The following is a 113,434-nucleotide window of genomic DNA, read 5'->3' as shown; positions in this document are numbered from 1 at the left end:
CCCCGTGGGGAACCGGGGCGCGGCGGGCAGCGATGGGGAGCGATGGCTCCCGGGCTCCCGCGGCCCCTCAGGCTCCCAGAGCTGAGCCGTGAGGGCGCCGCTTTCTGCGCTGCATCAAAAGCGAGGCGTTTCCCGCCGGGCACCGGGCGTCTAACAGCGGACAGAGGGGCCCGCCTGGCCTTTCCACCGGGTCTCCGCCTCCGTCCCGGGTCTGGGCGCCCCCACTCCCCGCGGCAAAGCCGAGAGGGGACCCCATTCCTGGATGTGGAAGCTGAGGTTGGGGGTGACCGGCGATTTGCGAGGTCACAGCACGTGGACATGGGGGCATCTCACCCCGCGGGGCTGCTTCAACGAGGGGACAGCGCGGTGGGGGGGGGGGCGCGGCCCTTGTGGCGTCGCCAGGCGCGCGGTTGCCGGGGCACCGGGGCTGCGGACGGCGCCGCGGGGAGCGCCAGAAGGGACGCGGGGCTCCCGCCATGGCCTCTCGCGGCGCGGGCACCCTGCTGAGCGAGTTCAACGCCGCCTACGTGCCCCCCGCCCTCGTGCCCGGGTAAGGAGCCTGCGGGCCGCCCCCGCCCGTCCGAGCCGCCGGGGCGCCCCTCCCTGCCCTTCCCCCAAACCCCCCCTCGGCCGTGGAAACTCCGCCCCCGCTCCTTTGGGGCTTGAGGGAACCCGGGGCGCCACATTGTCCTCTAGCTCGGTGGTCTTCCGGGGGTTGCGCGCTCAGCAGGCAGCGGCCGGCGGGGGGGGGGGACGCTCGGGTACCCTGGGGCAGGAATCCCACCCCCGAGGGCGCAGAGTACACCCAGCCCGGGGTAACGGGCCCTCCAGGGGACGGAGGCCGGGTAACGGGGCGGGGAGGGACACTCCGCGTGGGGTTGGCGTTTGGAGACGCGCGGGCAGGAGCAACAAAGTGAGGAGTCACCGAGAAGGGAGCAGGTCCTTCGGCTCCCAGCGCCGTGTGGGGCATTCGGGATTCGGGCAACGCGGGTGCCCATCGTTTGGAGAAACGGGGGGGGGGGGACCGGGGGCGGGGCTCGAAGAATCCGGCGAGACGGGACGGCCGTGCGTTGGGTGCTGCGCGCCATCCACCGGAGGGGGCTCGGTTTTCGCGCTGGTCTCACTTCATCCTCCCAGAGCCCGCTCCCCAGAGCTGCCTTGCCTTTAGCATTTTCAGATGCAGAGTCAAACCTACCCTTTCTTTCCCTGGATGTTTTCAAACTCCGAACATCCAAGATGCAAGTCTAATTGTTGCCGTCCTCCCCTTTCTCCCAAAGTGTGTGAGCTTTCCCCTCCCAACCTCCTCTTCCAGGGTGTAAGATTGTCTTATCTCTCTGTCCAGTCAACTTGGACATTTAGGGCAAAGGCTGGATTCTAAGAAGCAACCTGCACAATATCAGCACATCTGTGTGAAGTGAATGAATGAATGAATGAATGAATGAATGAAATTAATATCTTTAGAATTCTGTAGGCAGGTCTTCCTGTGGATGAAAAAAAAAAACACATGCTCTCCCCTGCAGTCTGAACAGAATGCAAAGTGAATACAAGACATCATAGTATATTTTGTCTGAAGTTTGGGTTGTTTTGAAGCAGGATAAGTAAGACATTGAGGAGCTGAGGTATTAAACTCATTTCTGCGCACAGAGGTAGTGCAGTAACTAAGCACTGGCGCTGTAGTTTTAACCCAGCCCTCTTGTGGGCAGAACCTTGGAGAGCTCAAAAGCCACTTAGGTTCCAGTCAGAAAAAGCTGATTTACCAGGTCGCAGTTTCCTCCTATTCTTTCATTCATTTAGGCATTCGTTTGATGAAAACATGTTGAGTACTTGGTATGTGCTGGCTGTTGTGTTAAGACAAAAATGCGGGGGGGGGGGCTGCCCTTGATGGGTTCCCAGTCTGGCATTAATACATAAGGTTTAATTCAAATCCATCTTTGTAACCTTGGATAGTGGTGTTTATATACACCACATTCTGAGTGTTTATCATGAGGTTTGATTTAATACATTGATGTATTTTTTACCTTCAGCCCCCCCCCCATAGTCTCCAATTTGACCTTAACCCTCACCCATGGTTCCCCCACTCTATTTGGTTGTGGGAGAGTGATTGTTTCAGAAGCAATCCCAGGACGCTTCCCTACCCATGCCACTTGTCTGCAGTTCTCTTGAGCAACCTGTCCTGTGATTGATGTGGAAATTGTGATAACAAGTGAGCATAAACAAGGCTCCCAGCCTGGACTGGACTCCTAGCCTTGAGCTGCTCAGCCTGGGTCTGCTGCTTTCTCGGCTGGATCTTTCTGGGAGGGGTATGCTCTCCCTAAAGATCCCCATCGATGAGGGATGAATTGAATCCTCTTATGTTTCTAAATGCTACCCCACTGGCAATTTTGTTCACTTAATGAAAGAATCCAAGAGTCTCCGCCACACTTGGATAATTGTTATTTTTGTGTGTCTTTTCAAACATGAATCACAGGATTTTCAGGGCAGCCAGTCTCTTCTGGCACTCACATCATCCCTCTTACCAGTGTTATTCACAGAGGCAGAGAATGGTGAGGCCCTAGGAGATCCTGTGACTTAGCCCCTCCCATTCTAGACTCAGTCCCTGAGGTCTGGAGGGGACTTGCCTGAGCCCCAGGCTGGTGATGGAAGAGCTGGGCTGGAACCAGATTCCTGATGCCCCGTACTAGCACCCAGGAGCCTCTCATATGAGTACCTACTATGTGCCAGGCACTGTGCTGGGATTTTAGAAACTTCAAAAGAAGACTCTTCATAACAACCCAGATAAGAAATGAACAGCTTGCCCAAGGTCATTTAGCAAGTTGCCCTGTCTGGTCTTTATGATTTCAACACCCTGCTCTCCCCAGGCTCCAGGCTAACAAGCTATTATCCTTAGTAAGATCCCTGCAGTGTTCAAGGCCTGGTTCTAGGTGCCAAGGGAAATAGGATGCTGGTCTTCAGACTAGTTGGCCAGGGTGCTCCATCTAATCCTTTGCTGCTCCAGGTGGCACTGCCCTCAGGCAGCTTGCCACTGTCTGGCCTGTGTACCATCCCTGCAGGGAGCAGGGAAGTCTTGAGTCAGAGTTCCTGGGATTGTAAGGCTTTTTAAGGATGAGACTGGCCTTAGCAAGACTCTGTGCCTTCTGCTTGCAGGTCAGATCTGGGTGGCATCCATCCTTTTCTCCTTGTCTCCCACCATGCCTCACTGGTTCTCGGGGCAAACACGTGACCTGCCATTGTGCATTCATTCATGCACAGACTGCTACTGCCCCTGATGCCTATAGCTCCTGCCCAGCAGCTCTCACCAGGAGGGAGGGCAGGGGAGCTTGCACCCCAGCCCTTCCCTCCATCTGCCTGGAGTGGTAACTGTGCCCATATCTGTCACTGAGCTAAGCCTGGACCTCAGGGGCTTCAGGGCCCTAAAATCAGCGCATTCCACACTTGCCATTGTTGAGAGGGTGGTCCCACCCTCTGTGTTCCTTTCCCTGGAATCCCTGTAAAACAGACAGGCAACGCCCAGTGGTATGTTAGTTAACGTTTAACAATCAACTGTCTAGAGGGAAAAAGCTTTAATTTGTAGCAGTCATATATGTTCTATAAATACTCCCACCTCAGCTGATTTCAAGCGATTAACATGGTATCACTGAATGCAGAGTTGGGAAGAGACATGTGGCAGCAGAGCACCACACAGTAATTCCACCAAACAGATACAATAGAAGGAAATTACCTCAAGAACACAGACAATAGTGAAATGTATGAAATCATTAGGAAGCATGAGTTTTGAATGTTATCTTTGTTTTTAATATAATTTATTTAATTATAAATTTATATAATTTTATTTTTAATACTGGCTTGTTTAACAACAGGCTTGCAAAAATCCTGAAAATTTAGCAATAAGCTCCCTTGAGCCAGTATGAGCCAATATAAGCTGCCCCTAGCACATTTCTGCCTGCTCCCACCAGGCCTGAGACCTCACTTCTCAGGGTGAGAGAGGGGCAGGCCAGACACGATGAGGGGAGGGTTTATCAGCTGCATCTCTGAAGCCCCTTCCATTTCAGCCCAGGCCCTGGAACTAAGGTGTGCAGCCCTGAAGACCGGCCAGTGCATCCTGGGTATGAAGCAAATGCCATCTGCCCAGGTAACCAGAGGAGACCCTGTGTGCCCAGATAGTAACCAATGCCTCTCACACAACCCTGAGAAACTGGGAAGCCTTCCTAAAAACAGAGGGTCAGGGCCCCTGGAGACCTGGGCTTTGGAACAAGGATGCTTCTTCTCTCCAGGAGAATTATCCGCCCTTAAAATGTGCCTCCATTTGTCAGTTCAATGCAGCAACATTTACGGAGCACCTACTGAGTGCCAGGAATGCCAGGGATAAAGATACAAATAGAACACAGCTCTCTCTCCCCATGGAGTTTATAATTCGGAAAGAATGAGTGAAGGCCCAGGTAATTACAACATAGCTGAATGTGACCTGGGACGTAAGAGAGGCCCAAAGAGCAAGGACAATTCATAGAGGGGACAGGCATGGCCCATGGATGGGTCAGAGAAGGCTCCACAGAATGGGGGTATTTGAAATATTCCTTGAAGAATGGGTTAGATCACAACAGGGGAAAGGAAGAGAGCAGTGTCTTCTGGATGCAGCGATGGCCTGAGGAAAACATGGGGTGGAGGTGCCGGCAGGATGTATTCCACAGCAGCAAATGTCCTGTTTGGCTGGAGTGGAAAAGCTGTGGCATGAAAGTGGATAAGACTGGAAAGACCTCTCACAGAAGCCCTTGTCAAGCAGGGCCTTAAGCGCTTGGCAGTTTGTTCTTAATTTCACAGGCAAGGAGGAGCCCTGGAAGGTTTTTGCCCAGCAGAAGGATCTGAACAGAACTGTACTCAGAACCAAATGTTGTGGAGAAGAGGGCACGTGTGGAATGAGGACACGTTAAATAGTAATAAGTTAATTAGTTAATAGGGCTGCTCCTAGGATCCCCGATGGCTCATGGTAATTATCTTTATGGTAGCTATGGGGTCAAGCAGTGCTGTCAAGAGGCAGGGACACTGTCCCCTGCAGGCACAGTAACCACAGTAGACCTTAGGGTGCACGTGTGATTGTTGCCCACGGCCCGGCTGAACACTGTCTTCTAGCTTGTGGGGTGTGCAGGTGGGTGAGGGGCACAGGAGCATTGAAGAGGTCAAGGAGTAGGTGTGGTGGCACCGCAGGGACAGTTCAATGTCCCATTATGAGACCCACCATTCCTTTCTGTTCCTCTCCACCTTGACGTGCCACACAACTAGCAAAATGGGCCTTCCGAAGGCTACACCATGGAACTGCATGAGGTCACGCTCAAGGCACGCAAATGCAAGTGCATACAAGGGACACAGCCCTAGCTAGCCAAGGAGTGCGGACTAAGTGCTAAATAAATGTGCACATTTGCACGTGCGCCCGCGCACACGCGCCCCTCCCTGAGCAGCAAGTTCTGAACGGAATCTGGAATCCAGACAGAACCTTAGGAGCACTGCGGAGGAGAGGGCTTCTATTCTATTGGAATGCAAATACCTTGGCATTCAGAGAAGGTAGAAAAGCAGGGAGCAGAGGAGGAGTATGGCAGAGAGCATGGGGGTGGCGAAGAGAAGAATCACAGGAACACGTCACATTTCTATAGATACTTCCTTCAGAGGAGCGCGAACGCCCCTGTGGGTGGGATGCTTTGTGACAGAACCAAGCCCCTTTGAAAACAGCGTTCCAGGACATGATGCCCCCGGGTTTCTGGACTTCTGCCTCCTCCAGTGAACATTTATTGAGCACTTGTCACGTGTCGAGTGCTGGAGATAAAGGGGAACACAGATTAGCAGAGGAAATGCACTACCATGGATCTGTGTGGATGACAGACGATCATCTTACTGTGAAGAGGAGACACTGGTAGAACCGGGGTGTCCAGTCAGGGAGGATGGCAGAGCACCCTGGTTCTGTGAGTGAGTGGGAAGTGCCCCGAAGGGCAGGCAGAGATTTGGTATTCCAGGAGAGGAGATGTGTGTGATGGCTTGGAGGCATAGAGAGCATGTGGGGCCCACAGGAGTGAGTAACACTTCTGGGGTACAGGGCACCTGTGGGGAAGTGAGAAGAAAGAGGTGAGCCTTGGTGACTTGACGTATATTTGAGAAAGATTGCCCAGGATCAGTGTGGATGGCAGGCGGGAAGGAGTGAAACCTGGTCTAGCACACTGTCTAGGAGATTCAGGACCATGCAGGTGAGAGAGGAACAATTGTAGCAGACGGATGCAGGGTGGTGGGAAAGTCACTAACAAGGGAGCATAAGCAAAACTTAGCAATAGGTTGGCTGTGGAGGACAGCAGGGTGATTCCTGCTTTCTGGTGGATTCTGGTGGAATCTGGTGGGTGAGGGGGGTGTTAGCCAGGAGAGGCATATCCAGAAGAAGGAACAGGCTGGTTTCAATCGCAATGAGTGTGGATAGCTGAGGGTGTGGATCTATAAACAAGAGAAGGGTCAGAGACAGAGATACAGATTGGGGGGTCCTCGGTGTTAGAAGTCTAACATGGATGAGCTCCTCCAGAGGGAAGGGTCCCTGAAAAGAGAAGAGGACACCAGCATCTAGAAGATGAGGAAAAGAGTCAGACCCCAATCAGTCCTCCTCCACATTGAAACCTCCAAGCGTCACCCAGTGGAAACCCTTTGGTGGAGCTCCACCAATACCAACCCTTTCCCCCCACCCCAGATTCAGCCTTCTCTCCTTCTAATAGCATTAGAGCCCTGACCACCGGCATAGCCCCTGAACGCACACACACCCTTGACTCAATGTATCCTGAATGAGGGAGTGGGCTTGAGGAAGAGGGCAGAGCGAGTGGACCTTTAAAATTCCTGTCACCTAGCATTGTGCCAGCACACACTAGGTTCCCAATAAAATAACTTTTAATGCCATCTGAGTCTGTCTGTTGTTTTTTTAAAAGATACATGTACAAGAAAACAACAAACCACTCCCAATCCAAACACCTGCAATTAACCAGGGTTAGCATTTGGTGAACATCATTCTAAGTTTCTTTTTATGTGTATATTCAAATAAAAGACAAGATGGATGGGTGGATAGAAAGATAGACAAAGCAATTTTACAAAATTAGGATCATACTATATTTACTATTTAAAAATGAAAAGCATGAAATTTAATCTTACTAGAACTTAACTGAAGACAAAGATACTGAAGCAAAATGGAAAAATAGCTAGACTTTGGATAAATGCTAATTCATCGCAAGAGATATTAGCTCATAAAATGTCCCTCTGAAGGAGAGAGAGAAAAAAAAGGGAGAAAGAGAAATAAAAAAGCCATTAAGAGGTTAGAGTCATTATTTTTTTTTTTAAACAACATTTCAATTTTAGACCAGATCGCGCGCTTTCAGGGTGGTATGGCCATAGACACGTTTCAATTTTAGATGCCATGGGTTGACTCTGCTTTAGAAATTCTTAGTAAGTACACGCCCATTTTCTCGCTACCTACCCACTCCCCAGTTTTTTTTGTTTAAACTGTTTGGTACTGTGGTAGGTATTATAACATTTACATTCTATTCTGCAACCAGCCTTCACCTGCTATTCCTAGTTCTGTACTTAAATAGATTTGAAGCTCACCAGCAGTTGTTCTAGCAGAGGTTCTATATTACTGAGTGTTTTTTTCTTTTGAATCAGCTCTCAGTTGACAGGAGTTTGTCATATGACTTTCACAAAGAGGCCAGGGGTGCTTTATTTCCTAAGCTCTTTCATGCTGGGAAAGGACTGGCAGCCACCTTTATACTTGAATGACCACTTGGCCAGTTTGATACTCTTGGGCCACGCTCTTTTCCATACAGCATGTTGTCGATGACCTTTCTTTCGTTTTCAGGCTGTCGCTTTATTATCTCTCTGTTGGGGTTTGGTAGCACCTGTTGACCAGCACCTCTTTTATTCCCTATGTTCTGAACCACTTGAGAAATCAGATAAAAGTGAGAAAGCTGATACCGGGAATCAGGCTGACACTGAACTCCAAAATGAGACCGCCCGGCTGCACTGGGTGGGGCAGGCTTTCCTCCCAAAGGGCAGTGTGTCCACACAACACAAGGCGTGGAGAAGCCATGTGGGCTTCCTTGCTTCCGAGAAAAAGGGGGAGGAGGGCTAGGCTTCAAGAAACCTTGTTTTTTTTCCCTTCAACCCACCAGTCAGATGTTCCTTCACCTCCAATGTGGAAGAGCAAGTGGATAACAGAGGCTCTTCTGTGGGGAGCTCTTTGCTCACGGAAGGGCTCACTGGGATGAAGGAAGAAGCATCTCCCTACCTCTTGCTTTGACCTATGGATTTATTGAACTCATATTTTTGTGAAGTCTCAAACAAAGCACAAAGAACTCTCAGGAATTCTGCGTCTACTTCTCAGGTTGTTTCTTCCGAACGAGTTTCTTCATCAGTGAGAATGTCACAGAGACAGTATGAGCCAAGAACATTAGACTTACCAATTGGATGACATTATAAGGCTTTAATGAAAAAGTACAAGTTCACATGTAGGTGGTGGGCCGGAAGTTGTGGGAAGCGTAGGAGTGGAAGACCTAAAGAAGGTACAGAGGATTCCTTAGAGAAATTTGGAAATAAAGGAAGAGAAAGGGTGGTACATAAGAAAGAAGCAAGGCTTATTGCAGAATTTTGTGGTCTAGGAAAAATGTGCATGTTTGTAGGTAGAAGGGGAGAAGCCAAGAGAGAATGAGAGGTCACAGATGTCCAGGAGGAAGGACAGAGGCTGAGAGAAACAGGGAGGGACCAATTAGGGCCGTGAACGGAGGAGGGGCGTCCAGACCCAGGAGGGGCGAGCCATGGCCAAGAGGAGGACTTGGTCCTGGAAAAGGCCAAGGTGACCCGCTATGCTCAAAGGCACTCAGCAGCCCCACCATCTTTCCAGGGCAGGAGACTTGACCATCTATGAGGAACTCAAGAAGGGGCAGCAGAAGGGCAGAGGCTTGTGGGAGAGGGTTATGACCACCAGGGTCAGGCTATCAAGAGCAGAGATGCCAAGGGGACAAGAGAGGTAAGGCTGGAGGAAGGCCTGAGTCCGGTGGAGGAGCTTTCCCCTCCACCGCCTGCTCTGGCCCAGGCGGCCTCAAGTATGGCCAGATTCCAGAAAGGCACTGGTGTTCTGGCACCTGTACAAGCCTCTGGTCTGGAGAGGTGACCGTCCTAGAGAACTAGGGGAGAAAGAGGCCCAGAGTCTCTGTCACTTGTCCTTCTCTAGAGACCTGAGCTGGGCAGTGCACCTTAGGAAGCTTCTCAAGAACCAGAGGTGACCCCGGCGCCCACTGACCTCACGCCCAGTGTTAAGGGCCTTCCATGGAACTGACCCTGGAGCCCTTCCGTGACCTGTCCCTCCCCTCCCCCACTGCTGTTACAGGTACCAAGGCCATGTTCCCGGTGTGGCCTTCGCCTTCGGCTGCCCGTATGGCACCGCTACCCTCAAGTACTTCCAGGACCACCGCAACACAGCCCTGGGGAAGAGCCACACTCCCTTCAGCAAGGGTGGCCACTTCCCAACCCTCTTCTCCCCAAACCCCGACATCGTGCTGAGTAACCGCTCCCACACCCGGGACCGCTGGCTGCACACCCCCACCTATACCCGCTTCAACCTGGACAATGACCGCTCCACCGAACTCACCTGCTTTTACCAGGTGGGCTGCCCTCCCGCTGACCATGGGGAGGGGTGATGGTTGGGGCCAGGGGAGACCTCCCACCCTCCAGGGCACCTTTACTTGCTGTTTTAGAGCCCCTGAGCCAGCAGGGCACGCGGTGAATTTGGCTAGGAGCAGTGGGGAGAGAACTCAAGACAACACTTCCCTGACCTCCCCCTACCCAGGGGCTCCTGTAGTCTTGTCCCTGCTGAGAGAGGTGGAGCCTCTGGCCTGCGGCCTCTCAGCCCTGTGAACTCTTGCTTACCTCCTGCCTGGGTAAAAGGCAAAGGTTGACCCCAGGATGAACCACACATGCACAAAGGGCCCACTAAGCCTTCACCCGGATCCCACCACAAGTCTGCTCTCACCTGTACTCGCCCACCTGGAGCCAGGTGGGCCCACCTGACACCCCAGACTGCACTCTAACTTCCCTCAAGGGAAGAGAGGCAAATGGAGGAGGACCTGCCCACGTCCCAATGTTCTTTCCTGCTCCTCTGTCTCTTAAAGCCTTCTCTGGCTCTGGTTCAAACACGTCCCAGCGGGCCACAGGCACACAGGCACTCAGCTTCCTTAGTGGGAACTAAGGGAGCTATGATATGTGTCTGGAAACCACACTTTCTCCCTCACTTCCCTTGCAAGCATCCCTCCAGCCTGACTTCAAGGACACAGGTGCCCCCTGGTCCCCAGGGTAGAGAACTGTATGAGAAGGTAGCCTCCTCTGGGAGAGGCCCAGATTGATGCCGTCACAGCCCAGGGAGCTGTGGGACTGTCTCACTGTCCTCCATTTTGACGCTCGCACAGAGCATGCCCTGTCTGGAAGGGAAGGAAAGGGAGAAACAAGCACACCTCTGGGCCTTGAGAAGCTTCCTAAGGTGCACTGCCCAGCTCAGGTCTCTAGAGAAGGACAAGTGACAGAGACTCTGGGCCTCTTTCTCCCCTAGTTCTCTAGGACGGTCACCTCTCCAGACCAGAGGCTTGTACAGAGCTTACCTGTGCCACCTGCTGAGCTGGGCCTCACATACCGTACTGTGCTGGTCCCTTGTCTCATTTACTCTCCATAGCAAAACCGGTGTGGTGAGTGTCATTGTCATCATTAGACAGATGAGAAGTCAGGCTCAGAGAGGACACCGAGCTGGGGACTCCTTCAGGGGCATTGGGGAGATGCCCCACGCCCTGCCCAGGCACAGCCAGGCAGGGACTGCAGGTGCCCGCGGTCACTCCTGCGCACTAACAACCTGCCCTCTCTCCTCCCTCGAGCTGTAGATGGCACAGCAGCACCGGAAGTACTATCAAGACAAGACGGGCTTGGTGCCCCGGGTCCCCTATTTCGTGCTGCCTGTGAAGGAATGGGAACGGTACCCCATCCCCACCGACCTGTGAGTGCCTGCCTTCCTCACCCACACATGCAACAAGCACATGTCCGCAGGGCACCTGCTCTCTGCCCAGCACACAGGCACCCAGACTGAGAAAAGAGTTAAGACCTTGCCCTAACCAGCCTACAGTGCAGAGGGTGACAGTTACAGAACAAGGGGTCAGGGTTCCGGCAGCCTGATGATGCCAAGAACCTGAATGGATGGAATTAGAAGGAGCATTTTCCTGGCCCGATGCACTGGGAGTTTGGGAGCAAACCCCATAATCTTTGCCAGCCTGAATCTGCAGGCTTCTTCCAAGCCCTGCAATGGCAGCCTTACAGCCACGCGCCTCCAAACGCGGCGCAGCTGCTCTGAGCAGCAAGGAGTTGCTGCCCTCTGGCGGACACGGAGGGCACTACACAAAGGAGGGACTGTCCCCCAATACGTGCAGACTCGAAACATGTTCTGTAGATTTGAAAATGGCTTCAAAATTTGTCCACTTGACAAAAGGTGAAAGTCCCTCAATGCCTGCACCTTGATGATTTTATCCTGGAGAGCTCCTTTTCCCAAGGAAGGCCAGCTGTTCCTTGTGAGATAACCTGGCACACGGTTTCTTTGCCCGACACCCAGGCAAGGATATCAGAAGGCTATGCCATCAAGGTGTAGGGTGGGTTAGCGGGGATCAGGAAGCAATGGACAGATCTCCATGCTTACTTGCCTCAAGAGCCCCGAGTCTCACCATTATCATTATTGATGAAGCAGCAACCTTTTCCATAGAGTTTAATGATTTTTAAAGAAACAGATTTAACTGCCTGGATAGGTTCCTCTATGTAGGATAGATAGTCTATTTAATAAACGGGAAAACTGAGGTTTAGCGATGGCCTCAGGAACTTGTGCTGGGCAGCCAGTCTGCTTGGAGGTAGAACTGGAGGCACCCAGGCCTTGTGATGCAAACGCTAGGGTTCTGAGTTGTCCATCTTTGCCTCTTGAGGTGGCTCTGAGCCACTGCAAACCTGGAGCCAGAGTGGGGCCTCTCCTGGGCATAGAGCTCTGGAGACTTCTCTGGGCAGGATCTGTACCTCCCGCAGCTGTGGGGAGCCTGGGACGCCCCATCTCCATTGCTTCTCCAAACTGCCTGGCAGCCTTTGCTGCTGTTGATGGCTTCACACCCAACATGGAGGGCCAACCCAGTGGCTGGCAGTAAGAGGGCGAGTGTCTGCACTCAGCCCTTCCCCTGATCACCTCATGGCCTGGGGCAAGTCCCTTTCCTGAGTTTTATCACCATCACCATCATCACCATCACCATCACCATCACCATCACCATTCTTCTAATATTTGTTGAGAATTTGCTCCTTGTCCAGCATCGTGTTAAGTGCTTTGTATGCATTACCTAATTTGCTTCTCAAAACCAAGCTAAGAGGGATATACCGACATTGGTCCATTTTCCATGTCTACACTTCTAGCAGGAGTTGGGCCAGAATCCATCCCAGCTGTGACACCCATGTCCTGACTCTTAACCACTGTTCTGTTGTGCAAACACAAGTTATTTTTATGTTAACTGCAGGGTGACTTATCAGCTGTTACCCTAATGAGCAGCCAGCAGTGTCAGCGTCAGCATGGTTGGGCAATGGGCAGGTGGGGCTGTGGGTGGGCATTTTTCGCCCTCCCTCCTTGACACACTGTGTAACACTGGCTCCATCCTCACCCTCAGGCCTTCTCTGAGCCCGAAGAACAAGTGGCACCTTTTAAGACTATGCCCTGAGAACATGAAGACCTACCAGACGTTCCCATCGGGGAAGAGGGTCTCCTCACAGGAGCGGCAGAAGAGAGACTCCTACTTTGAGTTCAGAGCGTGACGCCTGGCAGCCGTGGTCCTGGCCAGGTTGGCTCTTTGGAATAAAATCTTTAGCCATGACCATCCCATGCTCCTCTCCTCTGAGCCCCAGGAGCATTTGGTTACAGCAGGACAACGCCCAGGGGTCACACAGCACTGTGTCTTAAGGGCTGTGAAAAGCTTAGTCCAAGGATTCAAGCCAAAAAAGTGCATTTGTCAGCGACCTGTTGGGCTCACCCACCTTTCCCCCTGAGGTGGTGGAGATAGAACTGAGGACTTTAGGGATCCTGAGTTGTGGTGGCAGGTCACCCAGATAGGAGATACCTTCCAGCTGCTTCCACTGGTATAATTGAGGAAGGCCCATTATCCCACATCTGAGAATGAAGGTGAAGTGACCCCCAGGACAATTGCATATGCAAAGGAATTCCTGTTTGAGCTTGGCTCAGCATCAGTTAGTGCACACAATAACCTGTAACAGAAGTGGTTTTATTGATAAAGACACTGAGACTCAGAGAAGTTGAGAAAGTTGCCCAAGTTCACACAGCTTGGAAGTGGCACAGTCAGGATTTGAACCCAGGTCTGTCTGAATCCCAAGCTCTGATTTTTCCACTCCACACCCTGCTTGTGGTCCATGTGGTGACTGATCGGCAGGAATGACACAGCCCTTGGGATCCTGAAGGACCCTGTGGTGCCAGGGAGAAGCACACATTTCTGCCTTCTGCCCAGACTGGCATGGATGAGCTGGTTTGGCATCTACCCCTGGGACTATTTCTAGAAGGGGACAGGAGGGAGTCACCCAAGACTAAGCCACTTTTCAAGGAATCTCTAGGCCAGAAGTGGACACCGGAAATGGGTTCCGAGGTCACATGCCTGAGGTGGCTGGGGAAGGCCAAGTTCTAGAGTGTCTATTCTCACCAGGCTATTGTTTCCCACTTCCTGGGAGACCTCCTGCCTGCTGGAACAGGAGACAGGATGTGGGTGACAGTCCCTCAGCAGACAGGATCTGGGATGGGGACCTCAGGCCAGGTGTATACCCACACTACAGGAGTTCTCCAACATTCCAGCACTTCCTGGATTTAATCAAGGTACTCACCCCTGCATGATGAGTCAGGACCTAAAAGCAAGGGACCACTGAGGGTTCAAGTACATGAGGGTGAAACAGCCCTTCCCCTCTGAGCCATCATCAGTTAGACTCCTCCCCACAGGACACTGTAAATAAGAAAACCTTGTGCCCATCAGGTAGGTATCTGACAGGTCTCAGAGACCCCCATTAGGGGCTTCTCCTGTGTCTCAGTCTCTGGCCAGCTGGACCCCAAAGGGTCCCTGAGAGGGCCAAACTCATTCCAGGGCATGGCCGAATAACAAAGCAAATAAAATGATTGCTGGTCACACACTGTCACATCCCAAAGGCCTGGGGGTGCCACGTGGGGCCAAAATGTCTTCTCCCTTAACCAGAGCTGGGTAGCCAGGTGCCACCTGGAATGACCACTATGCACACGTCTCAGGACAGGCTGCCACAGGAGATGCAAGGAGAGGTGCTGGGGGTAGGAGTGTGGGCTGCAGTGAAGGGAGGGAAGGACGTATATTTTCCTGTTGAACTTCTTCCCATTTGTCCCAGTCCTTGCTGTGATGTGGGTAGGGATTTGAATCCTGCTCTTGAAAAGACTGGCTATTCCTGCTTGCTTGACGTCCTCAGCTAACTGAAGCCCTGGAACAAGCAGTTCTCAATTTTTTTTTTTAAATACTTCTATATGACCCTGCATTCAAAACATGATGAACTAATAAGGCAAAGAAAAGGGTTTTTCTTTACTTTACTGAATAAACAATATTCTAGAAGTGAGGGAGGGTCAGGGGAAAAGTCAGACTTCTAATCAGAATCCCCTAGTGTCCGGAAAGGATTGGATTCCAAGTTCCAATGGTCCCCTCGAAGTCGCCAGTTTGGGTATTTGTGGCCACATCAGCATCCCCAGAAGTGAATTCGAAAGGAGCTGAAAGAAAGAATCCATGAGCCATCTTGAGCCTGCAGGTCTAAAGCACCCTTTGAACTCTGGGTCACTGTAGTCCTAGAGGCACCCTCCCTTGCCCACCTCTCATGTCCCTTTCTCTGAGTAACGGCCAGTTTGCAGCTCTCCTAAGCCAACCCAAAGCTGCCTTTAAGTAACTTTTGGTATCACTAGAATGCAAAGGGTGTTTTATAACCTTGTGGTGCTAGAACCCATGGAAAGAAATGTGAGAAAGTCAAAGAAAAACTCAGGGAGGACAGGATTCTTGCCCCAATTATGTGCTGGGCTATTATGGAAGAAGAATTACCCTTGGTTGGGGTGGTTCCCAGTGTGGACGCTCTTATCGAGAGTCTGCCCAAGCCACAGCCCCCTGGCAGCCCTGTTGGAATGGAGAACCCTCTCCTCCCTCCAGGTGGTTGGAAGAGGGGTAGACACTTGACCCGAGTTAGGCCAATCGATTCTCTCTCTGCAAATTTGGAGTCAGAGCTGAAGGATATTACTTAGGAGTTACTGAGGGTCACTCAGAGCCAAGGAGATGTAAACTTGACCTCTGTGGGGAGACCATATTTGGTCTCATGTCTGACTAAGCAGAGATTGCGGGTTTGTACATTGAGCTAAGTGTGGAATTGCTGAAGAGAGAGGCAGAGACTGTATCCTAGGGTTGCGTCTATCCCAAAGATGCTATCCCAGGTTCCTGATTGGGTGTGCTCTGAGGTCTAGGTGCCTTTGTTCTTTTTTGATTGGCTTGTTAAACCGTGTGAGTGGGCATTCTGCCTTGTCATCAAAATCACCTAGACTATGAGACCAAGGGCAGAATAGGACCCAGGAGTAGCAGACACATGAGAAAAAAATGCCAGCTCAATACATTGGGGTACTCTAACAGGGCTGTTGGATCGTGAAATGGGCTCCCTCCAGGGATGGTGCATTTCCCATAACTGGAAGGCTGCAAACAAGATTGTTAAACACGTCAGGGAAACATGGAGATGGCCAATCATTTCAAGGGTGCTTGGACCAGACAAGACCATTAAGGCCCTTTTGTGCCTGAAACAAGGTTTGGAAAGGCTTGAGGTCCTCTCTGGTCTCCACCACCAGACTCCTCACAGCATCCTGGGACCCCGTGCAAAAATCCCCAACTCCTGGTGACCCCTGGAGGTTGTGGGGGAGGAGCAGGACTAGCGGTGGCAAAGGTAACGCCCCAGGTCAGGGGACTTAGGGAGCAGCACACAGGTGTGTTGTAGAGAAGAAGCACCTGAAGTTTGGACCACCGACATACCTCATTTGCAAAGCCTGGAATGCAACCCCCCCTTGCCTGTCAAAACCCCACTCCCTGACTCTTTCTAGGTTTCCTAATTTCTCAGAAACTCCAGTTTTGCTGATTCTGAAAGAATCTGCAAAGTGCCCTGGAAACTCATGACTCCCTTGGGAAGACTGAGGTGCCCCATTGACTAAGGGGAGGCTGGGGGGCCCTTCTTGTCCCCCACTCTGCTGGGCATAGCTCCCCTCCTCCAGAACACCTTACTTCATGAAGTCTGGAGCCTTCGCCATGGCGTGTTCAAACTCTGAGAAAGACAGCATTTTGTCGTTGTCCAGATCCGACTCATTCAGGACCTGGCCAGGGGCGCGGGAGGAGCAGAGAGCAGAAAGGAGTCAGGCGGGAGCATGAGACGGGGGGCTCAGGAGAGGGGGAGAAACACCACATGCCGTGTGCTGCCATAAGCCGGGCTCTCTGCCAGGTGCTCAACACTCATCCCACAGTGAGGCAGCTCTTCTCCTTCTTCCACTGCCCCCCTCACCCCCAGACAAGGACACGTAAGCGCAGAGAGATGAGGTGTGTGCACTGAGGCCTGGGACATCGGGGGCTGGTCTCCTCATGGGAAGCGTCCTCTTGGTGCCTCCAGCACACACTTGGCAGTGAGATGCTAAGGTGCAGGGTGAACAGGGTGACACCGCCCACCCACTCCTGTCCCCCAGTCACAAGCAGGGATTCTGCACTGCAAGGGCTCAGTCAGGTCGACGAGGCAGTAATGAGCCCTCATTGCTTTAGCTCTGCTCCCAGTTCCCATCCAGACCAAAAGCACGTGAAGGGCCTCATGAGCTGAGCACACATGGATCCATGCCCTGTTGGGTTCATGAGGCTGTCTTCATGTCCTGTCATACTTTAGACTGGCACTCCAGGACATCTGGACAGTGTGTTGTGCTGGGGTAATGTGGGAAAGGAGGTGTTGTGATGTGTCCATCTGACGCCAAGCTGCTATTGGGCCACCTGCCTGCAGCGTTTGTGGGAGGGACCCTGGGAGGGGGTGGCTTGGGCACACTGCTCTGGGGACCCTGGCAGGGAGGCAAGGAAGGAAGTCCTGATCCTGGAGGAAGGACAGGAAATTGGGGGGTAGTTGCCTCCAGCCACGTGCCCGTCCCCCAGGGCACGTCGGCCTGCCGCCATCCGGGGCCTTGGGGGATGCCCGCCCCACCCCACCCCAGGCACACACGTGGTCCGTGAGGTCGGCCAGCAGCTCCTCAGATACGTCATCGCTGTTGAGCAGTCGGAGGACCATCCTCTGCAGGTCCTCCTTATCAATGAAGCCGTTCTCGTTAAAGTCTGCAAAGAGGAGGAAGGGCCTGAGAGGCAGGGGGCACCAGCCAGGACCCCACAGACTCCTGTCAGCCTCTGCGACGCCCCATAGAACCCCGCTGTCCCAGGTGGGCCTGAGCCTGGCTCTCGGTCAGATCTGCGCAGGCCTGAGGAGTAGGCGCTCCAGCCGCTGGGCAGCCTGCAGGTGGAGGTGGTGCTTAATACATGATAAATAATGATAATGAGTAATAAATAGTAATAATAAGAAGAAGCAGGAGCGTGGATTACGTACTACCTGTTCCAATTTGCCCTGAGAGCTTCACCTGAAGTCACTGAACCTTCCCAATTAATCTTTTATTTGGCTCACTTTACCAAAGGGAAACTGAGGCACAAAGGTATTACATGGTTTGTCCACACTACCAGTAAGTGCAAGCAGGGGGATTCTGACCCATGTCGGCTGGTCCCTGAGTCCCACTATGCTATGCAAACATCCATCTCAGAACTCACAAGCCGGTAGGTCATTTGGTGGCTAGGAGCTTGTCAGCATGGAAGAGCAGAGGGAGGGCTGGCTTTGGAGCTAGCGGACCTGCTCGTGTCACCCTGCCTCAGCCACAGAGATGTACCAGGCTGGGTCCTGCCCACAAGGAACTCCCAGGCTGGGGGTGAAGAGGAGACTGCCTGACACCCAAGCAGCGTGGCTCCAGGAAGAGAGGAACAGACACCCCAAGGACTCCAAGGGTTTCCAGATGGGCAAGCTCATGTCTCGTTGGGGTGCAAGTGAGGGAGACTTTATGAAGGAGGCGGCATCAGAGAAGCACTAAAGGGCCTGGGCCTGCAGAGATGGTGACTGGAAGAGTGCCAGGGTCTCTAGGGACAGTGGCAAAGAAGGAACAACACCGGAGTGATCAGTCGGGTGAGGGGAGAAGGTCACAGGTTAAATCCAGAAGGTGGGTCGAGCTTTGAAGGGCCTTGAATGCCAGAATGAGACAGTCCTTCCCTAGGACACCCCACACGGTCCCTAAACAACTCATCAGCCATGTAGTAAATGCAGTAAACTTAGGTAAGCGTAATTACTGCCACGACAATCACGGAGGTACCAGGCAATGGTCCAAGGACTTTCTATTTCACTGCACTTAATCCTTACAACAGATGAAGAAACTGAGGCACATAGAAATTAAAGAACCACACTTACTTCTTGAATCTCATTTTAGCCTCTTGCTTTCAAATGTCCCCAACGTCATACCTGCAGCCTGGTTTCTCCTTGAACTCCAGGAGCATTCGCGTATGTCCACCTGCCTTCCTGCCCTCTCCATGTGGTCTGAAAGATCCCTCGAGGTCAACCTATCCAGACCCAAACTCTTCATACACACCCCCTCGGCCTGTCCCCATATCTGGGGCACTTACAGCTGTGCCCTTCTTGGCAAATGGTTGACTCCAGCCCTTCTAGTCTCTTGGCCAATAAACTTAGAGTCACCCTTCCATCATTCCCCACAGCTCACGTGTCAGCAAATCTTCCCAGCTCCACCTTCAAGGGACAAAACCCAGCAGGATGACTTCTCCCCACCACAGGGCCTCCGCCTGGTCCAGCCTCCATCCCCTCTCTGTAGGATCACAGCAGCAGCCCCCTTACCAATTTCCCTATTCTGGGTCTGCCCCCTTCAGTCTATCCTCAACTCAGCAGCCAGTGATCCTGTTAACCGGTCTTTACTTCTCCCTCAACACCTCTTCTCCCAGCCAGAGCAAAGCCCAGGTCCCGACAGTGGCCCCCAAGGGCTGCCCTGCTCTCACTGGCCTCCTTATCATTCCCCATCAGGCCAGGCATGCTCCTGCCTCAAGGCTTCTGCACTGGGGCTCCCCTCCCTGGAACACTTCCTCCCACAGATCCTCTGGGTCTTTATTCCAATGCCAGCTTCGCACCAGGACACAACCCAGAACCTGTCTAAACTTGCATTTCCTGTCCCTTTCCCTGCTTTATTTTTCTCCCAGCACCGAATATTACCTAACACACTACTGTTTCACGTATGAGCTTGTTTATTTCCCTCCACCAGAATGTAAATTCCACAAGGGCAGAAAGTGGTTTTTTATTGTTGTTGTTGTTGGTGGTTTTATTTTTGGTCACTACTGTATCCCCAGCTCCTAAAACAGAATAGGTGCCCAATGAATACTTGTTGAGTAAGTGAATGAACAACCCAAGGTCATACATTGGTAAGTAATAGAGACTCGATGAAACCCAGGCAGTCTGACTCTATGGGCAGTCTATGCTTTCAATCACTCATAACTGCTTTTATTGTAACAAAATACCCAATTTTTAGCTGGGCATATGATTTTCTACAATGTGCACCACATTTCCCAGGTTTCCTTGCTGCTAGATGTGGCCATGTGACTGAGTTCTGGCCAACGAGATGCCAAGCAGAAGAGAGGTGCAGGCAACTTCTGGGAACGTCTTTAAAGAGAACGTGTATTCCTTGTGACAATGAGGCAACCTGGGGAATGAAAGATAAAGTAACAAAATAGGAGGAGCCTGAGTCTCCAACATTGCACAACCACCGTGAGCAAGTGCCTCTGGAAAGAACATGTAGCTGCCAGCCATCTTGGGAGCTATCTTGTGTAAGCCACTTGGGGTTCCCTGTCAGTTATCACCAAATTTAACTCTAATTAATTCATTGTCTGAACCTCAGTTTCCTCATCTGTAAAATGGGTAATAGCAGTACCTCCACATAGTTGCTCTTCACAGTCGCTATGAAGATTAAGTAAGAAAATACCTGGAAGTCAGCTGGCATGGAATTTGGAATATAGAAGGTGCTTATTAGATATAGTAGAGGCTCAATTCCCTATCATTTGATGATTGCTAAACACACAAAAAATGTAAACCTTAGCAACTGTAATATCCTGCTTTGAAGACTGAGAGCTAAAGCTGTGTTGGGCCCAGAGTGGAGGAGTACGTTTATTGATGTCACAGGACCCTTCAGTGGTAGAGCCAAGACTTTTGTCTTTATTCCCCAAGGCAGGACATGGATGTGGAAGGTGCAACTAACCGCCTCCCTCCTTAAGCAGGTGGCTCTCACCCAGCTGAAAGTTGATCAGCCCCAGGGACTGGAGGCTAAGGCCCAAGACGCTCATTGCTCAGCCAGGCTTTCCCTGCACAGCCTGTGCTATCATACTCCATGGGGAATGGCTGAGAGCAGGTGGAGGAGGCAGAGGGCCTGGGCCTGGGACTGGACGCAGTCGGCAGCCACAGTGACATTGCACTGCTGGTGGGAAGCTCTGCAGCCTCTCCCAGAGACCCCGCAGTGTCCCCAGGCGTCCTGCTGGCCCAGCTCCCATATGCAGAGACTGCAGCAAAGTGACATGACTTTGGTCCTAAGCCAACTGGAAACAGAATCCTTTGCTGGAGTAAAATGTAGTGCTGGACAGTTCCTGTCCTTTGGGGTGCAAGGGCAGAGCAGCCTGGGAAAAGGCTGGGGGCTGGGTGCTCTGGGCTGCTGGCCAGCCCATGGGGCCTTAACAGCCTCTGGACCTGCAGCCTTGGGACACTCTGGGAAGGGGTGGCTTCCTCTTAATAGGGGAGATTAGAGTGCTGATGGAGTCAGGGCTCATCCTTCAGGTCCCCCCAAAATACTCTTACCACCATCATCCCAACCTCTCTGCCCTATTACTGTTTGCAATTTACAAATTACTTTCACAAAAATTAGCCTGTTTGATGAAGTGAGTCGGGCATGTTTTCATTATTTTCTTCCCAAGAGAATTAAGGTTGCCTCCCTGGCTTCTCCTCAGCCACTAGCAGCCCTCGTTACTGTGTCAGATCTTGGGAAGATGTGGGGAGATCTGCCACTGGTGCCCTGGTATCTGCCCGAGAGAAATTCACATCTGGCAGAAGCCATACTGATGGGAGCAGAAAGGCAATGCCGGGGATGGCAATGCCAACAGGTAGAAGGCAATGCCAACAGGTAGAAAATCTCCCCAGAAGTGCTGAGACTGAGGGATTGATCAGTAGAAGGTCAGGTGTGTCCCTCAAAGCAGATATTGGAGCCCAGTAGGTACATCTCAAGCAGGTGTGGCTGGCCCTGCTGGATTCTTGACCAAGAGCCATTCACTCCTTCTTTATTACTAATAGAACTGCATCTCTTGTTTAGGATGACATCATGTTCCGCTTAAAACACTCGGCTTTCCAGTCTCCTTTGAAGTTATACATAGTCACGTGACATAGTTCTGACCAATGAAATATAAAGTTGCTTGGTAGGGCTTCCAAGAAAGTTTGTTAAAGGAGAGCGGACTTAATCTGTACCTTTGAATGTCCATTTTGTCCATATCCCTTCTTCTATCCCTTTTTCTTCCTGCTGGAAAGAAGATGAGATGCCTGTAGGCACAGAAACCATCTTGTGACTGTGAGGACAGCAGTCCCATACTAAAGATGGCAGAACAGAAAGCTTGAAGAAGCCGGGCCCTTGGTTACTTCCTGAAGCCATTTCCCCAGCTCTGGACTGCCTGACTCCAGATTTTTATTTTTTAACATGTATTGTCTTACATGTAACCGAATGCAATCCTAACTGAAATAGTAGGTCAGAGAAAAGGTCTCAAATTCTGCTGCACTTCAGAATCACCCAGGGAGCTTTTACAAAGCTCACCAACACCCACCAGTCCCCAGCACCATTACATTAAATCACTGCCGCAGAGGCCCAGGCTTTCGCAGGTCTTAAAAACTCCCTCGGTGGCCCCACTGTGCAGCCACACATGCAAACCAGTGGGTTAGAGCTTCTTAAACTTTAAGGTGCAGAGGAACCCCCTGATTCAGGGATGGGGCCTGAGACTCTGCATTTCTAACAAGCTTCCTAGCAGTGTTGACGCCGCTGGTGCATGGGCCATACTTGGAGTGATGAGAGGCTGGAGCACTGAGTTAGGCCTTTGAACTTAGGCTAAGAATGACTGCCACAGCCATTACCACCACCATGTTCTCCTTTTCATCTCCTGTTCTTTCTTTTTTTCCCCCTCCTGTTCTTCCTTTGCTGCTATCACCACCATCTCAATTTCTTGAGCAGCCACCACGTGCCAGGTGCTGGGCTCAGAGATTCACATGTCCCATCTCTAATCCTGCTGACAGCTGTGTAAGGTAACAAATCTTCTGAGCCCAAAGAGAATTCGTATTTATCTGGGTATATCTGATGAAGTCTTGGAGTTTATGAGTCTCTAGGCATCTCTTTGCAGAGCTGATTTGCATGAAGGCTTTGCACTTTTTGTTTCTGTATTTGAGCTCAAGGAGGAAGGAAACCATTCCAGGGGACCTGGAGAGATGGGGTAGAGGAAGATACAAGGACAGCATAGGGGAGAGGTGGTGTCTGTTACTTGATCTGAGCTGTGGCATTCTGTCGGACCTCTTAGGAGTGAGGGCATTCTCTCCATTTCTGAACGAAACACAATTTAGCTCCTGTGCCTTGAAGCTTGCAGAGAACCTGCTGCTCTTCTAGCTCCCTGAAGATTTGGGTGTTTTTGTTTGTTTAGACCTGGCAACTGTGAAAAGACAGCTGAGGTAGACATCTTTTGGGACATCTTTACCATCTCTGAGAAGTGTTCCCACCCTCAGCAGTAGACCTCTTCAGCCATGTTTGTTTCTGTGGCTCTGCTTCTTCTTGGCTATGGTCGATTGGACAAGGCTGGTCATCCAACCCAGGGGCAGCTAGATCACTGGTTTGGCTGAGCCAATTAGCATCTCCTGAGAAAATGGAAGTGAGAAACAGAGATGCTTGTGGCTAGTCAGAGTGAAGCCCACAGGCCATGTGAGAGGCCAGGACCATCATCTTTGACCCATAGTCACAAAGGCATACAAATCAGATCTGCAGAAAGAGAAGGTGCACAAAGGGAAGCAGAGATGAGAGACTAGGCATCCTCAAAAAGAAAAGGAGAAAGTAACTCTTTCCTTTCCCGATGCCCGGCCAGCTGCATTCTAGCCCCACAGGAGGCCTGCTTCCGTTCTACCATGGGTGCCATCCTGCTTGTGGTGGACAAACCCCAATGTCCCCACCCCCGTATTATCTGTACCTCTTGGTGTTCACGTTTCTGTATAATCTACACCCCCATTAGAGTGGGCAGGAATTATGACTTACTTCTCACCAACAGACAGGTAAGAGTGATGGACTGTCACTTCCATGATTACAATATATTATATAAGACCCCATCTTGCTGGCACACTGGCTCAAGAAATTCTCTCCCTGGCTGTGTTTGAAGAAGCAAGTGGCTATGTTGGGAGACCTATGTGGCAAGGAGCACAGATCAGCCTCTGGAAACTGATGTCAGCCTCCAGCTGAGAGCCAGCAAGAAGCCAGGGCTCTAAGTTCTATAGATACAAGGAAATGAATTCTGCCAACAGCCAGACTGAGCTTGTACGTGGACTCCTCCCCAGTTATGCATTCCTCAGGCAAGAATGCAGCCCAGCCAGAATCTTGATTGCAGCCTATAAAACCCTAAGAAGAGGACCGGACTAAGCCATGCCTAGACTCTTAACCCACAGGAACTGTGATTTTATAATGTGTGTCATCTAAAGCCACTAAGTTTGTGGTAATTTATTACACAGCAATGGAAAAATGATATACTGCTGTTCTTCATCAGTTGCCTTTACCACAGATACGTTACCATTACTTGAAACTTGAAGATTCTTGGCTAAGACAAGAGCACCCAGCCTGGGCCAGCATTCTTTATCCAGAATAACTGCTCCATCCAGAAGAATACTGACAGGAAATGGAAGAGGCTAGAGACAGCATAGCAATGAATAAAAAGATAGAAATTCTCTTATATATGATGTCAGAGGGGCAATAGATTGAGGGAGGGGGTTACCATTTTGTGAGGCGTCAAATAGTGGCTCTGTGGCAGAAGGCCACTATTACTCCTGACAGAGTAGCAGAGACTACATTGGAAAATTCCTGGAGACTCCCAGAAATAACTTGAGGTAAGCAGAGAGGAAGACTAATGGATGGGCTGGGGGACAGGAATATGAAACCAACTGAATTTGGGGATGTGACTTTATTTGTACTTACCGTGCTTGAAGTTCACTGTAAATGTGTGTCTCATATCAAATTTAGGACATTTGGGGCCAGTATTTCTTCAAATATCTTTTCTGTCCTGTTCGTTCTCTCCTCTCCTGAGATTTCAATTGAATGTATATTAGACATTTCTATTGTCCTACATGTCTCTGAGGCTCTGTTATTTTTTTCGCTTGATAGTTTTTCTCTCTCTGGTCTTCAGATTCTATTATAATTATTGATTTAACTTGAAGTTTACTGACTCTTTCCTCTGTCATCTCAGTTTTCCAGGTAAGTCCATCCAGTGATTTTTATTTCAGATATTTTATTTTTCAGTCCTATGTTTTATTTGATTCTTTCTTACAGTTTCTATTTATTTCCTGAGAATGTCTGGTTTTTTGTTTGTTTGTTTGTTTTAGTTTCAGGTGTACAAAACAATGCAATAGTTAGACATTTCACGCCTCACAAAGTGGTAAGCCCTCCCCCAATCTATTGCCCCTCTGACATCATATATAAGAGAATTTCTATCATTTTGTTCATTGTGAGCATACTTTCTTTTACATAATTCAGCATGGTCATAATAGCTGTTTTAAGATACTTATCAGCTAATCCCAAATCTGAATCATGTCAGAATCAGTCTCCATTCTTGAGAATGTGTTACTTTTTCTGTGTTGTTTTTTTTTAAATTGTATATTAAATAATTTTAGAATGCATCATGGACATTATAAGTAGTTTGTTGTGGAAATTCTAGATTCTGTTATATTCCTCCAAAGAGTGCTGGATTTTTGGTTTTAGCAAGCAATTGATTGGACTCAAACTGCAAACCCTGTCAAATAGGGACCTTGTTAAAATGCAGTGGTACTCAAATCTCAGTTCAGTTTTTTTTTATCCTTACTTGAGCTTCTTAGAGTCTGCCTTATATATATAGTTTAGAGGTCAGAAAGAGATTTGGACATAGTTGATACATAAAATTTGAGCACCCTTCTCTGGCTTTCTTCTTTCATGAACTCTCGCCTTCTTTTTGTTTTTCAGGGGAAATATGCCCCCAAACTCTGATTCTTCAAGTCAGAAAAAGTGCAGTTTCTGTCAGTGCTGCATGATGCCATTCACTGAAGCCCATTTTCACGCGAAAAAGTGTTAATTTTTTTAAAAGGTGGAGTAGGGGAAGGGGACCATGCAGTTCCATTTCCTTTTACCAAGTATCAGCTGTTTCTAGTATCTACTTGGCTTTGGTAGCTTTCCAGTGCCATTAAGTAGTTGCTTATTATATTTTATTTAGATTTCACTATCTGTGGAAGTGGCAGTACGATAGGAGCTTACTCAGCCATTCTCATCAGGGGAATCTGTGATTTCATTTGAGTTCACTGTTCACTGAGCCTGAGGACGCATGGGATGCAAAAATATCATTAAGTCTTTTTTATAGATGAGAAAACTGAGTCCTCACAGGTCCATTTGGCTTAAAACTCTTCCTCTCCACCCTATCCAAGTCCACTTGGGTGAGGCAGGCCTCAGATGGTATCGACTGTGTGGAAACAGGGGAGGAGCTGGCAGAAAAGGAAGGCAGGTGAGATGCCAAAATATATAATCCTAAATGAACAAGTTCTCTGGGGCCAAGGAATTGTCACGATAAGCATAAAGCCTGTATATGACCTGTTCGAAGGTTTCCCAAGATGTCTTTGTTTCTTTCCTTTGGATTCCTTTTGAGAATTCCAGTCATCCCAGCTGTGTATGGGGACATGGGCCTGCTGAAGAGCAGAAGTTTTGCAGAGGCTATGGCTACCCAAGACAAAATCAGAGACCAGAAAATGCCATAGGATCTCAGAGATGATCTCTCTCAATGCCCCCTCATTTAGAAAAGTGGAATCATTTGCCCAAGATTGCTCAGCCATTTGATGGCTGAGTTAATTTCAGTGTTCAAATCTCTTAACTTCTGCAAAACAAGCATAACTCCATTATACCCATAATGTAGTATCTATCTATCTATCTACCTACCTACCTATCATCTATCATCTGTCTATCATTGCCCACACCACACCAGTGACTCCATTTGCCTCTGATGACATGGAGGAGAATGTATCAATCCTTTGCAGTAGTAGTTCTCAATCCTTTTTTAAAAACTGCAGTCCTTGAGAAACAGGATAATATCCTTAAATACTGAAGTAAACGCCAACTATCACCATCCCACCACTGCGTTGATGTTGATGGATTCCAGATATGGTATTTATTCTATGGCACCTCCCTCCTCATCACTCAGTCCTCCATAGCACCCACCATAGATGCGAAAGGCGTACTCGATCTTCAGGCTGGGGCAGGCCTGCTCACTGAACACAGATGCCATGCCCAGCACATCCTCAAAGGAGAACACATCATTGTGGGAGAACACTCTGCAGATTCGGTCTCTGAAAGGGTTGACCTGTGGGTGGGGAGGAGGAGGAAGGAGTTCCATCAATGTCAGGTTTGTGCCTCCCTGGGCCTTGCTTATCTTCCTAAAGTACAGTGTCTTGAGTTTGAGAAGAAACTAATAGCAACAACCTAAATGTTGGAGTAGATGTTAGGTCAACAAGCCAGGACCCTGGGTGTGACAGAGGGTACCAGGGATGAGGGGCCATGCTTAATATCATTTTCCCCACTGTCATCTCCTCTTACACATACCATCCAAAGGCTCATTTCTGGTTGTGTTATCCTTTTTTATGGTTACTAATTTTTCTCCATTTTGTGTATAAAACTTGGAGAATACAAAAAAAAAGTATAAAGAATGGGATACAAATTTTTCGTAATTTACTCTGTAGTGTTAACTACTATTGACATATTGATATAGATATTAGACAGACTAGGGTTTAAGTCCTGGCTTCCTTATTTGCTAGTGAGTGACCTTAGTTTTGACAAATTATATAATCTCCCAAAGTCAAAGCTTTCTCATCTACAAAATAGGGTGGGATAATACTATATCTACCTAATCAGTTTATTGTGAGGATTCAACAGGGTAGGTTTAAAGTTGCTCAGTGACTGATGAATACCACTCAACACGTGGTAGCTATTAGTTGTTACCTAACTAATATATGTATATAATATATATATCAACAATTTTCACTTTTAAACCAAACTATTTCTCAAATGAGAACCCCATATGAGTAAGGGTCATGTGACTTTAGAAACCCCCAGTTTCGCTAACCTGGGCTTGGCCAGGGTCATGCATGAGAGGGTCCTTCTGAGGCTGGTATCACAGGGTTCTGAGAAAATACCCCAGCCGCTTCTCTTCTAGCTAATGCCGCCTTGCTACTTTCTTCCAGTCCCCAGGAATGGGCAGGTTGGGTGGATTTTGGGGTGGAAGAGATGGGCAGACCTAATGAGAGTTAAAGGGGGAACTGCACAGAACAAGCTTGGAAATCTTTAAAAGCAACAAGTTCATCTTTGGTACCCTCCTCCTCCCACTTTCTGTGTCCCTAATCTACCATGACTCCCCTCCACCCTCAGTTGCTCAGGGGCCCAGCTGTCGCCTGTTCTAAACTCACCTTGCCTGATGGCAGCCCTTATCAGACACAAACTTTGCTCTATTGTTCTAAAATGACGCCTATCCCTCCCTCATCCTCAACTAAAATTCCCTTCCCTTAGATACAACTCAGCAAGGAAAGCTCTTTGATTCTATGAGTTCACACAACAAATCTGAATGGCCAATAGTTCCTCAATCTTCCAAATTTTTAATCAGATGAAACAAATCTCTGGTTGATTTTTCTAGTCCCCTTTTCACTAACAAGGTAGCCCTTCAAGGCTTCAGGCTTCATGCACAAGGGTTAATTCCTCCACTTCAAGCACCTGGTGGCCTTATCACCTCTCTCATGGGCATTTGAACCCTAGTCTCAGTCTCTAAGGGCCTGTATTCCCTTACCTAACACGCCTTAGGGTTGCCCCAGCATCAGCCAAAGCTTAGCTCTCTGGTTTTGATTTCTTCATTTTGGGCACGTGAAAATTTCTTTGTCATGTCTCTTGAACTCAGCAACATATTAAAATCTATGGTCTAATTTTATTTGGGATTCTTATGTATTTGAGGTAAAAGAGAGAAGATTCTGTGTCACCTCAGGTGGCCATGTAGTTCTCAAACTTTAGTAAGCATATGAGTTACCTAAGGTCCTTGTTTAAAAACATGAATTGTAAACTCCCACCTTCAGAGATCCTGTTTTAGAAGGTCTGGGGTGAAATCTGGACACACAGACACGCACACAGGCAGAACAGCATGTGAACTTGAAGGCAGAGATTGGGGTAATGCTTCTACAAGGCAGCTATCAGGGTGATGCTTTAGAATGCCCAAGATTGCCAGAAAACCACCAGAAGGGACAAGGGACAGATTCTCCCTCACAGCCTCAGAAGGAACCTATCCTGCCAACACTTTGATCTCAGACTTCTAGACTCCAGAACTGGGAGATAATAAATTTCCATTATTTAAGCCACATAGTTGTGGCACTTTGTTACACAGCCTTAGCAAACTAATATACCCAGGAATCTGCACTGTAAATAAGATCCCCAGGTGACAGGGTTAATCATATATATATGTATATATGTATATATGTTCCAGGAGGACCCAGGGTCCAGAAGAATCAGGCTGCCCTGCTAGAACCTCCAAATAAGCTCCTACTGTCTGGTTCCTCCACCCTTTCACCTCCACAACCCCCCAGAAATGCTGGGTTTGACTGCCTCAAACGAATGCTATTAAGACTTATCTACTGTGATGTGTTCCAGGTCACATGTACCTTGCTAAGCGGCTTTACAGATTACTTTGTCAAATTTTAACTAAATTAACTCTCACAAATGGATAGGTGGCTTGACAAGATTCCTGCAAGGAAACCACAATTGAAGATAATGTTTAAAATGTAAATGCAAGTGAACAAGGAAAGGTCAGGGCAGATACCTCTCGTACTTAAAACACAAGTTGTTTTCTATGAGGAGGAAACAACTGAGAATCCAGTCAGACATAACGGGAACTACCGGCTTCAATTCTCCTGTCCTGCACTCAGACAGGTGCAAGACAGGTGAAGAAGCTCACTGTCTAAGCATACAGCCCACCAGAGAGTGGGGTACCAATCTTCCCTTCCGTGGGGGCCACCCCCATTACTTGGCTTTGCTGCTGGTGAGGGGGTGGGGGTGATGGCCAGGAAGCCAATCCACTCCTCACCTTAGACTCATGTCACATGACTCATCTCTCCACACACATACACACACACCTTGTCTTACAGAGATGGGGAGGGGGCAGTTGGTATGGTAGCTGCTGGGAACAGTACATAGAACACAACATGGTGACCACAGATATTGTTGGAAGATGGGTAGACAATATTGCTGAAGATGTAGAGAAGTAAGCATTAGAACAAATTCCACACTGTGGAAAGTTGGCTAAATATATTGTTGAAGAAACATAGAGATGTTTCTATCATGGTTTTCCTAGATTCTGTTTCAATAATGAAATACATGAAGAACCATACTTCTGTGAGCCACTGAAGGAAAGAGGTGATGTGAGCTTAACAGCACATTACTGCTTTAATAAAAACACCATTTATGGGGAAAATTGGCTGAGTGAAATCACTGATGAGTGGCTGCTCCATAATGAAAAGGATTCTTGGTAAGGGTGCAAGGATGGGACACTGTACAACTAGTTCCTTGCAGAATTTCCTGCAGATGACTACTGTCAAGAGTTAAACCCAGAACACAAAGTGCTGCAGGAGTCATTGATATGGTTAGTTGCGTGTGTGTTTTTTAATTTAAAATATAGTAAACCTTATATAATGATTTATAATCACAGGGAAGTAACGGTGAAAATCTTTTGAACCACCTGAGGTTTGCCTGGTTGTCTCTTGGCACTTAAAATAGTCATCAAACTGAAAGAGGAGTTTTATGTGTTTCTTGTTCAAAAACACAAGTGTTCCAAATTTGTTGAGCTTTTTATGATGACAAGTGGCGGTTGGCAGTTTACTGCTACCTAGCAGATATCCACCAAAAAATGAACTCAAATTCTTCTGACTCTTAAGGTAAAGGTAACTCGTTTTAACAATGAGTAAGAAAGTCCTTGCCTTTTCAAAAAAATGCACACTTTGGAGAGACTATTTTGAAAATGAGATTTTTGTTATTGAAAACGCGGTGCAGCTTATAAAAATGCTTATCACTGCGTACCTGAAAATACTACAAACAGATTTTTCCAATCTGTTTGAAAATCACCCAAATGAAGAATGTCAGTGGATTTTGAGTCCATTTGTTACAAATACAGAAATGCAATGTTTTCCATTTAGCTTGTAAAGAGCCACTGACTGGCACATCTACCAGCTTAATTTCAATAAAAAGCCTTTAATTGGTAGATGGGATTGATAATGAGTACCATAATTTAATACAGCCAGTGATACATCTCTTGTCTTCGGATCAGTTATGACAGCCATTAAAAATAAACTCAACTAGAACTAGATCTCTGAATGGCTCTATCTCAAAGTATGAAAGCAGGATTGCACAGAATAAAGAAGCACATCCAACCACATTGCTTTCCCTATTGTCACTAATTATAAGCAAATAGTAAAATCGTGACAGGAGGAAATTTTGTTACATAAAATAAAGGAAGATTTATTCTTACAATATTTTATGTAATAGTTAGCTTAAAATATTTATTTTGCATGTTTATATGTTAATATGTTGGTATTGCGGTAAAGAACATAGTTTATAAGTGAACACACGTGTATTATCGGTGCACACTCCACATTTTTTAATTGTCAGGGATACATGATCAAAAGTGTCTGGATATCTCTGATCTAGACTGACCCCCCTCATGTCACAGATGTGGAAATGCGGCCCTGGGGGAGGAAAGAGACTTGTCCAAGGTCACTCAGCCTGAGAACCAGATCTTCTGAGTCTACCCAGCACTGTTTCCACCATGATGCCTTGTGGCAAGTAAACATCAAAGAAAAAGGTGGTGATGGAGGCGAAGCATGTGACCATTAAAATGTGGAAAATTTTGGAAGTGGCACCCTCTTAAAATTCTTACTTTAATAAAAATTGTTTTTTGACACAAAGTGCAAAAACAGAGCCTAGATTTAAGTCAAAAAAGTGGTCCACACAGTATGAGCGTTGTGTATCTGGTGGGTAGTGACTGTTGATATAAATGTGAGACGCACAGTTAGGTTAGGAGCAAATGCTGAGGAAGGGAGAAACTAAGGGGACAGGGTGAAGGCCACATGGAGCCATCAGGCTGGGGAATGGTGGAGGAACTAGAGTGAGGAGCAGGGGACCTTCTCCTGACAGGCTAGGGCCGAGTCACCAGAGCTGTTTCTGGGCCTGGGAGGCCAAGGGGTGGCTGGTGCAGTTCTCTGTGAGGCCTGGCGGGCATCTTCCAGGAACGTGTCCAGGGCCTGTCTCTGATCCAACAATGGCAACTTCCCTCTCCCCCAGGACCCATGCTTCACCACTTCTGGGTGGGAGGCGGGAGATCCCAGGCCAGAGACTTCCCTACGAGGAGGTATCATCAGCACAGTTGCGCGGCTCCAGGCAAAGGGACACCAGCGGTGCTGCAGGGAGTTTCTAAGGGCCCATGAGATGCTGCCTCCTTGCCTCACCCTGCTCTCTATCCTGAGCTAATGCCACTCAGCTGGCGTCCTCTGTTCCAGTCCAGCCACCAGCAGACAGAAGAACAGCTGGGAAGAGGCAGGGGAGGGAGCGAGGCTCATTAGTGATCACAGTTCCAGTTTACGGTACTCCAGATTTCTGTGGCTATTACTTAACAATTTGAAATCTGAACCAATAAATTTTGGGACCTATCCAGGGAGTTACAGTCTGCATGAAATTTCACACTCATTTAGGAATCTTTAGTCCTCCGGTGGGGGAAGAAGATGACAATTGACAAAGCAACACTTTCCTTGAAGAATAACATGTACCCTAGTGTGAAGGCGTTCTGAACAAGAGAATATAAACATGTCAGTGTAGAAATTTATACAGGTAACTCAGTAGTGCAATCTCCATCTACGGACGCTAAAACTAAGAAGATGAAAATAAACCCCAAATGCGGGGGAAACAGACACTACAATTTGTCGACAATAAAAAGATTGCAGTCCTTGCCAAAAACTGGAAGTTTTTTTTTAAAAAAGATCTTCTCAAAGTTACTGAACAAGAGATTTGATTTGAAGATGAAAGTCAGAGAGAAAATATTTAGACTTAGCTTAAAAATACCTCCTCTCCATTTCTCCAACTAGAGCATAGTCAAAAAGAGCTTTTTACAGTTGCTGGAAAAAAGTCACACAAAAATACGCTAGTGACTCAATAAAGACGTCACTGACGCACTTTGATTTTTAAGGTATCATTTTTTTTAAAGAAAGATCAAACAGTACTGTTTCATTTAAAATTTCTCATTGCTAATGAAGCTTTCTTAATATTTAGTTTGCCATTTTTGAATAATGCTTTATTTCTGTTCATTTTGTCTGCTACCAACTCTTTTAAAAATGATATGATTAATGTTTGTATTTTTAAATTTTTAAACAGATGTAAAGCACCTGTCAAGGAAAGGAGTGGATGGAGGCGTCTAGTGGGAGGGGCCAGCCCCTCTCAGGTCCTGAGTGGAGGCCTCCGGTACCTGGGGCAGACTTTCACTGAGGGAAGTGCTACCTGAAAGACCCCTCATAGTTGTGCAAGATTGGGTGAGCAGTCCCATGTCCTGGAAGAAGGATGTAAAGGAATCTTTTGTGTTTTAGTGCCTTTAAAAACTTCCCTCAGATACACCATACTTATGGATTGGAAGGCTCAATATTATTAAGATACGGATTCTTCCCAAATCGATCTGCAGAGTTAAAGCAATTGATTCTCGTTAAAGTCTTCCACTTGATGTTTTTGCGAATATTGAACAGCTGATCCTAAACTTTATATGGAAATACAAAGGCAACAGAACAGCTAAGGCCAATACTAAAGAAGAGAAACAAGGCTGAAGTACTTATACTACCAGATATCAAGAGCTATGCTAAAGCTTTAGCAATCAATACAGTGTAGTATTGGTACAAGGACAGACACACAGACCAATAGCCATAATAGAAATTCCAGAAACAGACCCACACATATATGAATTCCTGATTTATGACAAAGATCACATTGCAATGGAGTGGGGGAAAGGAGAATCTGTTCAATAGGAAGTGGTAGATTTAGTAGCCATCCATATGGGGAGAAATGAATCTTGATTCCTGCTTCACACCATACACAAAAATTAGTTCCAGATCGATCATAGATCTAACGTGGAAAACCAATAATAAAACTTTTAGGTGAAAGCATAGGAGAACATCTTTATGACCTTGAGGCAAATATTATTTTAACATTGTATGAAAAGCACTAACTAATCAAGGGAAATCATAAATTGGAATATAGTAAAATTGAGAATTTATGTTGTGCAAAAGACATCATTAAGAGAGTAAAAATGAATCCACCACAATCATTTTGTACTTCAACAGGTGAACGGATAAACAGACACTGGGACACCGGTACAACGGAATACTTCTCAGGAAGAAAAAGGGACAAACTATTGATTCATGCAACCATGTGGATGATTCTTCAGTGTATTTTGCCAAGTAAAAGAAGTCCAAAAGACTATGTATTGTATGAGTCCATTTGTATGACACTCTGGAAAATGCAAAACTCTAGGGATGGAAAACAGATGGGTGGTTGCCAGTGGTTGGGGGAGGGAAAGAAGTTGACTACATAGAAGCCTCACAAGAAACATTTTAGGGAGATGGAACTGTTCTGCATGGCGATATGCGCTGAAAGAGCCACGCCTCAATGTGTTTATATCCATACAACTGTAGTCGACGGTGAGTGGACTTTACTAGATGCAAATAAATAAATAAATAAATAACCCAGGATGCTAGTGAATCCAGGATGAAATGCAGACCGTGACACACAAAAGTAACTGTATTACAAATGTAGGTCAAACCTTATCGAAAGGAATTGGGAGAAAGGAACTGACCAAGTAACTTTGGAAAATGGTGTTTCAACTGGGTATTATAAGTCTAAAAACCACAAGTACCATAAACCAACACTGTACTCAAACCGGCAAATTTGTTTCTCAAGGGGGTAGGGTTAGCAATGCTGAAACTACACGGATAGTAGTTGCGGTTGAACAAATAGGTAAATAAATAACAGATAATTGGAGCCAAGTTTCCCATTGTCACAAAAATATGTCACAAATAAGTAAGGGGAGAAGACTAGGCCTGGTGCTGGATTGCAGAGACATCAGTATGTACTTATGGGTATATTAATACATAGAGAGATGACTAGATACAGAAATAAATACTGGTATGTGGTTACCCGAGTTAGTCTACAGACATATGTTTTCTAGCTCTGTCCGCTGAGTAACAGTGCAGAAACCTGGAAATACAACCTTAACTAAGTGGTCAAGGTGAACATCACCAGTAAGAAGTCATGTTGACAGACAATAGTTTAGTGGTTACCAGAGGGTAACGGGGGTGGGGGGAAGGAGATGAGGGTAAAGGGGATCAAATATATGGTGATGGAAGGAGAACTGACTCTGGGTGGTGAACACACAATGGGATTTATAGATGATGTAATACGGAATTGTACACCTGAAATTATGTAATTTCATTAACAATTGTCACCCCAATAAATAAATTAAAAAAAAAAAAAAGAAGTCATGTTGATATCATGTGTGCCTTGACAGGATGTGATGAGAAGGGCACCTCATCGCTATGGTATTCGTTGCACAAATCCATAACCCCAGTCTAATCAAGAGAACGTTTGAGACAGACCCAATTTGAGGGATGTTCTACAAAAATACCTGGCCAGTGCTCTCCCAAACATCATGATAGAGAAAACGGAGAAACTGTCACTGATTAGAAGAGACGAAGGAGCCATGAAGACTTAGTACAATGTGGGATACTGGAACAATAAAGGACATCAGTTGAGAAAACTGATGAAATCCAAACAAAGTTTGTAATTTAGTTAGCAGTGTTCCACCAATTTTAACTTATTATTAGTTTTGGTAAATGTACCATGGTTATGTAAGAAAGGTATACAGTACTTGCCGCAATAAATCTTAAAAGCAAGCCTTAAAAGGATTAAATTCATTTCAAGTACTAAACTGCATCTAAGAACAAAACTCAATACAATTTAAATGAATACAAAAAAACTAAGGATCAAACAATGTAAAATTGACAATGTTCAGCAGCCAGTAAGAAATTACCAGTCGTACAAAAAAGTGGGAAAATAAGACCCACAACCAGTAGAAAAATCAATTAATAATCAATTAACCCCAAAATGACACAAATGATAGGATAAGCAGGTACAAATATTGAAACAGCAATTATACATATGCTATATATGTTTAAGAAAGTAGAGAAAAGCATTATGAGGAAAACTATAAACCCATAGAATTCAAGAAGCTCAACAAAACCCAAGTAGAAGAAACTTGAAGAAAATCACACCAAGGTGCAGCATAACCAAATTGTTTAAAACCAGTAGAAAAGAGAAAAATATTTTCCAAGAGTGAGGAGAGATAGGGACACACATACATATAGAAGTATGAAGATAAAGTCGCTCTAGATTTCTTATCAGAAACTAAGCAAGCCAAAACACAATGGAGCAATATCTTTAACTCTCTGAAACAAAACAAAACACACTCTCATACTATTATTCTATACCTAGCAAAAATACCTCTCAACCCCAAGAGCAAAAGACTTTATTTCCCAGGAAAACAAAAACTGAATGAATTCATCAGCAGCTTACCAGAGCTACAAAAAAAAAAAAGAAAAGAAAGAAAGAAAGAAAGAAAGAAAGAAAGAAAGAAAGAAAGAAAGAAAGAAAGAAAGAAAGAAAGAAAGAAAGAAAGAAAGAAAAGAAAGAAAGAAAAAAGAAGTGTTTCAGTGAGAAAGAAAATACCAGAAGGAAACTTGGATCTACACAAAGAAATGAAGAATACCGGAAATGATATGTTAATAAATATAAAAGCCTTTTTTTCTCATTTTAAATCCTTTCAAAGATACAAATCCACATATATAGATGGAGATTTCAATATCTCTTTGTCAATAATTAATATAAGTAGAACAAAAAAATATTAGGGATGTAAAAGACTTGAAAAGACTATCAACTTGACCTACTTGACATTTTATTGAACAGTTCACCCAAAACAGTAGTATACACATTTTTTTCAAGTGCATTTGGAACATTTACTAAGATAGACCATCTGCTGGGTTAGAAAGCAGGTCTCAATAAATTTAAGAGGATTTAAATCATACAAAGTATGTTCTCTGACTTCAATAAAATTACATTATAAATCAATAATAGAAAGATACCTTGAAAACCCTCAAACTCAAGGAAAATAGGAACATAGAAACTAATTTGAACCAAATGAAGATGAAAACACAACATATCAAAATTTGTGGTATGCAGTGAAAATAGTGTGTACTATATGGAAATCAACAGCCTTAAATGCTTTTATTAGAAAAGAAAGAACTAAAATGTTTATTTAAATGAAAAAAAAAGGGTCCCTCACTCTTTGGTGGTAGTTAGTCACTGGGGAAAAAGAGAGGGCCTGGAATTCCAGGTCTTCCTGGTGGCGGTATCCATTCTAACCTCTCTCCTGGACTACTCGCACCTAGGAAGCATCTGTCCCCAAGAATATGAAAGAGCTTGTCACCAGGGGCACTGGCTTGGAAGCCAGAGGTGTATGGAGCTTCTGGGCTGAACAGAGAACAGATGAGTGGAATGCCCCTTCAGAGAAGGCCTCTCTTCCTTCAACCTCATTATCCAGGAGGAATTAATTCCTCGTTCTCTGTCTAGACCCAGTCACCCTTCAACACTAGAGTAACTCTACCAGAAGATGGCAGTGTTGAGTCGAAGCCATTCAGTCAGTTCTCCAACCCAACGTGAGTGAGCACCTACTGTGTGCAAGGCATTGGGTTAGGCTGCAACCGTCTCGAGGGTGTGGCGGGATAGAAATTACCAGATGTTTTACAAAGAAAGGAAACTAAAGCCCAATGAAGGACTCGAATTCCCAATCCAGTGCTTCATCTATAGTGCTACTCTTAACTCCCTTGGGTATTAATTTTTTCCAAGAAAATGTCTCAAAATCACATCCCAGAACAGGCAGGGTTTGAAGCATTAGTACCCTGAGTCCCATGCCACTGTCAGTTGGCTGCTGTTCAGAGAACAAACTAGAAGAGCTGAAGGATGTGGCTTCTTCAGCTAGGGATGAAAGATGCAAAGTTCATGACTTGAACTTCAAGTCCTTGTAGCAAATGCATAAGGTGAATTACTGGGTGCCAGGCACTGGACGAGGTCCCAGGGCCCCCAAATAGTGGAGACAACATCTCTGTCCACTCTGTGTACTCTGAAGTGTCTGAATTAATTCCAGGCAAAGTATAATGACAAGCACTAGGACAGACATTGCTGGGAGGTAAGACCCACAAAGGGCCCAGAAGTAGAAACCAACCAGAGGACAGAGGTAAGGCAGCAGCCAAGGGCCGATCAGGCAGGGAGAGAGATGTGATTGGACTCGGAGCTGCGCTGGGCCCGGGGCTAGGAAATCAGGCGAGGAGCTGGCTCCCCTTCCTTCTTTACACATCCGCCAGCTGTCCCTGCCCCTTCAGGGCTGCCCAGGTTTCACCTGGATAGATAAAAATGTTAGGTAAGGGAGGGCAACAGTGGGGCTTAACCTGGACCCTGAAACTCCTCAAAGGCCCAGATTGGTCTGTGTGATCTTCACAGGTACAGAGAAGCCTGACATTTTCATTTCAGGGGACTTGGGGATAGGTAGCATGGGACATGAGAAATTCACTTACGTGAATACACCACCTCTGTTGGCCAGGCCCCAGAGCCATCCTTTCCACCAGTTGTTTATAAGAGCGGGACAGTCTCTCTGTTTTAGATGTTCAACCTTCCTAGAGTCTAAAAACAGAGGGGCCCGTATGGGAGCTGTCTCCTAGTGACAGATGGGTTGGCAGGGACAGGCTGAAGATGTGTCCTACGGCAGCTGGAGGCGGATCGCTAATGGAACAAGTAGGAGAGAAAGGCAGTAAAAATGTTAAATGTTATTAAACATCCACCGGACCACGTGGCCTGAACCTGGCTCAGACCCACCAGAACAGTCTCTCCCCAGATTCTAGGCCCATAGGTACCTGCCATTACCCTGAGAAATCTTCCAGAAGAGCTACCTGTTAGCACAGAGAAGCTCAGGGGACTGAGTGTAGGCCTGAGTTTTCAGGGGTGGTCTGGGAACCCCACATTGTGCCGAAGGCTGGACGTGGAGAGTTGAAGGATCAGAGGCTCTGGAGTCAGACTGACTCTAAAAAGTTAGTATAATAAGTTTTTATTAGACATCTACATGATTGTGGTACCTAGCAGCTTCTGAGCTTTAGACAATCTCAATTTTCCAGTAATGCAATTTGCCAAAGAAGAAAAGAAAGAAAAAACAAGGAATCAAAAAGACCAACTGTCCCCTCACTTGTTTATCAAATCTATTACAGGAGAGACAAAGCTTATATTATCGATAAGTGTCTATTCACATTAGTGCATTACCATTTTTAACAGCTTGAGGTCCACTCTACAGTGACTGACAGCACATTAAACAATATTCAAGTTCCTGAATAACAAGAGTCACCAAAGAAACAAGCTGTGTGATCTTGGGCAGATCGTTGAGCCTCTCCTTTTTCCATCTATAGGACGGGCAGAATCATAACTTAGCACATGGAGGTTTATGGGGGTTGAATGAGATCATATCTGTAAAACACCTGGCACTGGGAGGCCCCCAGTAAATGGAGCTACCATTAGTAATCCTACATCCTAAATTCACTCTCCCCCCATCAGCATCCAGCACCCCCAGGCACTGACGGAGTGATACATTTTGAGCTCTCAGGTAAAGTCGTTACCTGGGCCAACACGCTTCCAGGAGCTCACCCTGCCGGCTGATGGGCAGAAGAAATGTTAGTTCTGGCTCCACTGGGCATCTGTAGCCCAGCATTTCCTCAGGGTCAGCTGCTGACTGTGCCAGAGGCATCGCCTCCCTGTGAAACCTCCATGGAACTCCAAGAAGAGCAGCGTTGGTGAAAAGAGGGCGAGAAGGGGGCTGACATGTTGCGTGCATAACTTCACTTTGTAGCTGAGGATAGCAAATCACAGAGAAGCTAACACACGGCTATGTGTCTGAGTCCCATGGGGCGCTTTAACCAAAATTCACATTCCCTAACCTCACCATGGTCTTTCTGAGCAGCACCTTGAGGGGTAGGGCCCAAGAATCTGTATCTTAGCAAGCTGCCCAGGTGATTTTCATGTAGCCAATCCTTAGACAACTCTAAATGACCTGGTCAAAATTGTATTAACAAATGGCAAAGACATTACATCAGATGCTGCACACCCCCCCCACTGCCCCCCCACACACACACACATCCTACTGTCTCCTCCAGGACAGTCTCCTACCCAGCAAGCATGGGTGGGATTAGGGGCTGTGCCGCAAGTGGTGTGGTGCATGGGCCACATCTAGTCTCACCCCAGAGGGCAAACACCCAACCTGAAAACATTGTTTCTGCACAGACACCTCACAAAGCTTCCTTTTGCTCTCTCTAGCTCCCCTCCTCCACGCAGCCCCCCAGTCCAACAGGCAGAGGGAGGCAAGTTACATCACCCCCAACCCACGTGTACTCACTGTCATTGCCCACAGTCGATTTTCTTCCTGTGGCAAACTGTCTCCCCTACAAACATGTCCTTTCATTGTTTTCCCTCTTACTTCCCTCTTCCACTTTCTGCCAGATTTAGTTAGGAAATGTTTCCATGTACCGCCACAGCCAAGCTGATGGATACTACTTCTAGAGCACCAAATAAAGTGCTGCTGCTGAATGAATGACTTTCTAGTTCAATCCTATTGCTTTGCTGTTTTATTGAGCGACTAGGAGAACGAGAAAAAAAAAATTGCATCTGGGGAAGTGGGTCCTGTGAGTGGGAAGACCCCTCTGCCTTAGGGGGCCAGGACGGAGAGAAGAGCCCTCTGCCCAGTAGAGGAGGGAGAAGTGGGGGCCCGTGGAGGCCTTCTAGGAGGTGGAAGGTGAGGGGAGGAAGAGGAAGAGGGAGACAGATGGAAGAAGGAGAGGAGAGGAGGCAGTAGATGCAAATAGTCCAAGACGGGGTTCTTCCTGAGACCCACCTCCCCCGTCCCGGCCTTCAGCAGTGCCCACCCAAATCCACAGTGCTTGGCATGAGTGCAGTTTTGTGGAAATCAGTGAAGAGGTCAAAGGGTTGATAGGAAGAGAAGCAGATGTTCAGGAGAAGAGGCAGAAGGGACATAAGGGAGACCTAAGAGCCCCGCTTCCTTGTCCCTTTCAACCTCCCCAGCCCTCCCCCCCAAAAAAGAAAGAACAGAAGAATGAGGGAGGGCTCTGTACTCTCACAAGGCATAGAGTCAGAGGAAGGCAGTTCAGTTATTTCAATTCCATTTGTCAGGGCAGGGAGGCCTCCAAGTGCGTTAGGGTTCCACAAGGAGTTTTCTCTGTTTTAATGCTGTTTGCACCACGAGCAGCAATGACTTATGGCTCAGGCTGGGAACCGAACAGCAGTTTATATGTTTTTCTGTGGAAAATGCAAACAACGTTCTGAACAGCCCATATAAAAACCTGTTAAAACACAATCTGTACCTGTACTTTAAAGGCAGTTTGTGCAAAGCAGGAAACTGTGACTAACGTAATGAGGTCACCCAGGGTGTCCCAGGCACAGGACGGTTTAGGGAACAGCCCAGAATCTCACAGGAGGGAACGCAGGGCCCTCCTGGTTCCGGCCTGCTGTTTATAAGCCTCCTTCCTGTCTGTAATCAGGAGGGGTGCTCAGATGGTGTCAGGGCTGCTTTGCAGCTGTTTGGGGACACCCACCCTAGGGCACCCTGGGAACATGTTCCCCTGTGAACTCTGGAGGATGTATATCTTTGCCTTACGACAACAATTTCTCTTTTATCAACACATCTAAGCAACAACAGTTGATCTATTTCGCATTTCACTTTGAATCAACTGATTTAAACTGAGATGGGCTCACACCACAGCTCCTCTCTCACCAATAGGTCTCTCTCTCTCTCTCTCTCTCTCTCTCTCTCTCTTTCTCTCTCTCCCTCTCCCTCTCCCTCTCCCTCTCCCTCTCTCATGCCCAGTGGCTCTTTAAACACTTCAAAGTCCAAACTGAAGCAATTCAAAGTTCCTTTATTGTTTCAGTTCCTGACATTTGGGGTTATTAAACTCTGGAAACACACCCATTCCTATTCTTGCCTTTCCCCTATATCCTGGGAATATAAACCCAACCTCAGCAGGCCGCCCTTGACTGCTAAGCGCCCGCCGGCCAGCCATGATTCATCATTACCTAGGCATTCAATAAGCACCTACGGTCAGCCCAGACCTCCAGGCATCACATCTGATTCATACTTTCCCTTGAGCCCAAGGGAGACAAGCAGGAAGGAGAGGAACTGGCGCTTGCTAAACACTTACTAGATATCAGGCGCTGTGCCAGCTACGGTCACTCGTGTTATGCCATTTATTCTTTTCATTAACCCAAACGGTAGATATCAGTAAGTTCATTGTATACTCGTAGATGAAGAAAACTGAGGAGCAGAGAGGTTAAATAACTAAATAAGACCAAGAGCAGGAACTTGATCCCAGCTCTGTCTGATTTTCAGACATGAGCTCTTTGCACGGGGTGTGTTCCAGGAAGGTACTGCATCAAAATGGAAAAAAAAAAAATTCATACAGAGGTGTCAAGCTCCTGGGTGAGCAGGCAGGTCCAGGCTGAGCGCCAAGGAACGTGCTACGACTGGTGCCGATGCCAGCTCAAAGAGGACCAAGGGGAGGAATGAGAAATGCCCTGCGAATCCTGGCATTTGTGGGGGTGGCAGGATGACCCAATGCCCCTGGGTCACAGGAGTGACGTGGAATTTGGCCCCCAGGTCCACAACAGCTCCCTCCAGGATGGTACCGGCTAGATGGCAGTGCAGGAGGAGGCCGGGGCTGGGGCTGGCCACAAAGTCAGCAGGAGATGCCGAGAGACCGGATGCAGCCAGGGGTCCTGGTGCCAGAGTGCTACAGCCCCTGCAGCACAGCCACAACACACGCACACGTGTCTAGTGAAAACCCCATGCACAATGACCTTTCTGCATTTACATCACCTTGGAGACAGGTCTCTAGTGATGTCGCATGACTATCTTTTATCGCTGACTTGGAGCAAGGCTATTCAAGAGCCCAGGTTTTTCACTTTGTGCTTTTTGCCCTCCTTGAGTCATAAATGTTTTTCCATGTTGCTTCACACTCAGTATTATTATCATTTTAATAGTTACATAGTTCAAATTCTCAGAGTGGATGGCCCTATCTTTGTAATGCCTCCAAGGAGAAACTGGACATCTAAACGAAGAAAATAACTTTTAAAAATGAAGAAAATAATACATGAGAATGTTTATTGCAAAATTATTTATAGTAGCAAAAAAAAAATTCCAATACTGGAAACCATGTTAATGTCCAGCAGTGAGAGGATGGTTTAGTTAATCAGAACTCAATGCAATTATGCAACCATTAAAATGATAATTACACAGACTATGTAGCAACATGAAAAAAACATTTGTGCCTAATGGGAAAATAAGCACAAAATAAAATTATATTTCTCTACAGTGATATAAAATAAAGCATGCCTAGGGGGAAAAGGTGGCAAAAGAAAATAGAAAATGACAACTTTTGTTAGGATGGTTGGGTGCTAAGGAATTACTTTTAGAAAATGTATTTTAATGCTGCCGTGCTATTTTAACAATAAATAAAAAGCAAGTTAAAAAAGAAAGTACGCTCCAGAGAGAATTTGCTAAGCAAGCAAAGAAGCTTTCCTTCCTGGGGGAGTGGGAAACAGGAGTTTTTGTTTCTCTTTTCTGCTTTGCAAACTTCAGAAGAAGGGCTGAGCCCCAGGCAGAGCTGGACTCGGCTCCCAGACCCAAGAAGGGGCTGGAGGATGCGCTTCTCCTGCAAGACATGGCAGGAAAGGCTTGTTGAGAATGAAAGTTCAGTGGAAGAAGGCCACGGTTCATCTCATGGTCTGTCTATACCTCTCCAGATACATTCCAAAGTGCATAACCTCAGAGGCTGGCAACTTGTAAGTAATGATAATCTTTCGGATAATTCTATGGGGCTTTCAGAACGTGATCAGCTCCCTTGTGCAACTGCCATACCCTCTTGATTTGCATGACTGACAAAGCACAATGGTCCTGGCCTCTGTCTCCCTGGGGCTCAGAGACCTCTCTAAAAAGGATGGCACTTGAAGATGTAGGCAGGGCCACTTCAACAGCCTGTCCCTGAGTGGGAGAAGTGACCTCAGTGTGACCTCACTTCTCCCACTCACCTTAGTGCTACCCTTGGGCCAAATCGAATTCTTCTTCCACCCACCAGCAAATACATAAAGAGAGTTATGTCCTCCCAAGACTTTCTTCAGGTGGAACACCCTCCTTTCTTAGCCGCCTTCTCAGTGCTGTAGCTTTGGGTCCTTCCAGTAGCCTGGTGGTAGCTGAGTGCCTTGTCCCTTTCTAAGCCCCTGATATGAGGGTGACCCTCAGACCTAAAGACTCCCTGTGTGGTCCCACCACTCCTAGGAACACAGCCCAAGTGCAATTCCTTAATGAATGAGCCCTGAAACCCCGCTGACCTTCCTGGAACATTTGAGCTTTTTCACATCCATCCCCGTCATCCAGTCTTCAGAAAAACCCTCTGAGGTAGGCAGGGCTGTTATCGTTAGGTTCAGTTTTCAGGCAGGGAAAACTGAGCTCATACACAAACTGCAAACTCCATTCCAAGACTTGGAACAACAAGCCTGTTGAGCCTGGGAGACTGGAGGGGCTAAGTTCTGGGGGCCTTATCCAGTGCCCGGCACACAGAAGGGGCCTATGCCTCCGTTTGGGTTGAGGCCAGAGCTAAGAGGAGGGGAAGATCCCCAGCAGGCCCCTCTGTGCTCGGGCCTGGACTGGGCCTGGCCTACCCTTTGGGCCTAGGCGACTGTATCTCCTCACACCAGCTGTGTGGCACCGAGCAGCCTACAGCTCCAGGCCAGCAGCACACGCCGCCCCCCACACCCATGGCTCATGCCCCTGGGAAGCCCTTCAGAGCTGCGGGGCGTCTTGTCCCTGCGGAGGGGGCAGCCTGCCAGAGCCTGCAGAGGGCCGAAAATCCTGGGAACACAGCCCTGGCCAGCCTGGCCAGCACCTCGTTAGGAGGCCCAAAGGCAGGAGGGGGCACTTTAGGAACAATATTGTTTATTTCTCTATTTTTAAACAAGTCTGAGGTCTCTGGGGGCGCAGATGAAGTTATCAGAAGAGACAAGAGTGGAATAAAGCCTCAAGCCAGCAGGCTGAGAAGGACCCTTGGGACCTGGACTCTTGAAAAGCTGAGATGGGGTTTGTTTATCTTGTACTCAGAGCGCAGGACTGGGACCGGGGTGCTGGACAAACATGTCCCCAAGCCCTCTGCAGCCTGTTCCCCGGGTGCCACTGGGGAATTCGGGTGTGAGCAGTACTTTTAAAATGATCCCATCGGTGTCATCTGTAGCCGGGGAAAGGAGGCTCCACCTCTGGAAGGAAGCCGAGTTCATTTCTCACCTCTGCCACATGAATGTTTCCCAGCAGGCAGAGCCCAGTGGAGCCAGTGCACCAAGGGAACCCAGCCCTGTCACAGCGAGCTGTGCCGCCACACCATCCCCCATCTGCCGGAGCGTCCATTTCCTCAGCTGGCACTGGGGCCGGCCATTGTCACCTTGAGTCCTAGGTACCTCTCACAGGGAGGAGCAATGAGATTGTGTGTGCACCTGGGAAGGGCAGACAACACGTCTCACTGAATCCTCACACAGCCCTGTCAAGGGGATTTGTCATTCCCGTCTTAAGGGTAAGGAAGCCATGGCCTCGAGGAATCAAGTGACGTGCCTCAAAGCATTCAGACTCGGGCCCAGCTGGTTCTAGAGTCCGCTCTCCTTCCGCAACACCACGCTGCCTCTCAAGTGCTCCAAGTAAGGGTACTACGATGTGCTCTTGGGAGCTTCCAGAGAAATCATGAATCATTGACAGAATCAATTAAAGGCCTGGGTGGGACTCACTGGATGAGAAATACCTTCCAGAAAGTGAGAAGTGTGGTAAGAAGCAAGGAGAGCGGGCCTTATGGTCAGCTCCTGGTTTGAGGCTGGCCCTTCCTGGGTACCAGCTGGGTGACTGCGGGCAGGTCACTAAATTACTCCATGCCTGAATGGTCCCCTGCATGAACCCAAAGGTAATAACAGAGCTACTTCCCAAGGTCGACGAGAGGGTCAGATAAGATGTGACAAGTGAGGCATCTGGGAATGCTCGAGTTCTGTACAAATGAAAACAACCCTCTCCAGTTTCTGTCCCCAGACAAGAGTGGAGATAGGGATTGAGCAAATTGCACCCAGGTGAGTCGTGGGGAGTCCCATGTATCGCCCACTTGTAGAGGCACCACATATAGGCATATAGGCAACCCAGGATGCACTGGGGCGGGGGAGCCCTTGGCTATCACCACAGACTCCCTCCACCCCCATCACCCCAGCTTAGAGTCACAGGCCATCTGTGCCTTGCCTGGAGCCAGATAGAAAGTGAAGGCCAAGAGAAAGAAAGGAATTGGCCCAAGACCAATCAGCCAGAGGCGGGAAAAGCTAAAACTAGAACCCAGAGCTCTCCCCCACCCTCCAGCCTTTCCTAACTACCTGTGTGGGAGGCATAACACACCCATTTGAAATATAAGGACGCTGAGGCCCAGAGAAGAACAGTGACATGCTCAAGGCTGCTGGTGTCCGTGGCGCAGCCAAGGCTGGAGGCCAAATCCCATCTCTTTACTGCTCAGCCCAGAGCAGAGATTGCATCCTACATCACTGAGCTTTTTCTGAAACCAACCACTTCTTAATTCTTTGGCTGAATGTCTAAATAAGGATTTTTGCCAATTCTGAGCCCTGCTAACTGATGAAGTTGTCAGAAAAAGATCAAATGATGCTTGAAAATGCAGGGAGTGAGCCAGCTGCCAAATTGCCCTCCCAGCTCTGACTCTGCATCAGGGAATCAGGACCCTCCCACTGGGTGGGGGTGTGCTGGAGGTTGAGACTCTGCTGCTTTGCATCAGCTGCGCGGTGTGGACAAGCTCCTCAGCTGTGAATGAGGATAATAATTTCCTCCTCGTTGGGTTACTTTGAGGATTAAATGAGATGATGTGTGTGTGTGACATCTCAGCACACACAGATTGCAGGGCAGGCTGGGAGGGAGGGACAGGGAGGCCAGCTGGCCTAACTTTGCTAAATGGACTAAGGTGGCCACGCCTGCAGCCCTGGGTGAGTGACAGCTGAAGTTCCCAGCTCCATTTGGGGCGGCACTGGGTTAGCCCCAGTATTTATCTTGGGAATGGGGGCTCAGGGAGCCAGCATGCTTCTCTTCATGGGATGAAAGTCTCAGAGTGACCTCAGGCCCTGTGATGTGGGGCGTTGGGTTAGGAGACTGAGAAGTTGGGCGGGCCTCACCCATTGTTCTCTCTCCCTTTCTCAGTGGAACATTTGTCCTACTCAGGAGCCTGGGCCCTAGGCATGGGGCCTGGCGTGGGGACTTGGGATTCAGATAATTCCCAGGCCTATCACAGAAGGTGGGTTCTGGGAGGGACCCTCCTGAAATGAGCTGGACCTAAGTATAGGCCTTCCCAGAACACGAGACACACACTTGTGGTCTGCCACCCAAGGGCAGGCTTGGGTAGGTGCCCCAGCTAAAGATGGGAAAAGCCAGAGGTCCAGGCCACAACTCCCTCCTATACTCCTTCTTCCCCCATACATGTCTACATGCACACACATGTCACCTGCTTTCCCAAAATACGGAAAAGTATGGAGAAAAGTGAACAGTCTTGGGTGCAGATGTATTTCTGCAATTCTGTGGCTTTGCATGGAGCTTTTAACTCCTTACACACTCAGCTTCCTCCTCTGTAGAAAGCAGAAATACCATTGTGCTTTACACACCTGTTGTGAGGATCGAATGAGGCAGAGCATGAACAGGGCTTGCAACCATGAAGCATATGACTAATGGCAAAGGACATTTGGGGCTGGAAAGTAGAATTGCTATAACCACGCAAGTGGCTTCTATTTTTAGCAAGCCAGGGAGAGTATCCGAGGGTGAGGGAGGGGCCCAGGCAGTGGCCTAAATACAGCAGGAGGCTTATCACTGGATCCAGCTGTCCTGATCCAGGCTATGGGTGATCAAAGATACTCCCCTCCCAGCATGCTGTCTTTCCTCTGTGCTCAACTCTCTGCCCTCTGGCTGAATACAGTGTGCTCAGAGGACTGCTTTGAGCTCCTGGGAGCCAAGAGGTGAATGTTAAGAGTGGGCAGCCTGGCTCCTCACCAGGGATCAAACCTCAAAAGGAGTTTCCTCAGGATGTGGTGGAAGTGGAAACAGCCTAGGCAGGAGAGGGAGTGGCCGGGGTTCCAACCTTGGCTCAGCCTCTGATGGGCCTTTTGACCTTATATGGTCATGTCCCATCTTTGAGCCTCAGTTTCTTCAACTGCAAAGGCCTGTCCACCGTTGGGAGGTGCAGTGAGGTAGTGGCCATGAAAAAGCTCTGACAAACTTGATCCCAAAATGCACAGGAAGACACCTAGAGTCCAGGTACTGGCCCCCTTCCCACCCCAACCTCTTCTCAGATGGATAGGCAGTCTCAGAGTCTGTCCAGGTGTGCCATGGCCCATGTAAAAGGGGCTCAGGAACCCCTTCCAGCCCAGGACTCTGCAAGAAGAAGCAGGATAGTTATCTGTAATAGCGGAGTTTTCACTGGACTGATTGCTTACCCCCTTTGACCCTGTGGTTCCCCAACTGTCAATGTGGTTAATAAGTTAACTAGCCGAGGGCAGCCGGGAGAGTTAGTACAGGTGCCCAAGGGCTTAGCGCTGGCCTGGTCCAGCCGCAGGACAGCAGGAGGGAGGTTCTTCTGGGGCTCTCAGGGAGGAGTGCTGTGCCCAGGTCTGCTTGGCCGCCCCAGAAGGCACTCAGCATCCTAAGAAATGGGAAGGGGATGCTGACAGAGCAGGACCAGGATGTCCTGGGCTGGGTCTCTCTAGAAGGGTCTGTGCCCACCAGGCAGCCTGAGTGAGCCTCTCTGGGCCCCAGTGCTTGGCCCTGGGGTCAAGAATCTGAGATCTGCAAAGCTCCAAGGTTTGTGATTCTCCCTTTTGTTCTTAAATCTGAATTTCCTGAGAAAAGGCTGTGTAAGCCCCCAAGACCTCACTCAGTTCATAATGCATAGGAAATGCATAGTAACTACTTATGGGATGAATGAATAAGAACCAGGTGTGAGAACCCCTATTCATCAGACTACAGAAAAATGTCTCTTATCCACAGGAATTTCCCTCTGATAACCAATAGGACAAGGAGTGACATTTCCCAGGGGTCCTTGGGGTAGGAGGGGGTTCCTGGAGCAGCCTCGCTGGGCTAGAATATGGTGTGGGGAGGGAATAGCACGGGAGCAAGGCTCTAAGGACATCAGGCAAGCAGAGTATTTGGGAAGAAGTTGGGAGTGAAGAGAACAAGAGAAAAGTCAGGGGTGGGGGGCGGTGGGCAGCTGCTGTCTGTGTGGAAGATTCTGAGATGGCAACAATGAGGAGAGGCTGTTTTTGAGATGTTTTACTTAACATCAAGAATGCAAATGTTATTCCTCTATAAAGATGACAGGTTGAACACTTGCACCTGTTCTCATTCTCTTTTGACACTCGATAAAACTAAAGGGAGTCTTTAGAGACATGGCCCACAAAAACAGAGGGAACAGCAGCAGTTATACAGTGACACGCATGGGAAGCAGATGAATGAGTGGTAAGTGACCCAACAGACACGAGAGATCACAGCCCTGAGCCTACAGTGGGAATAGTTGGTCATCAACCTATTTTACATCCCAGAATCCTCTTAAGGCTCTGGAACTGGAAGCACCAGGCCACACAAGAAATAGAGTTCAGCTAAAAGGAGGATCAGCTGAAAGTCTTGGAAAACAGTTGGAGTTCCAGATCTCCCCCTACTCAGTGCTGTTGGGTGATTGCCCCTCCCCAGCTCCTGCCAAAATTGGAAGGTTATTCTCATAACAGAGGTTTTCTGTTCTGGAGAGGTCAGCTACATTTGAGAACTGGAGATTAAATAAATATATGCATGCTGAAGCCTGAGATTCCACCAGCCCTCTTTCCTGACTCAGCCCCAGAATACTGGCAGCCAGGACTTGACTCCCAGAAGAAATGGCCCCTTCTGCTCACTTTCGAAGAAAGCTCCAGTCAATAAATCCCACCCAGGGACTCAAGCTTTGAAACAGCTTTTTAGCAACCACCGCTGACTCTTAATGACGAGCAGACAATTACCAGATATCCAAGGAAGGCCTATGGACAGGAAAGACGGAGACCTAACCAAGCTAGTGGGGGAAAGCACTTTGTAGAAAAGACCAGAGAAGACATTGCATCCAGGAAAAAGGAGAGGATACTATAAGGGGGGCGAGGGGGTGCGGGGGGGAGAGACAGAGAATGAAAATGAGCTCTTGGGAATCAAAACCATAATGGCAAAAGTGAAAAACTAAATTAGAGTTGAAGTTAAAGTTGAGGAAATCTCCCGGGAAGAAGAGCAAAGATATGAACATGAAAAGTAGGAGAGAAGAAATGAAAAGTAAAGGACCAGGAGGGAGATCCAAGATGGCAGAGTAGATAAATACTCTGCCGGCTTCCTTCTGTGAACAAATTAAAATTACAACTAAATTATAGAACAATCAACCTGAAGAACCATCTGAAGTCTGACTGAACAGAAGTTTTATAAGGATATAAAAAAAGAAGCCATGTCAAAACTGGAAGGAGTGTTGGATAAGCAGAACTGGCTAACTCCAAACTTCCATGTGGCAGTTGAGAACTGGGTAGGATATCTCGGCCACAGAGGTTCCACCCAGAGAAGCGAGGGACCCCAGCCCCACACCTACCTCCCCAGCCCAGAATACTAGTGCTGGGAAGAGGAGGTCCCACAACATCTGGCTGTGAAAAACAGTGGGGATTCTGATCATCTGGGTGGGATGAAAGATTATGGGAAACCCAGGCATCCTCTTAAAGGACCCACACACAGACTCTCTCACTCCCAGGCACTCACCTTGGGCTCTGGCGAAGGGACAGTAACTCAGGGGGTGTCAGAGACATAGGGGAGTGCAGACTGAGTTGTGTGGCTGCTGAATCTGATTGGGCTGGTGAGCTCTACAGTTCTGCCCTGCTGATTCACTGGGACCCCACCCCACCCAACTCCCCTAATACCAGAGGTACTTTCTCCAAGAGCACCTACTCCCACCAGCCTGAATTGCACTCTTTCTTGGAAAACTATCAGAGTCCTACAAACCCCGGGAAGACAGTGGCTGGACTCGGTGTGCTCTGAGACTTTTGTTAAGTAGCTTCAGGCTCAGCACTGGCACCAAACCAGAATTTACATTAAGCTGGTGACCACAGCTCTTTTGACTCTAGTGGCTCCCTGAGACTCTGCCTCACCCAACTTGCGTACCACATGAGGCTTTATCAGTGGCTGAACCTTAAGGGAGCTTGCAGGTAGCAGCAGGCCCCAGGGTGTCCTAGAATTTTGCAGAGCTACCCCAGGCCCAGGACTGATGGCAGATGTCCTCGGTTTGCAGTATGGCCTCTCTCACATACCTCCAGGGTTAGCCCAGGTGGCAAACAACTGCAGATAACTTTGTAGCTCTTATCAGGTAGTCCCCGGCCAGTCACAGGCAGTGTGTGAGCTGGGCCTGTACTGGAGCCCCTCATAAGAGGCCCCAGAAGCAGCATACTTAGAGGTTGGCTTCAGCCTAATTAGCCCCACAAGTGGCACACCCAAAGGCACCAGAGCCTACTAGAGCAAATCTCACTCAGGGGGGTAAGTCCCCCACACATTACCCTATAAGCTGTGGACATGGCTAAACCCCACAGCCAATCAGCCTGAAGGCCAATCCCACCTACTGACATGCCAATAGCAACCAAACCTCAACGATAATAGGAGGGCACAAACAACCCTCACAAGGGGGACTCCTGGAGCATCCAGGGCAGGTGACCAGGGAGACTGTGCCACTGGGTCTCACAGGACACCTACTACATAAGGTAGACACCACCTGGCCAAGACTGGGGATGTAGCAGATCTACCTAACACATAGAAACAAACAGAGAGGCAGCCAAAATGAGGAAACAAAGAAATACATCACATATAAAAGAACAGGAGAAAAATCTAGAAAAAGAACTAAATGAAATGGAGACAAGCAACCTACCAGATACAGAGTTGGAAACAACGATTATAAGGATGCTCAAGGAATTTAGTGAGAATTTCAGCAAAGAGATAGCAAGCATAAAAAAAGGACACGCATAAAAAAACTATAAAAAAAGAACCAGTCAGAAATGAGGACTATAATAACTGAAATGAAGAATGCACTAGAAGGAATCACCAGCAGACTAGAGGAAGCAGAGGCTTGAATTAGTGACTTGGAACACAAGCAGAAAACACTCAATTGGAACAGCAAAAAGAAAAAAGAATTAAAAAAATGAAGGTAGTTTAAGAGACCACTGAAACGACATCAAACATAACAACATTCACATTATGGGGGACCCAGAAGGAGAAAAGACAAAGCAAGGGATTGAGAACCTATTTGAAGAAATAATAACTGAAAACTTTCCTAACCGGGTGAAGGAAATCGACATACAAGTCCAGGAAGTGCAGAGAGTCCTAAATAAGATGAACCCAAACAGGCCCACACCAAAACACATTACAATTAGAATGGCAAAGGTTAAAGATAAAGAGAGAATACTAGAAGCAGCAAGAGAAATACAACTAGTAACTTATAAGCTCCTATAAGATTGTCAGCTGATTTCTCAACAGAAACTTTGCAGGCCAGAAGGGACTGGCACAAAATATTCAACGTGATGAAAAGCAAGGAGCTACATCCAAGATTAGTCTACTCAGCAAAGCTATCATTGAGACTCCAAGGACAGATAAGGAGCTTTACTGAGAGGAAAAGCTAAAGGAGTTCATCACCACCAAATCCATATTACAAGGAATGTTAGAGGGACTTCTTTAAGGTGGAAAAAAAATCAAAATTATGAATAATAAAATGGCAATAGCTACGTATCTATCAACAATTACTTTCAGTGTAAGTAGATTAAATGCTCCAATCAAAAGACATAGGAGGGCTTAATGGATAAGAAAACAAGAACCTTACATATGCTGCCGACAAGAGACTCACTTCGGATTGAAAGACACAGAGAGAAAGTAAAGGGATGGAAAAAGAGATTTCATAAAAATGGAAATAAAAAAAAAAGTTAGGGTAACAATACTTATACCAGACAACACAGACTTTAAAACAAAGGCTGTAACAGGGACAAAGAAGGATCCAGTAATCCCACTTCAGGGTATTTACCAAATGCTACTTTGAGGGAATGCATGCAACCATATGTTCATTGCAGCACTGTTTACAATGGACAAGATGTGGAGGCAGCCTGGGTGTCCATCGATGGATAAATGGATAGAGTGGTGGTACAAATACATAATGGAATATTGCTCAGCCATGGAAGGGAATGGGTTCTTGCCATCTGTGGTGGCATGGATGGACCTGGAGGGACTTGTGCTGAGTGGAGTGTCAGACAGAGAAAGACAGATGTAATGAGATTTCAGTTATATGTGGAACTTAAAGAATGAAATAAACAAACAAAACAGAAACAAATTTATAGATACAGAGAACATTTTGATGGTTGTCAGATGGGAGGGGGTTGGGAATGAGTGAAAAAGGTGACGGGATTAAGGAGTACAAATCAGTTGTTACACAATAGTCATGGGGATGTAGTGTATTTCATAAGGAATATAGTCAATAATATTGTAATAATTATGTATGGTGTCAGGTGGGTACTAGATTTGTCAGGTTGATAGATGGGAGGGGGTTGGGGACAGGGTGTAAAAGGTGAAGGGAGTAAGAAGCACAAACTGATAGTTACAAAATAATCATGGGGATCTAAAGTAAAGCCTGGGGAATATAGTCAATAATATGGTAATAACTATTTACAGTGCCAGGTGGGTACTAGACTAGTCAGGGGGATCATTTCTTAAATTATATAAACGTCTAATCACTATGATGTACACCTGAAATTAATATAAAATAATACTGAACATCAAAAAAGAAAAGTAAAGAACCAACCCAAGTTATACATCAGGATATTAGAGTTCCAGAAAGCAAGAACAAAGCAAAACAGAGGGGAGAAATTATCAAAGAAATAATTCATTGAAATGTCCTTGAACTGAATAGTTTCCACTGAATGAGTCTTCTGTTTGCCCAGTACACAGAGAAAAGGACTCGTTCCAACTCACATCATTGGAAATTTCAGAATACTGGGGTCAAAGAGAAGAGCCTATAAGTTTCCAGAAAGAAAAAAAAAAGATCAGGAAACAGAAAGGCTTTGGACTTCTCAATAACAACAGCAAAAGCTAACATGCAGTAGAGTGATGCTTTCTAAATTCTGAAGAAAATTGATATCCAACTTATAATTAGATTTCATCTAAACTCTCGAGTGTGAGGGGAGAATAAAGACATTTTCAGATATGTGAGGTGTTAAAACATTTACCTCCATGCACCCTTTATCAGGAAGCTACTAGAGGATGAGCTCCACCAAAACAAGGGAGTAAACAGAGAGAAAGGAAGTCGGGGAAATGGCAGATCCAAGCGAGAGGTGAAAAGAATCTGGATGATTGTGAAAGGAGATCCCACAATAACACCTACCAGGCTCACAGGGCAGCCTGGTCCTGATTAGAGCTGGTAGGAAGTGTCCAAGAAAACACTTGCCAAGAAAATGTAATGTAAAGAAAACATCTCACTTCTTTATGCCTTTAGAGACAATTTAGAGAGTTGGCAGAGGTTTGGTGTCAACTTAATAATGTAGAAAACTAAGCAAAAACAATGATGATACTAGGAAAAACAACAATAAATGTGCAGAAAGGGGAAAATAATCATAGTCTATTTCATGGCTTAGATCTGAATATCTTATGCAGTCATAATAACAATGAATATTGATCTAACCCAAATTATTATATAACTATATTGGCAGGGCAGGGGGAGGGAGTGAGGTATAGGATAGGTAGAGGGGAAGGCGAGGTTAAACTTCTTCTCTAGGGGGAAGTCCAAGGCTGAGGTACCAACAAGGGGCAATACAAGTGTGCTCTTTAGATATATGGAGGCAAGTGGCAAGAATCAGCTAAGAGCTGAAAATGGTTGCCTTCGGAGAAGGAAAATGAGGGTAACCCTCACAGAGCACCTTGACTCTTGGCATGCATGAATAATTTTGACTTAAAAACTGAAATAAATAAATAAATATTAAAACATATTCTCCCATCCCTGCCCCTCCTACTTTGGTAATTTCCTGAGAGGCTGAAGAAATACGAGGACTTCTTGTTGCTGAAAGTTTTGGGAGTGAGTTTTTGCCAGCCATTCTAAGCAGATAGGTCTAGACTACAAGCAGGCTTCAGGAAGGCTCAGAAAAAACGGGGCAGAGATGGAAACGGAGATGGAGCTGCAACCTTAGGAGCCACACCTGGGGAGCCTCCTGACACCTCAGGCAGGTTTCCAAACCTCTCCACACTTTTACAGAATTGATGCTGTGATACAATGCAGTCGGGGCTGGGCTGTGCATAGACCACCAGCACCAGCAGGGAGGAGGAAGAGACCAGCGGAGCGAAGTGGCCTCATTTGGTGTGCAAGTTTCCATCAAATCTGCTTTGAGACCCCAAGCCACCCACAGTCCTGGGCCCAGAAATTTGAAACCCGGGTCACACCAAGCGGCTACTCATCTGTGTTTACAGAAAGCAAGATTGTTATTTACAAGAACAGAAACACTGAGCTAATTTCCTTTTAAATACACCAAACAGAGCAGCAGACAAAAAGAAAACAGCAGGCTTCTGAGTGGAAAAGGTAGGGCAGTCTTGTCAGCAGGCTTTCCCCACTATTCTCTGGTGCCCGGGCCACACTCTCGCCTTGCTCTCTGGGGATAGGCAGACTCTCCACAATACTAAAAAACCTACTCTTTCCACGAGTGAACCCAAGTTAAAAAAAACAGGACTTGCTTCCCAGACCACTCAAGACCCTGAGCCAAGTTACAGCCATGCCCGGAGCTCCCTGGGGCCCCATTCTCAAAGCCTTTTCCAGAGATGTGTTCTGGGCAGTGTGAGTCACCCAAGCTCCCGTCCTTGGGGCTGCAGAGGACACAGGGATACTCAGGCTCTCACCCCCCAGCAAGCCTCTCCTTGCTCATTTTGGGAAGCAAGTTTTTATTGCTTCATCCAGGATTGGAAAGACACGGAAGGAAGCTTTACTCCTAGATCTAAATCCCTAAAAGTTATCACTGAGGACCAGTGATAATCAGTGACAACATTCTTGACAACCAGTAACAAAGGGGAAAAAATAAGGACAGAAAGGGATGTGTATGGAAAGAATGGTTCTTGCTTCTGGGGTTAGAGCTTTCTCACATTTTGTTCTAAAATGAACGTTTTTTAAAAATTAAATGACGGTGATTGTGGTTGACATATTTTTTAATGTCCTTACTTGGCAAAATTGGAAAGTTGGCATCTCTAGCTAGTCCTTCCTCAAAAAAAGAATTTCTGTTTTGAAATTTTATGACTATGAATGTCCAAAATCTGGGACGTACGATGGTGGATGACAAAAAAGAGACTAAGACTCAGGGCCAGAATCACAAACTCAGAGGGTAGGGAGGGCACCAACACGCAGAGTCCAGTCTCCTTTTGGTACCAAAATGTGATGGGATATCTCAGTTAAATGGTTGGCCAGCCCCACTTCGTGCCCTTCAGTGACCGGGAGATCATTCTCTCTGTGCACAGTTCTGATGAATAGAAAATACTTCCTTGGCTTGGTGAGAAATCTTGGTCCTTGGACCCAAGCCTGTGCCTGTGCCAGGCCTGCCCTCTTTCAAGGCAAACAGGTTCCACGCCTACATCCCTCCGACCCAGTCTTCTTTGGTTGGGATCTGTTTGCTTCCTGTGACCCCCAGTCATTCCTCTGGTGAAGTGACCTGCCTAAGATCGCATGGCTAGCCAGTTAGTTCAAATCCAGCTCTTCTGCTCCGGTCCCAGTACCCTGTACCCTAGTTCTCTAGATGTGGCAATGGCTCACCGTCCTCAATTCATGAGATGGCTCTGGTTGTTCAGAAGCAGTTGGAAAAGCAACAAAGGAACCAAAGTGAAAGGAAAAACAACATACAAAGAAGTCAATGGGATCCCAATAAACACATATCTGCATAGAAAAAAGTATGAAAGGAAATAAGGCAAAATGGTCATGATGGTCGTCATCCCTCGAGGTGGGTTACCTGATGATTTTATTGTATTTTTGCTTTTCTGTGTTTTCCAGTTCTATTTATTTTTTTTATATTGACCTGGTTTTTATTTCTATGAGCGAATAAAATAATGACCATTTTGAAAGATGAAATACGAAAAGTAAAATTAAGGTAATCTCATCCCAAGACCCCGTCTCAGTTCGCAGCTACTGTCCAAAGAAAAAGTTCTTGGGTGTCTGGTGCTCCAGAGATGGCCCAGACCCTAGCCCGGCCCTGTGGGTGTGGTCTGCGGGGAGACACACCCTCCACAGCTGTCCATCACTGTGCTTTCACAGCAGCCTGACCTTCCCGCTGCATGAACACCTAGCCTGGCTGCCCAAAGTTGAGCCCAAAGCCACGCAGACTCCAGATCACCTGGGGTCCTTGCCAGTGTGCTCCAGCCCATTTGCCCCTCCTCCATTCTTCTCAAGCCTTGCTGCACCCTTCGCCAACCCACCCCTCGCTCTCACCCCTGAGATGGAAGAGAGGAGTGGATGAGAAGATAAACGGTGGGTGCTGAGGACCATGGCTTACCCCTACATGGTCTGTTACACACAGCACAGAGTATACATACTGTTTCACAGACAAGGGACTAAGGCTTAAAGGGGAAATGTTAAACATGGGTGTGATGAGTTGGGTCAGATCCAGACCTCGGATCCTAGTCTAGTGTCTGTCCTCTGGGCTCAGAACAGAGCCCCCAGGCCCCACTAGGGTGTGCTGGGTCCATGCAGAGTGCTGGCGCCACAGATTAGCTGACACCCTCCGTGCCAGCCCTCCAGGTCGCTCCCCAGGGCACCTTGCAGACCCAGGCACACGGTAAACACTGAGCTAAGAAGTCCAGGGCCCAGCCTGGGTGTCAGAGTCTTGACTGATGGTTCCTGTTCTGCCATCAGGTGGCCCTGGACAACACATTTCCTTTTCAGGGCCTCAGTTTTCCGACGGGTAAAACCAGGGTGGAGAGCCTTTCTTTGACAGGGATTAGACTGGGTAATCTCCAAATTTCTTTCCCAGCTTAACATTCAGATATTCTGGGACTGATCAGGGACAACAGTCATCCCCCACCCATTCGGCCTTGCCTCTGTGTTTGGGCTGCCCCTTGGGTCCCTGAGTGGATAGTCGAGGTCTGAGAGAAGTCGCGGCCACCACGTGTAGGTGTGTTTGAGTACATGTGCATGTGAGAGGGTGTGGACATATGCACATGTGGGTGTGGAGGGGTACGTATGTGAGTAGGAGCTACCAGGACAGGTTTTGTACCTGGTACAGGTACATTCTCCAATTATTTCACCTTTTTGAGGACTCTGCTCCTTTCCTTTCCAAAGCCCCAGCCATCTCACGTCCCCTCCAGTCCCCTTCTCGTGCCTTTGACTTCTCCATTCCTGCCTCTGTCTCAAGCCCCAGCTCTGTGTTCTTTCTCTGTCTCCACCTTAGAACAAGACCTGTCACTTTGGAGCCCTCCTTGAATGTGTGCCCCCTGCACCCATGTGATCTCTTCCTCAGGATGCCTCCCGCACCCAGGTCCCTGGCCCTCTCCCAAGAGGTGCCCACAGCTCTCAGAGTGCATCTTGTTCCAGACAGAAATGAAGATGGGTTCTATTGCATGACAAATTCAAAGCATTCATTTTTCTGCTGAGATCCAAATGAAAATTCAGGAAGCCTGACACCACCATGATTTGTTAACCTGACATTGCCTCTCTATGCATTGAACAAATTTTAATTAAAATCTCAGAATTGATTAGGAAGCCCTTTTGTTGTGCACCTCTGGGCTCTTCCAGGCTTCCAGGGGGAAGGGCAGGGCTTTGTCTCGACAGAGACAAAGGCTCAAGGATGGTCCCTAAAAGATTGGGAGTGGGGGCGGTGGGCGCTGACAACTCAGGCACGCACAGCCTGTTGGAGTGCGAGGAGCCTTAGGGAGCACATGGAAACTCCAGCCATCCCCATCTCTCCACCCACTTCACAGGTGAGAAAACTGAGACCAGGACTTTCAACCCCTCAGCAGATGCCAGTGACACCACTCCCACCCCACCCCACCCCCCTGGACTCACCCTCAGGGCTGGCAGGGAGCTGACCTGGTCCATGGTCAGTGTCGCCTCCTTGTAGTACTTTCCAGGAGGGCAGAGCTTCAGGAAGGTGTCATGGATGCTGAGAAGAGAGGAGTGCTGGGCTGGGGGGTAGAGATGAGCAAGCCCCTTGCCCTGCTGGGCTCTCTTTGGAGGAAGGGAACTCAGGATTGACTGACACAGAAAAGGCAGTGGTAAACCTTTCCACCTTCTTAGAAACATCCCTGAGGTTCTGTGGTGCCCAGCATATTGTGTGTGGGGGGGGGGAAGGGAGGGCGGGGAAAGATGAGCCAAGTGTGAGGAAACGTGTGTGAATGTGCTCTGTAGCCTGGAACACACTCTAGAAATGTCATTCATAGGAAGTCAGAGCTGGAAGAGACTTCTGTCATCACTCAGTCCAGTCCTTCATTTACAGATGGAGAAACCAGTAGGGACTTGTTTGGGGAAGCCAGCCTGCGGCCCCAGGCCATCTGCCCAGGCCCACCTTTAGCCCCCAGGAAAGAGGCCACTCAGTGGGTGTGGCCAAGTCAGGATTAGAACCCAGCAGCCTGCAGCCAGCAAACCACATGGCTGCCCTAGGCCCAGCAAGCTGGTAACAGACTGGGGGACTAGCAGTTCTCCTAACCGATCCTGGAATCCATGTCTCTGCCTGCAGGCCCCCACCTGGTCCAGGGAATTTTGCTTGTGAGTGACAGGCAGAGGGTGAAATGCTGGGTGACTGCTGAGAAGAAGAGGGCAGGAGGGAACTCTGCCCCAGGACAAGAGAGGACGAGCCCTCATCCTCCAGTCTCCTCCTGCGTTCATGGAGAGCAGACTCCACCAGCCTTGTAAGGGGCCCTGAACTACTCTTGTCAGAGACTACTCTGACAAGCTTGGGAGGGAACTGAGAGGCAGGGTGAGGAATGGGTAGCGGGAGACATTCTCCAGGAAAATATTGGGGGGAACTGAAGGATAGCAAGGAGGAGAGGAAGGCCATCGGTAATGCAGGGACTCTGGTCCCGCTCCCCACACAAGAACGCAGGATATGGCGAGGCCAAAAAGGAACAACAATGGAGCCATAGATAGGGGGTTCACACCACTATATTCTCGATGGCGGCTGATCAAGACACAAAAGCAAACATCCGCCAGTACCCCAACAAGGGGTCTTCCTGCACCCCAGTCTCGCTGGTGTCCGGGCAAGACACCGGAAGTAGGATCATCATGATCCGCGATCCAAAATCCACTTGCTAACGCACTTGCCAGCCACAATCTGCCATCCGCTTCTCTTCCAGCCAACCAACCAATCCCTTGCTAACTGCAGTCCGCGCTTGCTAGCTCAGCCACGGCAGTTAGATCAGTGGCCAACGGCTAACTGGGTACAGCTGATGGCCATCTACTACCCGAGCCAACACCTTTCCACCTGAGGGCAAGAGCCTGGAAACTGCTCTGTCCCCACACCATCATTGCAGGAGTGTCCAGTAGCCTGAAAGGCGAAGGGGCAGTGGGAGCCACATGTCCCAGACAAAGGGAGTGTTTTATCACTGTCTTTGTTAGAATCGCTGGTGGGAGGTGATAATAAAAAGCAGAATAAACTTCAGTAGTTTTTATTAATTTTTAAGAATTCCCTGAGGCTATATGGTTGGTTGGGCGGACTGCTCCCTCTGTCTGCCCCCTAGATCCCCCACTGGGAGTGTTGCTGCATGTTGCCAACTGTCAAGGACATTTTTCATGTAACATGCATGACAATCCTGCAAGGACAGGACCACTAACTCTCTAGTTTACAGACAAGGAAACTGAGGCTCAAGGAGGTAAAGTAACATGCCTAAGGTCACAGAGTGGTAAGTGTGAAAGCCAGAGCTGCAGACACCCCAGCTCTTTCCCCAGGAGCCCAGAGAAGGGAGGTGTCAGGACAGCTGAGGTAAAAAGAAGAACCCCTCCTGTCGCTGCCACCCTCTTTTCTCATTTACCAAGCTCCATGTGCTAGGTGCATTAAAGCATATTGTTTCATTGAATCTTCCCATCAGCCCCTGGGAGAGGCATAGGGGTGATAATTTCTATAGATGGGTAATTTCTAAACATTAGTCTCAGAGAGCTTAAGGGTTGTGCCCAAGGTCAGATAGCTTGGAAGAAATGGAGTGGGGTCTGAACCCTAAACCAGGTTCTTCGGGCTGTGCCCCCCATCCCTAAAGTGTTCGCTTCCACCCAGGTGAGAGACTTGCAACCCCACCCCCCTGGAGAGCTTTCTGGGGGAGGGGGTGCTGTGGGGAGGGCCCTGCCCAGACTTCATGCCTTTCCAGGCCTCCGAGTGGGTGGGCTGTCCGCAGATGAATCAGTGGCTGCGTCTCAGCTGCCACAAAATGTTCTCCTCCTCCAAATATGGACCAGCTGGCTCTAAGTGGAGCCCTGAATTAATCACTAATGGACTCAAAGTCAAAGCCATTTGAAAAGCTCACACGCTCAGCCTTGCCAGAAGTCATTCAGCCAAGGCTGTGTCTCCCTTCTACACCTAGCTCGACACAGGGAGGGGTGGTCTGCAGCTCTGCTGCTCACACTTGGTGGGGCGTTGGACCTGCCATGTTCCCTGTCAGGCCTCAGCTTCCCCTCTGTAAGATGAGTCCAGGTACTCCCCCCACTCCCTCCTGTTCAGGCTTTCTGGGGCTATTTCTGTACCTCTCTCTGGCATCCTGTCCACCCCTGGCCTCTGAGGCCCTCGAATTTAGCAGTTTTCAACTGGGTCCCATATTAGAATCATGTGGGGAGCATGGGAAAGGATCTGAGTCCAGCCCTAGACATTTTCATTCAAGGCCAGGGTAGGGCCTACTCACCTGTCGGTTCTACAAGCTTCCATGTTTCTATGGCAGAAACAGGACCGAGAACCAGGTCCAGTGCAGGCCTTGACTTCCCCTCCTCTAGTCCCAGCCTGGGCTTGGGATAAATAGGCCGGTGGTACGGGCTGCAGATATTGTATAAATAGCCCTATCTTTAGCCTGAAAGTGTGGCTTTTTGTCCCATTATCTTGGGCCTCCAAGTTGTGTGCCTTGGGCAAATCACCAAAATTTCTCTGAGCCATTTTCCTCATTTGCAAAACGGAGATGATAATACCATGAAAATAGCAGCTACCACATACTCAGCACTGACCCCTGTGCCAGGCACTGCTCTAACTCCTGACATGGATTTGCTCATCTATGTGTGCTCATCCCATAGTAACAACCATGGGAGGTTAGGGGCCATTCCTCTTATATCACACCTTCTATAAGTGTGGGAACTGAGGCTCCGCGAAGGTAAGAAACTCACCCACAGTCACATAGCTAGGAAGTAGCAGAGCTGAGCCTCGAACCCAGGACTTTGGCTTCCAGGAAGGAAGTCTGAAAACCACTTTGCCTGCTGGCCTGCTGGTGTTCTAGAAGGTCTAGGAGCTAAAGGCCAGGACACGGCCTGGAGACTGGAAAGTCTCCATTTCTATGGCTTGGAATTTCTCCTGTGGATTTATTCTCACCTGTTGGATAAACTTTTTCTACATAAATGGTTGATATAACACTATTTGTTAAACTGAAAACCGTAAACAACATAAGTGTACTTTACAGGAGTTTGGTAAAATGAATTATGCTTCTACCACAGGATGGAATGCTCCATAGCCATTAAAAAAGAATGAGGCAGATCTCATGTGCTTTAAGTAAAAACTAGCCAAGATGAAAACTTAAAAAAAAAAGTCCAAAACAGTATGAATGCTACACTATAAATGGGTAAATGCTACAGTATGAATGAGATAAATTTTTTGAAGGCTATATATATGTAGGTCTGTCTATGAAAGATTCTTCTGGAAGGCTAAATGAGAAACTGACTGAACAGAAGCTATCTTTGGGGAGAAGGCCTGGAAAAGCGGAGGGAAACATTTGCTTTTCATTGAGAACTATCCATGCTATTAGAATTTTCTAGCCATGTTCACATATTACGTTTCAAAATTCTATTTTATTTTTATTCAAGAGTTACATTTTAGAAAATCTCAATATGGTAGTAGAATATGAGTCATTTGGAGTTTTGTCATATTTTTGTATATTTTTAAAAAGTGAGTGAATTTTAATTTTAAAAGGAAAAAAATGTAGCCCCAGACTGTCGCTGGTCTCCGTAGCTCCCTGTATCTGGCCATCCCTCAGTCCCTATTTGTGCCTGGGGAGTCTCATGCTTGTGGCTAAGTCATTGCCTTGTATGAGACCCTGAGAGGGAAGTGTGGCTTCCAGGTTGGACGTCATGGTTGAGGAGGGTGAGTCAAAGGTGAGACAATGAGGAGAGAGGATCCCAGTGCTGAAGGTCTAAAAGTGGTCTCCTTATTTCAACCCCACCTCACCCCGTGCCTTAGTGAGCTCAGTTACCCATCTAACAAGTTTTTGTTGAGTTCCTGGCTTGGGCTGGGCACTCACGCACCTCTTATGCCTTTTACTCCCTCTGCAATCCCAGGAGGGGTTATTGTGATGGGTGTCTTTACCCTGAAACCTTCCCTAATGGACAGAAACCTGCCTGAGGACAGGGATTGGCCACTGCTTCCAGTGCCGTCAGAGTGTCTGCACATACCAGGCACTCAAGAGAGGCTTGGGGACAGAAGGGAGGGAGGACACCTTGCTGAAGAGAAATGCAGTCGCACATCAAGGTTACCCAGCCAGTGAACAGCCCACATGGGCTTCAGACCTCTTTACTGAGTCCTTCCTCCTTTCCCACATTATCCCAAGGAGGCCCTGTCCATCTCTGTGATTCTGTGAAGAAACTGTGCCTTGGATCTCATAGCAGCCTAAAGCCTAACATTTCACTCAACTCCAGTCTAGCCTGAGAATCATGGCCTCAGACTCTTAGGGCTTGGGGTCCATCTCTGCCTGCCCTGTGCAGCCTCATCTCCAGGGCTCTGTGGGTCTGAGTAGAGACCACACTCAGGGACTAGGGTGCGGCTCTACTAGGGCAAGACTCCAGCTCAGGGACAGGCAAAGGGGGCCCCTCTACTCACCACAGGATTTCATTTCTGGTCAGAAAAGTCAGGGCCTACAACAAACCACAGACAGGTGACCCTGCCCACTCCGTCCAGCTCTGCCCTGGCTTCCCAGGGAGTGGGGAGCTTAGGGGCCAGGGTGGGAAAACCCAAGCTCTCAGGCTATAGTTAGAGAAATGGAGGCACCCCAGCCCTGGCCAGTGGGTGCCCAAGGAGGCAAACGGTGTCCTTCCCTCCTCCCCGATCTCTGATGGCCTTGGGAAGGAGTGTGTTGGCACAGACCTAAAGAGAGGATCAGAAACAAGACTAAAACTGGGCTGTGGGGCAGGAGACACATGGGAAGGGGGCCTCAAAAGACTGGTCTGGGCCACATGGATGCAGGTTTGGCAAAAGAAGGGCCACCATTACTCCAACTGGTAAACACTAGAGTTTTGGGTAAGAGTTTTCCTGCTCGCCCCACCTGCCTTGGGAAGTTCTCATGCCCTGAATCTCCTACCTGATTGACCCACCTGATATTCTTCCAGGTCCTCCCAATGCATCTGGTACCTCAAACATTGTCCCATGCCAGCCCCGCCTTTCTCTCTGCTGTGGAACCTCGGCCCCAAGGGCTCACCAGTTTGTGTGACTAGGTGATCTGGTTGCCATGGTGACCTATAGTCCACCTTCTGCCCATTCTACCTGAGCCCCTGAGTGAGCGAAGAAATAGGTTCTTTTGGTTCCCTACGCCAATAGACATCGCCTCCCAAACAACGAACAGAAAGGCAGCCCAATATCAGGGTTGGCTCAGGAGTCATGCTGCCTGGGTTCAAATCCCAGATCTGCCCATGCTGACAAGACCTGGGACCTTAGGCAGGTTACAACCTTTCTGTGTCTTAGTTTCCTCATCTATAAAATGGGGATGATAATCATGGGATCGTTGTGAGTATTATTTAAGTTAATACAGGTAACAATGCCTGGCACAAAATAAGTGCTCAATAAATGTTAGCTATTAGAACCGTGTCCCAAGCACTGTGCCAGGTGTGAAGACACAGAAATGAGTAAACATAGACCCTGACCTCAAGAAGTGACCCAAAGAGCACAGAAAAGGGCACTGCACCCCATCATTCAGGGTTCCTGCAGGAGCAGAGGGCACACTCAAATTAGGATAATTTGAAGAGGATCTGTTAAAGGGACTTTATGGAACTCTCCACAAAGGCAAGTTCAGGGTGTAGGGAAACTACCCAGGAGAGTGCAGTGTCCTGGGGCTAGTAACCACAGAGCCGCTACCCGTCCTGGCCCAACGCATGGAATAAATATCCCAGCATCTCCTCTTCCCCTGATCTCCTGTGGGGACAGAGAGCAGGGTGGAGAGTGAATCGGGAAAGACAGAGAAATCCAGCACCATGTCAGTCTTAAGGCCGGGAGGGGCCTCCTGAAACCACCCCAATCCTGCCTCTGGGGTGATCTGCACACCCACCCTCACTGTGCCTGTGTGAGTTTCCTGGTTCTACCCAGGTCCTCCCACACACTCTCCTAGGTAAACATCCCAAAGGCTTTCTGTTGGAGTTAATTTATATCTCTGGAAATGCAAATGATCATTTTTCTTCATCTGTCCTCCCCGGAGATGGAGCTTGGCAGAAGAAACCCAGGAGCCCTCAGTCCTTCATTTACTTGGCAGACACAGGTGGAATATCTACAGTGTGCCAGGAACCCAGCTTGACCCTGGGGAGAGATGAGCAAATGTGGTCTCAGCCCTCAAGAAACAGATACTTGCAACACACAAATACACACACACACACACACACACACACACGCACACCAAGGGAAATTGAACAGATAACATCAGAGGTGTAATAGTATGAGTATTTAGAAACAGAGAGACCACTGGGCAAGAAGTCTTCATGTAGGTGGGGGCATTTAAGTGGTTGTTATAATATGAATGTTAAGAATATGGGCTGGCTGCATCCTCTCAGGCAAGTCATAAAACTAAGCCTCAGTTTTCTCATCTGTAAAATGGGAATAATAAATCCTTACTTTATAGGATTAATGCAAGGACAAAATAAAATGTTATGTTTATTTAGCTCTTATTTAGCAAGGTACCTGGTGCATAATAAGTTCACAACCAAAGGTAAATAATATTATTTCTTTTTACAGTTGGGCCTGGAAGAAAGGGTAGGATTTTAGTAGGCCAAGATAGTAATTAAATCCCATCTTCTCCTAAGCCCTTTGAGTTACTATCATTGTCTATTGAGCAGCCAGGTGTATCCACATAAGCTATCTCCTGTTGTACACACAGAGCTCTGTGAGGTCTGCAGAATATTGATCCTTTACTCTGGTGAAGGCAGAAGCTGGTGAAGTTCAGTGTTGCCATGGGGTCCCTCAGCTAGCGAGTGAGCAAGAAAGGATCCAAGCCTGGATTGCAAGTGCAGGCCTGGGGATTCCCACAGCGTGGGGTGGGGTGTGGGTCACACCCAGGAGTCTGCTTCACTCTCTAGTCTCACTCAGGCCTCCTGCTACATCGAGGTGCAAGAGGCAGCGTGGCACAGGCTGGTAGGTACATTTAACACCCAGTCGGCACTCGCTAAAAAGAGAACAAAAACAAACTAGAGAACCTCCCTGCAGCTCAGAGCTTTTAACTATTTATTCAGCAACTATTTAGTGAAGTAGGCAGTGGAGAGCATGAAGGAAACAGACAAGGTGCTCGTGGAGCCAGATACACAGGAAAAACGCCATTCCTTAGACAGTGATGAGTGCCATGAAAGAAAGAAAGAAAGAAAGAAAGAAAGCAAAGATGGATGAGTGTGGGATGGCAGAGGCACCATTTGAGTGGAGATCTGAGGAACCAGGAGAGAAGATCCAGGCTGAGAAATCAGGAGAGTTTTCCAGGCCCAGAAGGTAACAGCATAGAATTTAAAAACACTAGTTTTCATTGTATTTGTTTGTATGGCTCCTTCTATTTTGAAACTGATGCAGGTTTGCCTTTTATAATTGTGATATAAATTTCCTTTATAAATATATCTATTGAATGAAAAGAAATAGGAGCTCATCTAAATAATAATATCAAGTAAATAATTATACAAGTGGTAAAAGAGTATGCCACAAATAACTAACGTGTGTGTGCCTCTGTTACCTCACACAGGTAACCAAGGTTTGCAAACTCTGCTAGCCACCTCTCTCCTTTAGTTTTCATTCCCCTACATGCTCCCCAACCCTTACCCACACCCCCCCACACACACACACACAAAAGCTCTGCGATTTTATCCTAGAGAGGGTTTTCATTGGTTCTCACAAATAACAATAGTAGCAATAAGAATATCACCTTACATTTGCATATCCCTTTGTAATTCCAAAATGCTTTTCTATTTCATTTCATTTCATTTGTACCAAGAAATACCATTTCATTTGTCCAAGAAATAAAGGCCTATGCTCCTTAAAAGAAAAGAAAGAAAAATTCTCTCCCCCGTATGATTCTGCCTTCAATATATTAACCAACCAGCATCCCTAACCCCCTCCATCCTGTTAAATCTCTCAAACTCCTCTTCGACAGGGATTTTGAAAGGGGTGTAATTGAGCAGCAGCAGGCCCAGTCCTGCCTGGACAGCTCTTCATTCTTCCTCTCCAGGGTCTGCCCCTGCACGAGAACCCCCTTGTGTAGGATGGGATATGTTCTTTGCAAGGTTTCCTGCAAGGTCACCTTGCAATGAACTCTACCAACTGTTCAAACTGCCACCCCTACTCCGACCTTGATTTAGATGTCTCTTAAAATTCAAAAAGGAGTGGGGGAAAAAAATTTGTATCCAGAATACATAAAGAACTCCTACAACTCAACACCAAAAAGACAAATAGTTCAACTAAAAAGTGGGCAAAGGATTTGAATAGACATTTCTCCAAAGAAGATGTAGAAATGGCCAATGGGCATGTGAAAAGATGCTCGGCATAATTAGCCATCAGGGAGATGCAAATCAAAACCACAGTTAGGTACCACTGCACACCCACTAGTATGGCCAGAGTCAAATATGCAGTAAATATTGGTGAGAAAGCAGAGAAACTGGAACCCTGTGGTAGGAATGGTGTAGCCACTTTAGAAAAGAGTTTGGCAGTTTCTCAAAATGTTAAGCAATTACCATATATTAAAAACAAGACAACAGACCCAAGATGGAGTTACTTGTGCTGAGCTCCACATCACTAAACCAAGACTTTATTACAGTTTCAACTCTCCAAGATATGGTGTCTTAAATCAATCAATCAGGAATCACCTAATCAGCACCAGTGAAGTCATCTGCTAGATAGACCCCTTCAACCCTCTAAAGGAAGGTGTCCTTGCCACAACCAACCTGTTTTGGCTAGTATAACTTCCTTGTTTTCACTCCCTTGTACCTATATAAGTCTTTTAAAAGTCCTTTATAGCTCCTTGGACAGACCTCCTTTCTATCTGCTACATTGGATGCTGTCCCATTTCTGAATTGTTGAATAAAGCTAATAAGATCTTTAAAATTTACTCAGATGAATTTTGTTTTACATATGACCCTGCAATTCCGTTCCTGGGTATATACCCAAGAGAAATGAAAACAATTTGTCCACATAAAAACTCTCACATAAATGTTCATACTAGGATTATTCATAATAGGCAAAAAAGTGAAGACAGCCCAAATGATCATTAACTGATGAATGTATAAATAAAATGTGGCATATCTAATATAATGGAATATTATTCTGCAATAAAAATAAATGAAGTATTGATATTGACACAGGGTACAATATGAATGAAGCTTGAAAACATTATATGAAACTAAGGAAGCTAATCACAAGAGGCCATATCACATATTATATCTTTCTGTTTAAGTGAATGTTCAGAGTAGACAAATCCATAGAGACAGAAAGTAGATTGGTGGTTGCCAGGAGAAGTGAGAAGGGGAGATTGGGAGGTTCCTACTAATGGATATGGAGCTTCTTTTTGGGGTGATGAAAATATTCTAAAATTAGATGGTGGTGATGGTTGTACAACTCTGTGAATATACTAAAAAACATCAAGTTGTGCACTTTAAGAGTGAATTGTAGGGTATGTCAGTTATTTCTTAATAAAGTTGCTATTAAAAATAATTTAAGGAGTGTATATGTCCTAACTTAATGCCCAGCACATAGTAGGACCCCCATAAATATTATTAAGGGAACTTGTAAATGAGATACGATATTTTGAAATAGTTTCCAATCTAGTTCCTCAGCCTGTGAGTTGAGGGGTGGGGGGAGGGTCTGTCCACTGCAGTTATTCGGTGCTAAGAGCAATGGTAGATCCTGCTGGAGCAAATCACTGCCCAGCTCCAAACATCAACTAGATTTTTGTTTGAATTCCCAGCAACTGAACAGCCTGAAAAGCCACTCTTTGTCTGGAGAAAGCATTTTCTAAATTCCTTTGGTGTGGGAAGAGGCAGGCCTGGGGTGCAGACTGTGGAATCTATAGGGGCGTCCTGACAGGCAGGAAGAAAAAGGACGGAAGGCCTGCCCTTCTGGTCTTGGGGACAAGGGCTGAAGAAGACAGTGAGCACGCCAGACTGTCGGCAGTTTGCTGTCCAAGGATGGAGGTGCAGAAACTTCCCTGGGTGCTGAGAAGCTTAGCGCCTGAGTCACTATTCTTCCTCGAGCTCACTGGTGGGGGCAGTCGGGAGACTGCACACTTCTAGGAGTCCGCCTTATACGCTCTGTCACTTCCAGCACGGTGCAGGGCAAAGGTGCTCCAGGGGCATGGGAGACGTGACCAAAGCAGGGCTCCTGGCTTCCCGGCCGTGCAGGGGCCCCAGAAGCTCCCGTGTGCCCCAGGAAGAGGATTGAAGGGCCTGAGAGCTCAAGCAAAGGTCTGGCCAGGATGAAGAGTCCACTAAGGCACTTTCCCAGGGACAAACAGGACAACACAGATTCCCATCGTACATATTGGCACATTGCCCAGAAAGCCAGGTGTGACTGTCATGCCTTGTTGGATCCCAGTAAAAATGCACACAACAAATATGGATCCAAGGACAGCCCCCCCTGGCCAGGGGAGCCCCCCTCACAGCCAGATACTAACTTGGGGTAGAGAAACCTGAAACACTGAATGTTTATGTAGAGGGACTGGCTCATCCAAAAAGACTAAACTAGTTCTTTCGTTTCCATTTACATTGCCTGGGGGAGAGTAGGATAGTTATGGCGGGAGCTAGAAACAGAGTAAATCTTTAAATAGATGAAACATTTAAATGGGAAAAAACCATTCAGCTTGGGAGACACTGGAGCATTATTAATGGCAAGTCTAGAAGATGGGAGTTTGGGAGGAAGATCTGAACAGTTTTAGAGAATAAGCTCTTTTTTCTTTGCACATACCAAGGAAAGACTCCATGGCCAGGCCAGGGGGAGAATGCTGAAGTTGAGTAGGGACAGGGGCTAGGGAAGCCAGAGAGGGCTGATCCAGCTGGCCGAGGTGACCCTCACCAGCCAGACGAACAGGCTGGAGCCTAGACATGAACAGTGGGGGGAGGAGGGAAGGGCGGGAAACTCTAGCCCCACACCCTACACCAACCACTACCTTCAGGCAAGATGGCTGCTCACCACATCACGTACCACCTTCCTTCAATTGTGCTGGACTTGCCTAGGCTCAACTCAAGGATCGTTTTCCTGCCTCTGTATCTGGCTTCTGGGATAAGGGTGGGGATGGGCCTATGTTTGGAAGAGACTGAGCCTTCTGACAGATGAGCAGGGCTCCCCAAGCAGCAGAAGGAAGCAGGTAGATACATCTAGGTAAAAAGCAAGTCTGATGCTAGCTCCCTGGAGTTAGTGCAGACTTCACAGGTTAAAGGCATAGTTCTCCACAAGACTTCCCTCCCTTCAGACACCAGCCACACGTTCTAGGGTTCCCAGGCCCCCTGGACTTCTGCCCAAATGACTACTACCCCCTCAGGTTTCAGAATTCACTAGAATAACTCACAGAACTCAGGAAAACAGTATACTGATGACTACGGTTTTATTACAAAGGGTTCAAATCTGGACCAGCCAAATGAAGAGACACATAGCATGGGGTCCCAGAGGGTCTCAGATGTGAAGCTTCCATGTCCTCAGGATGTGTCACCCTCCTGGACCAGTGAAGTGTAACACTCAGTGGGAAGAGCTCACCGTAACACTGATGTCTAGAGTTTTGAATTGGGGTTGTACTATGTAATCATTACTTACTGAATCATTGGTCCTGTGATTGAATGTAAACTCCAAGCTCCTCCCCTCCCCAGAGGTTGGGCTGATATCATCTGACTAAAAACCACAACCCTCCAATCCATCACATGGCTGGCCCCCATCCTGAGTCATCTCATTAGCATGAACTCAGATGTGGTCTGAGCAGCCCCCCATGAATAATAAAGACACTCCTATCACTTAGGAAATCCCAAGGATTTAGAGGTTCCTTCCCATGAACCAGGGACATAAGCCACCCAAATTCTTTATTACACAACACTAGGAAATCTGGAGTGGGGGTGGGGTTCAGTTAGAGAAAGAGACCTAAATCCAACCTTTGGAGATGAAAGAGGTACCTTCCTCTCCAGAGGAGAGTGAAATTTATTTGGGGGTTAAAAGATTTACCTAGAGGAAAAACATGGACAGGTATTATCTTGGAATTTAAATCATCGTGTTCTTTTCCACTTCCTCATAAGACCTTTTTTTTTCTTTAGTCTCCCGTTCACATTGCTTGGGGGAAAATTAGAATTGGTATAGCAGAGGAGAAAAGCAGGAAGCTGCCAATGTTTCTTTTTTCTTATTATTAACAAATCAGACTTTTGAAAATCTGAAAGGAAAGCTAATGGAAGCAGGGTCCAGAGTTCATGAAAGGACAGCGAGGAAGAATTGTGCCAGCAGACAGGCAGGGTGAGGGTCTCCTGACTGGGGGCACTGCCACTGCCAGGCTTGGGGAGCCCAAGCCTGCACACAGACCCTTTGTTAGCCTTGGGGGGAGCACCACTCATGCCCAGGGGAGAAGCCAAATGCACAGCCCACTTCCTCTTTTGGGTGGCTGCTCCATCACAGATCCAGCCCGGCTTTCAGTCAAGGTTGGCCCAGAATAATACCAGTTTGTTTCCCAAGGCTCTGCTGAGCCTCCTCTGAGTTGCCCAGATAGACAGACACCCACCTCACCCCCATTTTAATGGCCCAGAACACCAAAAAGCTCTACAGTAAAGCAGGCGGGAGAACTCAAAACTCAGAGGGCAGAGGACTGGTGGGTGTGGGAGAGAAACTCTAGGACCCATGGCACTGGACTGTGGTGCCCCGGCCCCTCTGTGACTTGTATCAGATGCCCTGATGCCCCAGATTCCACCATGATTTCAGGTACTGCTGCGGGAACAGAGCTCAGTGAGTTTGGTCCAGCTCAGAGTGTTGCCTCAAGGATTCCCTCTGCATTTTCTGCCCTAGGAATTCTCTACCTAGGAGCCTCCTCAGTCTCTGGATGAGCACAGCCCAGAAGGTCAGGTGACACTCCTGAGGGTGACTGTACATCCCTGGGTGTGGGAGGTGGAGAAAGTGCCCATGCCTGCGCTTCTGGGCAACAGTTCTGGGAGGAATCCTATGGCTTCTCAGCAGGACTCAGTGAGGTCCTGGCTCTTTGCGTCGAAGTGACTGGACACTTTCACCTCGCTGGGTTTCTCCTCTTTCTCAGCCTCTCTCCCTAACCCTTCACTGCTGCCCCCTGAGACCAGCTCCCAAATAAACTATCTACACAAACGTCCTGGTGTCCATCCTATTTTCACGGGACACCTGGCTTGGGCACCCACAGTATTGCTAGAAGCCTCTAGGGTGCTGCCCTGCTACTTGGCTTTATGATTGGAACAATCCTGGATTTTCAGTTCTAAATTTCCATAGACAAACCTTAAAGATCATCTCATTGAACCCTTTCATCTTGCAGATGAGTAGACTCAGGGCTTGAAAGAAAACTTGCCTGAGATCACATGGGGAGGTGACAGCAGAACTGGGTCTGGAATCTCACGCATTGCCTGGTCTCCTCCCTCCCAACAGGCCTCTAAAAGCTACTTGATGGAGGTCACCGAGCTGGTTTAATGAGATCCTATCAGTGGAAATGCCTTGTAAACTGTGAAGCATTATAAAAATGCTATTAGTCATGATTTGTGCTCGACCTGGGACTGGAACCCAGATCTGCTGGCTCCCCGGCCAGTGCGTTAAATCCAGGAATAAGAAGACTGCATTAGATAGCAATTTAGAATTCCTTATTTTTTTTTTTTTTTAATTAATTTTATTGGGGTGACAATTGTTAGTAAATTTACATAGATTTCAGGTGTACAATTCTGTATTACATCGTCTATAAATCCCATTGTGTGTTCACCACCCAGAGTCAGTTCTCCTTCCATCACCATATATTTGATCCCCTTTACCCTCATCACCCACCCCCCACCCCCTTACCCTCTGGTAACCACTAAATTATTGTCTGTGTCTATGAGTTTTTGTTTCTCATTTGTTTGTCTTGTTCTTTTTGGTCTATATACCACATATCAGTGAAATCATAGGGTTCTCTGCTTTTTCTGTCTGACTTGTTTCACTTAGCATTATTCTCTCGAGATCCATCCATGTTGTCACAAATGTTCCTATATCATCTTTCCTTAACGCCGAATAGTATTCCATTGTGTATATGTACCACAACTTCTTTATCCATTCATCTATCGAAGGACATTTTGGTTGTTTCCATGTCTTGGCCACCGTAAACAAAGCTGCAATGAACATTGGAGTACACGTGTCTCTATAGAGAAATGCTTTTATATTTTTGGGGTAGATACCCAGGAGAGCGATTGCTGGGTCATATGGTAATTCTATTCGTAATTTCTTGAGGAACCTCCACACTGCCTTCCATAGCGGCTGCACCAGTCTGCATTCCCACCAACAGTGTATGAGAGTTCCTTTTTCTCCACAGCCTCTCCAACACTTGTTACTATTTGTTTTGTTGATGAAAGCCATTCTGACTGGGGTGAGGTGATATCTCATTGTGGTTTTCATTTGCATTTCTCTGATGATTAGCGATGTTGAGCATTTTTTCATATGTCTATTTGCCATTTGTATATCCTCTTTGGAGAAATGTCTCTTCAGGTCCTCTGTCCATTTTTCAATTGGGTTGTTTGTTTTTTTGTTGTTGAGTTTCATGAGTTCCTTGTATATTTTGGATATTAGCCCCTTATCAGAGGAACTGTTTGCGAAAATCTTCTCCCATTCAGTTGGTTGCCTCATTATTTTGTCAATAGTTTCTTTTGCTGTGCAGAAGCTTTTCAGTTTCATATAATCCCATTTGTTTATTTTAGTTTTTACTTCCATTGCCTTTGGAGTCAAATTCATAAAATGCTCTTTGAACCCAAGGTCCATAAGTTTAGTACCTATGTTTTCTTCAATGCAGTTTATTGTGTCAGGTCTTATGCTTAAGTCTTTGATCCATTTTGAATTAATTTTGTTACATGGTGACAGATAGCAGTCCAGTTTCATTCTTTTGCATGTAGCTATCCAATTCTGCCAGCACCATTTATTGAAGAGGCTGTCTTTCCTCCATCGTATGTTTTTAGCTTCTTTGTCAAAAATTATCTGTCCATATTTATATGGTTTTATTTCTGGGTTCTCAATTCTATTCCATTGGTCTATGTGTCTGTTTTTCCGCCAATACCAAGCTGTTTTGATTATTGTAGCCCTGTAGTACAAGGAAAAATCAGGGAGTGTAATACCTCCAGTATTGTTCTTTTTTTTTAATATTGCTTTGGCTATTCGGGGTCTTTTGTGGTTCCAAACAAATCTGATGATTTTTTGTTCTATTTCTTTAAAAAATGCCATTGGGATTTTAATGGGGATTGCATTAAATCTGTATATGGCTTTGGGTAATATGGCCATTTTAACTATGTTGATTCTTCCAATCCATGAGCACGGAATGTCTTTCCATTTCTTTGTGTCTTCTTCAATTTCTTTCAAAAATGTCTTATAGTTTTCAGCATATAAATCCTTCACATCCTTGGTTAAGTTTATTCCTAGGTATTTTATTCTTTTTGCTGCAATTGCAAAAGGAATTGTTTTTTCTATCTCTTTTCCTGAGATTTCATTGTTGGTATATAGGAAAGCAATGGACTTTTGTACATTGATTTTGTAGCCAGCAACTTTACTATATTCATTGATTGTTTCTAATAGCTTTTTGGTGGAGTCTTTAGGGTTTTCTATGTATAGCATCATGTCATCTGCAAAAAGTGACAATTTAACTTCTTCATTCCCAATTTGGATGCCTTTTATTTCTTTCTCTTGCCTGATAGCTCTGGCGAGGACTTCCAACACTATGTTGAAAAGCAGAGGTGATAGGGGACAACCTTGTCGTGTTCCTGAACGTAGAGCAAAGGGCTTCAGCTTTTCACCATTAATTATGAGGTTAGCTGAGGGCTTGTCGTATATGGCCTTTATTATGTTGAGGTATTTTCCTTCTATACCAATTTTAGTAAGTGTTTTAATCATAAATGGATGTTGTATCTTATCAAATGCTTTTTCTGCATCAATTGATAGAATCATATGATTTTTGTCCTTTATTTTGTTTATGTGATGTATCACATTGATGGATTTGCGAATGTTGAACCATCCTTGTGCCCCGGGGATGAACCCCACTTGGTCGTGATGAATAATCTTTTTAATGCATTGTTGTATTCGATTTGCTAGAATTTTGTTTAGGATTTTAGCATCTGTATTCATCAGAGATATAGGTCTGTAGTTTTCTTTTTTTGTGTTGTCCTTACCAGGTTTTGGTATCAGGGTAATGTTGGCCTCATAAAATGAGTTAGGGAGTACTGACTCTTCTTCAATTTTTTGGAAGAGTTTGAGCAGGATTGGTATTAGATCCTCTTTGAAGGTTTGGTAGAATTCACTGGTGAAGCCATCTGGTCCAGGACTTTTGATTTTGGGAAGGTTTTTGATGACTGATTCAATTTCCTTACTGGTGATCGGCCTGTTAAGATTTTCCAGTTCTTCATGATTCAGCCTTGGAAGGCTATATGTTTCTAAGAACTTGTCCATTTCTTCTAAGTTATTAAATTTGGTGGCATATAGTCCTTCATAGTATTCTTGGATAATCCTTTGTATTTCTGTGGTGTCCGTGATAACTTCCCCTTTTTCATTTCTGATTTTGTTAATTAGTGTCTTCTCTCTTTTTATCTTAGTGAGTCTAGCCAAGGGTTTGTCGATTTTGTTAATCTTTTCAAAGAACCAGCTTTTTGTCACATTAATTTTTTCTATTGTCTTTTTGTTCTCTATTTCATTTAGTTCTGCTCTGATTTTTGTTATTTCCTTTCTTCTGCTGACCTTGGGTTTCGCTTGTTCTTCTTTTTCTAGTTTTTTAAGGTGTAACATGAGGTTATTTATTTGGGATTTTTCTTGTTTCTTGAGATAGGCCTGTAATGATATAAATTTCCCTCTTAAAACTGCTTTCGCGGCATCCCAAAAATTTTGGTAGGATGTATTTTCATTGTCATTTGTTTCTATGTATCTTTTGAGCTCTCCTCTAATTTCTTCTTTGACCCAGTCGTTCTTTAAAAGTATGTTGTTTAATCTCCATGTATTTGTGTTTTTTCCTGCTTTCTTTTTGCAGTTGATATCCAATTTCAAAGCTTTGTGATCAGAGAATATGCTTGGTATGATTTCAATCTTCTTAAATTTGCTGAGGCTGATTTTGTGTCCCAATATATGGTCTATCCTTGAGAATGTTCCATGTACACTAGAAAAGAATGTATAGTCTGATGTTTTAGGATGAAGTGCTCTATATATGTCAATTATGTCCAATTCATCTAATGTGTCATTTAGGGCTGCGATTTCGTTATTTATCTTCTGTTTGGATGATCTATCCATAGCTGTCAATGATGTATTTAAGTCCCCTAATATAATTGTGTTTTGGTCAATTTCTCCCTTTAGTTCTGTTAGTAGTTGCTTGGTATATTTCGGTGCTCCCTGATTGGGGGCATAAATATTGATGACTGTTATGTCTTCTTGTTGTATAGTCCCCTTTACCATTATGAAATGTCCATCTTTGTCTCTTGTTATCTTTTTCACCCTGAAGTCTGTTTCATCGGAAATCATCATGGCTACACCTGATTTTTTCTGGGTACCATTTGCTTGAAGTGTCAATTTCCACCCTTTCACTTTGAGTCTATGCTTGTCCTTGTAGCTGAGATGTGTCTCTTGTAGGCAGCATATGGTTGGGTTTAGTTTTTTGATCCAATCTGCTACTCTGTGTCTCTTTATTGGTGAGTTCAGTCCATTTACATTTAGGGTGATTATTGATATGTGAGGATTTCCTGTCATTCTGTCTTTAGTTTTCTGGTAAGGCTGTGTCTCCATTGTTTCTTTGCCTTTTTGTTGTTGTCTGTTATTTCTGTGTGGTAGTATTCTATGATGTTTCCCTCTGTTTCTTCTTTTATTACAGTATATATTTCAGATTTGGATGTTTTTTGAGTGGTTACCCTTGAGTTTATGTAAAAGAAAGTTTGATATTTAGAGTATTCCAGTTTCTTCAGTACGCTTACTTTCTCTATTCCCATATTCCAGTTCAGGCCTTTACGCTCCCCCTTTTTATGTTTCGGTTGCCACAAGTTGTCCCTGTTGATGGTGGTCTAATAGCCTCCTTTAGTATTTCTTGTAGTGCAGGTCGTGTATTAGAAAATTCCCTCAGCTTCTGGATGTCTGGAAAGGTCTTTATTCCTCCTTCATATCTAAAGGAGATCTTTGCTGGATATATTATTCTTGGCTCATGATTTCTCTCTTTCAATAGTTTGAATATTTGGTTCCATTCCCTCCTAGCTTGTAGAGTTTCTGCTGAAAAATCTGATGATAATCTAATGGGCTTTCCTTTGTAAGTTACCGTCTTCTTTTCCCTGGCTGCCTTGAGGATTCTTTCTTTATCATTGATTTTAGACAGCTTCAATACAATGTGCCTTGGTGAAGGCCTGTTGGGATTGAGGTAATTAGGTGTTCTATTTGCTTCTTGGATTCGAGGATCCAGTTCTGTCCACAAATTTGGGAAGTTCTCATCGACGATTTGTTTGAATATATTCTCTGTTCCCTTCCCTCTTTCTTCTCCTTCTGGTATGCCCATTATTCTTATATTGCTCTTTCTGATGGAGTCAGAAAGTTCTTGTAGAGTTCTTTCATTTCTTTTAAGTCTCAAGTCTCTTTCTTCTTCCCTCTGTGTAAATTCCAGGTTCCTATCTTCGATGTCACTGATTCTTTCCTCCATCTGGTCAACTCTACTACCTAAGCTGGATATTTTATTGTTAATTTCTTCTATTGAGTTCTTAATCTCCAGAAATTCTATTTGGTTCTTTTTCAAGATTTCAATCTCTTTTGTAAAATGCTCATGGTGTTCTTTGATTGTGTTTCTGAGTTCATTAAACTGCCTTTCTGTGTTTTCTTGCATCTCGTTCAGTTTTTTCAGAATTGCGATCTTGAATTCTCTGTCATTTAAATCACAAAGGTCCATATCTCTAAGTTCCTTTTCTGGAGACTTTTCACTTTCTTTCTGAGCTATCTTGTTGCCTTGGTTATTCATGGCAATCACTGATTTACTATTTCTCTTCCTAGACATCTACAGGAGTGTCTTCTGCAACAGGTTGATATAGAATTCCTTATTTTTATAGTTACACTCTCAGACACTTGCTAACTAGAAACCCCATCCCGGCCGTCCTCTTTCTGGGAAGCAGTCCTGCCGTTGCTTTCTGCAGGGTGGCTGGGGGTGGTGGTGACAGCTGTCCTTGTCGATCCTTTATTCACTTATTCAAAAAGTTTTTTACAAATCTTCTAAGACGTTCCAGGCATTTTGCTAGTACTGGGGATATAGTAGTGACCAAAACAAATACAGCCCCTGGCCTCAAGGAAGTTAGAGTCTAGTAAGGGAGAAATGTATTCAATAGCCACTGGATTAACTATATCATTCCAACATGCTGAGTTGCTACGAATAGAGGGCAACAAGCAATGACAGCGAGTTCACAGGGACACCTCACCAGTTCTGGGGGTCAGGGAAACTCCTTGGAGGAGGGAACATTTAGCCAAGAGCTGAAGATTGACTAGGAGAGAGGCACACATGAGAGCAGAAGAGTGTTTCCTGGCAGGAAAGAGCTTGTGTGAAGGCCCCAAAGCTGAAAGGAAGTCAAAAATGTTGGCAGAACTGGGAAGGCCCGAAAAGCAGACTGTGTGTCAAGGGCAAGAGTCAGTCAAGCTGAGACGGAGGGATTGGCCTCCCTGGGGGTTTATCTTCAAAGCTTTCTTAAAAGCAATGGGATATCATTGAAGGGTGTCATGCGGCTAAATGACATAATCAGATTTTTGTTTTCCAGGGGTCATTCTGGCAAACATGTTGGAAAAAGGCCAGCCTGGCTTTGGGGAGGAATGTAAGGAGAATACCAAATAACGTAAGGGAGGGGAACGGTCGCTGGGAATGGGCTGTGGTGGTGTGACGGATAGAACCGGATGAGTTCATATGACATTTTAAGGTGGAATTAGCAACATGGGGAGGTTGAATATGGGAGGAGAAAGAGTGGGAATTGTTGCTGGTTTCTGACATACACAGCACAGTGGATGGAGGAAATGCCTCTTCCTGAGCTGCCAGCCTATGGGAGGGACAAGTTTGTGGGGGTAAACAAGATTTTGGATGTGTTGAGTTTCTGTGCAACAGTCATGTGGAGATGACAAATGGCAGTTAGATATGTGGGGCTAAGCACTCTGGGCTGGAAATGTCCACACACAAGTAATAATTTAAATCCATGGCGGATACCCACCAGGGATCACAGTGGTGATGGAGATAAGGTCCCTGCCTTCACGGAGCTTACTTTCTAGCAGAGTTGATAGAGGAAGCTGCTTTGGGTAATGTCAGAGTCGTTCGTTAGAGACAAGCTCTGTCACTAAGAATGAGCTGGACAAAATCCTAAAGCCATCTGTTTGCAGGCAGCCAGGATTTGAGAGGGCAGGATCCCAGAGAGACAGGAGTATACGGAGGTGATATTCTGTGCTATTCTTCCCCTTAAGGCTTTGTTGATTTGTGAGTGGCATGAGGCCACAAGGCTAAAAACCAAGCCAAGGTGGTGGATAAGAAACTGAGAACTTGAGCTGGAGCTTTTGGCGATCTCATGGGGTGGGAGACAAATTTGGACTGCAAAATACCCAGAGCAAGCAGGACCTGAGAGCCAAGATGTCTGGGAGAAGAGAAGCACATTAGGTTAGTTGAAAATTCTGTGGCCCTTTTCCCTGAGGCATCTGCTGATTCGTAAGTAGTACTCACCAGAGTAGTGAAGGGCTGAGCCGAAAGCATGGCTGGGAGACCTGGAAGCTGAGCAGAGGTTTTGGTAATCAGGTGGAACTGGGGAAGCAAAGCTTGAAATCCAAGACCCACCAAAGAGAACAGGTAGGTCCTAGAAAACAACCCGGATCCCAGTGAAAAGCCCAGAGGGAGAGGTGTTAGGGTGCAGATGGGGCCGGAAACTGCAGCCGTCACAGCCTGACAGCCAGCACCAAGCCAGCTCAGTCTCAGGTTGGATCAGGCTGGCCTTCTGATACTCGGACAGCTTTCCAGAAAGCCAAAATAAATCCTCTCTGATGAAAAACGACATCAGTCAGAGCCAAACACAAAAACAAAACAAAAACTCTCTCTATAATAGAAACAGAGCCATCGTTGATCCGGATATTGGAGTTACCTGAGAATGTGTTCAAATCACCGGATTAACACGGGCAAGACGACAAGATGGAGAATTTCACCAGGGAACTGGAATCTCGATGCCAAATAATCCAATGGAAATTATAGTGGAATGGTTAGAATTTGAAAATTAATATCCTCCAAGAATGGCTAATGTTTTTTTCCATATAGCCAGGTGGAAGGGCATCCCAGGGGCAGGCAAGTGTGCCAGGAAGCCCCACAGGGGGCAGCTCCCACAGGTGGCAGCTGGCAAGCAGGCTGGAGGGCGGGGCGTGGGGCTGGAGGGCGACAGCAGGAGCTCCAGTGGAGGAAATTCATGGGAGGCCAGTTAGAACCACATTATGCTGGAATCTGAATGTTGGATGAAGTTGGAATCCTGTTCTGCAAAGAGTGAACAGTAGTTACGTCTGTGTCTCTGTTTGGGTTTAGTTTGCTTCAGGGTCAATTCAGAAAAAGCAAAAAATGACAGTTTGCATTGTTTTAAAATTACTCTTTTTTTCCCAAACATCAGGAAATGCAATACCTGCACCAGTCCTCATAGCATTTTTAATTGCTTCCCCATCCCTGAAGAGTTTCATCTTCTTGGCTATTTTTGTAAAACTATATAACAAGCCTATATTACAGCTTCAGACCGTAACATTGAACTTTTAAACAAATTTTGGTATTGAGCAAGACCTTTTTCGGCTGGTTTATTTTGTCCTTCCTTTGCTGACCTTGTAAACTACTTAATTGCGAAATATGGTTTGTCTCAGAGTGCCTCTTAAGATTGTATTCTTTACAATCGAGATTTTTCCATTGCATAGGAGATCACATCTTTAACACACTCACACACAAAGCAGGGCTCCTCGTCCCACTTACTTAGAGACATATGGTTTTCATCAGCCACTTCTCTCTTCTTGGCAGAAACCATGGCAAGGATTTAAATTTATTTAGTAAATAGCCCACCCCTCCACACCAAGCCCCTATTTGCTGTTCTCCCTCTTCCCCGGTCCCACCTGATCCCACCTCCATGTCTATTCCTAAGAATGCCCCCAATCTCTGTCAGGCAAGCCCAATTGATTGAAGCTGCCCCTCCTGCCAGACCTGGCCGGTAGAGCCCTGAAACCAACCCTAAGGCCTCTGGAGTTTAGCAGAGCAGCTGAGTATGCATGTCTCTCAGAAGAAAGGGTTCCTGAAATTAGATGGGCCAGCCAGCTGGGAGCTGTTCCTCACTGCTACAGAGAATGGGAAGCTAATGAAGATAGTTCACGGAATGGAGGCAACTGACGTTTGGGGTGTCCTGCCCCTATGCTGATCCAGTGGAGAAGCCAAGCATCACCCCCTTGCCATGGGCTCCCCCACTTTCTGTTCCCACCAGTTTGTACCCTTCCTGGTGTCATTCTGAAGGAAATAGGAGGCCCCTACCTCAGTGACCTCTAAGTTGACAGCAAAGTTTGGTGAGCCCCTCCTGACCATCCTTCCTCCGGAGGCTGGCTGAGCCCCTCTGATGTATAAATGACCAGAAAGGAGTACCTGAGTGCTGGTGAGTACGGGCTTAAACCAGGCGCTGAGGGACCTGGGCTGTCCATCATCCCCACCATCACATTTATTGCAACTGTCCCCAGACATTACCCTGAATCCTTGCATGTTCCTCCACCTCCACTGCTTCACCCTTGTCTCAGACCCCCACTTCTCTTGCCTGGACCATCGCACTAGCCTCCCAGCACTTCCCCTGATTCCACTTGGGCCTCCCCTTAGTCCATTCTCCCCACAGAGGCAGAGTGATCTGTTAAAAACATACGTTGGATCAGGCCTCGGTGGTTTTCCATTGGACTTAGAGTAGAATGCCAGCTCCTCACCATGGCCCTCGAGGCTCCGCCCATCTCTCCGGCCTCTCCCTCCCCTACTACACCCCAGCCACACTGGCTTCTCTCCGTCCCTCAGGACTCCAGCATCCTAGACCTCCAAGGCCAGGAGACTGCACAGCCTCCTCCCCTCCAGCTCAGGACTGCACAGCTCTCTGCCCCACAGCTAGGCCTGGGTCCAGGCACCATAATGAGCTCTTGCCTGAAGGTAAGGTCGTCCCCTCCCAGGACTGGGCTCCAGCTCTCTGGTCATCAATTCAGCCACCCCCTCATTTTTCAGATCAGGAGACAGAGTTCCACATAGGGGCAGGGGTTGTCCAACAGTTGAAACGAGTTTATAGCAGAACCAGCCCAGAAGCCTTGTGTCTTGACTCTGAGGGCAGTGCTTCTCTCTCCTCCCCAGGCTGCCTGGTCAAGGATCACTGGGGGCGGCCCAAGGAGTAGAGAAGAGCCAGGTCTGCAATTTGTGCAGCATTTGGGAGACCAAATTCCAGCATGACTGCCCCTCCTGCAGGGCCCAAGATGCAGTGGGGCTCTGATTTAGACAGATGAACATTTCTTGATGCATCCTACCAGCGGAGTACTCCAGCACGTGCTGGGGACTTGCCAGGGCTCACCATTCTTTGCCCATGGAAAGCTTAGGGGCCCTGGGTTTGAATCACACACTGTGAGACCCTCAGCCACATACAGACCTTGACCCCAGACAAGCAACAGGGTTCCCAAGGCCTCAACTGGAGAAGGGAAAACAGGCCTGTGAATGGTTCAAGGCACTCTGTGGCCAGTGCTCCAGCTTAGGGGCAGCAAGAGCTGGGAAATAAGGGCTTGGGCTATTTCTAGAAGGCTTTTGTATTGGGAGGTAAGTTGGAACTAAGGAGGTGCTGACAAGGGAAGGGTGGAGCTGGAGGAGAAAGGATAGATCAAACTAGCCAGGTGGAGCCATGGAAACATCTCTGGGCTGTAGATAGACTTGGGCAGCAGGCAAGAAAAAGCTGCAATGTAAACAGCCAACAAAATTATTCTAGCACTTCTGCCTTCCAAGGGGTAGCATAATTCATATCAAAGGGGTGAAGAATAATCTTTAAGTGCCTGTAGAGATGAATGGGAGGTGAAGAACTTAAGACAAATAATTTGATTGTGTTAAAGGAAAATGTAACTTCAAAGCTGATCTTTAATGTTTTCTGGGGTGGCAGGGACTGGCCCAGAGGTAGTCTCTGGTGGGGGGGGTGGGGGAAATGAGCTTCTCCACTGGAGACACTGAAGCGATGGGAGGCTGGCTGGGGGGTGGGGGCAGGGGTTTGGGGAGGGCTGGAAGCAGGTGAGAGCTGGGCCTCAAGGAGACAAGATGGCTGGTGGAGGTGTGTGGCCAACGGGATATATAATATTCAACTTTAATGTGTTCTCTGTGCTAAGACTCAGTACAGCTCTCCCAATTATATGGAGGAAAAATGTGTTATGTATGTCTTAAGCTAGGGCTACCTTGGGGAATTCAAGGAAAAGGATCTGTGTTTGACATTGGTCTTGACAAGGTAGAGAGAAGAAAACAGCCTCTGGGGCAAAAAAAAAGGAAAGAGAAGGGAGATAAAGGAAGAAAGAGAGAAAGACAGGGAGGGCAGGAGTAAATTCAATAGTAACAGAGTAAGAGAAGTTGGGAACAAACCCCCAGAAGTATTGCAGGAAACCCTGGGTTTTCTTGTATTGTGGGTTAAGGGTTTGATCCATGTTCTCTTGGATATTAAAAAGCCAAGTGACTCCATAGGCCGTAGGACTTGGGAACACCCAAAATGGTAGACATTGGGATTTAAATCTTTCGTGTAACTTACTAAGTGATCAGGAAGAAGAAATTTCAGGACATGTAAGTTTAAAAGCAGTCTGTAAGGGCACTTGAGATTCATCATCCAGGAGTCTAAATCCAGGCCTGTTCTGTTGAAGGCAGAGCATGTCAATTAGAGGTATAGGGTAGTCTGATTCCCAATTAGGAGATGGTGGCACTCTAAATAAAACAATGTTTAGAGGCAGAATTCTACAAATTCATTCAATGTACATTACTAAAGGTTATAACATTTTGGACTAAGAAATCATGTTTAGGGCCTCATCAGTGCTTTCCCGTACTCAAGAATGATAGGTAGGGCCTTGCTTTTTATTAGCATAGCCAAAAGGGCTAACTCAGGTGGTACATACATTTCAAAACAAAGAAACATCATCCATAAAGCAAATTTTAATCTACATCCTAAAAGGCAGACAGCTTATACTGCTAAATGGCATTTTTTCCAGTTTTAGAAAAAAACAACTTATAAACACATCACAAAGTTATTTTATAATTCTAGGACAAAAAACAACAAGGATAGCAATTGGGTGAAGGCTAATTTCAAAGTTTTGTCATAAGAGACCTAGTGTTTCATCCAGTCAAAACCAAAAAGTAATTGATTTGGGAATTTTCCAAACCTGCTTCAAACAGTAAAATTGTGCAAATTCTTTAAAATTTTTATTTTAAAACATAGCTAAGCTCAAAAGCAAGCAAAAGAAAAATTCTACACACAAGAAATGAAACAGAAACTTACATCCATAGAGTCAAAAAGAGTAAAACCCCAAAAGAGTAGGAAAAGGCAATAGTGAAATTACGCCATAAGAGTTCTCTTCACAAGAGTTCCAGGACTCTTGTGAAAAATAACCCGTTGAAGATGAGCTCACAAAAATTATAAAATATATGGGGAAGTCCAATGCCAAAACAGACATTCCATTGGCCCAACAAATGAGATCATTCACACCAGAGGAACTAGAGACTACAAAATGATCTGAAAAGTATCTTGAATTTAATTAAGAGTTTAGAGAGATAAAGAAAGGCCCATATAGCAAGAGTAGAAATGAAGAAAGGAGGATTTGCAATCCATGGCTATAATTGTGGGTTTGTCTATTTCTCTTTGCAGTTCTGGGTCATGTCACACATTTTGAAGCTTTCTTATTATGTGCATATACATTTAGGATTACCATGTTCTCTTGATGAGTTAATTCTTTTATCACTATGAAATGACCTTTTTTATCCTTGGAAATATACTTTGCTCTGAAATCTGCTTTGTATTAATATTAAGATAGCCACACCACCTTTCTTTTGATGAGTATTAGCATGATATATCTTTATCCAACTTTTAACCTATTTATGACTATATTTAAAATTAGTTTCTTGTAAGCAGTGTATAGTTTGATCGTGCTTTTAAAAAAATTCAGTCTTATAATCTATGCCTTTTATTTGAGGTGCTTAGACCATTTACATTTAATGTGATTGTTGATATGGTTAAGTTTAAATCTATCATTTTGCTGTTTGTGTTCTATGTGTGCCATCTGTTCTTTGTTCCCAATTTCTTCTTTTTGGAGTTAACCTAATGTGTTTTATGATATTCATTTTATCATAGGCCTACGTCATTCTTTTTAACCCCAGTGTAATATTCCATAATATGAACGTATCATAGCTTATTTATCTATCAATAGAAATTTAAATAATTTTTCAATTTTTAAATATTACAAAAAATACTGCAATTAACATCTTTATACTTTTCTCTTTGTGCCTCTGTAAGTATTTCTGTGGGATCAAGTCTCAGAAGTGAAACTTCTAGGTCAAAGGATATGCACTTTTTCATTTTGATAGAGTCTGCCAAGTTTCCCTCCAAAAAAGCCATATCAGTTTGTTCCATCAAGAAATGGCAATTCCCTAATGCTTGCCAACCCTCATAGAATCAACCTTCTTTTATTGTTTTTTGTCATTATCTTGGGAAAGCTGTCAGTTATTATTTTTAATTTGCATGTCTCTGGTTTTTGATGATGTTAAACATATTGACATATATTTATTGGCCATTTGTACTTCTGTGAGATGTCTATTGTTATTGGCAGAATTGTGTCGCCCTCAATTTCATATATGGAAGTTCTAATCCCTAGCATCTCAAATGTGACTATATTTGGAAATAGGGCCTTTAAAGCAGTAATTAAGGTAAAATGAGGTCACATGGTGGGCCCTAATCCAATGTGACTTTTGTCCTTATAAAAAGAGGAGATTAGGACACAGGCTTATGCGTGCACAGAAGAAAGACCATGTGAGGACACAGTGAAAAGGCAGTCATCTGCAAGCCAAGGAAAGAGATCTCAAAAGAAGCCAAATCTGTCAACACTTTGATCACTTTTATCTTGGACTTCGAGCCTCTATAACTGTGAGAAAATAAATTTCTGTTGTTTAAGCCACCCAATAAGTGGTATTTTCTTATGGCAGTCCTAGCAAACTAATACATAGATTTATATATTTTGCCCATGATTCTCCTGGAGTATTTATTTTTCCTGATTGCTTTATAGGAATTCATCATATATTATCAATAACTTTTTGTGTAGGGTGACCATATAATTTATCACTCAAACCAAGACACTTGTCAGAATGGCAAATACTAAACCAAGTGGGACACCAGGACAACAGGTATAAACCAAAACTGCCCTGAGAAAACTAGAATGAATGACTACTATATTATCATGTTATATTTATTGCCCATTTTTTCACCCAATATATTATTTTTAATTTAATAAACTTTATTTTTAGAGCAGTTTTACGTTAATAGAAACAATGGGCAAGTTCCCTTATTATTAATTTTTTGCATTAGTGTGGTAATTTGTTACAATTGATGAACCAATATTGATACAGTATTATTAACTAAAGTCCATAGTTTATATTAGGGTTGGCTCTGTGTATTGAACAGTTCTATGGGTTTTGACAAATGAATGATGTCATGTGTCTACCATTAATGTATCATACAGAAGAGTTTTACTGCCCTAAAAATACCCTGTACTCCATCTATTCTTCCTTCCCTTCCTCTCCCAGAATGCCTGGCAACCACTGATTTTTTTTAATGTCTCTATGGTTTTGTCCTTTCCAGAATATCATACAATTGGAACCATATAGTATGTAGCCTTTTCAGACTAGCTTCTTTCAATTAGCAATATGGATTTAAGGTTATTCCATGTCCTTTCATAGCTTGACAGCTCCTTTTTTTATCACTAAAAACTATTCAATTGTATGGATATACCACAGTTTGTTTATCCATTCACCTATCGAAGGATGTCATAGTTGCTTCCAATTATTGGCAACTATGAACAAAGTCGCTATAAATATTTGTGTGAAACTTTTGCATAGACCAAGTTATCAACCCATTTGGGTAAATACCTAGGAGAAGTATTGCTGGACTGTAGAGTAAGCCTATGTTCAATTTTAAAAGCAACTGCCAAACTGTCTTCCACAATGGCTGTACCATTTACATTTCTACTAGCAATGAATGAGAGTTCCTGTTTCTCCACATCCTCGCCAGCATTTCTTGTTGTCAGTGTTTAGGATTTTAGCCACTATAATAGATTGTATTAGTATTTCGTTGTTTTAATTTGCAATTTCCTGATGATGTACAATATTAAACATTTTCTCATTTGCTTATTTACCGTCTGTATGTCTTTCTTGTGTCTGTTCTGATTTCACTCATTTTTAAATTGGGTTGGTTATTTTCTTTGTATATTTTGGATATAAGTACTTTATGAGATATGCCTTTTGCAAAGACTTTCTCCCAGCCCGTGGCTTGTGTTTTCATTCTCTTAACAGTGTCCTTCACAGAGCAGAAGTTTTTAATTTTAATAAAGTCCAACATAGCAATTTTTCTTTCATGGGATAGTGCTGGATCTCAAAAATCATTGCCAAACCCAAGGGCACCTCGATTTTCTCTTATGTCATCTTTTAGAAAGTGTATAAGTTTGTATTTTATACTTACGTTTATGATCCATTTTGAGTTAATTCTTGTGAGGAGTATAAGTTCTGTGTCTAGATTCATTGTTTTTCATGTGTATGTCCAATTATTGCAGCACGTCTTGCTGAAAAGCCTATCCTTTCTCCATTGTGTTGCCTTTGTATCATAGCCCCCGTGTTACTAGCACAGATCCTAGCAAAGAGAGTATGGTTTTGAATACTCTCCATGGCAAACAACGTCCTACTATCTGGCAGTTTCCAGGTCGTAGCAATGATGTCTTCTTTAGTGGCTCGGTTCTGCACTGTGGTTTTAGAAGTTGTTCTGGTAAGCTCAACCTAAAGTCTTTCTCCAACACTCCCTACAATTCTTCCCATAAATTCCTTTCTGATAAAATAGCTAGAATAAATTCTCCTTTCAGGCAGTAAAACCATCACCAATATAATATCTAACTTAATTTTTTCCTAAGTGGGTAATCTATGGCTTGTTCAGATTGGGAACAAGAATGGCTTGTCCCCAAGCCATTCTTGAGCAGTCTTCCCTTTCCTAGTGATTAAAATGCCCTGTTAACATACTCTAGATTTCCATGGATCTTTTTCTTCACTCTTTTCCATTGTTTGGATTATCTGTTCTTACATCAGTATCATTCTGTACTGACCACTTTATAGTAAATTTTTATATGTGGAAGAGCTATTTCCTCCTCATTGTTCTTACTGTGTCAAAGTTTTCCTGGCTGTTCTGGTGCCTTTTTTCTTCTAGATGACTTTTAGAATTAGATTGTAAAGTTCCATTTTTAAAACTCCTATTAAGTTTTTATTGGGATTTCACTGAATTTATAGATTAATTTGAGGAGACTTTACATCTCTACGATATTGGATCTTCACAGGACCCATTAGTATTGGGAACTGGCTAAATGGCCAGAGAGTGGGCCTGAAACAGGGTTATACCAGGCTAACGAACTCGGCAAAAGTAGCTTATTGGTGTCTTAGGGAAAGCAAGGGAAGTTTTGCAAAATGGTGGGAATGCAAGCCAGGCCTCCTGGAGTTGAGGAGTGTTTTGATGATGATACACATTGACAGATGAATAACATGTAACAGAAAGCACTTTAGGCCATATAGTGTGTCTGAGGAAGGGAGGCTGGAATCATAAACTCTTCCATGAGAAGGCTATCTCCATGTGCTGATGTAGCCAAATAGATATGGGCTGGAACAAGGTTTATAGTGTCAAGGCATCTCTATGAGGATTCACCTGCAGCAGTCACCACAGATTAGTCCTGTGTCCAATTGGCAAGGTTCCCTTCATCAGTCTTCCTCCTACAGGAAGAAGCCTCAGTCCCCCTCAATACCACTGGCTTACTCGTAGATGTGTATTGTTATTGCTGACTTATTACAAATGGGGAGTGAGTGTCCACGGGGGTTACATTTCCTTCCCAGGACCGGAGCTTCAAGCCCCGGCTGGCGGCAGAAGAAGTGGCAGAGTAGTCAGGAAGCTACCCAGACTCGTGCTCGGAGCTCTCATACCGAAAGCTCTCCAGAGCTCTTCTGGGCTGACTCAAGGTCTTCTGGAGCCATTTGGGTCCCCAACACCACTGCTGAGCTCAAGACTGCATATTTTGTCTTCTTCCTTTTTATAAAAAAGAATCTGGGTAGCACTTAGAGCTCATATTCATTATCTCATTTGACCAACTAAAAACACTATGATTTGGGTGCAGCTATAATTACTGATGGGAAAACTGACACTTAGTGACATTATTTGACTCACCAAAATCTACTAAGTCTCAGTGCCATCTATTTATTCGGTCAATGTTTCCTGGGGGCCTACTCTATTCCCCACGCTCTGGAGACGCAGAGCTGAGAAAAGAGCTGCCCATGGTCATCAGGTGCTCTCAGGCTCATGAACAGGCAGTTCCACAGCAAGGCCATTGCCTCAGTGATAGTCCACACCAACGCAGAGGTTACACAGAAGAAAGCCCCTGGGATGGCTGGGGGAGCCTTCACAGACATAGAGGAAGCATTTGAACTGTGACTCGAAACATGACTAAGAATTTCCAGGGAGAAGAGTAGGGAGACCGTGTTCCAGGAAGGAACAGCAGGGCCAGAGGTACCCAGCACGAGAGGATGTGGAGTGTTCGGGAAACTACAAGTTGTTCTGGATCACTGAGTCACACAGTGTGGAGGGGTCGGGGAGGGAGTGCAGAGACAGAGACTGATGAAGGTGGAGGGCATTCATTTGCTGGTCCACATGTACCCCAGGCTCTATCCTAAGCACATGCTGATTTATGGAATCTTGTCTTGTCTAGGCTGGGAACTCTCCAAGCATAACTTACACTCCAGAGCCCCTGAGGGTTGGCCGAGGCTGCCCTCGGTGGGACTTCTTAATCTGCACCCTCCCTTTTCTGCTTCTCCTCCCTGTGCTGTGCTCCCTGAGAGCACTTCCTTAACAAATCCTCATCTCAGGGACTGCTCCTGGGGAACCCTCCCCAAACCCCTGCGTTATTACTTCCAACCACTCACAGCTACTTAACACCAAGCTGTTTTCATTTGTTCACTGCCTGTCCCCTTCCACTAGAATATAAGTTCCAGGAAGACAGGGACCTGACCTACTTCATTCACTTGTGCCTGGAACAGTGTCTGGTACATAGTGGGTGCCTAAGAGATATTTTGCTGAATAAATCATCGTAATTAATTCTCATAATGACCCTGTGAGGTAAATGTTATCGTCCCATTTTACAAGTGAGGAAACAGTTTCAAAGAAGTTTAATAACTTGCCTAGGCTGACCCAGATAGTGAATATCACCGCCAGGGTTCCAAACTCGGCCTGTGTGACTCCAAACCAAAGCTTAGCTTTTAAACCCAAGCCTACATTTGCAATTTCCAGAACATTCTAGACTATTTCACACCTCTTCATGATTTCTTAAGCTGCTTCTTTTGCAAAGAAATATTTTTCCTACTCCCCATCCCACCCCAATTGACCCTCACAGTGCCCTGTAAGCCCCTGTCTCTGGACAGATTCCTGGCGGCTCTTGCTTGTTTCCTCTTTTCTCTTCTATGAAATCCTTTAGGATAAGACTTTTCCTTGTTCATTTTTGTTTTCCTAGCACAAGTTGGCACCTGGCAAAATGTGAATGTTTGTTAAATGGAAGAAAGGAAGGACTTGTCGGGTTTGCTCATTTCTGTGGTGTAAATACTTCCACTATGGCACAAGGCAAGCTAACTAACCTCACGTTACTGCATGTGGAATTGGAAAGAAATACATGCAGCTGGCTTTCAGGAGCTGGAAAGAGCCAGCTCCAGTGTGTCATTGACCATATCCATTTAATTTAAGAGAAAACTGAGATTCAGAAACTTGCCCAAGTTCACGCAGTCAATAGTATCAGAAGCAGGATTGAACCCAAGTCTGATTGCCTAAAAGCTTGATGCCCTTTCCTCTGTGCCACAGGAATGCTCTCTGCCATGGCTGGGGGGTAGGGGGGTGAGGGGGTGGGGAGGGGCTCTCTGTGCTCATGGAAAGAGACTGGACCTAAAATCCGAAGATGTAGGACTGGAGCCTGCCTCCAGCACTTTCCAGCTGTGAAACTGGTTGCACACTGAGCTTCTCTTCACCTAAGGCCTTGGTCTCCACATCTGTTGAATGGGAGCAAGTACACAGTATACAGTTTCTCTGTGGCTTCAATGAACATGGGCCAGCCGTACTTTGTGGCAGAAAATCTCAGTCTGTAAGCAAAGGCAACCAGCCCCACAGGGGGATGAGGGGGTGTTGCTGCTGGCCCAGGGAGCCTGTCTGCTGAGGATACTGCTTCCCACAGGCCTTGGGGCTCGCATCCTGCCGCCTTTTCCCTGAGGAGCTGTGGGCGAAGGCACGTGAAAGCATCCTCATGCACCTGCGTCAGTCCTACCACAGGCTCTGCCCCCTCAACTTCCTAACTCCTAACATTCCAGCACAGGCCCCTCCCTTCCACCTCTTCCCAGGAACTCAAGTGGCAGAAACCAGAACCCTTCCCAGAGCTGCTGGATTCCTGCCCCCCATAAATCAGGATGTATCCTGAGCTATGGGACCAAAGGAATTCTCTGAAAAAGTGACTTTCTGATGACCATTTCCAAACATCATCCTACACCCCACCAAGCTCAGACCCATCCCCAGGGTTAAGCCTCCTTCCACCACCCCGTCTCCAGTAAGAATATTTGGGCTCAAACCTCCCTCTTTGGGTACTCAAGAAGCATGGGGTGGAAAGGGCCCATGGCAGGGCTCAGGGCTCTGGAAACCATGCCTGCTCTGTGACATGACCCAGAGAGAGTTCAGCTGCCCTCTCAGGGCCTGCACTCACCTGGCATGGCTAACTTTGAAGGAAGGAGGCAGAAGGTCTCTCAGCAGCTTTGTAAGAGGGAGACATTTGTGCTCGCTCTGGATACCAAGCCTATCCCTAAATCACGTGAATTCACACACACACACACACACACACACACACACTACTATCTATACCCACCTTAGAACATCCTTAGATTTCTGAGATGCACCTTGTGAGGTTAACTGTGGGCTTCAGAAAAGGCAAGAAAGAGATTTCTGGGTGGCATGAATCCCTGGGAGCACTTTGGGGTGCAGAGGGGAAAAGGTGCAGGCTAGAAACTGTAAGGAAACAAGAACCAGAAGAAGAGATTCCCTGAGTGACAGGGATCCTGGAACTGCCCTCAGGAGGGGCAACTTCCCAGGAGCTCACTCACTAGAAGCACCAGTAGGTTTGGCCTGGTGCTGAGGGGCTGACTTAGGATCTGTGAATGGGACCATTCCTTCTGAGTGACTCAGAAGGATGGAAGGACAGAAGGCTAGGCCAGGACGAGGACTGGAAGCCCCTCTCCGATGGTCTGCTCCAGCAACTGGCCAGAGTGAGTCTTATGCCCCGGCTGTGTGCAGTGCCATTCTGGTGCTTTCCTTTAAGTAGCTGCTTGAGGGTGGTCTAGGCAGAGATAGGTGGGGCATGGGCAGAGCTCAGAAGCAGTGGTGACCTGGGGTCAAGATTTGTCACATCTTCTTGGCATCCAGGGGAGAAGTAAAAGGCGCTAAAAGAGATTCTCTCTGTGGGAACCTAAGCCAAGAAGAGGTGATTTATGGAGTGGAGGAGTGGGGTCTAGTAGGCCAAGTAGCATTGACTAAGGGACCTCTCAGGCAGGATTATCCTGGTGAATTGACCATTATCCCAGACCAGGCCTTGTCAGGTCTCAGAACATATCCAATCCATGGAGCCAACTTGCCAATCAAATTCCCAATGGTGTGGAACCTACATACCAGCCTTGGCCCATGAGTTCAACCCTAATGAGGCCTAACGCTGGACCCCCTGGATGGCTGAGGCTGTGAGTATGGGATCTGTGCAAAGGCTGAGGGCTACTCTATCCTGACCTTCCCAACCCACATCAGAGCATGAGGCCTGGTCCCTGGAGGGTTTCTAGATTCAGGGACTGTCCTCCAAATGGTGTTAGACAAACAGTGCCCCTGTGCTCAGGGTTCCTCTTTGCCACTCTCAGAGCCGTCACCTCTACCTTACCTGCCCCCAGTCTTTGAGTGGGGTGAGTCCATTTCCTTATACCCTCCCTGAGCCTGCCTCTCGGAGATCACCCCAGTGACCCTGAAAGCCGTCAGTTCCACCGTCAGAACTGCTTGGCTATTTCCTAGGACCATGATTTTAAGTCTCTGAGGGCAGTTTCTGCAAGTTGTTCCCAGGTCCTATCCACGAAAGGGGCATTGGCCTCCCCCGAGGCCGATGTGGAACCCCTGAGGGAATGTCAGCCTCCACCAGTGGACTGCTAGGGCTGGTGAGGACTCCACAGACCTCCCTATCCACCTCATGCACTGCACAGATGAGGGTCCAGATTGGGAACATGGCTACTTCTGGGCCACAAAGACAAGTTCAGAGCAGACTGGGGCCGAACCTGCGCCTTCCACTGCCCAGCCTTTCTGTTTTAGCTTACTCCACTGCTGCTCAGCTATTGAGATGCAGGAAGCTTTCCTGAGCCTGGGCAAGGACCCGACACCCTTCAGCACTTTCGCGGGATGAGCGTTGGTAAGGGCCAGGGTGAACTCTGCCCAGGGCAGGAAAGTGCTGTCTAAACAGGCAGTGGGGCCTGAATGTTTAGGTCAGATGGCTGTCACCCAGGCCAGGTGGGCCTCTGACACACAGCAGGAATTTTCCATTCGCACATCCTTTGGCTGGTTGGAATCCAAAGCATTTTAAAGCCTTTTTTTTTTTCCATTCCAGTTGTCTTCTCTGTCCTATGAAGATACGCCCTAGGGTCCAGAGACATTGGTCCCTAAATTCTTAGGTGGCCTCAGGGAGCCCTACCTAGGAGTCACCTGTTAGTGCCTAAAATATAGAATTCTAGAACATAGGATCAGGAAAAGTGCTTTTAAGAAATCTACACAGATGGTGAAATTGAAGGTCCAAGAGAAGGATGACAGGCCCAAGGTCACTCCACCAGCAAAGGGTACAACCCAGATCAAACACAGGTTTGTCTAACCCTGACACTATTATGGTTCCACTGTACCTGTTTCCCAAGGTCAAGAGCCAAGATCACTGAGAGATACCATAAGCCACAAGAGAGAGCTCCACAGATAAAGCTGTAGGTGAGAGCTGAGCCATTCTGTGGGGAAACTGTCAGAGTCTAGGAGAAAGCCCCAGAATAGACAGTTGAGTTGCCAAGGACACAGCTTCCCATGTTTCTTTTCCCAGCTTAGTAGCAACAGTTCCAATAGGTCCTTTCCCAAGGCAGGGCCAGTGGGTGGTGACCCCACCCTCCAGGGGTCTGTGACCCCTCACCCTGCAGCACAGGCCTGGGTTGGGGTAGACTTGACCTTGGGGTATTCCTTGGGCAGTAATAGGGCCTTGACCTGGTGAACATGTGTGGAATACAGACTGGGCAGCTGGGCCCATGGGTAGGAGACTAGCTGGGCTGCAGCCTGAATCTTGGGGGATCTTTGTCAAACTGTGCAGGAGAGCTGCAGTGGGCAGCCACAGGCAGAAAGGTTATCCCCAAGGCAGTATTTCTCGTGGGTAGAGCAATACTTGTGTCTGCAGATCAAGGAGAAAAGACTGGTGCTGCCAGTGGAGTGGCATTCTACAGACTCTTCCCTTGGACCCTGGGAATGTTTCCCAGAGTCATACCTAACTCCCCAGAGTGTGGGTCTTCACAAAGCTGGACCTCAAGGAGCCCCAGCCTTATTCCTGGAGGTGGAGTTGGGGAAGGTGATGACAGGGAGGCCTACAGTGCCGTTTGGCCTGTGCAACATTAATCTCCATGAAACTTACAGAATGAGATCCCGTTTCCAGCCCAGCATTTCCCAAAATAAGCCTATGAAATAAAGCCATAGGGTATTAGAGGAAAAAATGTTTCCATGGCCAAATAAGTTTGGGAAACCAGGTTAAATCAATCCTCAAACATATTACAAATTTCCTGCAGATCTCCTAGAGCGGTGGTTCTCCGCCAGGGGTGAATTCATCCCCCAGTGCACATTTGGCAACGAATTTAGATATTCTTAGTTGCCACATCTGGAGGGGTGCTACTGGCATCTAATGGGCAGAGGCCTGAATGCTGCTAAACATCCTACAATGCACAGGACAGCCCCACCACAAAGAAATTTGGCCCAAAATGTCAACAGTGCTGAGACAGAAAACCTGGAGCATTGCAAACTCCCAAGGGAAGCGTCTAAGGTCCACCGTGAGGGGAGAGAACACTTGTCATTCTTAGGGGCCATTCAGCATCTGTTCTCCCTCCTCACTTAAGATTTCCCCTATGTTGTGAAGCAGCACTGCCTCCCAGTACAATAGTTAAAAGTGGCCGATTCACATTGCCCCAGGCTCCCCTGAGCTAGGGTGCAGGCACCTGACCTCTCTCCTCCAACTACATGTATTTCTCCAGGCTTTGAACCCAAAACTTGTGATACAACCCAGCAGAGACTATGCAGAACCCATCCTAGTGAGCACAGTGGCAGCAGCTACAATCTGTTTCCAGAAGGTCCACCGGGGACTGTTCTAAAGGCAACATACAGTGTTGGTGGAGCTGGTGGCACAAGCTAAAGTGTCTGTGCCCAGGGGTGGCAGCAGTGGTGTCTTCCTGGGGCCAGCCCAACAACATGGTTTTAGGCATTGTTCCTGGCTGCTTTGCCTCTAACCTTGGTTTTCTGACCTTACAGGAAATTCTGTGAGCTACCCAAGATCCATAGAATAAATCCCTTTTAAGAATGAGTCAGCAGAGTTGGCTTCTGATGCTTGCAAACAATAACTAACTCTGAGTGATGCTCAGAGTTTCCCAAATGCATTTGAGCACAGGATTCTTTCTTTTGCAGAATATCTCAAGGAATCTTTGTTCCTTGAGCCTACCTTGAGGAAAATTGACTAAATTGACACATAAGGATTCCCATAACCTCTGCTCCAGCCAGAAGCAAACACTGCAGTGGCCCACCTCTCCATGAGCCCATGGAGGCCTCTCAGCACCGCCTTCCTGGTCCTGAGTCAGAGCTAGCCCACAACTACCCTCCTCCCAAGCGCCCAGAATAACCGCAGCTGGCTGCAGCCTCAAAAACAGAATGTAATCAAGGTATGGAAACGCCTGGGCTGTCAGAAGGTGGAGGGAACTGAAATGTGGATGTGAATTCTGTTGCTTGATTGGGCTGCTGATGTTGGCAGGTCAGAGATAAGTTTAAAAAGAGACTTGAGATTTTGAAAATCTGTGGAGTCAGGAGGGGAAACGGGGAAGCTTTAGGGAAGGTCAACTTTCCATCCAAAAAAGAGTGAAGTTATTTTAGGGAAGTCTATGCCCCAATTTCACAGAAGGTGCGGAGGCCAGTTTCAGGTGTGCTTACATAGAGCAATTTTAGACGCCACTCATTCATTTACTCAACCAGTATATATGGTTCCCCAGTCATTGAGAAGGTCTGGGGAGACAGCGTTGAGCCAAACAGACACACCGACCTGTCCCCTTCTTCCTGGTGCTCACTGTCTAGTGGCGGGGAGATAGACATCCAATGCTTGAGGTATAACAGGTCTTGAGGTGTCATTCAGGGTGTCTACTCCCACTCCCTGCACAAGAATGCAGGATATGGTGAGGCCAAAAAGGAACACCCACGGAGCCATGGATGGGGGGTTCCTACCACTATATTCTTGCAGGTGGCTGGGTTGGAGATACAGGAAGTAGGAGCCACACGATGCGCAATCTGCTGCTTCTCTGCCAACCAACCAACCCCACTTGTTAACTGCAATCCAGTGTGCCAACTGCAATCCACACTTGCTAGTTTAGCCATGGCAGTTATATCAGTGGCTAATGGCTAACAGGTAACAGCTGATGGCCAACTAGTCACGGCTGATGACCATCTACTACCCGAGCCAGCACCTTTCCACATGAAGCCAAGATCCTGGAAACTGCTCTCTGGGACTCTGTCTCCACGCTCCACTCCTCCAGGGTCTCACCTCACAATCTACGCGACAAGCATCTTCCGCAAGGGGCCCTGTGTGAGGAGCCTGGAGGTGAATGCAACGTGCTGGGCACAGCCAAGGTTTCTCAGGGTACTGCCAGTCTTTCTGGGCACAGCCAGACTTCCTAGGCACAGCCAGGGTTCCCAGGGTACCACCAGTCTTTAAGGGCACAGCCAGTCTTTCTGGGCACAGCCAGGGTTCTCAGGGCACTGCCATCCTCTCTGGGCACAGCCAGTCTTTCTGGGCACAGCCAGGGTTCTCAGGGCACTGCCATCCTCTCTGGGCACAGCCAGTCTTTCTGGGCACAGCCAGGGTTCTCAGGGCACTGCCATCCTCTCTGGGCACAGCCAGTCTTTCTGGGCACAGCCTGGGTTCTCAAGGCACTGTGCTGGTACAATAGTGGCTCACAGCCAAGGTGCTTACATATTCTTGACGGTGGCCAGTCGAGACACAGGAAGCAAACATCCACCTGTTTCACTACATGGTGGTACGTTCCCAAGCCAACAGTCAAGAGGTCCATCAAATCCGGGATGGAAGGCAATTCCCCATCGTCCACAGTCATTCGCCAGGGCTGTGCGTTGGCCTCACAATGTGTGCCCTCTCTGCAGGGCGAGGGCTCCAAATCCTCCCCAACCTGGGGGTGAGGGACGACCTTGATGTCACCCGCATCCTCCACAGAGGACTCAGCAAGTGTTTCCTCCTGGGACCACAAGTCCTGCATCTGGGCCACCCCAGCAAGCACCTCCCAGCCCACACGGCAGCAACGACCTTCACTTTCTCCAGCCTGTGCTGGTCAGAGAACCGTCCATGTCTTCCCACCCCTCCATAGGGTCCAGTTCTCCTGAGAACAGTGGCTCCCGGGTACCATACACTGTGTGGGGGCCACCGGTCCTCCTGCCCAGAGTCAGACACCATTTCTACCTGGCCGGAATCCTGCTCGCCGTGCCAGGGGTCTGATTGGGTGGAGGCCTTGGTGTAAAATGTCCAGAACTCTAGGAGCCCACAGCAGCAGCAGACCCCCAAAAGGCAGATGATACTTGCTTTGGCCAATAGGGCGGCGTGCCATCTGGAGGCTTGAGAGGACCACCAATTCACTGAGGGGTCACGTTTCTCCCAAGCAGATTGCGTTTCCCGTTCCCAGCGCCGCTCCTCCCAGGCTTCCTGAGACAGCTTTCATACGCATAAACTGCTCCATTATGCTTTTGAAAATTCTGGCCGGCACCATACCATGCTCACTGCACCACGTGTCATGCAGGGTACCTGCTCCCGCTCCCCGCACAAGAACGCAGGATATGTTGAGGCCAAAAAGGAACACCCACGGAGCCATAGGTAGGGGAGTCACACCACTATAGTCTCGCTGGCTGCTGGGTTGGGATACAGGAAGCAGGAGCCGCACATGCACAATCCTCCGTCCACTTCTCTGCCAACCAACCCCACTTGCAAACTGCAATCTGCCCTTGCTAGCTTAGCCACGGCAGTTATATCAGTGGCTAATGGCTAACCAGTAACAGCTGACGGCCAACTAGTCACAGCTGATGGCCATCTACTACCCGAGCCAGCACTTTTCCACCTGAGGCTGAGAGCCTGGAAACTGCTCTCTGGGACTCTGTCCCCACACGGTCTTTTCCTTATGATGGTGTTTCTTCATCAGGGAGAAGAGGGGACCAGATGACCACCGCATAAGGGACTGAACCTCCCTGGCTCAAGAAGAACTTCCCTGGAGAAGGGACTGTCAGAGGAGCAGGTGAGAGCCAGAGGGAGACAGGATTGTGCCCCAACGGAGGTAGGGATCGCATGGGGGCTGAGACAGAAGGAGCACAGTGGGTTTGGGTACCTAAACGAAGGCTCCAACAGCCCAGAGGGGCAGGGCAAGTGGACCTCAAAGGCACACTGGAGAGGTAGGGAGAGTGGATCTGCAAGGACCTTGCGGGCCAAGCCGAGGGCTCAGCTCTTCATTCTAAAGCAATGGGAACCATTGAGGGTTCTGATTGGAGCCGCGTGACACAGGCGGAGGGGAACCTGAAAATGATATAACTGCTCCAGCAGCTGAGACAAGTGAAAGGAACCTGTCCTCAGATGGGGAATGACTGTCCAGGTGAAGTAAAGGGGGATGTGGAAGGGGAAAGAATGGACTTTGGGAAGCACCTACAATGTGCTCAGGCCTCTTACTGAGTGCTCTACATGGGATTTCGTGTTTACAGCAGAGCTGAAATCATGGTCATAGCAGCCCTGGCTCCACACAGAGCCAGGATACGTGCTTCCCCACCCCACTCCCACCCCACCCCAAATGCTCACTGTCCAGACCTGAAGGCTGTCAGAAAAGTTCTGGGAGAAACAGGCAGGGCCCTTGAGAAGCAGGGGCTAAGGGAAGGAGAGGGAAATAAGCAAGGTGAACTGGCCCCAGCAGCTCCGAGAGTGGGCTGGGAAGGAATCTTAGTAAGGGGTTAGTCCAACCGTCCCCTTTACAGATCAGGACACTGAAGGTCCATGTTTCAGTGGCCCAGCTGGAAATAAAGCCCAGGTTCCTCTGATGTTATTTATGCTGCTCCGTGTGTGTGTGTGTGTGTGTGTGTGTGTGTGTGTGTGTGTGTCTGTCTGTGTGTCTGAGACGAGGCCATCCGTTTCTCCCTCCATCCGTAATCCAGGCTGGCCATGATGTTGGCATGAATTAAGATGTTTATAGAAATTAAAAAATGCTTAGGAAAGAAGTTAATCTCTATATGGGGCATATCCAGATTCAGAAGGTTAATATCTTGATTTTTTTTTTTTAATCCCTATCTGTTTTTACAAAGAGGATTTGGTGTTCTCAGTCCCAGCTGGGAGCGTAAGAAAACAGAACAGGGTTTCTCCACCTGCTGCCTTCCCTGCAGCTCTAGGCTTCTTGCTGGACCTGGAGACCACGCCTGGACCCTGGCCTTAGCTCCGGCCAGCTCTGTGCTTCAGTTTCCCTCTCTGTACAGAGGTATGGGGCTCCGCTTTCTGTCCCTCTTCCCACCTTTAGGGTGAAAAAGGTTGGTCTGGCCTGAGAGCAAAAGGGCTCAGTCACAGGAGTAGAACTTACATTGCAGGAGTTCAGGGGACCTGGCCTGGCAGCTGAGAAGAACCGCAGGCCCTGAGGGAGGCTCTGGAGGTATTTGTAGAGAGAGGAAAAAGCACAAACCGCAGTGTGAGGTGGGGAACCATCCTGGAGTCCACCTCCCACATTCATTTCCGGGGTGAACCTTAGGGCCATCCTTCTTCCTTGGAAAAATGGAGGACAATGGGACCACATGTGCACTAGATGTGCTCTTAAAACTGAGTTTCAGGGCAAACAGGAGAGTGTACATCTGGGGTCATCATTGGTGGGTGGTCAGAGGCTTGGCGTGGTCATTTGTATCCCCCAGCCAAGGTCTTGGATTCCCACTCCACCAGACCCCACAGCTCCCTGGCCCAAAACTCCCAGGAAAGAACCCCCCTCTACAAAAGGCTGGGCCCCACACAGGGCTAATTGGGTTCTCAGCAATTTTGACTATAATTTAAAAAGCAGGTTCCAGCTTCTCCTGAGTCCAAAAGTCAACACAAGTACTTCTCTCAAGTCTAATGACCTGCTCATTGCCTGGGACCCCATCAGCTCTTTGCTAGGCAGAGTTTCTTCCTATTAGGAAACTCAGCAATAGGATTTGAATTTAATCAAGACCCAAGTGCCATCATCATGTTGCATGTCCTTGACCCTTCCCCTCTCTGAGCCTATGTTTCCTCACCTGTGAAGTGGGAATTTGGATGACCTCCCTCTCCCTGCCACACACACACACACACACACACCTTCCCTTTGGAGCCCATTTCAAGATTCTAAATTGCCAGTGAGTCTCTGCCTCTAATCAGCGCAGCCCTCCTATAGCCTCCACATCCCCCACCCCAAGCCAGCCCTCCGAAGCCTCTTTGCCCTGTCGATCTCTTAAGCCTCAGGGCTGGCTTCATAGGGGTTGGTTCCCCCCAGCCCTTGTCCAGGAAGAAGGAAACAGAAGGAAGGGAAGAAGGTATTTTCGACATGCCCGTCCTGACTTAAGGACCATTGCTTCCTGTATCTCACTGAATCCTCCCAACCCCCACCGTAATAAGGTGGGTTATATAGCTGGGCAGGGGCAGGACACACCCAGGGATGCCGACCTCAGAACCTGTGCTCTTTCCTCTGCCTCTTGGCTGCCTCCTCAGATCCACTTAGTTGAAATGGGACAGAGTTCTCTGGCCAGCAGGTCTGCCCTGACTCAATTCATCAAGCCTGTATTAATAGACCAGAAGGTTTGCTTGGCAAGGTATTAGGGGGCAGAAAAGGTCCACGGAGCTTATGGGGTGATTCCCTTCTGGTCTCTGGGCTGGGGCTCTGTCCCTCCCCCAGGGCAGTGTCAGGCCATCATCAGACACCTCTGGGCCTTTGGCAGCTGTTTTCCCATTTGTGCTTTTGGATACAGCAACTTACAGCTCATTCCTTTGGCTGCATTGTTCCTCCACGACATCACTTTTTCCATCTCCCTGACGGCTCAGTGCCCTCTGCCCGAGCGCTGCCTCCCAGCTGATCTCCGTCACCCTGACAAGCTGTGGATTCCACGGATCACAGGACTGCACGCCATCTGTAGGTCATCCAAGATCTCAGCCCAGAGCCCAGGTGCCATCTGTGCCTCCCCATGGGGACCCAATAGAGTGAGCAACCCTCGTGCATGTGGTTGGTCGGTCCCTTCCCCTTCCGAACACTTGGTGCCCTGGAGACACTGCCCTTCTCCGAAACACCCAGCTCAAAGGGTCTGCACAGCGGTGGAGACCCTTCTGAGTCCCTACCTGGATTGGGTGCCCGGGCTGGGTGCCTGGGCACCGTGCTGGGGCTGGGCCGTGGACAACTTGGCCTCCTGCCTGATCTCCACAATGGATCCATCACCAAGTCCAGTTGATTCATGGACAGTCCTGTCTCCTGGCCCCTTTGCAAGCTGGAGTACTTGGCCTCACAGTTCTGCCCTGTTTCCTACTCAAAGTCAAGCAGCTGTCCCTCCCGGGCTAAACCCAGGTGCTGGATCCTGGCCCTTCCCACAGCCGTCCTCTCTTAGCTGCTCATTCATTCACACAACCACTATTTTTTAAGCTCTAACTGTGCCAGGCCTTATTGGTAGTACCTTGTGTTCTATTTCCCTATGCTGCCTAGCTCTGCCCTCAATCATTTCCTAGCAGGAATGTGGCAGAGAAGTGAAAGCACAGGCTTTGGAGTCAGACTGATCTGGGTTTGAATCCTTGACCTGTCATCTATTACCCATAAAAACTTAAACAAGTTGCTTCACTGTGACCCTCAGTTTTTTCCTCTATAAAATGGGAATGCTGCCTTTTCAAGGGTTATTTGGGAGCATGAAGGGCAATCAAATATGGACCTGGCCTAATGAGGCATTTCTGGCAGAAAGGCGAGAAAAAGCCTGGAGCATTTGGAGGAATAGCAAAGAATGGCTGGTGCAGAGAGCCTTAAGTGGAACAAGGGGATGAAAGCCAGAGAGGTGAGCTAGGTAGGTCACACAGGACAGGGGGCTAGGCCGAGGAAGACAGGCTTGACTCTGAGGGTCCTGATACCTTCATGGAGCGGCCCTCCACTGCCTCCAAGCAGCAGATGTCTTCGGTGGGCACTCCAGACTTTCCCCCAACCTCCCGATCCAGCCTTCCCTCCTACAACTCCCAGAACAATACACGTATGGTGAATAAAGTGGCTTCTTCCTTATACCTCTTTCCTAGCAACTGATTAATGTGGGGTGCTGAGGGGCAGGGCAATCCAGGTCTTCTTGGTACCCCCGTACCCCGACATATCCTACCTTCCTCCTTCTCTTCCCTGCCAACCTGACTCAGGGAATCAGCTCTCCTCATCCCCAGTGTCTGAATCAAGGTCGCTTCTCCTCTCTCGTACAATGCCCAAGGGCTGTGCATGGCCTTGCAAGGCCACTGGTTGCCAATCAGCTCTAGGACTCCTCTTTGAGGACAGACCAAGGCTTTGGTCTAATTACATGGGCACCAGCCATCTGAAATCACCAAGGACAGAAAACACTGGAAGTCAGCTGGCCCCTACCAGCTGCTCCAGCAAGGCCACCCTGCTCTCAAAGCTACAACCACGAAAATCAAAACACAGAGAAGGGCTAGGTTGGAGAGGGAGACCTGGGTCCCAGCAGTTCATAACAATTTCACCTTTCTTTTATTTATGCTTTTTAACTGAGACATAATTGACATAGTCTTAGGTACACAACATAATGATTTGATGTAGGTACATATTGTGAAATGATTACCACAATACATTTAGCTAAGGTCCCTCACCACAAATAGTTTTTTTCTTGCTATGAGAACTTCTAAGATCTACTCTCTTTAGACACTTGTACAATATGTACAATACAGTATTGTTAACTAAAGTCACCATGCTGTACATTAGATCCCCAAGACTTATTTATTTGGAAGTTTGTACTTTTAGACCATCTTTACCTGCTGCCCCACCTCTGGCAAACACCAATCTGTTGTTTTCTGTATCAGTGGATTCAGTTTTTTTAGATGCCACATATAAGTGAATTCATACATTAATCTTTCTCTGTCTGACTTATTTCACTTAGCATAATGCCCTCCAGGTTCATTCATGTTGTTGCAAATGATAGGATTTCCTTCTTTTGATGGCTGAATAATATTCCACTGGATATATGTACCACATTTTCTTTACCCAACGATCAATGGATACTTAGGTTGTTTCCATGTCTTGGCTATTGTAAGTAAACAATGCTGCAATGAACATGGAGGTGCAGATATCTTTTCAAGATAATTATTTTGTTTCCCAGAAGTGGGATTCCTGGATCATTAAAAATTCTATTTTTAATTTTTTGAGGAAACTTCATACTGTTTTCCACAGTGGCTGCACCAACTTACATTGCCACCAACAGTGCACCAAGGTTCTCTTTTCTTTACATCCTTGCCAACACTTATCTTGTGTCTTTTGGGGGACAGCCATTCTGAAAGGTTTAAGGTGATATCTCATTGTGGTTTTGATTTGCATTTCCCTGCTGATCAGTGATGTTAAGCACCTTTTCACGTACCTGTTGGCCATTTGTATGTCTTCTTTGCAAAACTGTCTATTCAGATCCTCTGACCATTTTTTTTTATTTGGATTGTTTGTGTTTTATGTACTAAGTTGTAAGAGTTCTTTATATATTTTGAATATTGACCCCTTATCAGATATATATTTTGCAAATCTTTTCTCCTGTTCCAGACGTTGCCTTTTCACTGCGTTGGTGGTTTCCTTGCTATACAGAAGCCTTTTAGTTTACATTCTCTTCTTTTAATAGAATTAATTAGTCTTAGTTTCACATTCATCATCTCACCCGGAGTCCCCCAACCACTTACAAGTGAGGCCACCTGGAGATGATCTCCTCACTGTCTCATGTTACAGAGGAAACTGAGGCTGAGAGAGGGGCCGTGGCTTGCCCAGTTCTCACCGCTGGTCACTACAGAGGTCTCCTGGCTTCCGTCCCCTCCCATAGGCTGCTTGTCTGGAGAGTTTGGGTCACACCAGTTGCTTAGTACTGACCCAGAATCCTAGAATTTCAGCCCTAGAAGGGACTGATGTTTAAAATCCCTCCTCAGTATCCTGACAGTGTCCAAAAATTTTTCAAGGAATTCTTCCCCGGAGAGGAACCAACACAGATAGAAGGGACACCAGTGTAGCCCAGGGTCTTATCTGTCTCCATCCTGCTCATCCCCTCCTCATTTCCAGGGACCTCCTGTCATGCAGGGTGTCACGCGGGGTCTCTGGTCCTGCTCCCCACATAAGAACACAGGATATGGTGAGGCCAAAAAGGAACACACACAGAGCCATAGACAGAGACAGGGGAGTCATATCACTATAGTCTCACTGGCGGCTGGGTTGGAGACACAGGAAGCAGGTGTCACACAATCCGCAACCTGCCATTCACTTCTCTGCCAACCAACCAACCCCACTTGCTATCTGCAATCCACCATCTTCTTGCTAGCCCCCATTTTCTGCTAGCATAGCCACGGCAGTTATATTAGTGGCCAAAGGCTCCCTGGTTCCAGCTGACAGCCAACTAGCCACAGCTGATGGCCATGCAATCACAGTTGATGGCCATTTACTACCCAAGTGAGCACCTTTCCACGTGAGGGTGAGAGCCTGGAAACTGCACTCCTGGCTCTGTCCCCACACCTCCCTTCTCATTTCTTCCCACTCTAACATGATCCAATTTCCTCAAAGAATCTGGGACTCAGAATCATGGTCAAAAACATCCAAAACATCCAAAAACATCATGGCTAGTGTTTTGGGAACACACATTTCATTAAACTGCTAAAGGAAAAAAGAATGCTAGGAGGGCATCCATAATTTTTTTTAAATATATGGTTTCAGTTATTTTTAAAAACATAATATAAAAAATTAGATACTGCAGCATACGTGTTCCATGTTTGAGGATTTCAGACAGGTTCTTCACTAGCTGGTCAGTTTCTCTTGGCCTGGACTAAAATCCAAACCAGATGTACTAGCAGAACTAGTGTTTCTGGTTTGGTTTGGTTTGGTTTTCACCATTTTATTGAGGTGTGACTGAAATACAAAAAGCTGTACATAGGTATACCACTTGATGAGTTTGGAGATAAACATACATCTGTGAAACCGTCACCAAAACCTATGCCATAAACATATCCATCACCTCCAAAAGTTCCTTCTCCCCTCTTTATTTATTATTATTGTTATTAGTTTTTATAAAAACACTTAACATAAGCTATTACCTCTTAGGAAAATTTTAAGTATAAAATACATTGCTGAGATGGACTTGAGTTTCAAACTTGGAATGGATCCTCTCTAGTCCAGTCTACTCATTTTACAGACAGGAAAAGTGAGGCATGGGTCAGAGACGTGCTCGTCCCAGTGAAATTCAGCTCCTCAGTAGCAAAGCTAAGCCTCAGTCCAGATCTCTGAGTCCCCATTCACAGCTGCTTCCATGGTACTGCAGTCTCACTGTGGCCCGAAATCTGGGTAGTCTCAGGAAGGGGCCAGAGGACCACTTTCTGAGCAGCTCCTGGTCTCAGACCCACCTGCCCAGAATTGAGCCTCAAGCTGCTTTGATGCTCCTGCTCCCATATGTGTCTGGCTGAAATGGCTGTCCCTTTGGACTGCAGTAAGGGGCTGATTAGATGTAATTACTTTGCCTAGAGCGAGCTATCTGCCTAATAGAATCAGCTGCCAGTAATTAGCCTGCCAGAGGCCCATTTCCCTTGCTGGAGTCCTTCAGCTTCCAGGCCCTTACTCCAACCAGTGAGCATTGGACCTCCGCATGCAGCAGAGTATGGGGGGGTGGGGGCTTTGGGCAGGAGAGGGGGGGAAAGGGAGCTGGGGGAAAGCAGTGCTGTGAAGGCTCAGCAAGAACTCCAGGTGCAGGCCTCCCTGGGGCCAGAGAATTGTAGTATTTCATGGTTGGAGGGACAGAGAGCCCGGCAGGGAAGGACTGCTCCATAAATGTTGAACTGAACCTGACTGGACCACAAAGGGCATCTAGTCCATCCACAAATCCAGTACATTTACCGTCACAATGTATTTCTTGCAGACCTACTATGTGCCAAGAACTGTACTAACCCCTTGAATCCTTCTAAAATGGCCTCAACCCAAGGGATCAATCAGGCTGTGCTGGCATATCTCCACGGGCCAGGAGCTCATCACATCCTGGGCAGCCCATTCCTTCCTAAGAGGCATAGAGAATGTTCCATCTATTTTGAGCTGAAAGTTCTTTCACTGTAGCACCTCCTCATAGATCACAGGACCCTCCTAGGCCACCCAGAACAAAACTAATCCTTCCCGCATATGACAGCACACATGTCCCTTGTATCTTTCCTCCAGGCAGAATATCCCAAGTTCCTTTGATTGTGCCACATACATCATGCTGGTGAGACCCCCTCGTTAATCTGGTTGACAGGCCTGGGACCTACTTCTGTTGTCAATTTCTCTCTCCCAGCATGGTCAGGAGCCCAGCAGCGGGGATCATGGGGGTGAGGATTCCTCTCCCAGCAGAAGGAAGTGCAGCCTTAGCCTGAACAGGACACTCCCCAAGGAGTGCCATGGTGGCGACCCAGCCCCTCTACTAAAGGAAGGACAGCTGAAACCTGCTCACCTGGAGGAAAGTCGCCTCTCTTGCCCTCTCCGCCGCTGGACACACACACACACACACACACACACACACACACACACACGCTGCCGTGAACACTCACAGGCGCCACTCAATACTCACGGGCTGATTAATCATTGTAAGTGCTATTATAATTATCGTGTTTGGTGCTGAGAACAGGCTGCCTCTGCTTGCTTCTCAGAAGCCATAAACCTGCAAAGAAGGATTTCAAGATTTGTGAGGCTGTTGACTAGATCTCCAGGCTGGCTTTTTCCTTTAGTAGCAACATATTTGTCAGGGAATACAGGCCATGGCCGCTCCAGAATCTTTGCAGAGGACAAGCTTAAGGGACTTAATTTTTGCAATGGGGAGGGGGCAACTTTAGGCAACTTATCTGGTAGCTAAGGTTTGGAAGTCACCATAGCTGGGCTCGAGTCCCAGCTGGGGCCCAGCAAGCTGTGGGGCTTGGAGATGCGGAGGGCATAAGCACTGGGACACTTCTGGGTATGCGTTCTAATGAAAATGCCCTGCAGGTTCTTCAAGACACACATACACGTACAAGGACACACAAACTGATACAGTGTAGTATTCAAAATCAGAGATGGTGGCCGCCAAGGAGGCTGTCTCTAGGGGAAGGGCTCTGTCAAATGTAGGTGGATGCTGACTTTGGACTAAGGCTTTCTGCTAACGAATGGAGCAGACCTGACCCCTACAACAACTCCATGAAGACTGGCTGGTTCCCACTCTCACTAGTAGAAGATGCAAGTAAGTATCCTGAACTGGTCCCACAGCTCATCTGAGGCAGGACTGAGAACAGAGCCAGGTGTCTACCTCCGAGCACGGTGCTGTCTCCCCAACAGCTTCCAGAGCCTCTCCTTTGTGAACAGCTGACTTTTGTGTTTGGTTTGAGCTTGAGATGTTAAACAAATAGTGTCTCTTGACAAACCCAAGCCGGCTGCCCTGGGACCAGTTATGCTCTGTATATCCAGACTAATCCTCCCTGTCTCTCCCTCTAGAGATACACCAAGAAACACCTCTGTCATGTCCTGAACACCCTGATTTCCTCAGCTGGCTGTTGGAGGCCACAATCCCTGGTGCAGCTATCTGTGTCAGTCATTTCCCTGTCTTTCTGCTGCTCCTCCTGGGCCCACTAGGCCCCTTACCATCTCAGGCCTTTGCCTGGTTTCATGTTGAGATGGCTCTTCCTATAACTATGGGCCCTAGGGCCTGCCCACCCACCCAGCCTAGCCAGGCCTAGTGGAACAGATGGAGGAGTGTTGACAGAATGTGTTCTGTGTCAGGTGCTGTACCAAGTGCTGATGGCACAGGGATGAGTAAGGCCTTCTCCTTGCCCTGTAGGAGCTCAGGTCTGGTCTACACAGGATGGACCAGAATTTCATGTGAGGCTCCAGTCCAGCTAGTAATTGATAGAGTCAGGATTTGAACCCAGCTTATCTGACTCAGGGTCAGCTCTTTCATTCTCTACCTCATTACCCCCTGCCCCCCCTCCTCCAGCCAAACTGGCCAATAAAGGCGAGCTTGAAAGCAATGGACAGAGAGGGCTCTGTGCCCCTCATCCTTCAAACCATATTCTTGGCCATTGTAGAATGAGCGTTGTTCGTCACAGGTCCGGGTCTGTCATTAGCATCACAGAATGCCAGATAGTCAACCCTTTCTTCTGTAGAAAAGGACACTGAGCCACAACGCGGCCATGTGGCTCTTTCAAGTTCCCCCAGCTAGTTGGTAGTTGGTGGCAGCACTGGTACCAAGAACCAGGTGTCTGGACTGCCAGTTCAATGCCCTCTCCACACGCTTGCTCGGGCCTTCGGACAATCACAACTGTCTTTATTCTCTTCCGCTAAACCAGGCAGGGCTTGCTCCAGCTTTAGAAGTGTCTGTCTGCAAAGAGTCACAAAAACAGATTGCCAGGCTTTTTCTGCCTGTGGACTCCACCGTCTGTGCTCCTCTCCCCGCTGACACTGCTGGTCGCCAACCCAGCAGGTGTAGGATGCTTTAAGGCCTTCACTATGTACTGAGTGCACAAGAAAACATGTGGAGCAACTTTGATGTGCAAAACACTGTGCACCCCACTGAGGAAGGCATGGTGTGAGTAAGAAGGTTCTCCACCCTGGAGAAGATAATGAGTGAGGGGGGAAGACAAATATGAAAGAACAGACTAATCTACCAGGCAGGAGGAATATCTGTCCAATTGAAGCTTAGACAGGGTGCCTTAGAAGCACAAAGGAAATGGTGGCCCTCATTGGAGGTAACTGGGGAATGCTTCATGGAGGGAGTAGCCTTTGAGTTGGGTCGTGAAGCCTGAATAGGAGTTCAACTGATAGAAAATAGAGGAGCCAGCATCTCAGCTTATGGGAACCATGTGAGCCAGGAGTGGCGTGAAAATACTGAGATGTGTCTAGAGCATAGAGAGGAATGAAATGGGAGATAAAGCTGGCAAATAATATGTGCATAGTGTTTAGTGCATAATAATATATAGAAACTAATGATAATTAAATTCTGTACCATTTAACCTAACTCTGATTGTGTCCTATTCCTCATAAACTAAGGTCTTAAAAGTACTGGCTAGACCCACTTTTCATCTGATTCTTATAAGAACCAGGGAGGCAAAACCAGGCCAGGAAGGTCATGGGATGTTATAAATGAAGGGAGAGACGTGTCCTGGTCCAAACCCTTCCATTTATGGATGCGCAAACCAAGGCTCAGGGAGTAGTGAATGGCCCCAAGTCCCACAGCAAGCATGTAGCAGAGACAGGACCCTAGCCTTCCAACTCTCCACCCTGTGTTCTCTACACTGGACAGGATTTCATAAAATCATCACACAGAAGGCTGACCAGTATCATGATTTGAGAGACGCAAAAAAAAATCCCTCTCCACCTGGCCCAAAGCTTCCTCTATTAAGTCACCAATGGATTAAAAATGAAAAAAAAGAAAGAAAGAAAAAAAATAGAAGAACATGGAGAAGCCACCAATGAGCAGTCTTTCTAATGTATAACAGATAAGATGGACAGAGGTGCTTTCTGACACTTGGCCCTGGGCAGACAGTGGGGTATCCCCATCAGGTGTAGTTAGGTCCCAGAAATCCTGGATGGAAGGAAGTGCAGTAGGTATGAGGTCTTTGCCACAATCCCACCCAGGTCAAGGATGTGTCAAGGGGACTCTTGCCTGAAGGTCCCAGGGGCTACTTAGAAGTCTAGACTGGCACCAACTTGAACCCCTCCCCCAGGCTCCCCTCCTTAACAGAAAGGATGGAGGAGGGGCTGGAGGAGGAGACCCAGGCTGCTCTGTAGTCTCCAGGGGTACTGTGGATGTGCTGTGCTCCTCCGCTAGCAGGTGTCCTGATCCCATACATAATGGAAGCTACAGGAAAGACTCTAATCATGGCGCATGAGTCCTGGGTCCCCCTCACTCACTGTGTGACCTTGGGCTACTCCCTTCCTACTCTCTGGGCCCCAGTTTCTTCATCTGTAACATGAGAGGGTTGAGCTAGACAATTTGTAAAGGTCCTTCCAGTTTTGAAGTGTTGTGAGAACAAGCTTCATCATAATTAATAATAAATGCCCTGCCCCTAAAGACAGCTTTTTCCCTTTTCCAACTCTCTTTCACTCATAATATCGCTTTTCATCTACACAGCAGACTGCCCCAACAGCCTGAAGCAAGCAGACCTTCAACACATAGTCTTTCACACTGAAAACCATGTCTGGCAAGCCACTGCTCATCTAGTCTGGCTTTGGGGGAATTGGCTTCTGGGGGAGGGTGGTTGTGACCAGGAACACAGGACCCAGCTTGTACCCTGACCCCTGGGAAGCCAGGAAAGGAAGCTCTTTTCTTCCAGAGAGACAGAAGATGCCAAGGGGGAAAGTCTGTAATAAGCTGCATTTGTGGCCAAAGGGGCAGGGCCAGAAAGATTGTATCTTCAAAGAATCAAAGATCTTGGGTGGAATGGGAAAGGGGTGGGAGGGTGGGGAGAAGGTGGGAAGGTAGGGACGGGGTGCAAGGGTGGCGATGAGATGAGAGGAGATAAGGTGTCAGGAACCAGGGTCCTCTCATCAGGCTCTGGTGAGAAACGTGAGTCCCAGGGGAAAAGAGATGTTCTAGAGCCTAGAGCTTCAGATGGTCTGATTTGCACACATGTGGTCGGTCTCCTTTGATCCCTCACAACAATCTGTTCAAGAGCTAATATAATTAGCTATCCTATTTACAGATGATAACAAAAGGCTTTGGGAGTCATGATGGAGAAGAGCAAGCGTTTGGGAGGCAAACTGAAGTCTCTTCCCAGCTGAAAGTCTTCGTGTGATTCTCTGCACTGCCTTTAGCCTCAGTTTTTCCACCTATAAGGAATGTAACCTGCCTACCCTGACACACAGCAAATGCTTGATACATAGTTGTTGAGTGAATGGTTGAAGAAAGCTATGGGTTAGTGGCAGTCCTGGGATACGCAGTGTAGCGTCCAGCGGTGACAGGCCAGCCCAGGATGTGGGCAGATGGTGTTACCACCTCTGGCTGACTGCCTCCTGAGCCAACCCGCAGCCAGGGGCCTTGCGCCTGCTCCATGTCTCTCCTCATCGCCCATGCCAGGGTCCTGTGAAAGACTTTCTGACCCTCCTTGGCAGTGGGATTTGCATTCCAATCATTCTGCTCACTCAGCCCATCCAAGTCTGGAGTTGTTTGGAAATAAGCAAGGCCTGTGGGATCATCTGCCACTGCAGCTCATCCAGGAGATAAGGAAGCAAGACTCTGAGAGGGGCAGTGACACTTCGCCTGAGGTCCCACAGCCTGCCCCTCCTCACCACCGTTGCCATCATGTTGACAAATGAAGAAACCAAGGCCTGGGGAGGCCTCCCAGTTCTTCCAGTTCTCGGCAAGCCTCCTGGTCTGGGCCCCACCTGCCCTACTTCAGCTGGGTCTCAGTTCTGCTGGGATGCCCCAAAGTGGTGTCCGGCCCTGTCTTTGGCAGCCCAGCCCAAGCCCAGCCTGGCCTGCTCATGCAGGGCTGGAGCCATGGGTGTCCAAACAGCCTGATAGCCCCTGGGGAGCGGAGCAGAAGCCCCTGGGTGCTACTGGCCTAGGCCACCAGCCTGTCCTTTCGCAGCCAGTTCCAGAAGCCATGATGACCTGGGAAGGGATACATTTTACAAGAGCAGGGCTTTCCCTTGGGTGTTGGCCCATGTGTGCCCAGGTCTGTCCACAGCTGTGTCCTGCTGCTTCTGAGAGAGCCAGCAGCCTGGTGCAGGGGAGGGGGGCGTGGCTTGGGAGGAGAGAAAGCTTGGCTGAGTCCCAGTGTTGGGCACACTAACTCACTGTGTGCCCTTGCCCTCTCTGTGCCTCAGTTTCCTCATCTGCCTGATAAAGGGCAGGACAGCAAGGACCAAGGTCCCTTCTAGCTATAGTACGCTGTGATTTCCGTGGAGGGATGGGGGTCGGGTAGGGGCTCACTCTGCCTATTCCCTTCCCTTCCCCTTCCTTGCTTTTCTGTGTCTGTGTCATCAGTTTATCTCCAGCTATCCAGGTCTCCCTGTCGTGGTCTGCTGCTCTCTGCCTCTCTCGCTCTGTATTTTTCTGCCCGCCCCTTCTTTTTCTGTGTCTACGAGTCTACCTCTGGTTTCATCTCCTTGCCTGTCACACCCCCTTTTTCTGCCTTTTTCTCTCTCTTCCTCTGTAGTTACATGCGTTTCCCCGTCTAGTTCTCTCTTTCCCTGGCTCCCCCTCTCTGTGTCCT

The 113,434-nt window shown here is 47.1% G+C and overlaps 2 protein-coding genes across 2 annotated transcripts; one reads left to right on the top strand and one right to left on the bottom strand.

The window, feature by feature from the left end:
• Positions 1–449: 449 nt before the first annotated feature.
• Positions 450–12,873, top strand: CIMIP2C (ciliary microtubule inner protein 2C; the record flags this gene model as incomplete). The annotated part of the gene is made up of 4 exons (XM_081068403.1): positions 450–550; positions 9,392–9,665; positions 10,929–11,041; positions 12,729–12,873. Exons 1-4 carry the CDS (start codon positions 477–479, stop codon positions 12,871–12,873), a joined length of 606 nt encoding a protein of 201 aa, XP_080924529.1. The 5' UTR covers positions 450–476.
• A 447-nt stretch (positions 12,874–13,320) lies between these two features.
• On the bottom strand, positions 13,321–64,386 carry CIB4 (calcium and integrin binding family member 4; the record flags this gene model as incomplete). The annotated part of the gene is made up of 7 exons (XM_081068579.1): positions 13,321–14,839; positions 16,374–16,462; positions 17,341–17,450; positions 26,705–26,846; positions 58,855–58,951; positions 63,842–63,876; positions 64,333–64,386. The coding sequence occupies 7 exons, from the start codon at positions 64,384–64,386 to the stop codon at positions 14,809–14,811; spliced, it is 558 nt and encodes a 185-aa protein (XP_080924705.1). The 3' UTR covers positions 13,321–14,808.
• Positions 64,387–113,434: the final 49,048 nt, after the last annotated feature.

This window comes from Rhinolophus hipposideros (assembly GCF_964194185.1).
Source record: "Rhinolophus hipposideros genome assembly, chromosome: 12".
Classification (NCBI taxonomy): Eukaryota; Metazoa; Chordata; class Mammalia; order Chiroptera; family Rhinolophidae; genus Rhinolophus; species Rhinolophus hipposideros.
This window is presented reverse-complemented; position numbering and strand designations above follow the sequence as displayed.